Source organism: Podarcis pityusensis (assembly GCF_964106645.2).
Source record: "Podarcis pityusensis genome assembly, chromosome: Z".
Taxonomy (NCBI): domain Eukaryota; kingdom Metazoa; phylum Chordata; class Lepidosauria; order Squamata; family Lacertidae; genus Podarcis; species Podarcis pityusensis.
In genome coordinates, this window is record NC_138044.1 from 50926100 (window position 1) to 51066228 (window position 140129).

The following is a 140129-nucleotide window of genomic DNA, read 5'->3' on the forward strand; positions in this document are numbered from 1 at the left end:
CCAGGCGCCCCGATTCCTCCAAAAAGTTGTTTTTTTCTGGGGAAGGAAACTAGCATGGGGTACGAGAAAAGAGGGGAACGAATGGGATTTGGGGCTGGGAGTGATAGCTTTAAAACCCCAAATCAAGGGGCAGGGAATTGTAGTGCTGACACCAAGTAATTGGATTGCCCAATCGGATATGAACAATAAATACCCCATTTTAAATTGTGTTTTAAATTCCGGCCGCCCGGCACCCCCAATTGAAAGGATTTCGGGAAGTGAAAGGACCAGAGAAACGAGTGCATAGAATGAGCCCCAAATTAGACCCGCGCTAGAATTCCCACCCACCAGCACCCCAAACTGAAAAAGGGGGAATCGTGGGATAAAGCCAACTCAGCACTCTGTACATGCACAGAGGACTGTTTTTCCCCGCCAGGGTCGGGAACTATAGCGGGACGTGGCTGAACAGGTAGGAGACGGACTCGCCGTTGTGGGTGCGGCGGATAGCTTCAGCCAGGATCATGGAGATGTCAATCACCTAGGGGGGAAAGAGAGGGAGAGGCAGGGTTAACTGGGCCCCAGGAGTTATATGAATGAATTAGTATTTGCGTCAGCCCTTGGCCATAGCAATAAAACAAGATGAATGAATGAATGAATCAATCAATCAATCTTCACCTGCCAGTCAAGCTGTGAATGACTTAATCTTGATTTGTGCCAGAACTCTGCCATCACAATAAAACAACAAGACGATAGACAAAGAATAGAAATGCAATGCGGCGAGGTGGAGCGAGGAAGGGGCCAAATAATCTGGGACAGGCCATAGAGATAATGATAATAATAATAATAATAAATGACAGTGGAAGGTGTGAGAATGATCAGAAATGTGCCAGAGAGATGATAATAAAATGATGAAAATAATAATATTAATATTATTAATAATAGATGACGATGGAAGGTGTGAGAACGATCAGAAACGTGTCACAGAGATAATAACAATAACAATAATAATAATAATACTAATAATAAATGACGACAATGAAAGGTGTGAGAATGATCAGAAAGTTGCCAGAGATGATGATGATGATGATGATAATAATAATAATAATAATAACAACAATAATAACAACAACAACTGAGGATGTTGATGGAAGGTATGAGAATGATCAGAAACGTGCCAGAGAAATAATAACAATAACAATAATAATCCCCCCTACCTGGATTTTGGGGCAGTGCTTCATCTTCTCCTCCTGCGGGATGGTGTTGGTGACAACGACGGCCTCAAACCCTGCACCGTTAATCCGGGAGATGGCCGGACCGGAGAAGATGCCGTGCGTCAGGATGGCGTAGACCCGGGTGGCACCCGCCGAGAGGAGCCTGCGGGGGAAAGCGGGTTGGGCTGGATGACCACAGGGGTTGCCTTCCAAGCAGGGTGGGTAAAAATCAATGATTTTTTGAAATAATAATAACAACAATAATAATCTGATTTTTAAAATTTAAATCTGATTGTTTTCAAATATTTTAATTAGATTTTTTAAAATTTAAATCAGATTGTTAAAATTTAAATTGGATTTTAAAAAAAATTAATTGGACTTCCCCCCACTTAAATTGGATTTTTAAAATTTTAAATCAGATTTTTAAAAATTTAAATCGGATTTCCCCCCACTTAAATCAGACTCACTTGTCCGCGGCGTGGCAGATTGTCCCACAGGTGTCGGCCATGTCATCCACCAAGATGGCTGCCCGGTCTTTGACGTCGCCCACCAGGACCATGCGGTCGACCTCGCTGGCCTTCTTGCGCTCCTTGTGGATGAGGGCAAAGTCGACGTTTAGGCGGTCAGCGATTGATGTCACCCTGGGAGAAGGAGGTTCTAGGTTGAGATGTCTTGATTTGAAATCCTTTTTTTTATTATTAAAATCCCTTTTTATGAAAAGGTTCAGGCTTGCTGGCATCCTCTTAATATGGACAAGCAGAAGGAGGTTTCCTTTCTGGAATAATAAAATCCCTTTTTTACAGATAGGTTCAACCTTGCTGGCATCCTACAAATATTGACGAGCAGAGGAAGAGCAGGGTATAAGTAATAAATTGTTGTTGTTGTTGTTCTTATTATTATTATTATTATTATTATTATTATTATACTAGTAGTAGTAGTAGTAGTAGTAGAATGGGAGATTAAAAGGATGGAGCAGCTGGGAGGGTCCCCGGGGTGTCCAGTCCAGCCCCCGGTAAGGCAGGAATCTCAACGCAGAATCCCCGAATGGTAGAGCTGGAAGGGACCTGTGAGAAATTTTTGGAAATTCTGGGGTCACCTTTTGGCTCCCCCGGCGTCTGGCGAGACGATAGTGCAGTTCTTCCACTCGGCGATGTTCTCCTTGATCCACTTCAGAACAGCCGGCTCGGCATACAGGTTGTCGACGGGGATGTCAAAGAAACCCTGGCCCAGGAAGCAGAAGCAGAAACATATATTTATAACCTCATCCGTCTGGCTGGGTTTCCCCAGCAACTCTGGGTGGTTCCCAATCATCATCATTATCATTAATCTGATAAAAGCAGTTGGAAAATAGCATAAAAAGCAGACCATAATAACATGGTCAACGTAATAATACTGTAGCGGCCTGAATATAAGACTCACCCCCCAAATTCCGACCGTGAAAAGTTAAAGGGTGGCTTATATTCAGGCCAATATGGTACCATATTGACCTGAATATAAGCCTCGCTTTTTCCCCCCAAAAAAGCGCTCAAATATTTCACAACATATTAAAATTTAAAACAACATTATTAACGTAAGTGTTAAATACTCAAAATATTCAGAAAGTTCACACGTGGCCATGCAGGCTGGACAGGATCAGCCCTGGGGGCCCCACCTGGATCTGAGAGGCATGCAGGTCCATGGTGATGATGTGGTCAGCGCCGGCCACCGAGAGCATGTTGGCGACGAGCTTGGCAGAGATGGGTGCTCGGCTCTGCAATGGAAAGGGGGCCGCTGAATCGGGTGTTGTGCTACAACTACCATCCTGCTTAGCAGGCAGGTTCCCACCCATAACCCAATGTAGCTAGCAAGACTCCAACTCCCATCCTGCCCAGCAGCTAGGATCACAACTGCAATCAGGCCTAGCTAGCCAGACTCCAACTCCCAGCATGCCTAGCTCGAAAGACTCCACTTCCCAGAATGCCTAGCAGGCAGGTCTCCAATTCATTCCACCTATAACCCAGCCTAACTACCAAGACCCGGACATCGCCGCCCTCAGTCCAGTCAACCCAGCAACTTCGCCCCCTCCCAAGTGTGCCATTAATCCCGTTCCCCCGGAAACCTTGTCCTTCTTGTCCTGTCGGGCGTAGGGAAAGCAGGGAATGACGGCTGTCACTCGGCTGGCCGAAGCGATCTTGCAGGCGTTGATCATGATCAGCAGCTCCATCAGGTGGTCGTTGATCTCGCCGCAGCCGCTCTGGACAATGTAGACGTCCTCGCCGCGCACGCTCTCGCCGATCTCCACGCTGCGGAGATTGCATTTCCCCCCCGATTTAAATAGATTTTTTTTCCGATTTAAATTGGATATTTTCCATTTAAAAGGGATATTTTCAATTCAAACTGGATGATTTTGATTTAAATTGGCTTTTTTTAAAAAAATGCTTTCTAAATATTTTTAGAATTCCAGTCCAAAGGTTATTCAGCAGGAAATTAGGATTTATTATTTTGACTGTTATTTTGGAACCGGTTCAGTTGTAGCCTATAATTGTTGTTGTGGTGGTGGTGGTTAAGGATAAGGGTTAGAAGTAACAATAGGACTTAGGGCTAGGGATTAGGAATAAAAATAATAATATAATATAACATCAGGAAATAAGTTTATCATGTGTGTTAAAACCCATCTTTTTTTTAAAAAATTGTTAAATCACATCAGTTAACAAACATGGATCCACATACTATCATGTTATTGTTTTAGTGAAATAAATGGTTTAGATTGTTATTAAGGAAACAATTATTTTTCTCCTTCCAATCAATCAAGTTGTCCAAATAGAAACCGTTAACTTAATATAACTCACCAGAATTTCATAATTATCTGTCAGTTTATTTCTAAGAGTAGAACCAAATCAGTCATTTTTGATATAACTGTAAAAACGACTCTGAAAATGTATCATTCCTAAATGGAAAACTTCATCTGGTTGTCAATAGGAAAATTATACAAGCAAGAATGAGTCTTTCTGTTAAAAAATGATCTAAATCAAGTCTTACTGATTTAAATCGATTTGTTTTAAATCAAATCCACCCTGCAGAAAACTACAGTTCCCACAGTGATGCCAATCTCTGTCATGGAAAACTACAGTTCTCATAGTGGTGCTCCGCATTTCTTTCATGGAAAGCTACAGTTCCCGGAGTGCTGCCTTGTCTCCTGCTTGCAGAACTACCATTCCCAGTGACCCCGTCTCTTTCATGGAAAACTACAGTTCCCAGAGTGCTGCCCCCATCTCCTGCTTGGAGAACTACAGTTGCGGACATGCCCCCAGTCCCCTAGAGACGCAGCATTACATCCAGCCTGGAGGAACTACAGCTCCCAGCCTGCCCCGCGCACTCCCCTCAGACCCAATGGCTCCGTGGCCTCGGAAAACTACCCTTCCCAGGCTGTTCCGCGACCACGCATACGCCCAACCTACCACGTCCCTTACGGGAACCACACCTCCCATCATTCCCCGAGCGCTCCCCTCAGACTCATTGGCTCGCTCGTCTCGGAGATCTACCCTTCCCAGCCTGCCCCGCGGCCGCGCATGCGCCAAACCCATCGCGTCCCTCGCACCCAGCATGGAACTACCCTTCCCAGGTTGCCCCGCGGCGGGCAAGCATGCGCACAACCTACCACGTCTCCTGGTTGGAGAACTTCTTGGTGACCACCTTGCCCAGCTCCAGGCCCAGCCGGTCGGCGATCCTCTGCGACAGGTCCTGGTGCGAGGAGCCGCTGAAGAGCTTGATGTTGGGCATCCTGCTGGCCAGCGAAGCCGCCGGCGAGAACGACGTGCCCGAGCGCGACGTCGAGGCCTCGCCCACCTCCACCCCGGGGACAGGCCCGCCGCGGGCGGCTCGCCGCTCGCCCTCGGCCGCCTCGCGCCGCTCCAGCAGGCCGAGGAAGGCGTCCGGGAGCGCAGGCCGCGCCCGCCGCCTCAGACGACGGAGCCGCACTGCGCCGCCATCTTGGGAGCGGGCCTTTATATCACCTCGGGCGGCGCGCGCAGGCGCGGCTCGCCAAAGACACACCCACTCGAGCGAGGGGCGCTTGCGTGAATGCTGAGACAGGCTCACTTTGGAGAGGCGCGCCTGCGCAGAAGCAGAGACGGGCCCGCTTTCGCGAGGATGAAAAGAGGCGGTGAAAAGGGCCGGGAGGCGCGTGCGCAGAGGGCAAAACACGCCCCTCCGCTAAAAAAGCACGTCTGCGCACACGGCTCCTTGAAACGGAGTCTCCTCAATGGGTCGCCAGGCAACGCGCGCCTCTTCAGCGAGCGAGGCACGCCCCCACTGGCGACGGACGCCTGTGCAGAGCCTGTGCAGGAGTATCCAGTGCAAGTTTGCGCTTGCGCTGCCGGAGGAGGCGCGTGATTGGTCGACGAGAGTCGAAGGGCAGAAGCTGCCGCCCTGCGCGGCTTCGAGGGGCCCGTGTGCGCACGTGCGGACTTTGTAAACGAGGCAGGCAGTAATCCAACCGGTCAGTTGCAAAGCGCTCAGCTTCCATTTCTTGGGGAGACTTTCCTGGATGGGAAAGTTATTTTCCGGGAAAATAACGGAGGAATAAACCTCACCAGCGCCTTAATTCCCAACCTTTTATTTATTTATTTATTTATTCATTCATTCATAATAATAATCTATAGCGATCCCTTGACATTCCTTAGTTCTTCTGCAGGACCCCTGCGCAGCGCCAGTGAAAGTGAGAAGAAGCGAAAGGAACTTGCAATATCGGATAGAGCCTTAACCAATTGAGTTATTATTATTATTAATAATAATAATTGTTAGGGTTAGGCATGAGGATTAGAGATAGGAATTAGGGATAGGAATTAGAGATAGGTTTGTTGTTATTATTATTAAATAACAATAATAATAATAATAATAATAATAACCAGGTTTTTTCCAGGCCTTCCCATCTCTAAACTTGAGATTATTATTACGATTAGGGATAAGGGTTAGAGATAGGGATAGGAGTTAGGGATAGGGTTGTTGTTATTCTTATTGTTGTTGTTTTTCTTATTAGGTTATCATTATATCATTATTATTATTATTATTATTATTCTGTTCGGAGCCTCCCAGAGTAGCTGGGGAAACATGGCCAGATGAGCAGGTATCAATATTTTATTTATTTATTTATTTATTTATTTATTACTTATATCCCCGCCCTTCTGGCCAGGTTTCCCCAGCCACTCTGGGAGGCTCCCAAGAGAATATCTAAAACATGATAAAACATAAAACCTCCCTTCTGATTACATTTCCAGCAACAATGATTATAATTATGGTTTCCTTTGTTCAAAATAAATGGATTGATATCGTTACACACACACATATAATTTGTGTATGTATACACTGCCCATCTGGGCGGCTCCCAATAGAATATTAATAATAATAATAATAAATAACCCTATCCAATCCCTATCCCTAACTCCTATCCCTAATAATAATAATAATGCTATTAGTTATACAACGCCCATTGGGCTGGGTCCCCCCCCCCTTTTTTCCAGGGGGCAAAGGCTTAAAAAACCCCACCATAACCCGGCCCCCCAACCTGTCCCCTCCCACCCAATTTCCCCATTTTTCCTCCAGGCCTTCCCATCTCTAAACCTGAGCCTGCAGAACTCCTGGCCGCAATTCTCGGAAGCTTTCCCAAACCGCCCAGAGATCTTGGGTAGGGATGGGAAGGCCTGCAGGAAACCAGGTTTTTTCCCTTTTTTAAAAAAAGCTGTTTTTTCTATAAATAGGGAGGGGGATATTCAAACTTTGTCAAACTGTTTTTTCCCAATTCCCCTGGGGGGGACAGCTTTGGGGGGAAACAGGAAAAAAAAAGTTTTTTCCCCAGGCCTTCCTTCTCTAATCTTGGGTGATTTCGTTTATTTTTTAATTTAATGTTATTGTTTCATTGTATCTCATCATTATTAGTGATTATTAGCATTTTTATTATTATCAGTATTTGTATTATATGATTATATGATTATTGCTGTTATTTCTATCCCACCCATTTCATAAAGAAATAAAAAATAAATCAAGGAAGAAATATGATGGTTTTGGGGCAACTCAGGACAATAATAATTTTTGTTGTTGTTAAATTCAGGAGCCAAAATGTCCAAAATCCATGGCGTTCCAGATCTGTATTATTTATATCCCACCCATTTCATAAAGAAATAAATCAAGGAAGAATTTTCATGATTATTTTCAGGTAATCCTCTCAGATGTGCTAGTACAAACAATAAAATGGATACTGGATATTGGTGCATATTGTTGTTACATTTTTATGTTTATATTATTATTTATTTCCCCCAAATTTCATAAAGAAATAAGAGTCAAGAAAGGATTCGGATTATGTACGTTTTTCAAAATTAACATTATTATTAATATTAATATCAATTATTAATATTATTTGCTACTTAATATTACTTAATATTATTACTTGATTTGATTAGTTATTTAATAGTCCACATTAATATCATTATAAATTAATTTTAACCAACATTATTCTGGATTAATATTAATTAATATCATTGTTTAGGAATAGTCCATATTTTAAAATAAATATTATTATCAATTTTTTTAGGGGGGGAGAGATGTCACAAACGCAAGATCGATATGAAGATTTGTGTATTGGCATAAATTTGCATATAAGTTTCACATCTTTCTATATAGACAATCTCAGGTCAAATTTACACAGATATAATTTCCATATATCTATACATATATAGTCTTTATTATGTATAATATATACAGGCATGTAAAAAAGGGGGGTTTTCTGTGTCCAGAGGGAACCGCAAAGGTCATCCAGCCCAACCCAAGGCAAGGCCACCTCAGTGCCAATCATTGTGGTACCAAACATTGTGGTTGCCAGAGTCATCCAACCATCTCCCAGCTTCCTTCTTTTCCTTCGTCCCTCCATCTTTCCATTCTTCCTTCCTTTGTCCCTACTTCCCTTTCTCTGTCCTTCCTTCTTTCCTTCGTCCCTCCTTCCTTTTCTCCGTCCGTCCGTCCTCCCTCCCTTTCTTTGTCCTTCCTTCCTTTGTCCCTCCCTCCTTCCTTTTCTCCGTTAATCCTTCCCCATTTCCTTCCTCCCTTCCTCCCTTTCTCTATCCTTCCTTCCTTCCTTCCTTCCTTCCTTCCTTCGTCCCCCCTCCTTTTCTGTCCTTCCTTTCCGTCCTTCCTTCCTTCATCCCTCCCTCCCTTTCTCCATTCTTCCTACCCCATTTCCTTCCTCCCTTCCTCTGTCCTTCCTTCCTTCTTTCCTCCCTCTCTCCACTGGACGGTCCTGTGCCAATTCATGCAGTGGGTGGGGTCACCCAACCGCATCCCGGCTTTCAGAGCTGAGGAGTTGGACTACATGACCGGGCTCCCACCAATGGAGCCCAGGGCACTTCAGCCCTCTGAGAGAAAATTGCCGCCCTTCGCCTTCCCCGCAAAACAGCTGCCTCGTCACACTTCCCTGAACGTCCTCTCAGCAAGCCTCACTTTTGCCACGCACTGGCTCCTCGCCCGCCTGCCTGGCTGCTGACTCCTCCGCCGCCCTTGCCAGGGCGGTGTAGTTCCTCGCCACCTCCTCCACCTGAGCCAGCAGTGCCCGCCGCCGTGCCTCTTTGCCCACCACTGCTGCCGTCTCCGCCAACCGCGCCAGCACCCGGAAGCTCCCGGCGACGGCCGGCAGCAGCCGTGCCGGGCTCTTCTCGGCGCCTGCCACCCGCCGGCAGGCGGCCCTCAGCTCCCGGAAGGCCAGTGCCAACTCCCGCCGGCCCTCATCTGGCACCGACGCCCCATTCCCTGCCGCTGCTGCACATTGCCGCAGGGCGCCTAGCAGCCGTTCAGCGTCGAGCCTCACCGCTGAGAACCCACCGGGGAAGGCGTACTCCCGGCCGCACAGCTCCCTGATGCGGTCGAGGCCCGATGCTGCCCGCAGGTCAATCTCCTGTGTCCGGGCTGCTGCCGGCATTGGCATTGGCGGCACCGAGTAGCACAGCTCATCGGCCTCGTCGTCACCTCCCCGCGCTGAGAAGCAGGAGCGCACTGAGCAGCAGCCCTCTCCACCCAGCCCCAGTTGCTGTGGGCACATGTCATCCGGGAAACGCGGCGCTAGATCACCCTCTTCTGGAATGGCCCCTTCCCCGCTGGCGCAGCGCTGCAGCTTCTCGTAGCGTGGCGCTGCTGCCACCACACACTCAGTCCCCAGGCAGGAGGCGCTCTTTTCCACATCTCTCGGCTCTGGGCTGGCCGAGCGCACCCGTCGACTCGGGAATCCTTGTGCCACCTGCTGCGGGCAACTCTCTCTCCCTCGGCAGTCGCACCGCAACACACTGGGCGCTGTTGGCACAGGGCTGGTGCCAGGTGGGCAACCACAGCCCCCCGGCGCTGGACCCTTCAGGAGTTGCTCCAGGAACTCCAGTTCAAACTGCTTCACTTTCCGGAGTTGCGCCCGGCGCTCATCCGTTTCCCGTTTGAGCCGTGCTGGGAATGTCGCTGAGAAGAGCTTCCGGAAGCGGAACGCCGGCCGGGGCACCCGCGGCTGTGCCGGGACCTCCAGATCCTCTCCGTGTGGCACCTTGGGTTCGAGATCAGACACTTCCTGGAGCGGGGGAACCATAGTATCTCTCCAGATCCTATCCGCCGGCACCTGGCAGCTCTCTGTCTCCTTCTGGGGACACTCCGGTTCAGGGTTCGAGGGGCAAGGCTGAGCGCTGGGACTTGTTTTGGCCTCAGCGAGCCACGCTGGTGAGGACTTCCCAGTCTTCGCCTGCCAACTGGGCGCCCCACAGCCTCTCAAGCGGAAAGGTAGGTCCTTCTGGACCAGGAAGCCATCTGGGTCGACCCGTTGCGCCAGGAAGTAGGTGGCGTTGGGGGAAGCGTCTGCGTCACGGCCGGAGTCGGGGTCGAGGGCGGCCAGGACGATGAGACCTGGAGAAACCACAAGGGCCGGGAGCATTAGGATGTTGAATAATAATCATAATACTAGGGTTATTACCCTATCCCTAATCCCTATCCCTAACTCCTATCCCTATCTTGAACCCCTATCCCTAACCCTAATTATTATTATTATTAGCTTATTATTTCTACTCTGCCCATCTGGCTGGGTTTCCCCAGCCACTCTGGGCAGCTCCCAAAACACAACAACAACAACGATGATGATGATAATCATAATCATAATCATAATCATAATAATCAACAACAATGATAATAATAATGTTGTTGTTGATGATGATAATCCTATCCCTAATCCCTATCCCAAGGGAATGGATTCAACTGTAGTGATCAGATGGGATTACCATGAGGAATTATAAAATATGCATCAAGCCATTGTGTCCACAATGAATGCATTGTGTTGACTGGGTTTAATTCATTGACAATAATTTCTGACCAAATCCCACAACCCTCTGCATCTCTGGCCATTTCCTCTACTGCCCATTTCTCTTTCTTGACAAGTCACGTACACAGCCCAGTTGCTTTGCCAGGCATGCATCCTGGGCCATAAAGATAGTGGGCAAGTTTCTTTGATGTAGCTTTTCTGAAATGTTAATCTCAGGATGTTGATCTTAGGGCCGGGAAATGATCCCTGTCTTCCTGGCCATCCTTATGTATATTGCTTGTTTATCACCTCCCGGGGTTGCCAGATGCACTCCTTTGTAGTTCTGTTTTGTTTACCCCAGAAATATGTGTGCTTAATTAGTTTTAGTAGTTTAATTTTGTCCCCACATGGGGTTTGTTGAAATGCTCAGAAGAAATCTGATTGGTTCTTACGAACACTCTGTAAAAAGTTCTTTTCTGAATAAGACGACCTGGGCCGGAGGGTGGAGAGACAGATTATTATACGCACCCTTCCCAGAGTCTTGCTGGTTCAAGCATCTGTGTGTATTCTTATTGATCAGAGTTCAATTCTTCCTTTACTTTGAGAACACCTCACTTGACACCCTCTTCAATACTACTATTACTACTAATAATAATGATATTGATGATGATGTTAATAATAATAATAATCTATCCCTATGCCTGGGGGTGGACTTGACACCCTCTTCAATACTAATATTAATACTACTACTACTACTACTACTACTACTAATAATAATAATAATAGTAACTCTATCCCTAACCTGGGGGTGGACTTGACACCCTCTTCAATACTACTATTACCACTACTACTAATACTAATAACCCTATTCCTAATCCCTATTTCAGGGGGTGGGCTCGACGCCATCTTCGATACCCGTGGCTGGCGCCGGTGGTCCATCCTCTGCCTCCGCCAGGGCTTCCAGGGCCTGCAGGGTCGACACCAGCGCCTCGTCGAGATCCTGGGCTCGTTCCCGGACTGTCCGGGACCCTGGCACCACCGCCTCGACGAAGGTCACCGGTAGCTGGCACCCGGCATCCTCGCTTGGTGCCGCCCGCTGGCGCCGGGCGTCGTCCTCATCAGAGCTATTGTCCCCGAAGCCAGGTGGCGGTGCTGCGATGGCCAGGGCGGTGGTGGGGTCGTCCTCATCGCCCTCGCTGCCCGGCGGCGGCAGCGCCGTCAGATCCAGGCCAGCACGGCCCAGGCTCCGTCCGGGACCGTCCACCGAGCGGGCTCGGGCACGCCTGGCACCGCAGCCCTCGCCCTCGGCACCCGGGAGTTTCAGCACTGGATCCGACTTGGTCCTGGGCCGCGTTTCCCCATCTCCGAAGATCCGGTTCTGGTTGAGGTCGGGGCGGCGGCGGCGTGGCAGCTCCGGTGGCATTGCACGGCGGTTGCTGCAGGCACTACGGTTCCCAGCCTCCTTCTCTCTGCCTGGAAAAGGAGAGACCGGAGGGTGAGGATGGTTGCCAGGGAAGGTGCTCCGGGGTTGTATAGTCCAACCCTCTTGACCCGTGATTGGCCTGAATAAAACCTGGAACCTCCTGCGTGTCCGTAGGGCATTCATATTTTCTGCACCTAAATGTATTATTATTACTATTATTATTATTATTGACGTCTCTATTCTCAGTAAAGAAATATAAATGCATGATTGTTGTTGTTTTGTTGCTGTTATTGTTGCTGTTACTTCGGATGTCCCTATTTTCATAGGAGAAATGTAAAATTATTATTATTATTGTCAGGGGTTCAGGGACAGAGGCACAGGGTAGGCAGGAGATGGAGAGCGATGGGGATGAGTCCCAGGACAGCGAGGAAGAGGATGACAATGACTCAAGAGATTCCATGAGTCTTTCCAGCGAATCAGAGGATTCCCAGAAGGGGGCGCCGGTAGTCAAGGCCAGGGGAGCCCCAGGGGGAACGTGTCAGGAGCAGGGGGCCAGCGGGGGATCCCAAAGTGGCAGCTGGGCGTCAGGACCAGCCTCCCTGCCAGAGTGCAGCGAAGGGGGTGGAGGTTCCAGTGTATCAGGGGAAGCAGCTCCGGCAGCAGAGAAGGGAGGGAGGTCGGAGCAAGCCACCCTCCCGGAAGGGGAGGGGAGTAGTGAAGGGAGTAGTGTAGCTGTCAAAAGGAAGGTTAGAGGTTGGGCGCGCGCGCCAAGTTCAAATGTAGAGGCGCGCGGAAGTACAGGGAGCCCGGAGGAGGGGCCAGGTCCCAAAGCCCGCAGGAGGGGGCAAGAGCAGTCTGGGGATTCCGCGTCAGAGGAATCCAGGAGGGGCGAAACCCCAGCGGGCAGGAAGACCCTGCGGAAAAGGAAAGAGAGAAAGAGGTGGAGCAGCGCAAGCCTCTTAAACTGGTGCAGGGGAGGGACTGACTCAGAGGGGACTTCAGCGGTCTAAGCGTAACAGACGTAGGGCTGCGCGCCTCGGATGTGAAGCAAACAATGAACTGCAATAAACACTTTTGTATATAAGAAGAGATAGGCGTTGGTCTTTTGTGAGCTGAGACTTGAGGCAGCCCTGACAATTATTATTAAGATTGTCCCTATTATCGTTGGAGAAACGAAAGAGTAAAATTGTTGTTGTTGTTAATGACATCCATATTTTCATAGGAAAAATGTAAAATTATTGTGGTCATTATTATTGACGTCTCTATTCTCAGCGGGGAAACGTAAAAGCATTATTGTTCTTTTCTTGTTGTTATTTAGGATATGCTTATTTTCATTGGAGAAATGTAAGATGATGATGATGTTGATGATTGTCCCTTTTCTCGTTGGAGAAATATAAGAGTGGACGAATGGGCGGGATATAAATCAATTGTTGTTGTTGTTGTTAACAGGGACCCAGGCTGGCTTCCCTCAATCTGGGATTTTATTCCCTTTGGAAAAATCAGACATCTCAGCTGGTTGGAATTTTCTGAGCTTGGAAATGTACCTGTCTTGGTCATGGGAGCTGGTATATAAATTCTCATTCTCGTTCTAATAATAATATAAGTACTAATATTCATATTAATATTTGAATTCTATATATAGTAAATTATATATCTGGGAACTCCAGGATGTAGGCCGGTAGATACATTCAATTAATTAAAAAGAAAAGAATAAAAAAGCATAGCATAGCATAGCATAGCATGGCATGGCATGGCATAACATAACATAACATAACATAACATAACATAACATAACATAACATAACATAACATAACATAACATAACATAACATAACACAACAACAACAACAGGGGGACCCAGGAATTGAGTGGTATATAAATTCAATTAATAATTCTATTATTATTATTGACGTCTCTATTCTCAGCAGAAAAATGTAAAAGCATGATTGTTGTTGTTTTGATGCTGTTGCTGTTATTGTTGCTGTTATTTAGGATGTCCCTATTTTCATAGGTGGTGCTGGAGGAGACTCTTGAGAGTCCCATGGACTGCAAGAAGATCAAACCTATCCATTCTGAAGGAAATCAGCCCTGAGTGCTCACTGGAAGGACAGATCCTGAAGCTGAGGCTCCAAGACTTTGGCCACCTCATGAGAAGAGAAGAGTCCCTGGAAAAGACCCTGATGTTGGGAAAGATGGAGGGCACAAGGAGAAGGGGACGACAGAGGACAAGATGGTTGGACAGTGTTCTTGAAGCTACAAACATGAGTCTGAACAAACTGCGGGAGGCAGTGGAAGACAGGAGTGCCTGGCATGCTCTGGTCCAGGGGGTCACGAAGAGTCGGACACGACTAAATGACTAAACAACAACAACATTTTCATAGGAGAAATGTAAAATTGTTGTTGTCGTCTCAACAGAGAAATGTAAAAGCATTATTGTTGTTTTGTTGTTGTTATTTAGCATATGCCTATTTTCATAGGAGAAATGTAAGACTTATTATTATTATTATTATTAAAATTGTCCCTTTTTGTTGGAGAAATGTAAGAGTAAATTTAATAATAATAATAATAGGGGCCCAGGCTGGCTTCCATCAATCTGGGATTCTGGGATTTCATCCCCTCCAGAAAAATCTGACTTTCAGCTGCTTGGAATTTCCCTTGCTTGGAAACGTACCTGCCTTGGGCATGGGAGGCGGTGCGACCGGGAAAAGCGTCCTTCTGGAGTCAGCCAGTAGGTGGCAGTAGCCAGAAATGAGGCCAGCAAAATTGGTGGCTTCTGGCCACTCCATCAGAAGCACCAGCGGCTGGGGAGAGAAGTAGTATTGGAATCATAAAATCATAAAATATTGATCTTTATTATTATTATTGGAATAATAGGACCATACAATATTCTAGTCTATTACTATACAGTCATACCTCAGGTTGAAGTAGCTTCGGGATGAATATTTTCAGGTTGTGCTCCGCGGCGACCCGGAAGTAATAGAGCACGGGCTTCCGGGTTTCGCCACTCACGCATGCGCAGATGCTCAAAATGACGTCATACGCATGCACAGAAATGGCAAATCGCGACACGTGCAGACACGGGTTGCGTTCGCTTCAGGATGCGAATGGGGCTCTGGAACTGTAGGAGTGCACATTTCCAGAGTGTGGGGATCAGATGGGATTACTATGAGGAATTATAAAATATGCATCAAGCCATTGTGTCCGCTATGAAAGCATGGCATTGACTGGGTTAGATTCATTGACAATAATTTCTGATCAAATCCCACAAGCCTCTGCATTTCTGGCCATTTTCTCTACTGTTCATTTTCTACGCCTGACAGGCACGTATCAGCATTCTAAATACACAGGCCAGTTGCTTCATCAGGCATCCTGAGCCATAAAAGATAGTAGGTAGCTTCTTTGATGTAGTTTTTTAATCTTTAGATAGCTCTTAAGGGCCAGGAAGAGTGTTCACAAAGAGATGGTAAATACTACCCGTCCTTCCTTCCTTTATTGCTGTTTATGACCTCCAGGTTTGCTGAATGCATTCTTCCTTTTTAGTTCTGTTTTATTTACCCCAGAAGTATGCATGCTTAAATTAGTTTTGTAGTGTAACTTTGTCCCCATGTGGGTTTTTTTGAAATGCTCAGAGGAAATCTGATTGGTTCTTACGAACACTGGGTAAAAAGTTCTTTTGTGAATAAAACGACCTGGGCCGAAGGGTGGACAGGAATTATTATTATACACACTCCTCCCAGAATCTTGCTGGTTGAAGCCTCTGTGTGTTATTAATCAAGAGTCTAATCCTTCCTTTGCTTTGGGAACGCTACAGGAACAGATCCCATTTGCATCCAGAGGTACCACTGTATTCTTATTGTTCTCATCATAATAAAGGCTGAATATTATTTAAATGAAAAATCTGATTTAAGTAATAAAAATCTAATTTAAATCAGAATATAAATTGAATCAAAAGTGTCAGGGAACTGACATCGGAGCTAGAGGCAGAGGGAAGGCTCTCAAATGATGCTGGAGAAGGGCCCAGCAGGGAGAGAGGCAGCTCCGCAGATGGGGAAGCAAATCAGCGCAACACCAGGGAAAGAGAGGGGCTGATGGGGGAATCGGCAAGAGGGCTCCAGGACTCTTCACCGGACACCAGCGGGGAGAGCACGGGTCCTCCGCTACCCACGCCCACCCTGCGCAGAAGACTTCCGCGCAGAGAGAGTAGGAGGAGACTGGGTGTCAAACAACTTTTATGTTGGAAAAGATTTAAGAAACGCCCACTGACGGATTCTGCTAGCGACTGAGGCAGCCACGAAGTGAAGGGCTGCCCAGACTGAAAGGTTTAGCAAGGCAACAAAGCCTGGAGAGGCGGCAACTTACGCACGAGCAACCCATACACATTACAAAAAGAATCCAATATAAATTGAAATAATCAAATTTTTTAAAAAATGTGCTTTAAATTAAAATCTGATCTAAATAAAAAAATCTGATTCTTTGAATAATTTTTTTTATTTAAATAGAAAAAAATGCGATTTAAATTAAAAATGTGATTTAAATAAAAATGTGATTTAAATCAAAAACCAAATTTAAAATTTAAAAATCTGATTTAAATTTTTTAAATTCAGATTTAAAAATTTGAAAATCTGATAGAAAAAAACCCCAAAGAAAATCCGAGTGACGGGATGGCCCCCAGGCGGCCCTCCAGCCTGCCCACCTTTGCATCCACAATGCCGGTCTCCACCCTTGCCACACCCGGGTTCTCCCGGAAGAGTTGGACTCTGCTGATCTGGCTGAATTCGCACAGGACAGTGGTCAGGTTGGTGCGGAGGTCGATGACGTGACTCACGCCATGGCGGGGGCCCACCAGGAGGGTGGGGGCCGTGTCCTGGCCGTCCTACGAGAGAGTCAGAGTAGTCAAACTCAGACCTGGAACCCAGAATAAGGACCCGGAACCAAACCGGAACCAGGAACCAGAATCCAAGCCCGGAACCCTAGCCGAACTGAACTGGAAACCAGAACCAGGAACCGGAAACCAAAACCCATAACCTGGAACCAGAATCCAGGAACTGGAACTGAACCAGGAACCGCAACTGGAATCAAAGCCGGGAACCAAACCGGAACCTGGAACCAGAATCCAAGCCCGGAACCCTAACCAAACTGAACTGGAAACCAGAACCAGGAACTGGAAACCAAACCAGAAACTGGAACCCAGAATACAAGCCCGGAACCCGGAGCCCGGAACTGGGAACCAGAAAACAGAACCTGGCACCAGAATCTGAGGCCAGAACCTGAAACAGAAACCACACCAGAACCCGGAAACCCTACCATCCCGACGGTCTGGAAGATGACACCGGAGAAGGTGGGCAGCCGGTCGAGGAGGCGTAGGTACTGGAGCTTGGCCCGGGTAGGGGAGACCTGAGAGGAGAGAACCGGGGGGCCCCTTGGGGTCATCCAGTCTGACCCCAGGCTCAAGGCGGGGGTTAGGGACCCATCCCAGGGGTTAGGGTCCCACCTGGGCGCCGCGCCGCTGGTGCGCCTTCAGCTGTTGTGAGAGCGACCGGCGCAGGAGCTTGTCCTTGGTAGCCGGCAACAGAGAGGGAGGCAAGAAGGGCTCCAGACCCCACTCCTTCCTGGGGAGAAAAAGGAAATGCACACACTCCAATTTACCGTACTTCCTTCCTGCCTACCTTTCTCTGTTCTTCCTTCCTCCCCCTCTCTCCCTTTCTCAGTTCTTCCTTCCCCATTTCCACCCTCCCTCTGTTCTTCCTTCTGTTTCCTTCCTTCGACCCTTCCTCCCTTTCTCTGTCCTTCCTTCCTTCCTTCCTTCCTTCCTTCCTTCCTTCCTTCCTTCCTTTCTTTCTCCCTCCCTCCCTCCCTCCCTCCCTCCCTCCCTCCCTCCCTCCCTCCCTCCCTCCCTCCCTTTGCTCTTCCTTCCCTGATTCCTTCCTTTGTTCATTTCTTCATTCCTCCTTCCCTTTCTCTATCCTCCTTCCTTCCCTCCCTTTCTTTGTTCTTTCTTCCTTGTTTCCCTCCTTCCTTTCTCTGTTCTCCCTCCCTCCTTTCTTTCTGCTGTCCCTCCCTCCCTTTTTGTTTTTCCTTCCCCCTTCCTTCCTTTCTCCTTGCTTCCTTCCTAAGGAAGGAAACAAAGAAGGAAGAACAGAGAAAGGGAGTGAGAGACGAAGGAAGGAAGGACGGTTGGCTGTCCCAGATGTGGGAACAAGGGTTGGTCAGGATGACCCTCAGGGTTCCCCCCGGAACTCACTCACTCGACGTTTCTGAGTGCCACCTTGTGGCTGGGACGGGTGGCTGAGACGGTGATATAGATGTGGAGCGCCGTCAGGACCAGGAGCGACTCCGGATCGGGGTCGGCACCAAACCGCTCCCGAATGACATCGTTGCGGCTCTGGAGAGGGAATTATAAGCACCGCCTAGTGGTTACTGCGAGGGACTGGGAAGCAGTGACTAGTGGTTATTGACTAGAAAGCAGCACCTAGTTGTTTGTGAGTTGTAAGCAGTCCCTAGTGGTTAGATCGAGGGACTAGGAAGACTAGTGAGCTGGAACTAGTGCTTACCCCCAGCAAAATAATAATAATAATAAATTTGTACCCCGCCCATTTGAGAAGCAGTGAGGACCACTAGGTGGAGCAGCCGGCTGACCTGGATGTAGAGGTATTCGAAGGCGGCGGCGTCTCGCCGCAACAGTTCGGCAGGGTCTTTGGGGTAAAAGCTGACCCGAAAAAGGCACCGCATGCCTTGGTAGTGGGTCCGTTGAACGACCTGGGGGGAGGAAGGAGAGCTCTGGCAAGGGGGTGGGCTAGATGACCCTGGGGTCCCTTTCCCCTGTCCATCCTTGTGGGATTTGGGAGGAAGGGAGGGAGGGACGAAGGGAGGGTGGGAGGGATGATGGAAGGAAGGAGAAAAGGAGGGAGAGACAAAGGAAGGAGGGAGGGAGGGAAAGAAGGAAAGAAAGAAGGAAGGAAGGAAGGAAGGAAGGAAGGAGAGAGAGAGGGACGAAGGAAGGAAAGAAGGTAGGAAAGAAGGAGGGAAAGACGGAAGGAAGGAAGGGCAGAGAAAGGGAGTGAGGAAAGAAGGTAGGAAGGATGGATGGGAGGGAGGGAGGGACGGAGGGAGGGAGGATTTCAAAGCTCTGGTGAGGGGGGGTTGGACTAGATGACCCCCGGCTCCCTCCTGACTCACGTGGGCCAAAGGCTGCTTCTCCTGTAGGAGGAGAAACTGGTGGCTCCGCTCGGGGCTGCGGTATTCCAAGACGAGGGAAAAATGCTCAATCCGCCGCAGGGAAAGGCGATCCTGGAGGGTTGCCATCACATCCTGGGAGGGTCGAGAGAAAAGCATTTTTGGAAGAATAAGAAAAATAAATCCGATTTTTTACAGTAAGGTTCAGCCTTGCTGGCACCCCCTTAATAGTGACAATCAGAGGGAGGTTTCCTTTTTGGAAATATAAATTTTTACAGTTCTATCAAAAATGACTGATTTGGTTCTACTATTAGAAATACACAGACCGATAATTATAAAATGATGTTGAGGTTTAATAAGTTAACTTTTTATTTGGACAACTGTTCTACTCTACTTTACTGGAAGGAGAAGAAGAATCATTTCCTTAATAACAATTATTTAACTCAAACAATAACATGATAGCATATGTATCCATGTTTGTTAACTGATGTTGATAAAAAAGGACTGTGTTTTAGCACAGATTAAAAACTTAAAATAATCCTTCTTTCCTGATGTATTAAGAATTACAATGTATCAAGAATTAAGCATGTAACTTAAATAGAATTAAATAAATAAAATAGAATATAACTTCAATACATTCCTTTGGACTAGAATGTAACATAATAGAAAATCTCTAGATATATTTCTCCTCTGAAAGCATTTTACAAGTCACTAACCACTAGGTGCTGCTTCCCAGCCCCTTGCTCTAATCACTAGACACTGCTTCCCTTTCTACCTTGACGGTGGTGCGGCTGTCGAAGGTGAAGGACTTGACCTGCCCGTTTTCGAGGAAAACCTTCAGGACGTTGGGGATGAGGAGGAGGGCTTCCTTCTTCAGCATCTCCTGCGGGCGGAAAAGCAGAGGCTGGCGGAATAATAATAATAATAATAATATAATAATAAAACAACTACCTGACTTTTAGAAGACATCTGAAGGTGGCCCTGTTTAGGCAAGTTTTAAGTTTTGATGTTTTATTCTGTTTTTAATCTGTTTTTAATCACCCAGCTGGATGGGCCAGGTATAAATATAAATATAATTATTTTATTATTATTATTATTATTATTATTATTATTATTATTATTAATTTACTACTTATACCTCGCCACCTGCCCGGGCCTCCCCAGTCACTCTGTGCAGCACATTAGCTATCTTTAACAAGCCCAAAGAGGCAACGGAGACATGAAGAAAGGAGATGACCACATCCCCACCCTTCCAGAACTCACCGGCTCCGGCTCCGAGAAGCGCACTTTGGCAGGGTTGGACCTCAGCTTGGCCTTCTTCGCAGCACTGATGAAGGCCGACTTGGGCGACTGGAAGGGGAGAAGGAAAAGACGGGCCTTGTGGGAGAGGTCGGCCGCCTTCCAAAATCTCAGCCGGAAAAGCAGATTCCCGACTTGCCAGGGGGTGGGGGTTGAGATGGATGACCCCCCGGGGATCTCACCTGATGGGTTTGCAGCACGGTGAAGACAGCGGACTCCTTGGCGCTTCTGTGGCAGGAAAGGAACAAAGGAGACATTTAGGGTTTCCTTGAGATTTCTGCCTCTCCAGGGAGTTGGACTGGATGACCCTCGGGGGTCCCAGCTCCCCTGCGTTGAAATTCCTCCAGAAAGAATCCATGGATTTGTAGAGGAGGCAGGAACTGCAGCTCTTAAATTTCAGAAGGGTCACCCTGTCCGACCAGCGTGTCTTGAACCCGCTTCCTCCTTCCTCACCTCACAATTTCGATGAATCTCTCCCGGGCAACATCACTCACGTCTTCGTCACCGATGGCCCAGATCTGGTCCCCGGGAAAGAGTTTGTCCTCCGAGGGTCCGCCTGCCAAAGGAAGGGGCAGCTGGTGTCTGTCGGGGGGAGAGAGACCCTCAGCGTCATCTAGTCCAACCCCCTTCCAACTCGATGATCCGATGCTGAGATTTATCCCCGGAATCCTCACCTGCCACTACTGAACGCACCACCACGGGCCTCTCGCCACCGGCCACAAAGCCAAACCCTCTGTCCGGGTGGCGCCGGATCGTCACCTGTCGGAAGGCCTCGGAAGGCGGTGGTCCCCATTCCATAGCATCCCAGCTTTCCTCTGGCATTGCATCTCCAGCGGCGGGAGAAGACAGGATTCCAGGACACAGGGAGGGATGAATCCTATCCTCGGTCTCTATCCTAATGCACAGAATCTGGGATGCCAGCAAGGTTGAACCTTTCTGTAAAAAAGGGATTTTATTATTCCAAAAAAGGAAACCTTATCCCTAACCCTATCCCTATCCGTATCCCTAACTCCTATCTCTAACCCCTATCCCTAACCCTTATCCCTAATCCCTAACCAGGGGCGTCTTACCTATAGAGACTAGTGGCATGGGGCATCAGGGAAGAGGTGGAGGCTGAATGTGGCGCCTCCCAGCATCAGCTCGTCACCCTTGCCTGCCTCCTCCAGCCCCGCAGGCAGCGCTGTCCTCCTTAAAAAAAGGTGGACAACTCTGGGAAACGGGGGGGGGGGGGCACCGGAGGGAGCTTTGCACCACGGCGCTTGATATGCTTAAGATGGCCCTACCCCTAACCCCCAACCTCATGCCTAACCCCCAACCCCTATCCCTATCCTCAACCCCTAACCCTTATCTCTTCCCTGCATTTCAGCCTTCATCAACTGCAAAGTTGGCATCGATTTGCACATTGCATTTTCGCCAACCAGGTCCGGCATTATGGCTTTCTTTTGCCATTTTGTAATCAACTGCAATTCAATAACTGATTGCATTTTTTATTTTATTTTAAAACCAGAACCATTTTATTTATTCGTTGGGACACAGCTTCTCCACAAAAAGGCCCCACAAGTAATGCAAACGTAAATGTCCAGTTAAGGCACCACCTCTTTTAATATTCACAATAGAGCTCAAAATATTGCTTTTTTAAATTATAATTCATCGCATTTCAGCTGCTGTTTGCAGTTGGCCTTCAGATCCACGAAAATCCAGCAGCAGCAGGGCCTGATCCTGTCTCAGAGGAGGAGAACCCTACTCACTGTGGGTGGGAGAGATGCCCTCTGGCCATGTCACCTCCTCCTTTTCTCCTGCCAGAAAGAGGGGGGAGGGATGGAGGGAGGGAAGAATTCAGCAGATCAAGAATATGAAAGGAATTGGCTGCTGGCCTGGTCCCAGAGAAAGGGATGGGAAAAGAGAGAAGGGGGGGGAGAGAGAAGAGAGGGAGAGAGGAAGGGAGATTTGAGAGAGGAATGGAGAGGCAGAGAAAGAAAGGAGAGAGAGAGAGAGAGGAGATGGAGAGAAAGGGTAAGGGGAGATGGGGAAGAGGAAGGAATGGGGGGGAGAGATGCGACACTGGAGGGAGAGGAGAAAGAAAGAGAGGAGAAGGGGGGGAATGGGGAAGAGAAAGAAGGAGTCCAGGGAGAGGGGGGGAATGGGGAAGAGAAAAAGAGGGGGGGGGGAGAGAGAGATAAAGGGAGATTTGAGAGAGGAATGGAGAGGGAGAGAAAGAAGGAGAGAAAGAAAGAAAGAGAGGAGAGAGACGGGGAAGGTGAGAAAGAGAAGGAGGCCTGAGATTCATCCGGCATCGGCATGACCTGTTTTTGACATCCTAATAATAGTAATAATAATACAGTAATAATAATAGGCGTTCCTCTGACCCACCAAGCTTGTAACTGCACCCAAAGTAGCCTTGGCGGTCCCTTCCCGCCCTATTATTATTCTCCTCTTCTCTCCTTGCCCCCATCTCTCCTCTCCTCCTCTCATTTCGTCCTTCTCTCCTTTGATACCTTCCTCGGAGGTCGGGTGGTTGGATGGAGATTCTTGGACCATTCGCGGCGACAGGAATCTCAAGAGAGAAGCCTGGAATCCAGTGAGGTGACATTCGTGGTTCCCCCAAACCCCGAGGTCCTTTTCACACGTGCTATGAGCAGCGGGTCAGACTGGATGACCCTCAGGTACCTTCCCATCCGAACCTTCCATTCGCCAGGCAATCACTGGTGCCGGGGAAAGGATCGAAATGGACTTACCCGCTTGGTGTGTGTGTAAGGAGGACTTTGGGGGGAATCCTGTCCCCCATCTGTCCCAATGGGGGTCCCCCACGCCCCACATTCGCCCCACAACCGTCGCCATCCGTAGCCCTCCAAAAGCACGAGGCGAGATGGGGCGCCGGGGCCGTTGTGAAAGCGGGGTGGGGAACCAAAGGGATTTGCCCGCCTGGGGGGGGGGGACACATACCCTCCAAACTGCCCCCTTCGTAGCCCCACAAGCGCATGCTTTGGGCTACGGGGCCGCCCATCTTTCGATAAAAGAGAGGCAGGAAGAGGGAGGGAGCCGTTTTGGGGGGCATTAGGAGAACTTGGGGGCCCCTCGACCTGCTCCGTCGGGAACCCCAAAACCAGAAGGGGGAGAGCGCATACCTCGGGCGCAAGCAGACCCCCTCCCCAGTTGTGGTTTTCTTATGGGGGTCGCGGGCCTTACCGGGACTCCCTGCGGCCCCCCGAAATCGGGCCGGGAAGACGGCGGGGGGGCAGCTCCGGCCGCGCCTGCGCACTCGCGGCGCTCGTCGTCACTGCAGTACACGGGAAGGGAGGGGGGAAGCGAAGAGGGGAGGGGCGCCCCAAAAGTCATCCAGACTGACCCCCCCCCCGCGAGGCGGGAAACGGAGCGCAGGATCCTAGAATGGGGGAGCTAGCCCTAAAAGTAATCCAGTCTGACCCCCCTACAATGCAGGGATCTAGAATGGGGAGCTGGAAGGGAGCCCCAAAAGTCATCCAGACTGCAGTGTAGGGATCTAGAATGGGGAGCTGGAAGGGAGCCCCAAAATTCATCCAGTCTGACCCTCCTGTAATGCAGGGATCTAGAATGGGGGACCCAGAAGGGAGCCTCAAAAGTCATCCAGTCTGCCCCCCCCCCCGGTTGTATATAGATTCTAATAATAATAATAATAAGATGATGATGATGAGATTCCTGCCTTGCTGGGGGGGGGGGTCAAACTAGATGAAACCGGATCTAGTCCGGCTGTCAGATTTTTTCCCCTATACATCTTTTTTGGCGGGGGGCGGGTGGAAATGGGAGGTTTCGGGCCTCGCCAGAATGGAGCAAAGCATTGTGGGAGAATCCCTGGAATGCGGGGTTGCTTAGCAACTGACCACCGATGCAGCAGAGGATGCTCTTTTTTTCCCCGTCTGGAGGAACATAGGGGAATTGGAGAAGCGAAGAGAAAATCCTAGAAGGGCCAGGCTGGAAGGGGATCCAAGGGGTCATCCAGTCGGACCCCGAGCAAGGCATGAACCTCATGAGAGATTAATAATAATAATAATATACCACCCTATACCCGGGAAATAACCCTAGAATGGCGGAGGCAGAAGCGGGTCAGACTAGATGACCCCATCGACCCATTCTCCTCTCTCTTTCTTTCTCCTCTCTCTGTACTCTCTTTTCCCCCCTCTTTCTCTCGTCTCCATTCATCTGTCTCTTTCCCCATCCCTCTCTTCTCTCTCTCTCTCTCTCTCTTTCTTTTTCTCCTTCCTTCCTTTCTTTTCTTTCTTCTCCTTTCTTTCTTTTCTTTCTTTTTTCCTCTCTCTTTTCTTTCTTTCTTTCTTTCTTTCTTTCTTTCTTTCTTTCTTTCTTTCTCCTCTCTATTTTTTCTCTCTTCCCCTCCTCTCTTTTTCTCCTCTCTTTCTTTCACCTCCCCTCTTTCCTCCATCCCTCTCTTCTCTCTCTTCCCTTCCTTCCTTTCTCTTCTCTTCCTTTCTCCTCCTCTCTCTTTCCCCATCCCTCTCTTCTCCCTCATCTCTCCCTCTCATTCTCCTCTTTCTTTCTCGTCTCCCTCTCTCTTTTCCCCCCTACTCTTTCTGTCTCCCCGCCCCCCCTTTCTGCGCTTTGAGGGCGATTTCCCTTTATTTTGGAGAAAAAATTGCTTTTTTCTTCCGGATTCTCATTTCCTTTAATTTTGGGGTTCTCCCCCCCAAAACTGCTCTTCCTATCACGTGATTCCTTCTCCCTCCCTCCCTCCCTCCCTCCCTCCTCCTTTCGGAAAGGCGGAGCGCGGAGCATCCTCTGCAGCGGCCGCCGGGCCAAACAGAGGCGAGGGCCTCCCTGCGCCCCCCCCCCAGGAGCGGATCCCACCCCCTCCCCGGCGCCCCCCGAGCGCGGATTTCGAGGCCTGCGCGCCCTTCCCCCCGAAAACGCGCATTTTTACGCATCCAGACGGATCCGGCGGCGACCCCCGCCCTACGCCACCCTCCAGGAGCGCATCGTCCACCGGCGCCCCCCAAGTGCGGGTATTTGTGCCCCCTCCCAAAAGGCATCGGGACCCCCCCCCCTGCGGATTGGGCCCGAGTGAGGATTTCGCGGCCTGGCTGCGCCCCCTGAGAGCGCATTTGTCCGCCGGAGGGATCCAAGGATCCGGCCTCGTCCTCCTCCACTCCTCCCCGCGAGACCGGATTCCACCTTTTCCCGGAGGTCGGCGCATTTCCCGCTCTACAGCCTTCGGGAGCGCAACTTCCACTTTGTCGGATCCGTCCGTGAGCCCGCCAATCTCGCCTGTACCCCCCCCCCGAAAGCGCATTTTCCCACGCTACGCGCAGACTCTCCTCCTGCAAAGGCGCATCTCCTCTCCAAAGGCGGGATCCTCTCCTTGGCGCATTTCCACGTCGGCGCGCAGCTTCTCCTCGGATCCGGCCCCGGTCCCGCCATCCTCGCCTGCACCCCCCGAAGGCGCATTTCCCACGTTGCGCGCAGATTCCATTGGGGGTCTGTCCTCCTCCAAAAGCAGGACCTTCGGGCGGCTTCTCCTGGGCGCATTTCCACGTTGGCGCGCAGCTTCTCCTCCTCGGATCCGTCCCTGGTCCCGCCGTCCTCGCCTGCGCATTTCCCACCTTTGGGCGCCTTTCCCCCCAGCGCATCCTTCCCGTGGGCCGGAGCGTCTCCATTCGCGGCCTGCGGCCCAGACAGCGCATTTCCCGCCTTTGGGCGCGCAGCCTTTCCTCGCATCAGTCCTTCCCGTTGGTCTGCGCGCCCGCCCATCCTCGCCTGCGCGCCCGACGGCGCATTTTCCTTCTGACCGTCTCCAAAAAGCGCATTTTCTGCATTTGGGCTTAGCCTTTCTTCGTCTGTTCAGACAGTCTCCGCCGGCGGCCGATCCTCACCTGCGACCCCCAAAGCGCATCTCCCTCCGTTGGCGCGCAGCCTTTCATCGTCTCCACGCTCAAGAGCGCATCATTCCTCTTGGCCAGAGACTCTCTGCCGGCGGCGCATCCTCGCCTGCGCCCTCCAAAGCGCATCTCCCTAGTTGGCGCGCAGCGTTTCCCTGTCAAGAGCGCATCAATCCCGTTGGCCGATTCTCGCCTGCGCCCCCCAAAGCGCATTCCCCATATTGGGCGCAGCGTCTCCGATTGCGGCCTCTAGAGTGCAACTTCCGCGTCCCGCCGCCGTCTCCCAAAGCGCCTTTTCCACGTGCGCCCGCTCGCCGGAGACTCCGTTGGCTCCTCTCCGCCGCCACCCTGCGCGCAACTGGAGCGCATTTCTTCTCCCGTCCGTTTTGCGCCATGGCGAGGCTGCCGGGAGGAGCCTTTTCCAGCGCCTGCTGAGCGCCACTCTTCGATTCGGATTTCCATTCGCTTCAGGTGAACCGGCCGGCCCCACCGCTGCCCCCATTTTGGGGGTGCTGCCCCCCACCCCGACCTCCCACCCCTCGGAAATGCGGGGACTGCGCGACGGCGCATGGGTTGCGCTGTGTCTCCTCCTCTGCTGCTGCTGCTGGGCGCACAGGTAGGTTGGGGGGCTCACCTGGGGGTTTTGGAGGGCGGAAACGTAGCAGGGTTCTCCCTTGGGGTTTTGGGGCGGTGGACAGGGAGTGGGGGGCTCCCCTGGGGGGTGTGGGGGGCTGTCGGGTAGCGGAGGACTCACCTGTGGGGTTTTTTAGGGGGTGGACAGGCAGCAGGGCCCCCCTGGGGTTTTTGGGGGGTGGACAGGTAGCGGGAGTTTCCCTAGGGATTTGGGGGGCAGACAGGTAGTGGGGGCTCACCTGTGGGGTTGTAAGGGGGCACAGGTAGGTTAACTTTGGGGGACTCCCCTGGGGTTTGGGGGGGACCGACAAGGTATCAGGGGGTTCACCTGTGGGGTTTTTAGTGGGCACACAGGTAGGTTAACCTGTGGGGGGGGTCACCTGGGTTTTTTTAGGGGGTGCACAGGTAGGCTAACCTGCAAGGGGCTCACTTGTGGGGGGGGTTCTGGGGTCCCCTAGCTGCCCCCACACAGAATAGGGGAGAGACCCCTCCAATTGCCACAAAAAGCATGATGCCCCCATATTTCAACCCCCCCAATTTACATGAAATTCATATAATATATTATATTGGGGTTCCCAGCTGGAATTCAGGGGGGCAAGTTTAAAGGAGGCCGTGAGTGCATGAAGCATGATGCCCAATATCTCAAATGCCCCAAATCTATATGAACCCCACAATATTTTATTCCAGTTAGACACGCCAATAGAATATATAATGGGCCCCGCCAAGTTTATTGGGGCTCCCAATATCTTCTCCCAAAATTTCATTCCAGCTGGGAACCCCAATATAATAGATTCGGGGGCAGGTTTAAATGATGCCATGTGGGACCCTCCATGTTTTAAACCAGCTGGGCACCCCAATATACAAAGGACCCCAAATGTATAGGGTGCCATATGGGGTGGGGCTCAATGGGGACCCCCCAATATTTTATCTCAACTGCTTTGAGGACCAACCATGGTCTTCTCCTGTTTTGCAGCCCCTCCACTGGCAACATATCGGTGGTCAAGGACATTGTGGACAAGCTCCTCAAAGGCTATGATGTTCGCCTGCGGCCCGATTTTGGAGGTAAGGCAGCGTGGCCTAAAGGTTAGAGCATGAATCCAATTGATAATAAATCAGGTAATCAATAATACGCCGGGTCATAAATAAATAAATGATTACCTATTATCCACTTTTATTATTAATCTATGGTTCGGTTTTATTTTGGAGGTAAGGCAACGCCGCCTAAAAGAGCATAAATCTAATCAATAATAAATCAGATAATTAATCATAAATAATAAGTTAGGGCATAAATTAATAAATGATTATTTCTTATCCCCTTTTATTATCTCTTTTATCATTTTCTTATCTATTGTTCGATTTGCTGTTATTCCTTATTGACTTTTAGCCTTTATTATTTATTATTTATTATTCAAAGTTATGATTTATTGTTTATAATTTAATTTCTTAATTTTATGGGGTTATTTTTTATGACTATTTTATTATTTCCTTTTATTATCTCATCTTCCCATTGAGGATTTGATTTTATGGTTTCATCATGTGATCATCTTTAACATTTTATCACAAGTCAATAAATTAACCAATTATGAGTTTCATTAGCAATTAATAATTTTATTACTTCATTTTAATATAATAATCTATTATTGTAATATAATATGATATAATATAATATAATAATATAACATAGTATATCTGTTGCTTTGGTGTTGTTTTGTTATTGTTATTGTTATTATTTCAGGGAACCCTGTGGTGGTGGGGATGAGCATCCACATCTCAAGCATTGACCAGATTTCTGAAGTCAACATGGTAAGTTGGACGAACTTCCACTGGATCCAGATTCGAATCCTGCTGGAAAAGATGGATTTCCTTCTGTCATTCTTTCCTTCTACCCTTCTTTCTTTTTCCTCTTCTATCCTTCTTTCCTGCTATGCTATCCTCCTTTCTTCCTTCTTTCCTCCTATCCTTCTCTCCTCCAATTTCCTCCATCTCTCTCTTTCTTTTCTCCTCTGCCAGGACTATACCATAACCATGTACTTCCAGCAGAGCTGGCGGGACAAGCGGCTTGCCTACGGCGATCTGCCGTTCAACCTGACACTCGACAACCGAGTCGCCGACCAGCTCTGGCTCCCAGACACCTACTTTCTTAATGACAAAAAGTCCTTCCTGCATGGGGTCACCGTCAAGAACCGCATGATTCGCTTGCACCCAGATGGCACCGTCCTCTACGGCCTGAGGTGGGCAGATATTAATGATATTAATCACCACTGATCAAGAACCGATTCGCTCCTGCCAGTTCGTTATTGCAAATACGGTCAATTAATGGGTGGTTTCGTTCTCGCCTAGTGATCACCGCAAACTGGGTGCTAATCAGTTCTTTATTGTGCGTGTTGATCATAACAGGGTGGGGCGATTAATGGACGGGTCATTATTAATGGACGGATCATGATTAATGATTATTAATGGACAGGTCATGATTACTGGATGGATCATGATTAATGACGGCTTTCATCCTTGCATAGTGATCACGGTTAAATATTATCAATTTCAATACATTTTGATAGTCCATAAAAATTAGCCATCCGATAAATACTTACCTATTTATACTTATCAATTAATACACATTAATAGTCCATAAAATTAACCACCCAATTAATACTTATCAATTAATACTTATCAGTAGGCAAAATTAGAGAAATATTTGCGAGTTCAGACATTGGACCAGGAATATCATCCAAAAAAGGGGTTGGAAAATCCCCCAAAAATCAATATATAGCATTCCCCGCATCCGTCAATCAGGGATCCCCATAATGGATCCTGGGAATCCTCTCTCTCTCTCTCTTTCTGCAGGATCACGACAACCGCCGCCTGTATGATGGATCTCCGGAGATACCCCCTGGATCAGCAGAATTGCACCCTGGAAATTGAGAGCTGTGCGTATCATTCAATTCAATTAAATTCAATTATTGCTTGTTAATCAAGGAATAATTAAAAGTATTATCCAGGAAAAATCAAGGAATAATTTTAAGGCAGGAATAATTTTAAGCCAGGATTAATTTGAAACAGGAATAAGTATAAAATAAATTAAAATAAAATAATTCCTTGTTAATCAAGGGATAATTAAAATGAATTTAACTTTAAAGCAGGAATAATTTTAAACCAGGTTTATTTTAAACCAGGAGGATTTTAATTGGGGAATAATGTTAATCCGGGAATAATGTTAAAACAGGAATACTTTTCCACCAGGATTAATTTTAACCCAGGATTAATTTTAAGACGGGAATAATTTTAAAATGGGAATAATTTTAAGACAGGAATAATTCTAATCTGGGAATTAATTTAAACCCAGGATTAATTTTAAGGCAGGAATAGTTTTCAACCAGGAATCATTCTCATTATTTCTTATTTTCTTTCCTCCCAGATGGCTACACTGTTGACGACATTGTCTTCTTCTGGCAAGGAAACTCTTCGGCCGTGACGGGGATGGAGGTCTTGGAGTTGCCCCAGTTCACCATCATCGAGCAGAAGCTGGTCACCCGTGAGGTGGTCTTCACCACTGGTGGGTTGCCCTGTCGGGTCGTCTAGTCTAACCCCCTGCCTGAAATCCTGGGGTTGTCAGACACAGGGTGGGAGACCACAGTCCTCCAGTCCACCCTTTGCTGAAGATACCAGAGATGTCCTCACCGATTCATCTGGATCCTGGGGTCCCGTCCAGCTTGACCATCTCCTCTTTCTCCAACAGGCTCCTACCTCCGCCTGTCGCTCAGCTTCCGCATCAAGAGGAACATCGGCTACTTCATCCTGCAGACCTATATGCCCTCCATCCTCATCACCATCCTCTCCTGGGTCTCCTTCTGGATCAACTACGATGCTTCAGCCGCCCGGGTGGCCCTAGGTGAGGAGATCCTGAGATCTTGCTCCGGGGTCCTGCTACCAAGGGTCCATGTGATTCTCCCTAAAGGCAGAACCTGACCTTTGTCTCTCTTGAAACATATTGGGTTGGACTCAGGTGAGTATGAGGTCCACCAAGACCCTGAGAACTTTCTCCTATGTCCTGCTAGCAAGTTGGTGGTCCACCAAGACCCTGAGTCCATCAGGGTCCATGTGATCCTCCCTAAATGCAGGACCCTCTTGACATTCATTGGGTTGGATTCAGGTGAAGTTGGAGGACCACCAAGCCGCTGAGAACCTTCTCCCATATCCTGGTAGCAAGCTGGTGGTCCACCAAGACCCTGAGGTCCACCATCCTTCTATTGGTCCATCTGATTTTCCTTAAAGGCAGGACCTGACCTTGATCCCATTTGGTGAAGTGGTGCCCAGTTCTCCAACCCATCAAGGTCATATGGAATCCAGATTCAATATGAAATCATTGGATTTCCATGGATGTTTTTATATATTCATCTTCAGTCATGCTTGACTTCCAGTATGAAAAGGTTTGATCTCACTAGGCGTTTCTATATATCCGTCTTCAATCATGACATCGATTGATTTCAGAGTATGAAAACGTTTGATTTCAATATATCAGTCCCATCTTTGGGTATTATAAAAATATTTCGATTGTTGATCGTGACGGAGGTTTGAATTATGGTGCCTTCCCTGCGCTATAATTCTCGGCCACCCAACTAACCCTGTTTCTTCTCCCACCCGCCACGGCACCCAGGGGTGACGACCGTCCTCACCATGACGACCATCAACACCCACCTCCGGGAGACGCTGCCCAAGATCCCATACGTCAAGGCGATTGACGTCTACCTGATGGGCTGCTTCGTCTTCGTCTTCCTGGCACTGCTGGAATATGCCCTGGTGAACTACATTTTCTTTGGGCGAGGGCCCCGCCAGCAGAAGAGACGCGCCCGGCGCCTGGAGCCCCGGACTCAGGTGCGAGATCCCTGCCTAAAAAGTGGGTGGGGATGGGTGAACCTCAGGGTCCTGTATTTGAGGCCGAGATCCCCGTGGGTTGGGATAGATGACCCTGAGCTCCCTTCTCTCCTTCCAGCCCGACCCATACGGCAACCTCCTCCTAGCCGGCGTCTCCGACAGCAACTGCCCGCTCTTCTCCACATCGCCCTCGCCAGACCCGCGCCCCTGTGGCCTGCGCGGGTTCGAATCTTCAGGCACCGCCCTACACTCCCGGAAGGCACCCGCCTGCCGCACCACCCGGGCCAACTGCCGCCTGCGCCGGAGGTCCTCCAAGCTGAAGCTGAAGATCCCCGACCTGGCCGACGTCAGCACCATTGACAAGTGGTCCCGGGTTCTATTCCCCATCACCTTCGGCTTCTTCAACCTTCTCTACTGGTTGTACTATGTCAACTGACGTCCAACAGGGAGAGCTCCAGGCGCCGGGTTCAGGTTCTGCCCCCACTCCTACCCCAGCCTTGCCTCCTCTCCGCTTCCCATTTGTTCTGTCCCCTCACAGTCCCTTCCTCTTCCCTTAAGAGTCACTTCCTGTACACTCTCAGGCACTTCCTGTTCCCTTACAGGCCCCTCTCACCACCCCTTCCTGTTTTCGAACAGCCCCTTCCGGTTTTACCCCTGTCCCTTCCTGTTCCCTTCAATTCACTTCCTCTTTGCTCTCAGGCACTTCCAGTTCCCTCACAGTCCCCTTTACTCTCCCTCAGAGTACCTTCCTGTTCTCTCACAGCCACTTCTGTTCCCTCTCAGGGACTTCCTGTTTCCTCATAGTCCCTTTCATCTCCTTCACAGTCCCTTCTTATTCTCTCTGAGTCCCTTCCTGTTCCCTTAAAGTCCCTTTCATTTCTCCCTCACAGCCACTTCCTGTTCCCTCTCAGGGACTTCCTGTTCTCTCACAGTCCCTTCCTGTTCTCTTAAAAGTTCCTTCCTGTTCCCTCACAGCGCCTTTCTGTCCCTTCCCCTCTCCTTCCCTCCCCACTTCCTGTCCCCTTGCAGCCACTTCCTGTCCCCAAACCAGCCATGGAGAACCCACCGTTTCGAGTAACGGGAAACGAGGAACAAGCCACGCCTCCCAACTTCCAGTACTTTCTCTTCCTCCTCCTCCTTGGACCGGCTGGGCTTCCTTCCCACCGGCCACTTCCCTTCCGTTGCTTCTGCCATTACAGGTTCCGGTGGACGGACTTTTCCGGAACCAACTTGAACCGAGTTTACAGTTTTCTACCTAGTGACCGACCGACCAATGGGATCTCTCCATTCTCACATTTTGGGTTTTCCCCCCTTGTTGTTCTGGGAGGGATTTGGGGAAAGTGCTCCTGAGCGTGTGCAGAGTTCCTTTCCCCCCCCTAAGCAATGTACATGAACCTTAAAAAAACACATTTTGGAAACTGTTCGATAGCCGTCGGTTGGGAATCTTTCTCGTCTTTTTTTTTCCCTTATAAAATTGGGAGAATTTCACTTTAAATATACGGCCTTGGAAGAAAAACAACAACCGGTGTCCGTTTCTTTCCTTTCAAAAACGGGGCTGCGGGGCTATGTTTTATTATAATAAAACATCATCCATAATATTAATTAGATCTCATTTATATTTATATGATATACACACATGCTTAGACATATTATTGATATATCCTTATATTATTGATATATATTTATATTCAATATATTATTAGATATATATAAATAATATAATGATGTGTTGCGTAATATATATTTATCTTGTTTATGGTTATATATATATATATATATATATATATATTGGCTGAAGAAATGCAACCACTATGCAGAGAAATATAGATGTATATATCATTATCTAATATTTCTATATATATTATTTTTACTTACCATTTATATTTATAATTATTTTCCATGACCCGCCCTGAGACCACCAAGTATATATGTGTGTGTGTGTGTGTGTATACTTTTATATCATATGTATATCATAATGTATCTCCAAATTAGCTATATAATTTATATTGATTTGCATCTTTCTATCTACCCATATTTACAATCAGCTCCAAGCAACAAACTTTTTCACTTCTAAAATGAAAACAGGAGGGGAAGTGTGTGGGGTTTTTTGGGTGGGGGGGAGAAAATTGTGATTTGTATGAGAAATTTTGGGCAATATTGGGCAATATCATTAAGGAGCGTCTCCACCCCCATCGTTCTACCCGGACACTGAGGTCCAGCACCGAGGGCCTTCTGGCAGTTCCCTCACTGCGAGAAGCCAAGTTACAGGGAACCAGGCAGAGGGCCTTCTCGGTAGTGGCGCCTTCCCTGTGGAACACCCTCCCACCAGATGTCAAAGAGAACAACAACTACCAGGCTTTTAGAAGACATCTGAAGGCAGCCCTGTTTCAGGAAGCTTTTAATGTTTGATGTATTATAGTATTTTAATATTCTTTTGGAAGCCGCCCAGAGTGGCCGGGGAAGCCCAGCCAGATGGGCGGGGTATAAATAATAAATTATTATTATTATTATTATAAAATTACAAATACGTGAATAAACTTTCCATTGAAGAGCAGAGAAACAAAGAGGCTGTGGAGAGGATTCGAACTCGGAGATGTGGACAGGAAATGGCTACAAGATATCTAAATATGCAACACATTTAGTAGCATTTCATAGTAGGATTTCATTCCCCCAAATCGTTTTGAAAGCAAAATCATTTCAAATTGAAAAACGAAATTAAGGCATTTTATTGGAGACTTTTGATCGCCAAAATCATTTCAAAACCAAAATCATTTCAAATCAGAAAACAAAATTAAGGCATTTATTGGGAAACTTTTGACCACCAAAATTGTTTCAAAACCAAAATAATTTCAGATCGGAAAACGGAATTAAGGCATTTATTGGAGACTTTCAATCTACAAAATCATCATTTCCAACATAAAAAGGCCATTTTATAGAAGTTATCAAAATCATTTCAAAACCAAAAGAAAAGGAATACATTTTATTTGGGGCTTTCCATCACCTTCCTTGGCGCATGGTATTTTTGATTTTTAATAATCATTAAATTATTATGTTTAAGAATTATTAAAATGATTAAATACTTTGAATAATTAAAGGATTGATGTAATTAAAAAAATTAAAAACCCATGCATTTATTTAAATTATTTAAATTATTAAATAATCTTTAAATTTTAAAATTATAGAAATGATTACATAAGTTTTAAATTTAACAAACACTGAAATGATTAAATCATTTTTAAATTGATAATTGAAATGATTAAATGATTGTTAAATTTAAAAATCACTGAAATGATTACTGGGTAAATGATTTTTAAAATTCAACAATTAAAACCATACTTTTCATAATTTCAAGCCTTCCAACGCCACACAGCCTTGAAAAATCTTCCCTCCCTGAATAAAAAACTCCCTTTAATTGTGTTGGGAAACCTAATTTGCATATAATTTGCAAGGCAAAGGCAAGATAGAAAGACTATTGAGAGATTTGTTTGTTCTTGGCTACTGCATGCTGCAGCCGGCTTCGGGGAGGAACTCCTGCAGGTAGGTGATGGCCACTTTGGACAGGTAAGTCATGGTGCCAAAGCACCCGCTGGGGGCGCTGTCATAGAGCAAGGTGCAGATGCCTGTGGCGGGGTCCCTCTCCAGCATGGCATCATCCGCACCCAGGACTTTCTGCATTTGGTGAAAAAAAGGGAAGAGGAGACAAGAGTCAAGGCCAGAGAGCAGAAATCGGTGCCATTATTTCATTTTTGACACCAATATCACCAGCTTAGCTGCTCCGTTTCCCCAGGAACTATGCTGTGGGGCCAGGTGATCGATCAATAAATCATCCCAAACAGCTGCAGAGAATCAATAAAGACAATCTGCCAAAAATACGGGTGAGATGTCGTCGTTCGGCGCCGCGATCCCACTTCTAACACCAATTTTGCAAGCAACGCTGCTCTGTTTCCCTGGGAATGGTGCTGTGGGGCTTGGGTGATCAATTAACTGCCCCACCCAAGGGTGCCTGCCCTCACCTGCTCCTGGCGGAACGCTTCGTCCGCCATCTTGATGATGTCATCAATGCTGACAAGCCTCCCGGCTCCATCAAAGTCAACCTCAGCCAACAGGGTCAACACCCAGATGGTTTCCACGCAGAGCTGCCGGTATTCTGGCTGCGGGATCTTGTTCAGCGCCGACTCGACGCCAACGGCAAACTTGATCTCACCTGGTGTCATCTGTCAAAAATGGAAAATGGGCGTCAGGATTTGAACCCGTGTCCAGCGGGAAACGGTAAAGAAACTAGGGGCGACTCTCCTCTCTCTCGTTCTTGCTCTTTTCATCTCTGTTTTGATCCCTCTTTTTAAAACTCTGTTTCAATCTCTCTCTCCATCTCTCTCTTGATGTCTCTCTCTCTACATCACCATCTGTCTCCCTTTTTCTCTCCCTCTTATCTCTTATCTCTTTCCTTCTTTCTTTCTTTCTTTCTCTCTCTTTCAATCTCTCCATCTCTCTATGTCTCCATCGTTCCCTCATTCTCTCCCTCTCTCTCTTTATCTGTCTTTCAATTTCTCTGCCTCTCCCTGTTTCCATCTTTCTATCATCATCATCATTAGTATTATTATTATGTGCCAGTAGGGAAACCGAGTTGCCATTACCTCTTGGGTGGCGGAAGACGGGAGGACAAAGCCACCGATGGATAGACCGTGGCACTAGGAAGAAAAGAGTGGAAATGGAGTCACCCTCTTGACAAATTTGCACCCAGGACCTGCTCCAGAGTCACACTCAGATTTGTGCTCGCTCTAGATTCAGACTCAAAGAGACTAGCGCATGCACCAGATTCAGCCTCATGCACTTAGGATCCGAATTCAGGAGATCCGCATTCACTCCAGATTCGGCCTGGCACACTTTGGATTCATACTCAGATATGTGCCTGCTCCGGAGTCATGCTCAGATTTGCACACACACCAGATTCGACCTTGCACACTTTAGATAAAACACAGGAGATTCGCATTCACTCCATATTTGGCCTCATAAAACGCAAATCTGGGAGATTCGATCCTGTTCTGGAGTCACACCAGATTTGGCACTCACCTTCTGCAGGACCTTCCACACTTTCGGATAGAAGCCCACTGGCACCCGGTTGACGGAGCCGTCGAGACGCCGTCGCCGTCGCCACCCGCCTTGACGTGTCTCCTTGGTGGGGCGCCAATCACCCCCCTGCTGGATTTCGCTCCGGAGCTGGGCGATTCCGGCACGCTCTGTTTTGGTGGCGCCAGCCATTTCACGGATGGAGACACCTGGTGCCGAGCCAGCGGTACGCACTGCAGGGAGACAGCGGGGTTCTTAGTGCTGGATCGGGGTGGAAGGGAGCCCCCAGAGGAATCTAGTCTGACCCTGCAAGGACTGACCGCTGCGCTCGACGCCAAATTCCTTTCCGCTCAGAATGTGGTGCAGGAGGCTTTTGACGTCTGATGGGCTGAGGTTCAACAAGGTCTGCGTGGCTTCGTTGGCTGGGAGATAGGGAGGGAGAGGGGAAAGGAAGAAAGAAGGGAAGAGGGAAAGGAAGGCAGAAGAAGCAGAGAATGAAAGAAAATAAAGAAGAGCAAGCAAAGAAAGCAGAGAAAGGAAGAAGAGAAAGAAAGAAGAGAAAGCAACAAGAAAATGCAGAGAAAGGTAGGAAGAAGAAAGAACAAAGAATGAAGAGAAGGGAAGAAGGAAGAGAAAGAAGAATGAAAGAAGAGAGGAATAAATAAAAAGCAGAGAAAGGAAGAATGAGAAAGGAAGAAAGGAGAATGCAAAGAAAGAAAAAACATAAAAAAGAGAAGGAAAGAGAAGGAAAGAGATAAAAAAGAGAAAGAAAAGAAAGTAGAGGAAGGAAGGAAAGAAGGGAAAGGAAGGAATGAGAGAGGAGAGGAAGGAAGGAAGAAGACAAAGCAGAGGAAGAAGGAAAATGGAAAGGCAGAAAGAGCAGAAAGAGAAAGGAAGAAGAGAAAGCAGAAAGAAGGAATGAATATAAAGAAACAAAAAAGAAAAAGAAGCAAAGGGAGGAAGAAGAGAAAGAAGAGAAAGAAGCAGAGAAAGAAAGAGAAAGACAATGCCATATATCTGCTATTATTTGGGGAAAATACAGTATTTCTCCTATTATACGGAGCAATCCCCTACATCTGCTATTATGCGAGGGAGGGGGTATACTGTATTTCTCCTATTATACGGCACAATGCCGTATATCCATTATATGAGAAAAATACCGTATTTCTCCTATTATATGGGACAATTTCGCCTACGGTATTTTATGGAATTGGTGGCCTTGTGACTAGGCTCCTGCCTACCTGAGCACGACAGCGACTGCGCCAGCTCAGTCGCCATCACCTGGATGATGAGCCCAATGCGGAGGCGGAACATTTCGGCAAAGAGGGCCGGCTGCGTCCGGATGTACATGGCCAGGTAAACCATAATTTCCTGGAACCAGAAGAGAGGGAGAAACTATGACTCCCAGAGGATTACAGTTCTTGGAGAGTAAATCTCCAGGGAATGAACTATGACTCCTGGAGGACTATGGTTTCCAGGGAGGAAATTTCCGGGGAACAAACCACTGTTCCCGGGAAAGCCGGGTGCCCAGAGTTCCTGGAAAACGGGGTCCCCGGCACTGTTCTCCACAGCAACCAGCACTCACCTGGGTCAAGATGCAGACGCTAAGGTTCCCCTCACTGGCATCCTCAATCAGGCGCGTGAGCTCCTCATACGGAAGGGGGCTGGCAGGGAAAAACAGCTGAGTTGTGAAGCCGAGAGTCATCTAGTCTGACCCCGATGAAGGCAATAATGTCTCACCAGACATGAAAATTTAATCCAGGACACTGGGATCGAGAGTCGCCAGCTCTACCAACTGTTTTGTATTTTTACGCAACATTTCGATGACAAATTTAATAAGGATCATAATTTAAATTTAAATAATTTAGATTAACGGAAATTAAGAATAATTAAAAAAAAGTGATAATACTAAATTAAAAATTTTAAGCTTACATTTAATTTAAATCTGAACTTAAATTGGCGAATCTAAAAAAATTAATTTAATTTAAATGATTTAAATTTATGGAAAGTAAATATTTAAATTTTAAAAATAAGGCATTATGGTAAGTCAAAAAATTTAAGCTTACATTTAATTTAAATCTGAAATTGAATTTAAATATTTAATACCTAACCACTTTAATTTGAAAATTTAAATGTAGAATTTAAATTCAAATTAAATGTAAATGTAAACATTCAATAATAATCATTTTGTTTTTAAGTTGTAATCATTCAACTTGTTTTTATTATTGTTTGTAAGCCGCTCTGAGCCCGGCCTTGGCTGGGGAGGGCGGGGTATAAATAAAAATTATTATTATTATTATTATTATTATTATTAAAATTTCAAGCAAATTGAATTTGGATTGTACTTAAATTTAGAAACTTTATTAGTAATTTAAGTCTAAAAATAATTTTAAATTTTAAAACAAAATTAGCATTAAATTTAAATCAATTAAAATGAAAATGAAAAAACTGACAATAATTTATAATTTAAAATTAATATTAAATTGAAAAATATAAATCAGTAATAACAATAAATTCATACCTTTAGTATTCTACCTGTCATGGCCCATTTTCAGTTGGCCTGTACCAGCAAATTAAAAAGCTTTAAGTTAAATTAAATTAAATTAAATTAAATTAAATTAAGTCTCTGAAAGGAGAGATGACTTTTGTACAACGAGAATGCAAGAAAATCAAATTAATTAATTGATTGATTGATTAACCTAGGAGATTAAAACTGAGCCCATCCTCCAGCTCCCAGTAAGGATACTGGGACTAAGGCCAACGTGCCCCTGGTGCAAGAGACATGGGTTTGACCCCTTCTGGAGGTCCAGATACCCCCATTTTGCCCCCGATTATCTCCCCGGTTGGGATTGCCCCCCGATTGCCTTCCCCGTTGGGATGGCCCAGTGCCAGAATCGAGTGGCGACCCCAAAAACTCACGCCGAGATGGTCCGTTCGCGAGGCTCCGGGGGGAGACCCACGGTGAGGTGCTTCTGGTGTGACAGGAGGCTGGTACAGGCCTGGGGAGAGAGAAGGGTATCTTCTCATCTACATTGACCCCCTTGAACTCTTCCCAGAAGGAGGCTGCCCAGAACCCTATTTTTTCTTCAAAATTTAAATATTTTTTCAAAATATCCCAACCTCATCCAAAGCTTCCACCTTCTTTCTCAGGACACCGGAAATGTAGCGGATCAAGCCCCACTGCCGAGCGGTGCCAGCTTTCGAATACAGCTCCGTGAGGAGGTCACCCACGGTGGCTCCCGCCTCACCATATAGCTCCGTCTCCCAATCGGGACCCCTAAAAGGAAGTGTCCAAGTCGGAAGGGGACCCCAGAAGGTCATCCAGTCCAACACCATCTTAAAAGCCAATAATGGCAGAGAAATAGCATTTGAGTGGGATTATGGGAAAGATTATGGAAAACAATAACATAAAATAAGGAAGGAGGGAAGAGAGAAGGGATCCTGTGCAAGTGCTCTTAAATCCCAGGGAAAGGACCTGGGGTCATCCAGTCTAACTCCCCGCAACGCAGGGCGATATACAGATTTAATCAATTCACCGAGGCCCGAAGTTCTCATGAAGGAAACGCCAATGGAAGAAAACTTTAGTTCCTACTTGAGGCTGTACAATATGGATAGGCAGTTGGCCTGATCCTGCAGGGTGGCGCAAGCCCGGAGCTGATCCACCAATGACCGGCAGTCCACGTTCCCGTCGGCATCTTTTGGGAGGTCCGCCTCAGTGGGGAAAGACGTCTGGGGGCAGGGAGGGAGGCTGGTTGAGTGAGGAGGCACCCCAAATGTCACCCAGCAAAACCCACTATGAGGGGTCTCAAAATGGAATGGGAAAATGCCCTCCCTCTTATGTAGCTTTAAAAAAAGGGAAAGAAAGAAACCTTCCCTCTGGCTTGGCTTTGAGAAATGGGAGTTTGGCATTGCGAGGGAAAAGCCTCGCTCCCAATGGGCTTCAAGAAATGGGAGGTTCGGGCAGGAGGGGAAAGCCCTCCCTCTTATGTGGCTTTAAAGAAAGGGAGGGGAAAAGGGGTTTTTACCTTCTATGGGTTGGCTTTGAGAAACGAGTGTTTCCTGCAGAAGTGAAAAGCTCTCCCTCTTGCATGGCTTTTCCCGCCCCCAAACCCAATCAGAACTGGCTACTCACCTTGCCATCTGGCGGCGACCCCAGAAGGTGGACTGAGTGGCGTGACTCCTGGAAGAGGCTGGAAGGGATGTACATGTTGACGTCTGCAAGGAGAAGGTGGAACGGTTGGGCTGGAACCCAGAGGTCATCCAGTCTGACCCGCTTCTGGGAGGCCATACTTACTCTCCACGTGGAGCTCCTTCGCCTTCGACCGCAGAGACACCAAGTCCTGGGTGGTGCGCACCGCCGCCCGGAAGCGGTGCAAGCCAGCTTTCTGAGCCACGGGCGGGAGGTGGGCCTTGGGAGCCGCCTGGTGGAGGAGATGGTCCAGGTATTGGGCCACCTCGTCGCAGATGTCCGCTGGAAAAGAGAGAGGGGTGATGTTTCTGTGTGAAAAGAGGGGACGTCCTACCATCCCTTCTGACATCTCTCCGATGGGATCTGGGACACCTTTAAGGCAGCGTCTGTGTAGCCCAGAAGGTCCGGATTTGAACCCTTTGCCAAAAATGGGGATGTCCTATTCTATCCCCTCCGGCTTTTCTCCGATGACATGGGACAGCACTCCGACTGGGATGCTTTTAAGGCTGCGATCAGAACGATAAGGTTCGTCTCCAGTCCGAGTGAGCGATTGCAAAGAGGGACGTCCGGAGGGTATGTTCTGGGTTAAAGCCACCAATGCCCTCTGATCGTTCCGGGTTCGAATCACAAGCCAGGATGGCTTCAAAAAAGCTGCGGCATGGGAACACACCAAGGGCTTACCATCCGGCCCAGCGTCCATGAAACTCAGGTGGGAGTGGCACGAGGTGGTGAGGAAGTCCAACAGGCGACCGGTCTGGATCCTGCAAGGATCAGAGAATCATAGGTGACCCCCGAGGGCTCCCTCCGAAATCGACCATCCTAAGAATGAAATCCTGGCAAAAGCTTCCCATAGATAAATCAACCCAGAGCCAGATTCTTCTGTTGGGCTGATAATAACAATAATAATAATTTAACTATTTTGATGCCTCCCATCTGACAGCATTAAACGATTCCTGCAATCCTCACCTCGCTCCTCCGAAATATCCGTCCTGCAATTTCCGCAGCATGGCCAAAACGGCCGGGTGGATGCCATCACCACTGTCATCTGGCCAGGCGGAAGAAAGGAATGAAAAGGGAAGAAAGGGAAGGAGAGAGAAGTTAGGATGGGAAAAGGCAGCCATCAGAATAGAAGAGAGAAGAACGAGATCGAAATAAGCAGCGTAAAAGGGTGGCCATGAAAATTCAAGTCAAATCAATCCCTGAAATTCAGTGGAATTTCTGAATTATATTTTTTTAAGGAAGTCAACAGGTTGAGAGAAAGTTGAAGGAAAGTTCAAGTTAATTTGTTAAAAAGTATGATATTTAATAATTTTTTGAAATTTAAATTCCTGAAACGTTAAAAAAAAGTAGGTCCAAAAGTTAAGAGAAATGCGCATTGATTTGTTAACATTTCTGAAATGTCATAAAAATTCAAGACAAACTGTTAAGGGCAATGCGGACTAAAGTTGAATTTGTTAAGATTTATAACATTTAATAAATTCCTGAAATTTAAATTTCAAAAAATATGGAAGTCAAAAGATTAAGGGAAAGATGTGTTGATTTGTTAAAATTTCTGAAATGTAATACGAATTAAAGTCAAGCTGTTAAGGGAAATACGTATCAAAGTTGAAGTGAATTTCTTAAAACTTCTAGCTTTTTTTTTAAGCGTTTATTAATTTTCCAATAAGAACATCCAATTAACATATCAAATCAAATCCAAAAAACCCACAAAACTAAAAAAAAAAAATTCCAATTGTCTTCCAAATTGTAATAAATTTTTTGTTTTGGCTTCCCACGGTCTGAATTCTGAAGCGTTTTCAACATCATAGTCCTGCCTCTCATCATCATCAGTGGTTTTCATAATTCCATATCGCGATTTTATCCTCCACGTTTTGTCTCTGGCTCTGTGATCCTCATTCATGTCAGAAAACAGACACTTTTTTTTCTATGGAGTGCAGATTTGTCCGTATATTATACTCTTTCAGCTGTTTTTGTTTTTCATCGCAACGCTTCATTTAATTGCATCTATTCCAGACTCTTTGAGAATTGTTATTTTGGCAGCTCCCAAATTGTTAATCTTTCCCGTCAAGCTGTTATCAAAGAAACAGAGAGAAACCTCCTTCTAAAACTCCTTGTTGATTTATTCTTAAGCAGACTGTTTGCAATGTAACCATATATCAGACAGTTAACAATTGGCCTTTGGAATCCACCCAGTCCCCTCTTCGGGCCCTAGAGGGGGGCTGCCAGACATCCATTTAGCCCTTTCTCTTGCTCATAATAAAAAACTTCTTTTTGCAAACAATTGTATATATAATATTGTTTCCAGTCTTTATGACCAACCATCAGTTAGCTCCTGTTTCTCTTAATCAGGGAGGTATTTCAGATATTCCATAAGTGCGTAGTGGGTAGACGCCATTTTGTTCTTCGTTTTCATCTTTAACGGGCATTTCAAATCTTAAAAGAAAAGTGGCTGCGAATAGGTCCCAATTACATATAAAAGTCCATCTGTACTCACTTTTTGAAGAGCAATTTAGGTTCTTAATGAGGCTTGGCATGCAAAATGAATTGTTAATGTTAGAAGAAGAAGAAGAAACATACCAAGCCCCTCCAGATCCCAAACATCATGATGAGGATCTCTTTGAACTTTGATCTTTTACACCAGAGACTGTACATACTGCAGGTTTTTTCCCAGCTTCATCAGTTCAGAGCGTGTCTGTTTGGTTTTCAAATCTTTATATTTTCCCAAACAGATGCCTCCGGCTATGGGGTGGCATCACAGGAGTGTCAGTCCGTCTCTTGCTCCGTGACCCAGTGCCCCTGCCGTGGGGCAAACCGCGGGTCATCAAGACAGTCCTCCTCTGCCCTGGGGAGGCTGCCAGGGCTAATTACCCCCATATCAGCCCTGAATTATCGGAACGGCTGGAGTCCGATCGTGTGGAATCCGCCATTTCCCACCGCCGGAAACAGGAAGCCAAAACTTCTGACTTTTAATAAAGATCCAATTTGAGCTGTTAAGGGCAATATGTATGAAAGTTGAAGCAAAGTTGTTAAAAATTGTTAAAAGGGAAACGTGTACAAAAGATAATTTGTTAAAATTCAGTTAAATTTGTTAAATTTAATTGAACTTTCTGAAATTTCAAAAGGGTTTTAAATGTCAGAAATTTAATTGAAATTTAGTTGAAAATACCAAAATTTAATTTCTGAAATTCAATTGAAATTTCTGAAATTTCAATTTATTTATTTTTTTTACAAATTTATTTTAAATTTAAAAACATGAGACACACCAAGCATCATGTGCGAGACAGGGAAGGTGATGGTGGGACGCCCTGTCATCCTCCAGCGGCTGCACAGGTAAGAGAGATCCGTCCGGAGCATTTCGACGATCATTTTGTTATCGAGCGCCAGGAAGAATTGCTGCTGGTCGAGGAACTGTGAGGAGGGAGGGAGAGGTGGGTAAACAAGGGGGGGAGGGGAAGGGGGCATATATTGAAACATTTTTTTGATCGTTGTATCCATGAAAGAGGAGAATGGAAAACGGTGCTTTCCCCCCAGAGGGGGAAATAACAGCTATGATCAAATTGGGGATTTTTTGTTAAGAGGATAAACTAATTGGTGGCGTTCTCCTGATTCACCAAATTTGCGGGGCGGGGGGGGGGGCAATTTGAAGGGGGTTGGACTGGATGACAGCCAGGGAACTTCCCACCTGTGGCGTGAAGGCAAAGATGGTGCTCCGGATATCGTAGAACTTGGAGGTGCCCAGAACGCCCATGTGGCGGAAGGGGCGCCCACTGAGGGTCATGTGCTGGTTACGGCCTGTGGAGAAATAATAATAATAATAATAATAATAATAATAATAATATATTATTTACTCCCTGCCCATCTGGCTGGGTTTCCCTAGCCACTCCAACAAAAGAAAATAGAAATACATTAAAACATCAGCGGAAGGCAGTGGAAGACAGGAGTGCCTGGCGTGCTCTGGTCCATGGGGTCACGAAGAGTCGGACACGACTAAACTAAACAACAACAAAGCATCAGTTGTTTAAAACTTCCCTAAAATGTCATTCAAGGAAATGTTATAGGGTTTCGAACCCGCACCTTAGATGTTGCCTTAATTTTTTTTTATTTATTAAAGTTTCAGATAGAAAAAGACACATCAATAAAAAAAGAATTTAAAAGTAAAAAGAAAAATACACAATATAAAATACAAAAAGGAAAAAAAAGAAAAAACAGTTAACAACAATTCAATCTTTTCATCACTGCTTTTGAATTAACTTATTTTCTGGACCTCCTCATACCTCCCTCTTTTGTATTCCAATTCAGTTTGTTTGTCCAGCAATTCCTTTCCCTCTTTTTTAATCCCAATCCTTACTCTTAATATAATATAACATAACATTAAATTTTTATCTATTAATAGCCAATTTTCCATTCTTTTAACCTTTTTATTCCAAATCCCTAATCTTAATCTGTCTATAACTTTAAAGTCTGTGCAGCTAGAAACCCTGCCAGACAAATCTAGAAATATCTTTCTGCCACCTCTTGAAACAATCCATTTTGTCCACAATTTGCAAAGTTTGAAACAAAAACAACATTCTAGGCAATACATTCATTTTTATCGCAGCAATACGGCCCAGCAGTGAAAGCTTCAAATTTGACCAAATTTCTAAATCTTTTTTCACTTCGGCCCAACATTTTTCATAGTTATCTTTAAATAAATAAATGGGAACTTAGATGTTGCCTTAAAGGCGTCCCACATATCTTCTGATTCTATCCTGCTCATTTTATGTTTATTTCCCATAATCCCACTCGAATACCTTTTCTCTGCCGTTCCTCCCCTTTATTTCTAAACGGAATCAATTACAGCGCATGTTTTGGGGTCAGACTAAATGACCCAAGGGTCCCTTTCTCCTCTTCCAATTCTATCTTGCTCATTTTATTTTTATTTTATTTCCCATAATCCCACTCGAATGCCTTTTCTCCACTGTTCCTCTAATTTGTAATTTTTTGGGGTCAGACTAAATGACCTGGGTTCCCTTCCCACATCACCTAATCGGGCGTAGATATGGCTGAGGATCCTCGCCGGTTGCACCCGGATCGGACAGACGCCGGAAACCGTCTCCGCCTCAATCCCCTCCTTCCTCAAAGCTGATTGGATCCCCTCCGTCTCGGCCAAGATGCAAACTGTGGGGAAACCGGAGTTAATCTGGAGCCGCTCCAGTCCCGGAAAACCCCGAAACAGGCATCAATCAAGGAATCAGAATTCAAACCCCAAACCCAACTCTGGCCCAACCTGGGTTGTCAAAGCCTCCCAGACTAAACTTGGCTCCAATTTTATGAAATATCCTATTATCCTGGAGACTATTAAAGCACCAATAAAAATTTGGATGAATATAAATAAAAATAATAAGGATGACCCCTATCAACATGAGAAATTAACAATATGGGCCAACCCAAAATTAAAAATTGGAAATCAAGTAATAATTTGGCAAAATTGGATGAAAAAAGGTATTTTGACATTGAATCAATTAATTGATGAAAATTACAAATTTGTGGAATATAAGACTGCAAGTAAAGTATGGATTAACCAGTGAAACACCATGGCAATACATCCAATTGAAACATATGTTGGAAAGGCAGTTTGGCTATAGCAGCATCGGAAACACCCATGCTGCTACAAGATTCAATCTGTGCAACAAAAACAAAAAGCTCTACACTTGCACTATATAAAATCCAACTCAACAGGAAGAAATATGATTTAGAATACTGTCAGGGGTTCAGGAGCAGAGGCAAGGGCAAGGGAGGAAACAGAGAGCGAGGGAGAGGAGGCAGAAGAAAAGATGAGTGATGACGACGACCCGAGATCTCCGAGTCTTTCCAGTGAATCAGAAGATTCACAGAAAGGAGCACCAGTGGCCAGGGCAAGGGGGGAGCCTAGGGGGACACCCCAGGAAGATAGAGCCAGAGGGGACTCAGAGGGGAGCAGTTGGAAATCAGGACCAGCGTCACCGCAAGAGAGCAGGGAAGAGGAAGGGCGCCAGGGATCAAGCGCTGGCAGCTCACAACAGGGGGGAGGGCACGAGTCAGGAGTGGCCACACCTCCATCGGGGAGCGAAGAAACGGTCAGACGGAAGGTGGAAGGTTGGGCGCGCGTGCCAAGTTCAAATGCACAGGAAGGTGGCGCAGTAGGCAGCCCGGAAAGGGAGCCAGGTCCTAAAGCCCGCCGAAAGGAGGGAGAAGAGTCAGGGGGGTCAGCGTCAGCGTCAGAGGAATCCCGGAAGGAAGAGACCCCGGGGGGCAGAGGGACCCAGAGAAGAACAGTCAGGCGGAAAAGGTGGAGCAAGGCTAGGATATTAAGTTGGTGTACAAGGGGCGGAGACTCAGATGGAGCTTCGCCGATCTAACCATGAGACGTAGAGTTGCACGCAGCAGCTTGAGAATGGAAACTGTAACTCAATAAAGACTTTTATTTAATGATCGCTGGCTAGCGTGATCCTCTGTGAGCTAGGATCTGGAAGCAGCTCTGACAGTAAGCTCCATCCCTAGATTGTGGGCATCTACGTCCTCGCGGAGAGGAGAGAAAGAGGGTGCCTACTAGCGAGCTCACGAACGGCAGACAACATGACGGCCGAACAGCAGATAGTGGAACTCAGAGAAGCAGTGACACGACTGAATGCCGAGGCTCTTGCATCCAGGAAGAGAGAGGAGGACGCAGCTGCCGCCTACAGGGATCTCCAGGTCAGGTTGGAAGTGCTTACGAAGCAAGGGCAACTGACACCCAAACCGGAGGGGATTGGGTTGGGGAGACGAACAGGCGGTCTGGTCTCTCACTTCGATGGGAATTTGCAACAGTACCCCAACTTTAGAGCAGATGTAATGTGTGCACTGCAACTGCTGAACAAAGACTTTAGAGATGAGCAAGAGAAGGTGGGATTCATCATGTCCCATTTGCATGGAGATGCTAAAGCATGGCTGCGCAATTTGTGGAGAGATAATGATCCGGCGCTCCAAAATGCGGATGCCTTTATTAAAGCGATGGATGGGTGCTTTTTATCAAGCATTGACGTGGATCTTGCTCGGCAGGAGATACATGGACTGAAGCAAGGGAGGGCCAGCGTAAGGCAGTACCATGCCCGCTTTTTCGCTTTGGTCAGTGCCCTGGAATGGGACAGAGATTCGGCTCCTGTAAGAGACCTGTTTTGGGAGGGATTGCACGGCTCGGTTAAAGATGAAATTGCGAGGGGGGAGAGACCCCGGACCACGCAGGAGATCGTTCAGAGGGCGCTGGCGGTGGGGGTGCGGCTGGAAGGACGTCCGTGGAGCAGGGACGAAGGGCGTGGAGGGCGCGAACCAGCCAGGGGCTCCTCCTTCCTTCCCAGAGAAGCAGCGCGTGCGCAATCCACGCCTCCGCCAGGAGGAGGAGCGGAACCTATGGAGGTTGGAGGTGCAAGGGCTCAGTCAGCAGCCAGAGCCCTAGCACCGGCAGCAGTGAAAGCGAAGCCTCCTAGAGGGAACAGGAAGTGTTACATCTGCGATGATCCACAGCATATGGCGAAAGAGTGTCCCCAGAGGCTCCACAAGCACACTGCAGCCTCAGCAATGGTAACTGCAGCAACGCAGCAAGGACAACCACAGCAGGGAAACGAAGGAGTCTGGTTGGAGGAAGAGGCACTGGGGCCCAACCAGACGTGTCAGTGAAGCAGTCCCCAGAGATTTTACAGCCCATGGACCCCCTCCCGCCCAAACCGGTAGTGAAGCTCACCGCGTCGCTCCAGCTGCCCAATGGAATCACCATGGACGTGCCAATCACCATTGACTCCGGAAGCAATGCGGACTTTATAGGGCAGGACTTTGTCGACCGGCACGCTATACAGTTGCTGCCTGCCACGCTGCCCCTGCAGGTTGTCACGGTGGATGGCAGGGAGCTGCTAGGGGGGCAAGTGGTGAAGCAGACGCCACCAATGGTGATGCGACTTGGGAATCACAGGGAAATCATCAGCTTCAATGTCACTCAACTATCGGACACGCCCATTGTATTGGGCATGAGTTGGCTGGACAAGCACAGCCCGACGCTGGCTTGGTACCAGCGGCAGCTGACCTTCGGCTCTTCCTTTTGCGCTGAACACTGCATCGTGCCCAGGCAGGAAGGAGGGGAAGAGGAGTCACAGCGGCAGCTAGGCACGCTGCAAGCGGTCCCCCACAAGTACGCAGAATTTTTGGAGGTTTTCTGCGAGAAAGAGGCAGACAGGCTACCCCCCCACAGACCATATGACTGCAAAATTGACCTGCTGCCGGGGGCGGCGCTACCCAAAGGGAAGCTGTATTCCATGTCTGAGGACGAACTGCAGGAACTCAAAGAGTTCATAGATCATAATTTGGAGCGCGGTTTCATCCGAGAGTCCAAGGCAGCGGGGGGCAGTCCGGTATTCTTTGTTAAGAAGCGGGACACGCCCCAAAAAAGACTTGTAGTGGACTTTCGCATCTTGAACAGTGTGACCAAGCCATCGGACTTCCCCATGCCCCGAATCGACGACCTCCTCGCAAAGGTACGGAAGGGCAGAGTGTTCACCAAGTTGGACCTGCGAGGGGCATACAACCTCATTCGCATGCGGGAGGGAGATGAGTGGAAGACAGCCATGTTCACGCCCCTGGGCACCTACGAATATAGAGTTATGCCTTTTGGATTGCAAAATGGCTCCCACGTTTTTCAAGCTTTCATGCATCACGTGTTGGCGGGGCTCCTCTACAAGACGTGCGTCTGTTTCTTGGATGACATCCTGATCTTTTCGAAATCGCAGCAGGAGCATGACAGACACGTCAAGGAAGTGCTGAGCAGGCTACAGCAACATAGGCTTTACGCCAAGCTGGAGAAGTGCCAATTCGACGTGACCGAGGTGGATTTCCTGGGCTACAAGTTGTCTGATAAAGGGCTCGCCATGGACAGCGCCAAGGTCCGAGCAGTGTTGGATTGGAAAAGCCCACGCAACCGGAAGGAGGTCCAACGGTTTGTCGGCTTCGCGAACTTCTATCGCAAGTTTATCAAAGGCTTTGCGATGCAGACAGCGGCCATCATGGACACGCTCAGCTCCAAGAAAAAGAAGTTCATCTGGACAGAGCAGGCGGAGCAGTCCTTTCAGGCACTCAAGCGTCTCTTCGCGTCGGAAGAGCAGCTGCTTCATGTCAACCCCAGCAGGCCGATGAGGGTGGAGACAGACGCTTCGGACAGAGCCGTGGGAGCAGTCCTGCTGCAGAAAGACCCGCAGGGGGTTTGGAGGCCGGGAGCGTTTTACTCAAGGAAGCTCAGCAAGTCCGAACAGAACTACACCATCTGGGACAGGGAGTTGCTGGCCATTCATGCAGCGTTCAAAGCGTGGAGGCACTTCCTGATCGGCGCTGTCAGAGCTGCTTCCAGATCCTAGCTCACAGAGGATCACGCTAGCCAGCGATCATTAAATAAAAGTCTTTATTGAGTTACAGTTTCCATTCTCAAGCTGCTGCGTGCAACCCTACGTCTAATGGTTAGATCGGCGAAGCTCCATCTGAGTCTCCGCCCCTTGTACACCAACTTAATATCCTAGCCTTGCTCCACCTTTTCCGCCTGACTGTTCTTCTCTGGGTCCCTCTGCCCCCCGGGGTCTCTTCCTTCCGGGATTCCTCTGACGCTGACGCTGACCCCCCTGACTCTTCTCCCTCCTTTCGGCGGGCTTTAGGACCTGGCTCCCTTTCCGGGCTGCCTACTGCGCCACCTTCCTGTGCATTTGAACTTGGCGCGCGCGCCCAACCTTCCACCTTCCGTCTGACCGTTTCTTCGCTCCCCGATGGAGGTGTGGCCACTCCTGACTCGTGCCCTCCCCCCTGTTGTGAGCTGCCAGCGCTTGATCCCTGGCGCCCTTCCTCTTCCCTGCTCTCTGGCGGTGACGCTGGTCCTGATTTCCAACTGCTCCCCTCTGAGTCCCCTCTGGCTCTATCTTCCTGGGGTGTCCCCCTAGGCTCCCCCCTTGCCCTGGCCACTGGTGCTCCTTTCTGTGAATCTTCTGATTCACTGGAAAGACTCGGAGATCTCGGGTCGTCGTCATCACTCATCTTTTCTTCTGCCTCCTCTCCCTCGCTCTCTGTTTCCTCCCTTGCCCTTGCCTCTGCTCCTGAACCCCTGACATCAGCCATCTCTAGGGAAGCTTTTTCATGTGTATTATTTTTTTAAAAATCTATTTATAAAATATAGACAGACTTCCACTGGTCATGGAAGCTCAATAATCTATGTATTTATTTTAGTGTTTTATTCATGCATTTTCCCAGATGTTATTTTACATCCCTTCATTGTTTCGTCAGAATGTTCGACCGACTCACTAACCCCAGGATCCTTTGTTTTTCTACATATTGTTATTTTGATCTATAATGTTGTGTTAGTTTCTCTATAACTTATTATGCATTGTGTTCTAATTTTGCATTTTTCTGCTATAAACTATCCCGGGATGAACGGCGGGATTTAATAAGAAACCACAAAGAATTTATAGATTTAATTTATACTTAATAAGAAACCACAAGAAATTTATAGATTTAATAAACAACCACAAGGAATTGAATATGTAAATAAGGGAAAAAAATTAAGGGTAAGGCGTTTAATAAAGAAGGTAAAACGAAGAAGCCCAGGAAAGGAGCAGCCAAGCATACTAGGACTCAATTTCTTGACTTTAAGAAACCCGACTTCATAAAACTTAGGGAAGTGCTGGGTGAGATCCCATGGACAGTAATACTAAAAGGAAAGGGAGTTCATGATGGCTGGGAGTTTGTTAAGAGGGAGATAGTAAAAGCACAACTTCAGGCAATACCAATAAGACAGAAACATGGAAGGTGCCTAAAGAAGCCAGGGTGGCTATCTAAAGAACTTTTAACTGAGTTATCTAAAGAACTTTTAACTGAGTTAAGATTAAAAAAGGATGTGTACGAAAAATGGAAAAGGGGGGAAACCACCAAAGAGGAATTCAAACAAATAGCCAGCACGTGTAGACACAAAGTCAGAAAAGCTAAAGCACAGAATGAACTCAGGCTTGCTAGAGAGGTTAAAAGCAACAAAAAAGGCTTTTATGGGTATGTTTGTAGCAAAAGGAAGAACAAAGAAACAGTGGGGTCACTCAGAGGAGAAGATGGTGAAATGCAAACAGGGGACACAGAAAGGGCTGAACTCCTCAATGCCTTCTTTGCCTCACTCTTCTCCGATAAAGAAAACAATGCCTGACCTGAAGAATTTGGAGCAAATGATTCAGCAGAGTAAACACAGCCCAGAATAACTAAGGAGATAGTACAAGAATACTTGGCTAGTTTAGATGTATTCAAGTCTCCAGGGCCAGATGAACTGCATCCAAGAGTATTAAAAGAACTGGCAGATGTGATCTCAGAACCACTGGCAGTCATCTTTGAGAATTCCTGGAGAACAGGCGAAGTCCCGGCAGACTGGAGGAGGGCAAATGTTGTCCCTATTTTCAAAAAGGGGAAAAGAGAGGACCCAAATAATTACCGCCCAGTCAGTCTGACATCAATACCAGGGAAGATTCTGGAGCAGATCATTAAGCAAACAGCACCTAGAAAGGAATGCTGTTGTCAGGGGTTCAGGAGCAGAGGCAAGGGCAAGGGAGGAAACAGAGAGCGAGGGAGAGGAGGCAGAAGAAAAGATGAGTGATGACGACGACCCGAGATCTCCGAGTCTTTCCAGTGAATCAGAAGATTCACAGAAAGGAGCACCAGTGGCCAGGGCAAGGGGGGAGCCTAGGGGGACACCCCAGGAAGATAGAGCCAGAGGGGACTCAGAGGGGAGCAGTTGGAAATCAGGACCAGCGTCACCGCAAGAGAGCAGGGAAGAGGAAGGGCGCCAGGGATCAAGCGCTGGCAGCTCACAACAGGGGGGAGGGCACGAGTCAGGAGTGGCCACACCTCCATCGGGGAGCGAAGAAACGGTCAGACGGAAGGTGGAAGGTTGGGCGCGCGTGCCAAGTTCAAATGCACAGGAAGGTGGCGCAGTAGGCAGCCCGGAAAGGGAGCCAGGTCCTAAAGCCCGCCGAAAGGAGGGAGAAGAGTCAGGGGGGTCAGCGTCAGAGGAATCCCGGAAGGAAGAGACCCCGGGGGGCAGAGGGACCCAGAGAAGAACAGTCAGGCGGAAAAGGTGGAGCAAGGCTAGGATATTAAGTTGGTGTACAAGGGGCGGAGACTCAGATGGAGCTTCGCCGATCTAACCATGAGACGTAGAGTTGCACGCAGCAGCTTGAGAATGGAAACTGTAACTCAATAAAGACTTTTATTTAATGATCGCTGGCTAGCGTGATCCTCTGTGAGCTAGGATCTGGAAGCAGCTCTGACAGTAAGCTCCATCTCTAGATTGTGGGCATCTACGTCCTCGCGGAGAGGAGAGAAAGCGGGTGCCTACTAGCGAGCTCACGAACGGCAGACAACATGACGGCCGAACAGCAGATAGTGGAACTCAGAGAAGCAGTGACACGACTGAATGCCGAGGCTCTTGCATCCAGGAAGAGAGAGGAGGACGCAGCTGCCGCCTACAGGGATCTCCAGGTCAGGTTGGAAGTGCTTACGAAGCAAGGGCAACTGACACCCAAACCGGAGGGGATTGGGTTGGGGAGACGAACAGGCGGTCTGGTCTCTCACTTCGATGGGAATTTGCAACAGTACCCCAACTTTAGAGCAGATGTAATGTGTGCACTGCAACTGCTGAACAAAGACTTTAGAGATGAGCAAGAGAAGGTGGGATTCATCATGTCCCATTTGCATGGAGATGCTAAAGCATGGCTGCGCAATTTGTGGAGAGATAAGGATCCGGCGCTCCAAAATGCGGATGCCTTTATTAAAGCGATGGATGGGTGCTTTTTATCAAGCATTGACGTGGATCTTGCTCGGCAGCAGATACATGGACTGAAGCAAGGGAGGGCCAGCGTAAGGCAGTACCATGCCCGCTTTTTCGCTTTGGTCAGTGCCCTGGAATGGGACAGAGATTCGGCTCCTGTAAGAGACCTGTTTTGGGAGGGATTGCACGGCTCGGTTAAAGATGAAATTGCGAGGGGGGAGAGACCCCGGACCACGCAGGAGATCGTTCAGAGGGCGCTGGCGGTGGGGGTGCGGCTGGAAGGACGTCCGTGGAGCAGGGACGAAGGGCGTGGAGGGCGCGAACCAGCCAGGGGCTCCTCCTTCCTTCCCAGAGAAGCAGCGCGTGCGCAATCCACGCCTCCGCCAGGAGGAGGAGCGGAACCTATGGAGGTTGGAGGTGCAAGGGCTCAGTCAGCAGCCAGAGCCCTAGCACCGGCAGCAGTGAAAGCGAAGCCTCCTAGAGGGAACAGGAAGTGTTACATCTGCGATGATCCACAGCATATGGCGAAAGAGTGTCCCCAGAGGCTCCACAAGCACACTGCAGCCTCAGCAATGGTAACTGCAGCAACGCAGCAAGGACAACCACAGCAGGGAAACGACGGAGTCTGGTTGGAGGAAGAGGCACTGGGGCCCAGCCAGACGTGTCAGTGAAGCAGTCCCCAGAGATTTTACAGCCCATGGACCCCCTCCCGCCCAAACCGGTAGTGAGGCTCACCGCGTCGCTCCAGCTGCCCAATGGAATCACCATGGACGTGCCAATCACCATTGACTCCGGAAGCAATGCGGACTTTATAGGGCAGGACTTTGTCGACCGGCACGCTATACAGTTGCTGCCTGCCACGCTGCCCCTGCAGGTTGTCACGGTGGATGGCAGGGAGCTGCTAGGGGGGCAAGTGGTGAAGCAGACGCCACCAATGGTGATGCGACTTGGGAATCACAGGGAAATCATCAGCTTCAATGTCACTCAACTATCGGACACGCCCATTGTATTGGGCATGAGTTGGCTGGACAAGCACAGCCCGACGCTGGCTTGGTACCAGAGGCAGCTGACCTTCGGCTCTTCCTTTTGCGCTGAACACTGCATCGTGCCCAGGCAGGAAGGAGAGGAAGAGGAGTCACAGCTGCAGCTAGGCACGCTGCAAGCGGTTCCCCACAAGTACGCAGAATTTTTGGAGGTTTTCTGCGAGAAGGAGGCAGACAGGCTACCCCCCCACAGACCATATGACTGCAAAATTGACCTGCTGCCGGGGGCGGCGCTGCCCAAAGGGAAGCTGTATTCCATGTCTGAGGACGAACTGCAGGAACTCAAAGAGTTCATAGATCATAATTTGGAGCGCGGTTTCATCCGAGAGTCCAAGGCAGCGGGGGGCAGTCCGGTATTCTTTGTTAAGAAGCGGGACACGCCCCAAAAAAGACTTGTAGTGGACTTTCGCATCTTGAACAGTGTGACCAAGCCATCGGACTTCCCCATGCCCCGAATCGACGACCTCCTTGCAAAGGTACGGAAGGGCAGAGTGTTCACCAAGTTGGACCTGCGAGGGGCATACAACCTCATTCGCATGCGGGAGGGAGATGAGTGGAAGACAGCCATGTTCACGCCCCTGGGCACCTACAAATATAGAGTTATGCCTTTTGGATTGCAAAATGGCTCCCACGTTTTTCAAGCTTTCATGCATCACGTGTTGGCGGGGCTCCTCTACAAGACGTGCGTCTGTTTCTTGGATGACATCCTGATCTTTTCGGAATCGCAGCAGGAGCATGACAGACACGTCAAGGAAGTGCTGAGCAGGCTACAGCAACATAGGCTTTACGCCAAGCTGGAGAAGTGCCAATTCGACGTGACCGAGGTGGATTTCCTGGGCTACAAGTTGTCTGATAAAGGGCTCGCCATGGACAGCGCCAAGGTCCGAGCAGTGTTGGATTGGAAAAGCCCACGCAACCGGAAGGAGGTCCAACGGTTTGTCGGCTTCGCGAACTTCTATCGCAAGTTTATCAAAGGCTTTGCGATGCAGACAGCGGCCATCACGGACACGCTCAGCTCCAAGAAAAAGAAGTTCATCTGGACAGAGCAGGCGGAGCAGTCCTTTCAGGCACTCAAGCGTCTCTTCGCGTCGGAAGAGCAGCTGCTTCATGTCAACCCCAGCAGGCCGATGAGGGTGGAGACAGACGCTTCGGACAGAGCCGTGGGAGCAGTCCTGCTGCAGAAAGACCCGCAGGGGGTTTGGAGGCCGGGAGCGTTTTACTCAAGGAAGCTCAGCAAGTCCGAACAGAACTACACCATCTGGGACAGGGAGTTGCTGGCCATTCATGCAGCGTTCAAAGCTTGGAGGCACTTCCTGATCGGCGCCAAGCACACGGTGCCGGTCTGCACGGACCACAAGAATCTGGAGCACTGGCGCACGGCACAGTTCCTGAACCAGAGGCAGATACGTTGGGCTGAGTTCTTTGCGAATTTCGACTTCCGAATAGAGTATGTCCCGGGGGACACCAACATCATGGCGGATGCTCTCTCCCGTAAGCCACAGTATCTGGAGGAGGCAACGCCAGCGGCCGCCATGCACATCTTCGCACCGACAGTGTGGGCGTGCGCGGCGGCGACAGTTGACCTGGATGCGGTGCGACGAGCGTTGCAGGATGACTCCTTCGCGCAAGCAAAGATGGCAGAGGTGCACAGGGGCACGGCAGCGACCGACGAGTTCCAGCTGCGAGATGGTTTGCTCATCCGTAAAGGGGCCATCTACGTGCCGGGAGACGAACTTCGCGCCAAGGTACTGCAGCAGCTGCACGACGCGCCCACTGCCGGGCACTTTGGCAAGGAGAAGACGGTGGAATTAGTAGCCAGAGACTTCTGGTGGCCCGGAATGAGAGGGGAAGTCGCGGACTACGTGGCGAGGTGTGACACCTGCCAGAGGTCCAAACCAGTGCACAGACCGCCGGCCGGACTGCTGGAACCGCTGCAAACTCCGTTCGAGCCATGGGAGAGAGTGGCCCTGGACTTTGTCACGGATCTGCCCAGCTCGAGGGGCAAGACGGCTGTGCTGGTGGTGGTGGATTTGTTCTCCAAGATGGCACATTTCATTCCGTGTGCGAAGGTGGCCACGGCGGAACAAACCGCCAAACTGTTCATAGACCACGTGTTCAAGGTTCACGGTCTGCCGCGGTCTATTCTGTCCGACCGAGGGCGACAGTTCATCTCAAACTTCTGGCAGAGGCTGATGGGCTTCCTGAACGTCAAGATCAACCTGGCGTCGGCTAGACACCCGCAGACCAACGGGCAAGCGGAGCGGGTCAATGCCATCATGCAGCAGTACCTGAGATGTTATGCGAATCAACAGCCTGCGACGTGGGTGGATTACCTGCCTCTCGCCGAGTTCGCCTACAACAACACGAAGCACGTGTCCACGGGGGTCACGCCGTTCTTCGCCAACAACGGGAGGCACCCTAGAACCTTCCCGGGACTGGAAAGAATGGGGGAGGGGGAGCCGCAGACAGCAGATGCGTTCGCGTCGGAGTTGCAGGAGGTCCACGATCAGCTGCGGCGGCACCTGGAGCTGGCTAAACACGCATACAAGGTACAAGCGGACAAACACAGAAGGGTTGGCGAAGAGATCCATGTGGGAGACTGGGTCTGGTTAGCAGCCCACGCAGTGCCGGCCAGGTCGTTGGCGAAGAAGAAACTAGGGCATAAACAACTGGGGCCCTACCAAGTCGACGAACAGGTCAACCCGGTGGCTTTCAGGCTGGCTCTTCCGGAGGGTTCCAGAATGCATCCGGTGTTCCACAGATCGGTGCTCACTCCCTACAAGGCACCTCACAGGTTTCAGGAACCAGGAACGGCACCGGGTCCGCTCCGAGAGAGAACCGGGCAAGGGGGAGTGGCACAGGAGGAGCGCATCAACGAAGTCACGGAGATTTTGGACTCCAGATGGGGGGAAGAGGGGGTAGAATACCTTCTCGCCAAGGAGGGCACCCCGGCCAGTGCCAACAGCTGGGTGCCGGGCTACGCTTTAGACGAACCTCTGCTCAAAGAAGAGTTTCATGCCCTCTTCCCACATAGGCCAATGCCAGCAGACTTTTTCGACGACTGGCTTTTCACGCCCACGCTTTCAGCCAGCACGTTCCGGGGGTTCGACTCGGACGAGGAACCGACACGAGACGCCCGTTCCCCGGAGGGGTCACCCTCGGGATCTGCTTCAGAACCCTCGTATTGGTGGGATGATCGACCAGAGGAGCAGTTCCGCAGAAGGTGGCTGGAGGGTCCAGGACGAGCAACGTCTCCAGAAGGCAACGAAGGAGAGACGGACATGGACGTTTTCGGGGACGACCCGGGTTTCGAGCACGGCGGCACAGAGATGGAAGCGGAGGTGACCGTCGTCAACGAGAGCAGGGAGGAAGAACCGGAAGACTTCGGATGGCGGCCCGCCACGGGAAGCGAACTGTATCCGACATTCGTCCCCCTGACACGGCAGCACCCAGATCCCGCACCGGAAGGAGGGGAGGGGGGAAGAGGGGGCTTCGAGGGGGGGATGGATGTCAGGGGTTCAGGAGCAGAGGCAAGGGCAAGGGAGGAAACAGAGAGCGAGGGAGAGGAGGCAGAAGAAAAGATGAGTGATGACGACGACCCGAGATCTCCGAGTCTTTCCAGTGAATCAGAAGATTCACAGAAAGGAGCACCAGTGGCCAGGGCAAGGGGGGAGCCTAGGGGGACACCCCAGGAAGATAGAGCCAGAGGGGACTCAGAGGGGAGCAGTTGGAAATCAGGACCAGCGTCACCGCCAGAGAGCAGGGAAGAGGAAGGGCGCCAGGGATCAAGCGCTGGCAGCTCACAACAGGGGGGAGGGCACGAGTCAGGAGTGGCCACACCTCCATCGGGGAGCGAAGAAACGGTCAGACGGAAGGTGGAAGGTTGGGCGCGCGTGCCAAGTTCAAATGCACAGGAAGGTGGCGCAGTAGGCAGCCCGGAAAGGGAGCCAGGTCCTAAAGCCCGCCGAAAGGAGGGAGAAGAGTCAGGGGGGTCAGCGTCAGCGTCAGAGGAATCCCGGAAGGAAGAGACCCCGGGGGGCAGAGGGACCCAGAGAAGAACAGTCAGGCGGAAAAGGTGGAGCAAGGCTAGGATATTAAGTTGGTGTACAAGGGGCGGAGACTCAGATGGAGCTTCGCCGATCTAACCATGAGACGTAGAGTTGCACGCAGCAGCTTGAGAATGGAAACTGTAACTCAATAAAGACTTTTATTTAATGATCGCTGGCTAGCGTGATCCTCTGTGAGCTAGGATCTGGAAGCAGCTCTGACAAATACGATATACAAAAATGGAGTGAAGAGTTGGGGGTACAGATAACAAATGATATATGGGAGTCAAGTCAACAGAAATAGTCTCCATGGATCTAAGACTAAGACTTATTCAGCAGAAAATAGTAATATTCAGAGTCCACTGGACTCCAGCAAAACTATACCAGAAGAAAATAACAAATGCAGACAACTGCTGGAGATGTGGGAGTAAAAATGCGAACTTAGTACATATGTTGATTAACTGCCCGATAAGATCATTTTGGTGCGAGGTGAGGATATTTATAGCAAGAGTAATAAAAAGAAATTGTTATTTAGGGGAACTGAATTTAATTCTAAATTATATTCCAGAAATGTGGGAGATTTCAAAGGGTCAAAAAAAAATGGATGTACCGTGCTATATTAGAAGCAAAACAACTTGTTTTGATGAATTGGATGAGCTGCAAAAAGATTCCATTGAGCACATGGATTGATAATATGGACAGACTAGCTACATACGAACGAATTGCATGTTGGTGCAAATTAAGAATGGATAAATATCAATAAATCTGGAAGGAATATTTAAGCGATAAGGCGGATAGTGGTGGGAAGTAGGGGGAGGAGAGAGAGGCGGGAAAATATTGTTAAAAAGGTGGTCATAGGTATATCATTGTATCCAAATCTGAATTGTCAAACTGTTTTATTATTGTTATTATGGTTTTTGTTGTATGTGTCTTTTGTGGTTGATGTTTGTATCAAAAAAATTATTAAATAAATTTATTTTATTTCTAACCCCCCCCCCCCGGAATGGGCTTACCTTGGACCACCACGTCTGGCTTGGGGACGGTCGAGAAGCGCCGGTTGAGAGGATCAATTTCGCCCGGCGCCAGGAAGCCCTAAGGAGGGGGAGACGGGTTTGATTCCGGAGCAGGACCCTGAACCTGGGATCCCAGGCACCCAAGGGTGCTCACCTCGGAAAGGAGGCACCCCAAGATGTACAAGGACTGGCCCCACATCAACGGCAGCTTCCCCATTGGAACCCGGTCCACCGTGTGAGGGTTTTGGCATTCCTCGTCGACCTGCAGGGAGAGAAGGTTGCGGGTTCCAGAAATGGGAACCCAGACGGCAGACCCCCCCCAAATAAAACCGTTCACCTTGTCCGATGGGACGCTGTAGAGTTCTGGGATCAAGCGGATCCCGTCCTTCCCCTTGATGAGGATGCCTTCCAGGGCTTCCCGGTACTCCCGGACCTTTGGACAGACATGCATCAATCAGGGACTCGGAATTTGAACCCTGAACCCAACCTGGGTCATCAAAGGCCCCCCCCAACCTGCTCGTCATTGCCGCGAAAGATTCCGTCAATCAGCAGGTAGGTCCAAAAGAGTGGCCACTCGCACTCGATACTCTCAAAAAGCTTCAGCTCGGAGGGTTCGTAGTAGAGGCGTTGGGGGTCCTGGGAAAATAAGAAAATAAATAAGTTAAAATAAAGAAATAAATATAAAAATGAAATGAACAAATAAAATAAAAACTAAAAACAAACAAACAAAATTAAAATTGAAAAACATATAAAATAACAAAACAAAACAGAACAGAACAAAATTCACCTCTTTGGGAGTCCGGTAGCCATCGCGGAGGAACCGGCAACAACCGTAGCGACCCTTTGGAAGAGGAGGAAGGGGAAACTGCTTTACAAATTATTTTTACTGATTTTTCCCAATGTGACTTTTTAAAAAAGAAATGAGAAAATGATTAATTTTTAAAGAAAAAAAAATTGCCTGCAGCTTGTCGATGATTTCCCGCTTGGTTTTCTCCACCACTTCAGCGTCCTCGACGGCAAAGGCTGGGTACGAGATGATGGACAGGAGGCTGGCGTCAATCTCCTTGGAAGCCGACGCCCTCGGCAGCATCGAATGGAGGATGGACTGCGGGGAGAGGCAGACGAAACATAGAGCACCATCCTAGAAGGGTCATCTGGTCTAACCCCCTCAAGAAAAGGGAGACCAGGAAAGCAGGATGCAATCATAGAGCCGGAAGAGACCCGAGGGCCACCAAATTTCAAGGCTAATTTCAAATTGTGTTTGAAGTTAAAAATTTTAACCTTTAATGTTAATTTAAAATTTTTAATGTTTTCAATTTCAAAGTTCCCATGTTAGTTTTAAATTTAAAATTTTTAATGTTAATTTTAAATTTTAATTTACTTTTTCTTTATTTTAAATTTTAAATGTTAATTTTAAGTTTTAAATGTTAATTTAAAATTTTAATGTTAATAATTTTGTTTGATGTCATTTTTTTGTTAATTGTTCCATTTTCCTTGTTAATTTAAAATTGTAAAGTTTCAATGTCCATTTAAAATTTCCATTTCTATTCAATTTCAATTTTCAATTTTAAAAGTCTCGGGCATCCGGGACGGGTTGCCCTCCAAGCTCTGCGTTCAAAACAAACACCCTGAGGAGGAGGCTACCTAGAACCCTCTGGATTTTAATTTTGGGAATTTTCTAAATTGTAAATTTTCAAAATTTTCAGAAATTAAAGTATTTCGGTAACTCGACCCCCCGCCGAACCCAGGTCTGTACCAGGCAGTGCTGCACCTCGTCCGACAACACATGGATCACCGATTGGGGGCTTCCGTTGGCCCCAAAGAGGTCCAGCTCGTCCAAGGCCTCGAGGGCCGCCTGCAGAGGGAGAAAGAGCACCCATAGATGAGCACCCATGCTTAGGCACCCCTGAGTGGGCACCTGATCCCGCCTCGCCCCGTGCCCCTCACCTTGGCCATGCCGACTGAGCTGGCGTTGAGCTCCGTGATGCCCCGGTTAGTCTTGTCGCCACGTTCCCAGATCCCGAAATCCTGCCCCACAAAAAACATGGGTTATTATTATTATTGGGGGTATTAGGGGCTACTGTTTTTATTATTGCTATTACTAGCAGCTATTATGATCCTGAGTTCGGATTATGGGCTTATTATTTTTATGAGGAATTCTTCTGAGGGGTGTTTGTTATTCTTAGGGGTTTGTTATTCTTATTTGATTGACCATTTTTATTAGGGGTTATTATTATTGATATTATTAGGAGTTACAGTGGTACCTCGGGTTACAGACGCTTCAGGTTACAGACTCCGCTAACCCAGAAATAGTACCTCAGGTTAAGAATTTTGCTTCAGGATGAGAACAGAAATCGCACAGTGGCGGCAGCGGGAGGCCCCATTAGCTAAAGTGGTGCTTCAGGTTAAGAACAGTTTCAGGTTAAGAACGGGCCTCCAGAACGAATTAAGTTCTTAACCTGAGGTACCACTGTATTACGATCATGGGTTCCTATAATTTTTTATTTTTTAATTTTTAGTGGGTTTATTCTTCTTAGGTTTGTTACTCATAGGGGTTATTATTATTGTGGTTTATTAGGAGTGACTGTTTTTCTTAGGGGATATTATTATTGCTATTATTAGGGACTTATTACAATCATGGGTTCGGATCAAGCTTTTATTATTTTTATTAGGGGTTCTTCTTCTTAGGTGTGTTCTTTGGGGTTTCTTATTCTGTGGGGTTATTATTCTTATTAGGGGCAATTATTATTGCTATTATTAGGGGTTATTATTTTATGGGTTATTTTTATTATTTTATTGGTTATTTTATGGGTTATTCTTATGGCTTATTATTATCATGGGTTATTATGGGTTATCTTTATTATGGATTAGTACTAGGGGTTATTATTTTTATGGATTACTAATATGGGTTATTATTCTTATGAGGTATTATTCTTATATTATTCTTATTAGGGGTTACAATTTTTATTAGGGGTTATTTTTCTTGCTATTATTAGGAGTTATTATGATCACGGGCTCAGATTAAGGGTCTATTATTTTTATTATGATTTATTTTTATGGGTTGTTCTTATGGCTGATTATTATGATTATGTGTTAGTATTAAAGGTTATTACTTTCATGGATTCCTACTATGGTTTATTATGCTAATAGGTTGTTCTTAGGGGCTTTTATTCTAATGGGTAATTATTATTTATAATTTTTATTATGGGTTGTTATTATGGGTTATTTTTATGGATTATTATTTTTATTAAGGATTATTCTTACAGCTTAATATTATCATGGTTGTCATGCTTTTTATGCGTTAGTATTAGGGGTTGTTAATTTTACAGATTCCTATTATGGGTTTGTTATTCTGAACGGTTCTTATCATAATGGGTTCTTATCAGTTTCTATTTTTATTGTGATTATTTTTCTCAGGGGCTGCACTCGGCGACACCCATCCCAACCCACCGCCGTTTTATACGCTGCTTCTATGTAGAAAACCAGGTTTTGCACGAAGTTGACTTCATCCAGGCTGTGGACGATATGCAGCCCTGCAAAAAGAAAGGTAATAATAGAATAAAATAAAAGAATGAAAAATGTATTTTTTAAAATATATATATATAGAGAGAGAGAGTATACTATATATATATATAAATTTTATATTATATTTATTTATTATATTTATTTTAATATTTATTATATTTATTTTATGTTATTCTATTATTTTTATTTTATAGAATAACATAAAATAAAAACAAAACCAAACAATAATAATAATACATTAATAATAATAATAATAAAATAATAATAATAGCAGAATAAAATAAAAAATAAAAGAATAAAATAAATAAATAAATAAAATAAAACAATAAAATAAAATATCTCACCTGATGCCGTCATCTGGGCCAGCATTAGGAGGTACAAGGAGGTGGCGTCCAGTTGCAAGTGACCCCACTGGTCGTCACCGACGACGGTGGCGCAGGTTCCGGGTGCGAATTTGGCGTGCAGAGCATCGCGGGGGCTCTGGGTATATTTAAAGGCCTCCACTTTGTCCACCTGGAAGCAAAATGGGACATCTAACCTGACCCCAAATATCAGCTCTGGGAAATGCTGAAAAAACCTCCCTGTGTGGTCCATAAAATGGCAGGGAATTGAGGGATGGGACACCCCAGTGGTCATTTAGCCGGACCCCGAATATCAGATCCGGGAAATGTTGCAAAAACATGGGAAGGTACACCTAGCGGTCATCAAGCCTGACCCCCTACCTGTCTCATCATGCACTGCAGCAGGCCTCGCATCAGCTTGACCACGCTCTGTGGGGAGAAGAAAAACGCCGCTGTAAACTCAAAACTCAAAACTCGAACTCGGGACGGACAACCCCAACGCTCCTCCAACCCAGGCCCGAGGCCAGGGGTTCGAATTGCCGACCTGGAGATCCGCAGCCAATAGAGTTTGTTTTTCTGTATCTCGTTTTTCCCCGCTCTGCTTTATCGACTTGGCATTTCAGGCATTCGGCCTAGGAATCAGGTTTCGATCTCGCCCCCACCCCCGCCCCGGGGTCATGTCAGGACAGGCAGAAAACAGCTGCCCCGGCTGAGAGGCGCTGCGGCTCTCAGGTTACAGCGCGAGATAGGGAGATGTATTGCCAGCAAGGAGGACCCAAAAGAGGATTCCCAAGAAGGGTGCTTCCCCACCCCAGGGTCAGGGGGGAAGGGAAAAGCCAGTCTTTTGGGGAATGGGTTTTTGGGTTGTGGGTGCGAGTTCTTTACCTGCCAGGAAGCCTTCAGGCCAGAGGGGTGGCAGCCTAGCAATATGCTCGGCGCCTTGGATAATATTATTTTAATTTCATTTTCATTTTCACTTTGTTATTGTGTTCTATCTTATTGTATTGTATTTTTCTTTTCTTTTAATTTCTTTCCCTCCCTATTTTATTTTATATTGTTTTATATTTTATTTTATATTATTTTCCAACTTTGCCCTAGTTACCTGCTCCAGCTCATACGCCTTGGCCTTGTCCTCGTCGCGGTCAGCATTCTTGCGGTAAGCCAATCCCAGCGCCCAAACTGCCAGGACGCTGTAGACATTGTCACGGACCCAGGCGTCCGGGTGGTCAGCGCTGGCTGGCAGCAGGCCCGTCACGGGGTTCTGCAGAGAGATGGGCCTGTTGAACACCTGCCTGCTTGCACACCCTGTAAAAAGCCCCCTCAGGCGCTCCACCTGTTGAATATCTGCCTGCCTACCAGACATTTCCATGCCTTCAAACCCTTTAAAAAACACCTACTGCTCCGCCTGTTGAACTTCAACTGCTTGGGTGCCGGACATTTCCATGCCTGCCCGTCGTACAAAAAGACACCGTCTGCTGCTCTGACTTGAACTCCTGCCTGCCTGCCTGCTGAACATTTCCATGCCTTCACACAATGCAAAAGGCCGTTCGTTACTCCACCTGTTAAACTTTTGCCTGCCTAGGTGCTGAACATTCCCATGCCTTCCCATCCTGCAAAAAGCCCGTCTTTGCCACTCCGCCTGTTGAACGTGCCGAACATTTCCATGCCTGTAAGCCCTGCAAAAAGCCTCATCTGTCGCTCCACCTGTTGAACTCCCATCTGCCTGCACACCCTGAAATTTCCCTCATCCACCTCTCCACTTGTAAATCCTGCCTGCTTACTCATCCTTGAAAATGCCCCATCCGCAGCTCCACCCGCTGAAATTCTGTCTGACTGTTGAACATTTCCATGGCTTCATGCACTGCAAAAAGCCCTAGTCTGCCGCTCCACCTGTCAAACTCCCATCTGCCTGCACGCTGAACATTTCCATACCTGTCACCCACTGCTCTGCCTGTTGAACATCTGCCTGCCTGCATGCTGAACATTTTCAAAGTCTTCCCGCCCTGCAAAAAGGCCCCATCCGCTGCTCCACCGGATGACCTCCCGCCTGCCCTCACACAATGCAAAAAGCCCTGTCCGCCACTCCACCTGTTGAACTCATGTCTGTGTGCAGACCCTGAAAAAGCCCTCATATGCCACTTCACCTGTTAAACTTCCACCTGCATATGTGCTGAACATTTCCATATGTTTACGCCCAGCAAAAAAACCCATCCACTGCTAAACCTGTTTAACTCCCGTCTGCCTACTCACCCTAGAAAATGCCCCATCTGCCGCTCCAGCCCTTGAACTTCTGCCTGCCTGTGTGCTGAACATTCCCATGCCTTGAAAAAGCCTCATCTGTTGCTGCACCTGTTGAACTCCCACCTGCCTGCACACCCTGAAAAATCCGCTGCTCTACCTGTAACTCCCGCCTGCCTACTTGTCCTAGAAAATGCCCCATCTGCTGCTCCGCCTGTTGAATTTCTGCCTGCCTCCATGCAGAACATTTCCATGGCTTCATGCACTGCAAAAAACCTCACCCATAGTTCCGCCTGTTGATCTTCAGCCTGCCTGCGTTCTGGACATTTCCATTCCAACCCCCACCCACCGCTTCATCTGTTGGGCTCCCGCCTGCCTGCAAAAAACCCACCCACCTGCTGAACTTCCGGTCTGCACCCCGAACATTTCCATGCCTGCATTCAATGCAAAAAAGCCCCGTTCGCCGCACCGCCTGTTTAACTTCCACTTGCCCAAAAGCCCCACCCACCTGTTGAACTTACGCCTGCCTATTTCTATGCCTGCCCGCCATACAAAAAAGACCAGTCCGCCGCTCTACCTGTTGAACTCCTTCTTGCCTGCAAAAAAGCCAACCACTGCTCCGCCTATTGAATTCCCGCCTGCCTCCCTGCAAAAAACCCACCCACCTGTTGAACTTCCGCTGGCTTTCAGGCCGAACATTTCCACGCCTGCATTCAATGCAAAAAAGCTCTGTTCGCTGCACCACCTGTTTAACTCCCACCTGCCCGCCTACACCCCAAACCCTACGCTCCGCTCCATCCGTTGAACCTCCGCCTGCCTGACCTGGTGCCCGAGAATCGTTTTCTGAACGAGGCGGGCATAGCCGTCCAAGCGGACCCCAGAATTGCTCCTGCTCCGCATGACTCTCGAGCTGCTCTGGTGCCCAGCTGGTGCGCCAACGTAACCAACCTCTCCTGGCCCCGCCTACTTAACCCCTCCTCTGCAGACACCGAACTCCCGGATCCACCCGCTCTATACGACGCTGCCCAGCAGAAAAGGGGTTAAACCACCTCTTGCCGACCCTGGCAGCGCGGTAGCCCAAGAGACCGAAACTCTTACCAAAAAAAAAAGCGGGGCTCAGACTGATCCCCGGGAGCCGTTCCACCAGAAGAAGCGGGGCTTCTGCGCCGAATCCCCACCTCCGCCCCGCCTCGCAAAGGTCATCGGAGTGTGGACTAGCGCCCTGCCAGGACCTGCACCCGGCGTCTCCGGATAGCTCCTATTATACTGAGCGGTTTGGCCTGGAGCGTTTCGGGAAAGGCGTTCCCCCTTGCGGGCAGAGAAGGAACTGCGTCTACTCCTTCGTGTTTTCTTACTAGTTTTTATTTGTTATTATTGCTTTCTTCCTAATAATTATAAGAAAACAATCATAATAACGCTTTCTTCCTCTTTTTATTATTTTCTTCTTAAGTTGCTTTATTATTAGTATTGCTTTCTTCTTAATAAGCAATTTTTCTTTTTGCTGCTTTGTTTTCTTTTTATTCTTTCCTTCTTACTGATACTACTACTACTACTACTAATACATTTTTATTTATACCCCACCCTCCCCAGCCAAGACCGGGTTCAGGGTGGCTAACAACCAATAATAAAAACAAGTTGATGAAAATACAATTTAAAAGATTAAGATACAACATTAAAACAATTAGGGAGCAATCTCATCATAGGGGGAGAAAGGAAAAAGAAAAAGGGGGAGGGAATCAAACTGATTCTGAGCCAAAGGCCAGGCCCTGCGGAAAGAGATCAGATCCCGTAGGGCCCTGGTCTCAAGAGACAGAGCATTCCACCAGGCTGGAGCCAGTGTTGAGAAGGCCCTGGCGCTGGTTGAGGCTAATCTAACTTCCTTAGGGCCCGGGACCTAGGGTGTTGCTATATATGGACCTTAAGGTCCTCCGTGGGGCATACCAGGAGAGGCGGTCCCGTAGGTACGAGGGTCCTAGGCCGTGGAGGGCTTTAAGAGCCCTTTACATTTTCTTCCTATTATTGCTTTCTTAATAAGCAATAACACTTATTGCTTTATTATTACTGCTCTTTTCTTATTATTGCTTTCTTATTGTTAAGAAGGAAGCAATAAGAAAGCAGTACTAAGAAGGAGCAATAAGAAAGCATTATTATTATTGCTTTTATTATTAAGAAAAAAGCAATAATAATAATGCTTTCTTCTTACTGCTCCTTTCTTCTTCTTAGTATTGTACGGCTTTCTTATTCCTTCCTTCTTAACGGTAAGAAAGCAATAACCCACCATGATGGGCAGAGATGGGACCCAAAGTTCATCTATCCCAACCCGCTGAAATGCAGGAACTGCAGCATAGAATAGGCAGAGTCAGCTAGTCAGGAGAAATGCCCTGGAAATGCCACTTATATTTAGCCTGCCACTTATATTTCGGTCTCAGGTTCGGATTTAGATCAGAGCAAGGAGTCCCTCCAAAAGGCATCGGTGGCTGTCACTTGATATTCCTCTCTTTAAGGGTCACCACCGGAGCTGTCACTTGATATTCAGCTCCCTTCCCTGTGACTCAAAAGGCCTTTTTGTTGGCTGCTAATAACTGCATTTTGACCAAACTGCAGGAGGCAGTGGAAGACAGGAGTGCCTGCCGTGCTCTAGTCCATGGGGTCACGAAGAGTCGGACATGACTAAACGACAACAAATAATTACATTTGTTACTGTAAAAACTGCAACCATTACTTGCGATAATAGCTGCAATCATTATTGCAATAATAACTGCATTCGTTGTTGCAATAACTGCAATAGTTATTGTAATAATAACTGCAATTATTGCAATAATGGCAACCATCATTGTAGTACTAACGGTGATCATTATTGCGATAATAATGGCAATCATTATTGTATGTGTCAGGGGTTCAGGAGCAGAGGCAAGGGCAAGGGAGGAAACAGAGAGCGAGGGGGAGGAGGCAGAAGAAAAGATGAGTGATGACGACGACCCGAGATCTCCGAGTCTTTCCAGTGAATCAGAAGATTCACAGAAAGGAGCACCAGTGGCCAGGGCAAGGGGGGAGCCTAGGGGGACACCCCAGGAAGATAGAGCCAGAGGGGACTCAGAGGGGAGCAGTTGGAAATCGGGACCAGCGTCACCGCCAGAGAGCAGGGAAGAGGAAGGGCGCCAGGGATCAAGCGCTGGCAGCTCACAACAGGGGGGAGGGCACGAGTCAGGAGTGGCCACACCTCCATCGGGGAGCGAAGAAACGGTCAGACGGAAGGTGGAAGGTTGGGCGCGCGCGCCAAGTTCAAATGCACAGGAAGGTGGCGCAGTAGGCAGCCCGGAAAGGGAGCCAGGTCCTAAAGCCCGGCGCAAGGAGACAGGAGGGTCCGGGGGGTCGGCGTCAGAAGAATCCCGGAAGGAAGAGACCCCGGGGGGCAGAGGGACCCAGAGAAGAACAGTCAGGCGGAAAAGGTGGAGCAGGGCTAGGATATTAAGTTGGTGTACAAGGGGCGGAGACTCAGACGGAGCTTCGCCGATCTAACCATGAGACGTAGAGTTGGACGCAGCAGATTGAGAATGGAAACTGTAACTCAATAAAGACTTTTATTTAATGATCGCTGGCTAGCGTGATCCTCTGTGAGCTAGGATCTGGAAGCAGCTCTGACAGTATGTGTCAGAGCTGCTTCCAGATCCTAGCTCACAGAGGATCACGCTAGCCAGCGATCATTAAACAAAAGTCTTTATTGAGTTACAGTTTCCATTCTCAAGCTGCTGCGTGCACCTCTACGTCTCATGGTTAGATCGGCGAAGCTCCATCTGAGTCTCCGCCCCCTGTACACCAGTTTAAGATTCTAGCCTTACTCCACCTCTTCCGTCTCTCCTTTCTCCTCTGGGTCCTGCTACCCCCCGGGGTCCCTTCCTTCCTGGATTCTTCTGACGCTGACGTTGACCCCCCTGACTCCTCCCCGTCTTTTCGGCGGGCTTTGGGACCTGGCTCCCTATCCGGGCTGCCAACTGCACCGCCCTCCTGTACATTTGAACTTGGCGTGCGCGCCCAGCCTTCAACCTTCCTCTCGACCGTTTCCTCGCTCCCTGATGGAGGCGTGGCCAATCCTGACTCATGTCCTCCCACTGGCAGTGCGCCGCCTGATCCCGATGCCTGGGACTCCTCCCCCCTACTGCACTCTGGTGTGGACGCTGGTCCTGATTTCCAACTGCTTCTCTCTGAGTCCCCTCTGGCCCCTTCTTCCTGGGGTGTCCCCCTCGGCACCCCCCTTGCTCTGACCATGGGAGCCCCTTTCTGTGAATCTTCCGATTCGCTGGAAAGACTCAGAGACCTCGGACCGCTGTCATCGCTAACATTACCTTCGGACTCCTCCCCCTCGCTCTCTATTTCCTCCCTTTCCTGTGCCTCTGCTCCTGAACCCCTGACATCCATCCCCCCCTCGAAGCCCCCCCTTCCCCCCTCCCCTCCTTCAGGTGTGGGTACTGGGTGCTCCGTCGTTGTGGGGGTGAGTGCCGGATACAGTTCGTCCCCCGTGGCGTGCATCCAGCCGGATAAGTCCGGCTCGTCCTCCCTGCTCTCGCCGACCTCGATTTCCTCTGCTTCCATCTCTTTGCCGCCGTGCTCGAACCCAAGGTCCTCCCCCAACACGTCCATGTCCGTCTCTCCCCCGGTCTCCTCCGGGGACGTTGCCTGCCAAGGACCCCCCAGCCACTTCCTGCGCCACTGCTCCTCTGGTCGATCGTCCCACCAATAGGAACGGTCTGAGGCCGACCCCGAGGGTGATCCCTCCGGGGAACGTGTTTCTAGTGCCGGTTCCTCGTCCGAGGTGAACCCCTGGAATGTGCTGGCTGAAAATGTGGGTGTGAAAAGCCAGTCGTCGAAATACTCGGCTGGCATGGGCCTGTGTGGGAAAAGGGCATGAAACTCGTCCTTGAGAAGAGGCTCGTCCAAGGCATAGTCCGGCACCCAACTGTTGGCGCTGGCCGGGGTACCTTCTCTGGCGAGAAAATATTCTACACCCTCTTCCCCCCATCTCGAGTCTAAAATCTCTGTGACCTCGTTGATGGGTTCCCCCCTTGGCGACCCCCTCCTTGGGGGCGTCTCCCTGAGCGGGTCTGGTGCCGTGCCCGGCTCCTGAAATCTGTGAGGTGCTTTGTAGGGCGTGAGCACTGATCTATGGAACACTGGGTGCATTCTGGATCCCTCCGGAAGTGTCAACCGGAAGGCCACTGGATTGACCTGTGCCTCGACTTGGTAAGGGCCTAGCTGCTTATGTCCGAGCTTCTTCTTCGCTAACGATCTGGCCGGCACCGCCTGGGCTGCTAACCAAACCCAGTCTCCCACCTGTATGTCTTCCCCAACCCTTCTGTGCTTGTCAGCCTGCAGTTTGTATGCGTGCTTTGCTAGTTCTAACTGCCTCCGAAGCTGTTCGTGAACCTCCTGCAACTCTGACGCTAAGGCTTCCGCTGCCTGTGGCTCCCCCTCCCCCAGTCTCTCTAATCCCGGGAAGGTTCTGGGATGCCTCCCGTTGTTGGCGAAGAACGGTGTCACCCCCGTGGACACGTGCTTCGTGTTGTTGTAGGCGAACTCAGCGAGCGGCAGGTAGTCCACCCATGTTGCCGGCTGCTGATTTGCGTAGCATCTCAGGTACTGCTGCATGATGGCGTTGACTCGCTCCGCTTGTCCGTTGGTCTGCGGGTGTCTTGCCGACGCTAGGTTGATCTTGACGTTCAGGAAACCCATCAGCTTCTGCCAGAAGTTCGAGATGAACTGTCGCCCCCGGTCGGACAGGATAGACCGTGGCAGACCGTGAACCCTGAACACGTGGTCTATGAACAGTTTGGCGGTCTGTTCCGCTGTGGCCACCTTTGCGCACGGAATGAAGTGGGCCATTTTGGTGAACATGTCCACCACCACTAGCACTGCCGTCTTGCCCCTCGAGCTGGGCAGATCCGTGGCAAAGTCCAGGGCCACTCTCTCCCATGGTTCGAACGGAGTTTGCAGCGGTTCCAGCAGTCCGGCCGGCGGTCTGTGCACTGGTTTGGCCCTCTGGCAGGTGTCACACCTCGCCACGTAGTCCGCGACTTCCCCTCTCATTCCGGGCCACCAGAAGTCTCTGGCGACTAATTCCACCGTCTTCTCCTTGCCAAAGTGCCCGGCAGTGGGCGCGTCGTGCAGCTGCTGCAGTACCTTGGCGCGAAGTTCGTCTCCCGGCACGTAGATGGCCCCTTTACGGATGAGCAATCCATCTCGCAGCTGGAACTCGTTGGTCGCTGCCGTGCCCTTGCGCACCTCTGCCATCTTTGCTTGCGCGAAGGAGTCATCCTGCAACGCTCGTCGCACCGCCTCCAGGTCAACTGTTGCAGCAGCGCACGCCCACACTGTCGGTGCGAAGATGTGCATGGCGGCCGCTGGCGTTGCCTCCTCCAGATACTGTGGCTTACGGGAGAGAGCATCCGCCATGATGTTGGTGTCCCCCGGGACATACTCTATTCGGAAGTCGAAGTTCGCAAAGAACTCAGCCCAACGTATCTGCCTCTGGTTCAGGAACTGTGCCGTGCGCCAGTGCTCTAGATTCTTGTGGTCCGTGCAGACCTGCACCGTGTGCTTGGCGCCGATCAGGAAGTGCCTCCACGCTTTGAATGCTGCATGAATGGCCAGCAACTCCCTGTCCCAGATGGTGTAGTTCCGTTCAGACTTGCTGAGCTTCCTGGAGTAAAACGCTCCCGGCCTCCAAGCCCCCTGCGGGTCTTTCTGCAGCAGGACTGCTCCCACGGCTCTGTCCGAAGCGTCTGTCTCCACCCTCATCGGCCTGCTGGGGTTGACATGAAGCAGCTGCTCTTCCGACGCGAAGAGACGCTTGAGTGCCTGAAAGGACTGCTCCGCCTGCTCTGTCCAGATGAACTTCTTTTTCTTGGAGCTGAGCGTGTCCGTGATGGCCGCTGTCTGCATGGCAAAGCCTTTGATAAACTTGCGATAGAAGTTCGCGAAGCCGACAAACCGTTGGACCTCCTTCCGGTTGCGTGGGCTTTTCCAATCCAACACTGCTCGAACCTTGGCGCTGTCCATGGCGAGCCCCTTGTCAGACAACTTGTAGCCCAGGAAATCCACCTCGGTCACGTCGAATTGGCACTTCTCCAGCTTGGCGTAAAGCCTATGTTGCTGTAGCCTGCTCAGCACTTCCTTGACGTGTCTGTCATGCTCCTGCTGCGATTCTGAAAAGATCAGGATGTCATCCAAGAAACAGACGCACGTCTTGTAGAGGAGCCCCGCCAACACGTGATGCATGAAAGCTTGAAAAACGTGGGAACCATTTTGCAATCCAAAAGGCATAACTCTATATTCGTAGGTGCCCAGGGGCGTGAACATGGCTGTCTTCCACTCATCTCCTTCCCGCATGCGAATGAGGTTGTACGCCCCTCGCAGGTCCAACTTGGTGAACACTCTGCCCTTCCGTACCTTTGCGAGGAGGTCGTCGATTCGGGGCATGGGGAAGTCTGATGGCTTGGTCACACTGTTCAAAATGCGATAGTCCACTACAAGTCTTTTTTGGGGCGTGTCCCGCTTCTTAACAAAGAATACCGGACTGCCCCCCGCTGCCTTGGACTCTCGGATGAAACCGCGCTCCAAATTATGATCTATGAACTCTTTGAGTTCCTGCAGTTCGTCCTCAGACATGGAATACAGCTTCCCTTTGGGCAGCGCCGCCCCCGGCAGCAGGTCAATTTTGCAGTCATATGGTCTGTGGGGGGGTAGCCTGTCTGCCTCCTTCTCGCAGAAAACCTCCAAAAATTCTGCGTACTTGTGGGGAACCGCTTGCAGCGTGCCTAGCTGCCGCTGTGACTCCTCTTCCTCTCCTTCCTGCCGGGGCACGATGCAGTGTTCAGCGCAAAAGGAAGAGCCGAAGGTCAGCTGCCTCTGGTACCAAGCCAGCGTCGGGCTGTGCTTGTCCAGCCAACTCATGCCCAATACAATGGGCGTGTCCGATAGTTGAGTGACATTGAAGCTGATGATTTCCCTGTGATTTCCAAGTCGCATCACCATTGGTGGCGTCTGCTTCACCACTTGCCCCCCTAGCAGCTCCCTGCCATCCACCGTGACAACCTGCAGGGGCAGCGTGGCAGGCAGCAACTGTATAGCGTGCCGGTCGACAAAGTCCTGCCCTATAAAGTCCGCATTGCTTCCGGAGTCAATCGTGATTGGCACGTCCATGGTGATTCCATTGGGCAGCTGGAGCGACGCGGTGAGCCTCACTACTGGTTTGGGCGGGAGAGGGTCCATGGGCTGTAAAATCTCTGGGGACTGCTTCACTGACACGTCTAGCTGGGGCCCAGTGCCTCTTTCTCCAGCCAGACTCCGTCGTTTCCCTGCTGTGGTTGTCCTTGCTGCGTTGCTGCAGTTACCATTGCTGAGGCTGCAGTGTGCTTGTGGAGCCTCTGGGGACACTCTTTCGCCATATGCTGTGGATCATCGCAGATGTAACACTTCCTGTTCCCTCTAGGAGGCTTCGCTTTCACTGCTGCCGGTGCTAGGGCTCTGGCTGCTGACTGAGCCCTTGCACCTCCAACCTCCATAGGTTCCGCTCCTCCTCCTGGCGGAGGCGTGGATTGCGCACGCGCTGCTTCTCTGGGAAGGAAGGAGGAGCCCCTGGCTGGTTCGCGCCCTCCACGCCCTTCGTCCCTGCTCCACGGACGTTCTTCCAGCCGCACCCCCACCGCCAGCGCCCTCTGAACGATCTCCTGCGTGGTCCGGGGTCTCTCCCCCCTCGCAATTTCATCTTTAACCGAGCCGTGCAATCCCTCCCAAAACAGGTCTCTTACAGGAGCCGAATCTCTGTCCCATTCCAGAGCACTGACCAAAGCGAAAAAGCGGGCATGGTACTGCCTTACGCTGGCCCTCCCTTGCTTCAGTCCATGTATCTGCTGCCGAGCAAGATCCACGTCAATGCTTGATAAAAAGCACCCATCCATCGCTTTAATAAAGGCATCCGCATTTTGGAGCGCCGGATCCTTATCTCTCCACAAATTGCGCAGCCATGCTTTAGCATCTCCATGCAAATGGGACATGATGAATCCCACCTTCTCTTGCTCATCTCTAAAGTCTTTGTTCAGCAGTTGCAGTGCACACATTACATCTGCTCTAAAGTTGGGGTACTGTTGCAAATTCCCATCGAAGTGAGAGACCAGACCGCCTGTTCGTCTCCCCAACCCAATCCCCTCCGGTTTGGGTGTCAGTTGCCCTTGCTTCGTAAGCACTTCCAACCTGACCTGGAGATCCCTGTAGGCGGCAGCTGCGTCCTCCTCTCTCTTCCTGGATGCAAGAGCCTCGGCATTCAGTCGTGACACTGCTTCTCTGAGTTCCGCTATCTGCTGTTCGGCCGTCATATTGTCTGCCGTTCGTGAGCTCGCTAGTAGGCACCCGCTTTCCCTCCTCTCCGCGAGGCCGTAGATGCCCACAATTTAAGGGATGGAGCTTACTGTCAGAGCTGCTTCCTAGCTCACAGAGGATCACGCTAGCCAGCGATCATTAAATAAAAGTCTTTATTGAGTTACAGTTTCCATTCTCAAGCTGCTGCGTGCAACTCTACGTCTCATGGTTAGATCGGCGAAGCTCCATCTGAGTCTCCGCCCCCTGTACACCAGTTTAAGATTCTAGCCTTACTCCACCTCTTCCGTCTCTCCTTTCTCCTCTGGGTCCTGCTACCCCCCGGGGTCCCTTCCTTCCTGGATTCTTCTGACGCTGACGTTGACCCCCCTGACTCCTCCCCGTCTTTTCGGCGGGCTTTGGGACCTGGCTCCCTATCCGGGCTGCCAACTGCACCGCCCTCCTGTACATTTGAACTTGGCGCGCGCGCCCAGCCTTCAACCTTCCTCTCGACCGTTTCCTCGCTCCCTGATGGAGGCGTGGCCAATCCTGACTCATGTCCTCCCACTGGCAGTGCGCCGCCTGATCCCGATGCCTGGGACTCCTCCCCCCTACTGCACTCTGGTGTGGACGCTGGTCCTGATTTCCAACTGCTTCTCTCTGAGTCCCCTCTGGCCCCTTCTTCCTGGGGTGTCCCCCTCGGCACCCCCCTTGCTCTGACCATGGGAGCCCCTTTCTGTGAATCTTCCGATTCGCTGGAAAGACTCAGAGACCTCGGACCGCTGTCATCGCTAACATTACCTTCGGACTCCTCCCCCTCGCTCTCTATTTCCTCCCTTTCCTGTGCCTCTGCTCCTGAACAGTATGCAATTATTTTTGTAATAATACCTGCCACCGTTGTTGTAATAACTGTAACCGTTATTGTAATTGTCAGAGTTGCTTCCAGATCCTAGCTCACAGAGGATCACGCTAGCCAGCGATCATTAAATAAAAGTCTTTATTGAGTTACAGTTTCCATTCTCAAGCTGCTGCGTGCAACCCTACGTCTAATGGTTAGATCGGCGAAGCTCCATCTGAGTCTCCGCCCCTTGTACACCAACTTAATATCCTAGCCTTGCTCCACCTTTTCCGCCTGACTGTTCTTCTCTGGGTCCCTCTGCCCCCCGGGGTCTCTTCCTTCCGGGATTCCTCTGACGCTGACGCTGACCCCCCTGACTCTTCTCCCTCCTTTCGGCGGGCTTTAGGACCTGGCTCCCTTTCCGGGCTGCCTACTGCGCCACCTTCCTGTGCATTTGAACTTGGCGCGCGCGCCCAACCTTCCACCTTCCGTCTGACCGTTTCTTCGCTCCCCAATGGAGGTGTGGCCACTCCTGACTCGTGCCCTCCCCCCTGTTGTGAGCTGCCAGCGCTTGATCCCTGGCGCCCTTCCTCTTCCCTGCTCTCTGGCGGTGACGCTGGTCCCGATTTCCAACTGCTCCCCTCTGAGTCCCCTCTGGCTCTATCTTCCTGGGGTGTCCCCCTAGGCTCCCCCCTTGCCCTGGCCACTGGTGCTCCTTTCTGTGAATCTTCTGATTCACTGGAAAGACTCGGAGATCTCGGGTCGTCGTCATCACTCATCTTTTCTTCTGCCTCCTCCCCCTCGCTCTCTGTTTCCTCCCTTGCCCTTGCCTCTGCTCCTGAACCCCTGACATCCATCCCCCCCTCGAAGCCCCCTCTTCCCCCCTCCCCTCCTTCCGGTGCGGGATCTGGGTGCTGCCGTGTCAGGGGGACGAATGTCGGATACAGTTCGCTTCCCGTGGCGGGCCGCCATCCGAAGTCTTCCGGTTCTTCCTCCCTGCTCTCGTTGACAACGGTCACCTCCGCTTCCATCTCTGTGCCGCCGTGCTCGAAACCCGGGTCGTCCCCGAAAACGTCCATGTCCGTCTCTCCCTCGTTGCCTTCTGGAGACGTTGCTCGTCCTGGACCCTCCAGCCACCTTCTGCGGAACTGCTCCTCTGGTCGATCATCCCACCAATACGAGGGTTCTGAAGCAGATCCCGAGGGTGACCCCTCCGGGGAACGGGCGTCTCGTGTCGGTTCCTCGTCCGAGTCGAACCCCCGGAACGTGCTGGCTGAAAGCGTGGGCGTGAAAAGCCAGTCGTCGAAAAAGTCTGCTGGCATTGGCCTATGTGGGAAGAGGGCATGAAACTCTTCTTTGAGCAGAGGTTCGTCTAAAGCGTAGCCCGGCACCCAGCTGTTGGCACTGGCCGGGGTGCCCTCCTTGGCGAGAAGGTATTCTACCCCCTCTTCCCCCCATCTGGAGTCCAAAATCTCCGTGACTTCGTTGATGCGCTCCTCCTGTGCCACTCCCCCTTGCCCGGTTCTCTCTCGGAGCGGACCCGGTGCCGTTCCTGGTTCCTGAAACCTGTGAGGTGCCTTGTAGGGAGTAAGCACCGATCTGTGGAACACCGGATGCATTCTGGAACCCTCCGGAAGAGCCAGCCTGAAAGCCACCGGGTTGACCTGTTCTTCGACTTGGTAGGGCCCCAGTTGTTTATGCCCTAGTTTCTTCTTCGCCAACGACCTGGCCGGCACTGCGTGGGCTGCTAACCAGACCCAGTCTCCCACATGGATCTCTTCGCCAACCCTTCTGTGTTTGTCCGCTTGTACCTTGTATGCGTGTTTAGCCAGCTCCAGGTGCCGCCGCAGCTGATCGTGGACCTCCTGCAACTCCGACGCGAACGCATCTGCTGTCTGCGGCTCCCCCTCCCCCATTCTTTCCAGTCCCGGGAAGGTTCTGGGGTGCCTCCCGTTGTTGGCGAAGAACGGCGTGACCCCCGTGGACACGTGCTTCGTGTTGTTGTAGGCGAACTCGGCGAGAGGCAGGTAATCCACCCACGTCGCAGGCTGTTGATTCGCATAACATCTCAGGTACTGCTGCATGATGGCATTGACCCGCTCCGCTTGCCCGTTGGTCTGCGGGTGTCTAGCCGACGCCAGGTTGATCTTGACGTTCAGGAAGCCCATCAGCCTCTGCCAGAAGTTCGAGATGAACTGTCGCCCTCGGTCGGACAGAATAGACCGCGGCAGACCGTGAACCTTGAACACGTGGTCTATGAACAGTTTGGCGGTTTGTTCCGCCGTGGCCACCTTCGCACACGGAATGAAATGTGCCATCTTGGAGAACAAGTCCACCACCACCAGCACAGCCGTCTTGCCCCTCGAGCTGGGCAGATCCGTGACAAAGTCCAGGGCCACTCTCTCCCATGGTTCGAACGGAGTTTGCAGCGGTTCCAGCAGTCCGGCCGGCGGTCTGTGCACTGGTTTGGCCCTCTGGCAGGTGTCACACCTCGCCACGTAGTCCGCGACTTCCCCTCTCATTCCGGGCCACCAGAAGTCTCTGGCTACTAATTCCACCGTCTTCTCCTTGCCAAAGTGCCCGGCAGTGGGCGCGTCGTGCAGCTGCTGCAGTACCTTGGCGCGAAGTTCGTCTCCCGGCACGTAGATGGCCCCTTTACGGATGAGCAAACCATCTCGCAGCTGGAACTCGTCGGTCGCTGCCGTGCCCCTGTGCACCTCTGCCATCTTTGCTTGCGCGAAGGAGTCATCCTGCAACGCTCGTCGCACCGCATCCAGGTCAACTGTTGCCGCCGCGCACGCCCACACTGTCGGTGCGAAGATGTGCATGGCGGCCGCTGGCGTTGCCTCCTCCAGATACTGTGGCTTACGGGAGAGAGCATCCGCCATGATGTTGGTGTCCCCCGGGACATACTCTATTCGGAAGTCGAAGTTCGCAAAGAACTCAGCCCAACGTATCTGCCTCTGGTTCAGGAACTGTGCCGTGCGCCAGTGCTCCAGATTCTTGTGGTCCGTGCAGACCTGCACCGTGTGCTTGGCGCCGATCAGGAAGTGCCTCCACGCTTTGAACGCTGCATGAATGGCCAGCAACTCCCTGTCCCAGATGGTGTAGTTCTGTTCGGACTTGCTGAGCTTCCTTGAGTAAAACGCTCCCGGCCTCCAAACCCCCTGCGGGTCTTTCTGCAGCAGGACTGCTCCCACGGCTCTGTCCGAAGCGTCTGTCTCCACCCTCATCGGCCTGCTGGGGTTGACATGAAGCAGCTGCTCTTCCAACGCGAAGAGACGCTTGAGTGCCTGAAAGGACTGCTCCGCCTGCTCTGTCCAGATGAACTTCTTTTTCTTGGAGCTGAGCGTGTCCGTGATGGCCGCTGTCTGCATGGCAAAGCCTTTGATAAACTTGCGATAGAAGTTCGCGAAGCCGACAAACCGTTGGACCTCCTTCCGGTTGCGTGGGCTTTTCCAATCCAACACTGCTCGGACCTTGGCGCTGTCCATGGCGAGCCCTTTATCAGACAACTTGTAGCCCAGGAAATCCACCTCCGTCACGTCGAATTGGCACTTCTCCAGCTTGGCGTAAAGCCTATGTTGCTGTAGCCTGCTCAGCACTTCCTTGACGTGTCTGTCATGCTCCTGCTGCGATTCCGAAAAGATCAGGATGTCATCCAAGAAACAGACGCACGTCTTGTAGAGGAGCCCCGCCAACACGTGATGCATGAAAGCTTGAAAAACGTGGGAGCCATTTTGCAATCCAAAAGGCATAACTCTATATTCGTAGGTGCCCAAGGGCGTGAACATGGCTGTCTTCCACTCATCTCCTTCCCGCATGCGAATGAGGTTGTATGCCCCTCGCAGGTCCAACTTGGTGAACACTCTGCCCTTCCGTACCTTTGCGAGGAGGTCGTCGATTCGGGGCATGGGGAAGTCCGATGGCTTGGTCACACTGTTCAAGATGCGAAAGTCCACTACAAGTCTTTTTTGGGGCGTGTCCCGCTTCTTAACAAAGAATACCGGACTGCCCCCCGCTGCCTTGGACTCTCGGATGAAACCGCGCTCCAAATTATGATCTATGAACTCTTTGAGTTCCTGCAGTTCGTCCTCAGACATGGAATACAGCTTCCCTTTGGGCAGCGCCGCCCCCGGCAGCAGGTCAATTTTGCAGTCATATGGTCTGTGGGGGGGTAGCCTGTCTGCCTCCTTCTCGCAGAAAACCTCCAAAAATTCTGCGTACTTGTGGGGAACCGCTTGCAGCGTGCCTAGCTGCCGCTGTGACTCCTCTTCCTCTCCTTCCTGCCTGGGCACGATGCAGTGTTCAGCGCAAAAGGAAGAGCCGAAGGTCAGCTGCCTCTGGTACCAAGCCAGCGTCGGGCTGTGCTTGTCCAGCCAACTCATGCCCAATACAATGGGCGTGTCCGATAGTTGAGTGACATTGAAGCTGATGATTTCCCTGTGATTCCCAAGTCGCATCACCATTGGTGGCGTCTGCTTCACCACTTGCCCCCCTAGCAGCTCCCTGCCATCCACCGTGACAACCTGCAGGGGCAGCGTGGCAGGCAGCAACTGCATAGCGTGCCGGTCGACAAAGTCCTGCCCTATAAAGTCCGCATTGCTTCCGGAGTCAATGGTGATTGGCACGTCCATGGTGATTCCATTGGGCAGCTGGAGCGACGCGGTGAGCCTCACTACTGGTTTGGGCGGGAGGGGGTCCATGGGCTGTAAAATCTCTGGGGACTGCTTCACTGACACGTCTGGCTGGGCCCCAGTGCCTCTTTCTCCAGCCAGACTCCGTCGTTTCCCTGCTGTGGTTCTCCTTGCTGCGTTGCTGCAGTTACCATTGCTGAGGCTGCAGTGTGCTTGTGGAGCCTCTGGGGACACTCTTTCGCCATATGCTGTGGATCTTCGCAGATGTAACACTTCCTGTTCCCTCTAGGAGGCTTCGCTTTCACTGCTGCCGGTGCTAGGGCTCTGGCTGCTGACTGAGCCCTTGCACCTCCAACCTCCATAGGTTCCGCTCCTCCTCCTGGCGGAGGCGTGGATTGCGCACGCGCTGCTTCTCTGGGAAGGAAGGAGGAGCCCCTGGCTGGTTCGCGCCCTCCACGCCCTTCGTCCCTGCTCCACGGACGTTCTTCCAGCCGCACCCCCACCGCCAGCGCCCTCTGAACGATCTCCTGCGTGGTCCGGGGTCTCTCCCCCCTCGCAATTTCATCTTTAACCGAGCCGTGCAATCCCTCCCAAAACAGGTCTCTTACAGGAGCCGAATCTCTGTCCCATTCCAGAGCACTGACCAAAGCGAAAAAGCGGGCATGGTACTGCCTTACGCTGGCCCTCCCTTGCTTCAGTCCATGTATCTGCTGCCGAGCAAGATCCACGTCAATGCTTGATAAAAAGCACCCATCCATCGCTTTAATAAAGGCATCCGCATTTTGGAGCGCCGGATCCTTATCTCTCCACAAATTGCGCAGCCATGCTTTAGCATCTCCATGCAAATGGGACATGATGAATCCCACCTTCTCTTGCTCATCTCTAAAGTCTTTGTTCAGCAGTTGCAGTGCACACATTACATCTGCTCTAAAGTTGGGGTACTGTTGCAAATTCCCATCGAAGTGAGAGACCAGACCGCCTGTTCGTCTCCCCAACCCAATCCCCTCCGGTTTGGGTGTCAGTTGCCCTTGCTTCGTAAGCACTTCCAACCTGACCTGGAGATCCCTGTAGGCGGCAGCTGCGTTCTCCTCTCTCTTCCTGGATGCAAGAGCCTCGGCATTCAGGCGCGACACTGCTTCTCTGAGTTCCGCTATCTGCTGTTCGGCCGTCATGTTGTCTGCCGTTCGTGAGCTCGCTAGTAGGCACCCGCTTTCTCTCCTCTCCGCGAGGCTGTAGATGCCCACAATTTAAGAGATGGAGCTTACTGTCAGAGTTGCTTCCAGATCCTAGCTCACAGAGGATCACGCTAGCCAGCGATCATTAAATAAAAGTCTTTATTGAGTTACAGTTTCCATTCTCAAGCTGCTACGTGCAACCCTACGTCTAATGGTTAGATCGGCAAAGCTCCATCTGAGTCTCCGCCCCTTGTACACCAACTTAATATCCTAGCCTTGCTCCACCTTTTCCGCCTGACTGTTCTTCTCTGGGTCCCTCTGCCCCCCGGGGTCTCTTCCTTCCGGGATTCCTCTGACGCTGACGCTGACCCCCCTGACTCTTCTCCCTCCTTTCGGCGGGCTTTAGGACCTGGCTCCCTTTCCGGGCTGCCTACTGCGCCACCTTCCTGTGCATTTGAACTTGGCGCGCGCGCCCAACCTTCCACCTTCCGTCTGACCGTTTCTTCGCTCCCCAATGGAGGTGTGGCCACTCCTGACTCGTGCCCTCCCCCCTGTTGTGAGCTGCCAGCGCTTGATCCCTGGCGCCCTTCCTCTTCCCTGCTCTCTGGCGGTGACGCTGGTCCCGATTTCCAACTGCTCCCCTCTGAGTCCCCTCTGGCTCTATCTTCCTGGGGTGTCCCCCTAGGCTCCCCCCTTGCCCTGGCCACTGGTGCTCCTTTCTGTGAATCTTCTGATTCACTGGAAAGACTCGGAGATCTCGGGTCGTCGTCATCACTCATCTTTTCTTCTGCCTCCTCCCCCTCGCTCTCTGTTTCCTCCCTTGCCCTTGCCTCTGCTCCTGAACCCCTGACAGTAATAATAATTGAAATTATTTTTCCAAGGGCCAAGTAGGAGCCGGCCCCAAATGTTACCAGGCGGAAATAAGAATAAAGCCACTCAAGAGAAGAGGAGCCCCAGAGCCACATTGCAAGATGCTTTTATTGGCGAAAAATAATTCTGCTTTCCTCATTCCTCCGCACACGTCTTCATCCGCTGCTCTGTTTGGCTGCCAGCCACTTGTCTTGCTCCTTGGCGATAGTGAGGCGGATGCCTTTCCCGCGAGGCAGCGAGATCCACGGCTTGTTGCCCTGGAAGGAGCGATAAGAGGCACTTGTTATTATTATTATTGGATTGATTAGCCCAATCTTTTTCAACCTGCACTCTCATTGAAACAAACTGAGTGCAATTTAAACCAAATCCAAATTTCACGCCCCAAAGGGACTCCAGCTCAGTGCACTCTTAACGTGCTCAGGAGAACCCCAAACTTGATGAAATCGTAGTTACAGGTATGTAGCCGTGTTGGTCTGCCGTATTCAAAACAAAATTTAAAAAAGTAACTTAGTTAGTCTCTACGGTGCTACTGGAAGGATTTTTTTTATTTTGATGAAGTTGGTTCTCCTTGGTGTCGCATCACATTCCCCCCGCTAATATCAGGTCATGCCTCACAAGTATCCTTGCATTATAGTATACTTGCTTAAAAAAAACAAAAAAGAATTACATGCAAGAACAGAAATGGCACTGAATCAATTGGGTGGTGATTTATTTGGAATAGCTGTGGAAACAAATCCTTGAAAAATAAAAACAACAGGAGAATAATAAAAGTAAGAATATTTTAAAATGGAAATATAATTTTTTAATAAAAAAATGCAGAGGAGAGAATGAATTAAAATAATTTCAAAAATGGAAATAATATGGCCAGTGCCCACCTTGCCAATGACGAAGATGTTGGTGGCGAAGCTGTTGCCATTGGTGTCCTTGACGTGGACCACGTCAAAGGAACCGGGGTGCCTCTCGCGGTTGGTGATTACCCCGATGCGCCCCAAGTTGGCACCCCCCGTCACCATGCAGTTGCCTGTCAGAGAGAAGAGGGAGGGAAAGGGTCAGAAGGTGCCTGGGCAACAATGGTCCTGCGAGGTGGAATTGGGACTGGCAGGGGGGACAGATGATAGATAGATAGATAGATAGATAGATAGACATATGCATGTATATGGAAATAATAAAATAAAACTGCTTCAAAAAATATGGGTGCTCTGGAAGGGAGCCTCCAGGGCCAGAGGCAGTCTCCCCCCCATTGGGGAAGGATTCCGGCGCTCTCGATGCGCTCACTACCTGTGTCAAACTTGATGAAGTCGGTGATCATGCCCGTCTGCAGGTCGACCTGGACGGTATCGTTGACCTTGACCAGGGGGTCTGGGTAGCGGATGGTGCAGGCGTCGTGCGTCACCAGGCGGGGGTGCCCTTGGTGCCCACCAGGATACGGCGCACCTTGCACAGCTTGTACTGCCAGGAGGAATGAGAGAAATCTGTCCTTTTGTCAATATTAAGAAAAGGCTCCCTCAACCTTGCCCCTCTAGATGTTTTTGAGACTACAATTCCCATCACCCCTGACCACTGGTCCTGCTATCTAGTGATCATGGGAGTTGTAGGCCAAAAACATCTGGAGGGCAGAAGTTGAGGAAGCCTGATTAAGAGGATACCAGAAAGGTGAGTCTTTCTGTAAAAACGGTATTTGAATCTGGTCTAACTCATGAGGGATTTAAATCACAAAAGCACTCCGAGCACTGATCATTCCTTCCTCTGGTTGTCCATCTTAAGCCAGCAAGGCTGAGTCTTTCGGTAAGAAAAGGATTCAAATCGAGTCCCCCAATTCTCACCTTGGCCTCGGGGCTGATGCAGTGCACGGCAAAGCGCCCCTTGGTGTCATAAACCAGGCGGAAGTGCTCGCCCGTCTTCTCGATGCTGATCACGTCTGCGGGGAGAGAGGGCGGTCGTTACAGTGGGATGCCAGTTGTCAGGGGTTCAGGAGCAGAGGCAAGGGCAAGGGAGGAAACAGAGAGCGAGGGAGAGGAGGCAGAAGAAAAGATGAGTGATGACGACGACCCGAGATCTCCGAGTCTTTCCAGTGAATCAGAAGATTCACAGAAAGGAGCACCAGTGGCCAGGGCAAGGGGGGAGCCTAGGGGGACACCCCAGGAAGATAGAGCCAGAGGGGACTCAGAGGGGAGCAGTTGGAAATCGGGACCAGCGTCACCGCCAGAGAGCAGGGAAGAGGAAGGGCGCCAGGGATCAAGCGCTGGCAGCTCACAACAGGGGGGAGGGCACGAGTCAGGAGTGGCCACACCTCCATCGGGGAGCGAAGAAACGGTCAGACGGAAAGTGGAAGGTTGGGCGCGCGCGCCAAGTTCAAATGCACAGGAAGGTGGCGCAGTAGGCAGCCCGGAAAGGGAGCCAGGTCCTAAAGCGCGCCGAAAGGAGGGAGAAGAGTCAGGGGGGTCAGCGTCAGCGTCAGAGGAATCCCGGAAGGAAGAGACCCCGGGGGGCAGAGGGACCCAGAGAAGAACAGTCAGGCGGAAAAGGTGGAGCAGGGCTAGGATATTAAGTTGGTGTACAAGGGGCGGAGACTCAGACGGAGCTTCGCCGATCTAACCATGAGACGTAGGGTTGCACGCAGCAGCTTGAGAATGGAAACTGTAACTCAATAAAGACTTTTATTTAATGATCGCTGGCTAGCGTGATCCTCTGTGAGCTAGGATCTGGAAGCAACTCTGACACCAGTGTGGTGCAATTGTCACGTAAACCCAGTTTTCCGCCCTGCAGAATGTCCCACCGCTGGAAATCGAGCATTTCAAACCCCGCTACTGAAACCTAGGGCCTCACCCATGAAGCCCGCCGGGTAGGTGATGGTGCGAACCTTGCCATCAATCTTGACAAAGCGCTGCATGCAAATCTTCTTGACCTCGTCGCCCGTCAGGGCATATTTGAGCTGGTTGCGGAGGAAAATCACGAGCGGGAGGCACTCGCGCAACTTGTGGGGTCCTGTCGACGGGCGCGGTGCCTAGAACTCCAAAAAGAAAAGGGAAGGTTACAGGGCGGCAAACCTAGAGCGCCTGAAACTGCAACTCCCAGAATCCGGTTGGCCTTGTTGCTATTATTATGATGCAACCATGAGAAAATATGTGAAGTCAGCTGTCAGACTTGCTTCCAGATCCTAGCTCACAGAGGATCACGCTAGCCAGCGATCATTAAATAAAAGTCTTTATTGAGTTACAGTTTCCATTCTCAAGCTGCTGCGTGCAACCCTACGTCTAATGGTTAGATCGGCGAAGCTCCATCTGAGTCTCCGCCCCTTGTACACCAACTTAATATCCTAGCCTTGCTCCACCTTTTCCGCCTGACTGTTCTTCTCTGGGTCCCTCTGCCCCCCGGGGTCTCTTCCTTCCGGGATTCCTCTGACGCTGACGCTGACCCCCCTGACTCTTCTCCCTCCTTTCGGCGGGCTTTAGGACCTGGCTCCCTTTCCGGGCTGCCTACTGCGCCACCTTCCTGTGCATTTGAACTTGGCGCGCGCGCCCAACCTTCCACCTTCCGTCTGACCGTTTCTTCGCTCCCCGATGGAGGTGTGGCCACTCCTGACTCGTGCCCTCCCCCCTGTTGTGAGCTGCCAGCGCTTGATCCCTGGCGCCCTTCCTCTTCCCTGCTCTCTGGCGGTGACGCTGGTCCTGATTTCCAACTGCTCCCCTCTGAGTCCCCTCTGGCTCTATCTTCCTGGGGTGTCCCCCTAGGCTCCCCCCTTGCCCTGGCCACTGGTGCTCCTTTCTGTGAATCTTCTGATTCACTGGAAAGACTCGGAGATCTCGGGTCGTCGTCATCACTCATCTTTTCTTCTGCCTCCTCTCCCTCGCTCTCTGTTTCCTCCCTTGCCCTTGCCTCTGCTCCTGAACCCCTGACATCAGCCATCTCTAGGGAAGCTTTTTCATGTGTATTATTTTTTTAAAAATCTATTTATAAAATATAGACAGACTTCCACTGGTCATGGAAGCTCAATAATCTATGTATTTATTTTAGTGTTTTATTCATGCATTTTCCCAGATGTTATTTTACATCCCTTCATTGTTTCGTCAGAATGTTCGACCGACTCACTAACCCCAGGATCCTTTGTTTTTCTACATATTGTTATTTTGATCTATAATGTTGTGTTAGTTTCTCTATAACTTATTATGCATTGTGTTCTAATTTTGCATTTTTCTGCTATAAACTATCCCGGGATGAACGGCGGGATTTAATAAGAAACCACAAAGAATTTATAGATTTAATTTATACTTAATAAGAAACCACAAGAAATTTATAGATTTAATAAACAACCACAAGGAATTGAATATGTAAATAAGGGAAAAAAATTAAGGGTAAGGCGTTTAATAAAGAAGGTAAAACGAAGAAGCCCAGGAAAGGAGCAGCCAAGCATACTAGGACTCAATTTCTTGACTTTAAGAAACCCGACTTCATAAAACTTAGGGAAGTGCTGGGTGAGATCCCATGGACAGTAATACTAAAAGGAAAGGGAGTTCATGATGGCTGGGAGTTTGTTAAGAGGGAGATAGTAAAAGCACAACTTCAGGCAATACCAATAAGACAGAAACATGGAAGGTGCCTAAAGAAGCCAGGGTGGCTATCTAAAGAACTTTTAACTGAGTTATCTAAAGAACTTTTAACTGAGTTAAGATTAAAAAAGGATGTGTACGAAAAATGGAAAAGGGGGGAAACCACCAAAGAGGAATTCAAACAAATAGCCAGCACGTGTAGACACAAAGTCAGAAAAGCTAAAGCACAGAATGAACTCAGGCTTGCTAGAGAGGTTAAAAGCAACAAAAAAGGCTTTTATGGGTATGTTTGTAGCAAAAGGAAGAACAAAGAAACAGTGGGGTCACTCAGAGGAGAAGATGGTGAAATGCAAACAGGGGACACAGAAAGGGCTGAACTCCTCAATGCCTTCTTTGCCTCACTCTTCTCCGATAAAGAAAACAATGCCTGACCTGAAGAATTTGGAGCAAATGATTCAGCAGAGTAAACACAGCCCAGAATAACTAAGGAGATAGTACAAGAATACTTGGCTAGTTTAGATGTATTCAAGTCTCCAGGGCCAGATGAACTGCATCCAAGAGTATTAAAAGAACTGGCAGATGTGATCTCAGAACCACTGGCAGTCATCTTTGAGAATTCCTGGAGAACAGGCGAAGTCCCGGCAGACTGGAGGAGGGCAAATGTTGTCCCTATTTTCAAAAAGGGGAAAAGAGAGGACCCAAATAATTACCGCCCAGTCAGTCTGACATCAATACCAGGGAAGATTCTGGAGCAGATCATTAAGCAAACAGCACCTAGAAAGGAATGCTGTTGTCAGGGGTTCAGGAGCAGAGGCAAGGGCAAGGGAGGAAACAGAGAGCGAGGGAGAGGAGGCAGAAGAAAAGATGAGTGATGACGACGACCCGAGATCTCCGAGTCTTTCCAGTGAATCAGAAGATTCACAGAAAGGAGCACCAGTGGCCAGGGCAAGGGGGGAGCCTAGGGGGACACCCCAGGAAGATAGAGCCAGAGGGGACTCAGAGGGGAGCAGTTGGAAATCAGGACCAGCGTCACCGCCAGAGAGCAGGGAAGAGGAAGGGCGCCAGGGATCAAGCGCTGGCAGCTCACAACAGGGGGGAGGGCACGAGTCAGGAGTGGCCACACCTCCATCGGGGAGCGAAGAAACGGTCAGACGGAAGGTGGAAGGTTGGGCGCGCGTGCCAAGTTCAAATGCACAGGAAGGTGGCGCAGTAGGCAGCCCGGAAAGGGAGCCAGGTCCTAAAGCCCGCCGAAAGGAGGGAGAAGAGTCAGGGGGGTCAGCGTCAGAGGAATCCCGGAAGGAAGAGACCCCGGGGGGCAGAGGGACCCAGAGAAGAACAGTCAGGCGGAAAAGGTGGAGCAAGGCTAGGATATTAAGTTGGTGTACAAGGGGCGGAGACTCAGATGGAGCTTCGCCGATCTAACCATGAGACGTAGAGTTGCACGCAGCAGCTTGAGAATGGAAACTGTAACTCAATAAAGACTTTTATTTAATGATCGCTGGCTAGCGTGATCCTCTGTGAGCTAGGATCTGGAAGCAGCTCTGACAGTAAGCTCCATCTCTAGATTGTGGGCATCTACGTCCTCGCGGAGAGGAGAGAAAGCGGGTGCCTACTAGCGAGCTCACGAACGGCAGACAACATGACGGCCGAACAGCAGATAGTGGAACTCAGAGAAGCAGTGACACGACTGAATGCCGAGGCTCTTGCATCCAGGAAGAGAGAGGAGGACGCAGCTGCCGCCTACAGGGATCTCCAGGTCAGGTTGGAAGTGCTTACGAAGCAAGGGCAACTGACACCCAAACCGGAGGGGATTGGGTTGGGGAGACGAACAGGCGGTCTGGTCTCTCACTTCGATGGGAATTTGCAACAGTACCCCAACTTTAGAGCAGATGTAATGTGTGCACTGCAACTGCTGAACAAAGACTTTAGAGATGAGCAAGAGAAGGTGGGATTCATCATGTCCCATTTGCATGGAGATGCTAAAGCATGGCTGCGCAATTTGTGGAGAGATAAGGATCCGGCGCTCCAAAATGCGGATGCCTTTATTAAAGCGATGGATGGGTGCTTTTTATCAAGCATTGACGTGGATCTTGCTCGGCAGCAGATACATGGACTGAAGCAAGGGAGGGCCAGCGTAAGGCAGTACCATGCCCGCTTTTTCGCTTTGGTCAGTGCCCTGGAATGGGACAGAGATTCGGCTCCTGTAAGAGACCTGTTTTGGGAGGGATTGCACGGCTCGGTTAAAGATGAAATTGCGAGGGGGGAGAGACCCCGGACCACGCAGGAGATCGTTCAGAGGGCGCTGGCGGTGGGGGTGCGGCTGGAAGGACGTCCGTGGAGCAGGGACGAAGGGCGTGGAGGGCGCGAACCAGCCAGGGGCTCCTCCTTCCTTCCCAGAGAAGCAGCGCGTGCGCAATCCACGCCTCCGCCAGGAGGAGGAGCGGAACCTATGGAGGTTGGAGGTGCAAGGGCTCAGTCAGCAGCCAGAGCCCTAGCACCGGCAGCAGTGAAAGCGAAGCCTCCTAGAGGGAACAGGAAGTGTTACATCTGCGATGATCCACAGCATATGGCGAAAGAGTGTCCCCAGAGGCTCCACAAGCACACTGCAGCCTCAGCAATGGTAACTGCAGCAACGCAGCAAGGACAACCACAGCAGGGAAACGACGGAGTCTGGTTGGAGGAAGAGGCACTGGGGCCCAGCCAGACGTGTCAGTGAAGCAGTCCCCAGAGATTTTACAGCCCATGGACCCCCTCCCGCCCAAACCGGTAGTGAGGCTCACCGCGTCGCTCCAGCTGCCCAATGGAATCACCATGGACGTGCCAATCACCATTGACTCCGGAAGCAATGCGGACTTTATAGGGCAGGACTTTGTCGACCGGCACGCTATACAGTTGCTGCCTGCCACGCTGCCCCTGCAGGTTGTCACGGTGGATGGCAGGGAGCTGCTAGGGGGGCAAGTGGTGAAGCAGACGCCACCAATGGTGATGCGACTTGGGAATCACAGGGAAATCATCAGCTTCAATGTCACTCAACTATCGGACACGCCCATTGTATTGGGCATGAGTTGGCTGGACAAGCACAGCCCGACGCTGGCTTGGTACCAGAGGCAGCTGACCTTCGGCTCTTCCTTTTGCGCTGAACACTGCATCGTGCCCAGGCAGGAAGGAGAGGAAGAGGAGTCACAGCTGCAGCTAGGCACGCTGCAAGCGGTTCCCCACAAGTACGCAGAATTTTTGGAGGTTTTCTGCGAGAAGGAGGCAGACAGGCTACCCCCCCACAGACCATATGACTGCAAAATTGACCTGCTGCCGGGGGCGGCGCTGCCCAAAGGGAAGCTGTATTCCATGTCTGAGGACGAACTGCAGGAACTCAAAGAGTTCATAGATCATAATTTGGAGCGCGGTTTCATCCGAGAGTCCAAGGCAGCGGGGGGCAGTCCGGTATTCTTTGTTAAGAAGCGGGACACGCCCCAAAAAAGACTTGTAGTGGACTTTCGCATCTTGAACAGTGTGACCAAGCCATCGGACTTCCCCATGCCCCGAATCGACGACCTCCTTGCAAAGGTACGGAAGGGCAGAGTGTTCACCAAGTTGGACCTGCGAGGGGCATACAACCTCATTCGCATGCGGGAGGGAGATGAGTGGAAGACAGCCATGTTCACGCCCCTGGGCACCTACAAATATAGAGTTATGCCTTTTGGATTGCAAAATGGCTCCCACGTTTTTCAAGCTTTCATGCATCACGTGTTGGCGGGGCTCCTCTACAAGACGTGCGTCTGTTTCTTGGATGACATCCTGATCTTTTCGGAATCGCAGCAGGAGCATGACAGACACGTCAAGGAAGTGCTGAGCAGGCTACAGCAACATAGGCTTTACGCCAAGCTGGAGAAGTGCCAATTCGACGTGACCGAGGTGGATTTCCTGGGCTACAAGTTGTCTGATAAAGGGCTCGCCATGGACAGCGCCAAGGTCCGAGCAGTGTTGGATTGGAAAAGCCCACGCAACCGGAAGGAGGTCCAACGGTTTGTCGGCTTCGCGAACTTCTATCGCAAGTTTATCAAAGGCTTTGCGATGCAGACAGCGGCCATCACGGACACGCTCAGCTCCAAGAAAAAGAAGTTCATCTGGACAGAGCAGGCGGAGCAGTCCTTTCAGGCACTCAAGCGTCTCTTCGCGTCGGAAGAGCAGCTGCTTCATGTCAACCCCAGCAGGCCGATGAGGGTGGAGACAGACGCTTCGGACAGAGCCGTGGGAGCAGTCCTGCTGCAGAAAGACCCGCAGGGGGTTTGGAGGCCGGGAGCGTTTTACTCAAGGAAGCTCAGCAAGTCCGAACAGAACTACACCATCTGGGACAGGGAGTTGCTGGCCATTCATGCAGCGTTCAAAGCTTGGAGGCACTTCCTGATCGGCGCCAAGCACACGGTGCCGGTCTGCACGGACCACAAGAATCTGGAGCACTGGCGCACGGCACAGTTCCTGAACCAGAGGCAGATACGTTGGGCTGAGTTCTTTGCGAATTTCGACTTCCGAATAGAGTATGTCCCGGGGGACACCAACATCATGGCGGATGCTCTCTCCCGTAAGCCACAGTATCTGGAGGAGGCAACGCCAGCGGCCGCCATGCACATCTTCGCACCGACAGTGTGGGCGTGCGCGGCGGCGACAGTTGACCTGGATGCGGTGCGACGAGCGTTGCAGGATGACTCCTTCGCGCAAGCAAAGATGGCAGAGGTGCACAGGGGCACGGCAGCGACCGACGAGTTCCAGCTGCGAGATGGTTTGCTCATCCGTAAAGGGGCCATCTACGTGCCGGGAGACGAACTTCGCGCCAAGGTACTGCAGCAGCTGCACGACGCGCCCACTGCCGGGCACTTTGGCAAGGAGAAGACGGTGGAATTAGTAGCCAGAGACTTCTGGTGGCCCGGAATGAGAGGGGAAGTCGCGGACTACGTGGCGAGGTGTGACACCTGCCAGAGGTCCAAACCAGTGCACAGACCGCCGGCCGGACTGCTGGAACCGCTGCAAACTCCGTTCGAGCCATGGGAGAGAGTGGCCCTGGACTTTGTCACGGATCTGCCCAGCTCGAGGGGCAAGACGGCTGTGCTGGTGGTGGTGGATTTGTTCTCCAAGATGGCACATTTCATTCCGTGTGCGAAGGTGGCCACGGCGGAACAAACCGCCAAACTGTTCATAGACCACGTGTTCAAGGTTCACGGTCTGCCGCGGTCTATTCTGTCCGACCGAGGGCGACAGTTCATCTCAAACTTCTGGCAGAGGCTGATGGGCTTCCTGAACGTCAAGATCAACCTGGCGTCGGCTAGACACCCGCAGACCAACGGGCAAGCGGAGCGGGTCAATGCCATCATGCAGCAGTACCTGAGATGTTATGCGAATCAACAGCCTGCGACGTGGGTGGATTACCTGCCTCTCGCCGAGTTCGCCTACAACAACACGAAGCACGTGTCCACGGGGGTCACGCCGTTCTTCGCCAACAACGGGAGGCACCCTAGAACCTTCCCGGGACTGGAAAGAATGGGGGAGGGGGAGCCGCAGACAGCAGATGCGTTCGCGTCGGAGTTGCAGGAGGTCCACGATCAGCTGCGGCGGCACCTGGAGCTGGCTAAACACGCATACAAGGTACAAGCGGACAAACACAGAAGGGTTGGCGAAGAGATCCATGTGGGAGACTGGGTCTGGTTAGCAGCCCACGCAGTGCCGGCCAGGTCGTTGGCGAAGAAGAAACTAGGGCATAAACAACTGGGGCCCTACCAAGTTGACGAACAGGTCAACCCGGTGGCTTTCCGGCTGGTTCTTCCGGAGGGTTCCAGAATGCATCCGGTGTTCCACAGATCGGTGCTCACTCCCTACAAGGCACCTCACAGGTTTCAGGAACCAGGAACGGCACCGGGTCCGCTCCGAGAGAGAACCGGGCAAGGGGGAGTGGCACAGGAGGAGCGCATCAACGAAGTCACGGAGATTTTGGACTCCAGATGGGGGGAAGAGGGGGTAGAATACCTTCTCGCCAAGGAGGGCACCCCGGCCAGTGCCAACAACTGGGTGCCGGGCTACGCTTTAGACGAACCTCTGCTCAAAGAAGAGTTTTATGCCCTCTTCCCACATAGGCCAATGCCAGCAGACTTTTTCGACGACTGGCTTTTCACGCCCACGCTTTCAGCCAGCACGTTCCGGGGGTTCGACTCGGACGAGGAACCGACACGAGACGCCCGTTCCCCGGAGGGGTCACCCTCGGGATCTGCTTCAGAACCCTCGTATTGGTGGGATGATCGACCAGAGGAGCAGTTCCGCAGAAGGTGGCTGGAGGGTCCAGGACGAGCAACGTCTCCAGAAGGCAACGAGGGAGAGACGGACATGGACGTTTTCGGGGACGACCCGGGTTTCGAGCACGGCGGCACAGAGATGGAAGCGGAGGTGACCGTCGTCAACGAGAGCAGGGAGGAAGAACCGGAAGACTTCGGATGGCGGCCCGCCACGGGAAGCGAACTGTATCCGACATTCGTCCCCCTGACACGGCAGCACCCAGATCCCGCACCGGAAGGAGGGGAGGGGGGAAGAGGGGGCTTCGAGGGGGGGATGGATGTCAGGGGTTCAGGAGCAGAGGCAAGGGCAAGGGAGGAAACAGAGAGCGAGGGGGAGGAGGCAGAAGAAAAGATGAGTGATGACGACGACCCGAGATCTCCGAGTCTTTCCAGTGAATCAGAAGATTCACAGAAAGGAGCACCAGTGGCCAGGGCAAGGGGGGAGCCTAGGGGGACACCCCAGGAAGATAGAGCCAGAGGGGACTCAGAGGGGAGCAGTTGGAAATCAGGACCAGCGTCACCGCCAGAGAGCAGGGAAGAGGAAGGGCGCCAGGGATCAAGCGCTGGCAGCTCACAACAGGGGGGAGGGCACGAGTCAGGAGTGGCCACACCTCCATCGGGGAGCGAAGAAACGGTCAGACGGAAGGTGGAAGGTTGGGTGCGCGTGCCAAGTTCAAATGCACAGGAAGGTGGCGCAGTAGGCAGCCCGGAAAGGGAGCCAGGTCCTAAAGCCCGCCGAAAGGAGGGAGAAGAGTCAGGGGGGTCAGCGTCAGAGGAATCCCGGAAGGAAGAGACCCCGGGGGGCAGAGGGACCCAGAGAAGAACAGTCAGGCGGAAAAGGTGGAGCAAGGCTAGGATATTAAGTTGGTGTACAAGGGGCGGAGACTCAGATGGAGCTTCGCCGATCTAACCATGAGACGTAGAGTTGCACGCAGCAGCTTGAGAATGGAAACTGTAACTCAATAAAGACTTTTATTTAATGATCGCTGGCTAGCGTGATCCTCTGTGAGCTAGGATCTGGAAGCAACTCTGACAGCTGTGATCACCAATAGTCAGCATGGATTTCTGAAAAATAAGTCATGTCAGACTAACCCGATCTCGTTTTTTGACAGAATTACAAGCCTGGTAGATGAAGGGAACGCAGTGGATGTAGCCTACCTTGATTTCAGCAAGGCATTTGACAAGGTGCCCCATGATATTCTTGTAAAGAAGCTGGTAAAATGCGGTCTTGACTATGCTACCACTCAGTGGATTTGTAACTGGCTGACTGACCGAACCCAAAGGGTGCTCATCAATGGTTCCTCTTCATCCTGGAGAAGAGTAACTAGTGGGGTGCCACAGGGTTCTGTCTTGGGTCCGGTCTTATTCAACATCTTTATCAACGACTTGGATGATGGACTCAAGGGCATCCTGATCAAATTTGCAGATGACACCAAACTGGGAGGGGTGGCTAACACCGCAGAGGACAGGATCACACTTCAAAACGACCTGACAGATTAGAGAACTGGGCCAAAACAAACAAGATGAATTTTAACAGGGAGAAATGTAAAGTATTGCACTTGGGCAAAATAAAAATAAAAATGAGAGGCACAAATACCAGATGGGTGACACCTGGCTTGAGAGCAGTACATGTGAAAAGGATCTAGGAGTCTTGGTTGACCACAAACTTGACATGAGCCAACAGTGTGACGCGGCAGCTTAAAAAGCCAATGCAATTCTGGGCTGCATCAATAGGAGTATAGCATCTAGATCAAGGGAAGTAATAGTGCCACTGTATTCTGCTCTGGTCAGACCTCACCTGGAGTACTGTGTCCAGTTCTGGGCACCACGGTTCAAGAAGGACACTGACAAACTGGAACGTGTCCAGAGGAGGGCAACCAAAATGGTCAAAGGCCTGGAAACGATGTCTTATGAGGAACGGCTAAGGGAGCTGGGCATGTTTAGCCTGGAGAAGAGGAGGTTAAGGGGTGATATGATAGCCATGTTCAAATATATAAAAGGATGTCACATAGAGGAGGGAGAAAGGTTGTTTTCTGCTGCTCCAGAGAAGCGGACACGGAGCAATGGATCCAAACTACAAGAAAGAAGATTCCACCTCAACATTAGGAAGAACTTCCTGACAGTAAGAGCTGTTGGACAGTGGAATTTGCTGCCCAGGAGTGTGGTGGAGTCTCCTTCTTTGGAGGTCTTTAAGCAGAGGCTTGACAACCATATGTCAGGAGTTCTCTGATGGTGTTTCCTGCTTGGCAGGGGGTTGGACTCGATGGCCCTTGTGGTCTCATCCAACTATGATTCTATGAGCATCTAGCTGTGCTGTAGACACAAAGGTTGTGGGGTTGATCCCCGTAAGGGACACCTGCAAATTCCTGCCTTGTAGTGTAGCCTTTTCAGGCTTTGTCTTCGGGTGGGAAGAGCATTGCGCCCAGGACAGGGCAGTGGGAGTCAAGCAGACACTCAAGGGTTGATCCAGAGAAAGAGCTTTATTACTACCTTGGTAGAAGGAGCAAGCATAATAACTCACAAGCTTAGCACAAGTTCACAGCCATGTGCACAGAGCATATATTCCCCTCCAGTTCAGTTCCCTCCCCCTTCTCCCCCTCCTCAGGAGTCTTCTCATGAGTTTCCCTGAGCATGAACAGAAAGCTCCTGTCTTGGGACTCTTGGGACTCTTGGTGCCCTTCCCAGGAAAGGGGAATGAGAAGCCAAGGGGGTTGAGGAGCCTTGCGTTTCAGCATGTCCAAGATGTGTTGCAACTGGATGAGATAAGACTCAGTTCCCAGGCCTGCTTATTCTTTGCATTGGTAGTCTATTCATTAGCTTCTTGAACTTGTACTGATAAAAATAACGTTTTGCCTATGCAGCAGCATCTTGTGAGAAAGCAGAGAAGAGCAGAGCAAAGCTGAAGCTCTGGATTTTTAGATGCGAGAAAGGGAAAATTTGGTTTTGAGGCCTGGTGTGAAGTCTTGAGGCCTGGGGTGACTTCGGGCCTAGGTGGGGTCACCTGTCCTCACCTCCTTCAGTAGCAGGTTGGACTAGATGACCCTTGGGGTCCCTTCCCAATATATACTCACCCACCATCTTTGGAAAGTGCTTCAGAAAGAAGAAAGAGAAATAGCATTCCTTTAAGTTAGTTGTAGTTGTTGGCATGCAGAGGGTCGCAAGGCCCGCTGGGTAGCCCCAGCTGGGTCGTCTCCTTCCAGCCGTCCTGCTGCGAAGACCCATCTGCCTCTGCTCCAATGTAAATCAGAGACCCAGGCTTCAAAGCCAGGGTACACTATATCAGCCGTGAACTGCGCACACAGAATAGGTGTGAGGCTTGTGGAAGCATACTATAACTATGGATTTATTAATCATAAATCAGGACAAAGAAACATGTCATCTCTCTCTTTGTCCTCTCAGAGAGACAGAGAAGCAAAAGCTATGCAGTGGTACTTCGGGTTACAGACGCTAACCCAGAAATAGTACCGGGTTAAGAACTTTGCTTCAGGATGAGAACAGAAATCGTGCTGTGGTGCCAGCGGGAGGTCCCATTAGCTAAAGTGGTACCTCAGGTTAAGAACAGTTTCAGGTTAAGAACGGACCTTCAGAACGAATTAAGTTCCTAACCTGAGGTACCAGTGTATTTATTATTAGGTTGAAAATTGTAACTAAGGACAAGCAAGTAAGTGTCCTCACAGGCCTTGGGATCTAGCTCCTGACTTTAGGAGATACAATCTTTTATCTTATCTAAATAATGTTCCTTGCCTATCATGGTGATAGAAAATCATTTAGCAGAAAATCAGCTAAATGAAAGTGTTGGAGTGTGCAGCTTTGTGACAAAACCCACACTGGTTCTCCTTTGTTCCCTTTTGCCACTCCTGTCTTTGTGCCCTTCTAGCAAGCCCTTCCCTATTTCTGGAACAAGCTGCTCCTTTCTATTTGCCCTTGCTTACTTACTTCCTCATTCTGTTTCAAATCCTTCATTAAGCTTTCATTCACTCGTTCATAAAATGTGTGCTTCCTCCAAACTTGAAGACTCAGGACTAAAAATGGATTTAAGTATATTCAGTGTGAAAGTTCTCACCTTGGCTACCTTAGCCTTCACCAAGTAAAAAAATGAAATGAGTATTTGTAACTTTTCAGAATGATACTCAGGCTTGTGCTTCAGTTAACGGACAGCCTTTCTGTTCATTACTTGCATCAGAACATAGTTCGTGGATGGCATTGTTAAATACCAATTTGTTGATCTTGGCGTTCACAAGAGAAGGAGGCAATCTCCCTTGTATTCAAGGTTTCTCAGTCAAGCCCAGGACCTTGAATTGTACCTAGAAAATATTCCAGTCTTTTGAGAGGTGCTACATCAGAGAAAGCTTCCAGGCAGTGTTCAGTGGCAGCTACAATCAGAGTGCACTACAGTAATATAGCTTCTCTTGGAAAGTCTTTCCATATCTGTATTGGCATTTGTACAACTTCTGCTGCCTTCAGCATCCTTTCCAACGCTCCTGGGCTCCTTTTACCTTTGCCCAGCTGTATTGTGTAGTCTATGGCCACACTCGCTTTGTGATCATGATCTCAGCAGCAGCTTTGGAAATTTGCCATGTGCCTGACACCTTTTGCACCTGCCTATCAACTACTACAACTCTTGGGAGAAAAGCAATGACAAACCTAGACAGCATCTTAAAAAGCAGAGACATCACCTTGCCAACAAAGGTCCGTATGGTTAAAGTTATGGTATTCCCAGTAGTGATGTATGGAAGTGAGAGCTGGACCATAAAGAAGGCTGATCGCCGAACAATTGATGCTTTTGAATTATGGTGCTGGAGGAGACTCTTGAGAGTCCCATGGACTGAAAGAAGATCAAATGTATCCATTTTTAAGGAAATCAGCCCTGGAAGGACAGATCCTGAAGCTGAGACTCCAATACTTTGGCCACAGCATGAGAAGAGAAGACTCCCTGTGTTAAGTTGTGGGTGAACATATCAGACAAGCTCTTGTTTATTCACAGGCCAGAACAGAACTGAAATGAAGGGTTCAGTCAGCCTGCTTATATAGAGCTCCAGTACAACGTAACAACTTTCTGTAACTATCCAATCACTGAGTGTCACTTTCGATCCCATATTTGCATAACTACAGTATCCCCCTGCTGGCCCAGGGTGAGAACTTCAGTACATAACACCCGTCGCCACCGAGATAAGGCGTTAGTTAGAATCGTAATGGTTTCCTTATATACAGCACTACACGTAATGGTTCATTTAGGCACAAAAGCATATTGGTTACATTTTACCTACTTCCATTAGACCGGCAGTATTACATGTCCAACAACATAGTCCTTTAAATAAGTTGGGCGCTTGGAAACTCTGCCAGACCGCCAGGGACTGGTACCCAAGCCCGGGGGGCCGCCCAATTCTTGCTGAGGCTGTTGCGTGACCCTAGGTGGCGTTGAAACCAAGTCCCTGCATCCGCTGCTGTGGGTCGAACCTCCGGAAGTGGAGTTGGCGGAATGTCAGGCACGGCAGTCTGAGTCTGTGGGAAGTCCAGCAGACCCTCTGAAGCAGCATGGTTCGGCTCCACGCCTGCAGTTTGCGAGAGAGGTGTAGGTGGAGCCTCGCCATCTGTAAGTGTCTGTTCCGGAGCCATGAGCGCAGTTGGGGGCACCACGGTAGTGTCCAAGTCCCCAACCCTGCGCCTAAGCTGGTCTATGTGCCGGTGCCACAAACGTCTGTTTTCGAGTGCCACCTGGTACGAGCAAGGTCCAGTGACTCCCACTCCTGTGGCTGGCACCCAAGGAATGTCCCCCACAAAGTTCTGGGCAAAGTTTCCTGGAACAAATGACCGTGGTGCGTTGGCACAGCCTGGGGGTTCGGCCACAGCAAAGTCAGCCGGTCGAGGGGGACCTGGCGGAGGCCCATAAGCAGTTCGGCAGGACTCTGCCCTGTGGCCGCATGAGGGGTGATGTGTTGCACGAACAAGTATTCGGCGACCCGCTTGTGCCGGTCTCCCTGGTCCAGGCGTCCCAGTGCCTCATTTGCCGAGCACACCATTCTCTCCGCTTGCCCATTGCTGGATGGATGAAATGGTGCCGTTAGGATATGGCGGATGCCCAGTCCCAAAAGGTATCGCTCAAAAGTGCCTGACGTGAACTGCGGTCCGTTGTCGGAGACAAGGACATCAGGACACCAATGCGTCGCAAAGAGGCCTCGCAGCACTCAGATGACGGCCTCGGTAGTGGTGGAGGGCATCAGGGCCACCTCCAGCCATTTGGATTAGGCGTCCACCACTACCATAAAGGTTTGGCCGCGAAAGGGGCCGGCCAGATTGATGTGCACCCTCGACCAGGGTGTCTTGGGCGTCTCCTAGGTGTGTCCCTTCGCTGCCTGTGGTGCAGGCCTGATGTTGGGAAAGATGGAGGGCACAAGGAGAAGGGGACGACAGAGGATGAGATGGTTGGATAGTGTTCTCGAAGCTACCAGCATGAGTTTGACCACACTGCGGGAGGCAGTGGAAGACAGGAGTGCCTGGCGTGCTCTGGTCCATGGCGTCACGAAGTCGGACACGACTTAGCGACTAAACAAGTTGTGCCCAGGTGCCAGGATGGTGCCCAACGTCTCCACCATCTGGAGGTGCGTGCCTGGGGATCCTTGCATCTTGACTATTTCATACAGGAGCAACACATCCTGTAGAATTATATCTGTTATCTACACCAGCAGAATAAATTTCAGGAACCAAAAAGTAATTGAGCCATCTGGCCCCAAAATGGCAACCAGGCATTCCATTTAGGCGAGGGTCATGCCACATCAAATCAACGCAAAAAAAAAAAAAAGGTTTCGCCACCCACCATCTCGGATTTTAATGAAACTTGGTGTACAACCTTCCCTTGGGGTTGAAAGAAACCGCCTTAATTTTTTCCCCTATATCTCAAACGCTTTTAATTTTATAGCACTTCAAAGTTTCGTGAAATCTGTGTTTCTGTCCCTCTTGAGATCCTCAGCCTTGTGTGCATTCCCCCCCCCCATAACCAATTGTGGCGTTTGCCCTCCTAGGTGGGTCATAAGGAAAGGGTTAAATGTGTGAAGTGATTGGCCAGTGGGAACCCAAGGGGAGGAGTCAGTTGGAGTTGTGTGGTAGTCAGTTGGGAGTTGGAGAAGGTAGAGGGAGGATAAGTGTGGGTTGGTCGAGTTGTATTGTGAGAGTGAGAGAAACTGATAGGAGGAGTCAAATAGACAGTTGGGATAATCAGTTAGCAGTTATTAGGCAAGGTGTAAGCCGGTATAGAAACTAAGATTGCTTTCCCACTGCCACCAACCCACCAACTGACAAGAAAAATTATCTGAAACCATAAACTTGTTAAGGCTTATAAAATAAACTTGTTTATTTGATTTAATATTAACAACTGTCTGGATTCTGTGTGTACCCGAGGGAAATGGGTTGTTGGCAGTGGGAAAGCAATCACAGTGGTGGCACAGGGATCAATAGACCGTCAAACGTCCGGGGACCCTGTGTGATCGCCACACCAATGATCAGATCTCTTCGAAATTTTACACAGAGATCAATAACATGATGAAGATTTCAGGAAAAAATACACCAGCACTCAAAAGATTTTATAAATGCCTAAAAAAATGTAGTTTTTTTGGTGGAAAAACTAGGTTTAGGAAACCTAAATTTTCAGCATTAGGGCATGATGCAATCAAAATTTTCGATGGTGAAAATTATTGCAAAGACATGCTCTTTCTCAACAAAGAATAAAATTTATGGGTCTCATGTAGTGTAACAACAACACTGCAATACTACAAATTAGTGTTTTTTGGACATCGTGGAAGGGAAATGGCTGCTGGGTACAACTTTCCTACAATCCATTGCTGCAAAAGAAAAAAATTAATGAAACAAAGTTTATCTTAAAATCTAAAATAATATTGGTTATTACAGGGTTGTTGTTTTTCAAAAGTGCAGACGTTTTTCAGTATGGGGGCATCTAAAACTATGAAAATTGGCTTATATAGTTTGAGTTTCTGACTGCTCAAATAAAATGTTGATGCAAAACAAATGAACTTAGTGGTTAACACTGAAGCCTATCTCTTTCTCTAGAATGCGTATGATTGGCGTTTGCACTGCCTTGCTTGGTTCTCTTGGCTTGATGCATTTTTTTGGCTTGGCCTGGTCATGGAGTATTGTCTGGGCATTTACATTGGCATTGGTGGCTGGCCATTGCTCTGGATCATCTTTAAAACAGCCTTGAGAGATCTCCTGTAAGTACCACTTCCTCTTGCATTGTAATGTGCTAGTTTGTTGTTTACATCAATCAGGGGTGGCCAACTTGTGGCCCAGATCTGGCCCCTCACGCCATGAGAAGTGGCTCACCAGCCCTGAGCAGCTTTATTTCCTGATTGATCAGGAAATAAGACAAAAGCGCACATAGAGGGTTGGGGTTGGGTTAGGGTTGGGGTTAGGGGTTGGGGTTGTCTCTATTAAAAAATACGGGCTATCATTATTTTGTGTGCTCCCCCTCTGGTCATTCGCGGAACAATCACCTGCTTCCTTATGTATCAGTAAAAATGGCCAGAGAATTCATAAGATCCTTAACATTCTTAGTCATTTCAGCCATACCATTTGTAGACAAAATTTTCTGCCCTTTATTTACAGGGATGGTCAAGGCTCATTCTGCTTGATTATGAATTTGTATATGCTTAAACCTTTGAATAGTCTGATTTTTAAATAATAGACAAAATGATAAAAACTGTTAGAGAATCACTCAGATGCTTGATATCACCAGCTCTGCTTCAAAAACATCACGGCTTTCACCTCTCACCTTTTAAAACTTTATTTATTTAGACTCTAAAAACCAATCTTTCCATCTTTCTGTATCAAAAGCAAAGCTGGGCTGAACTTCAACTCATCACCATACACCAGAATTTAAAAATTACCCTCCAATGCTTTGCAGACACATCGCCTTCCACAGAGCCACAAATTGGGACAGTTGAAAGGGACCCTGGGGCCATCTAGTCGAACCCTCCGAAATATAGGGTTCACTGCAAGACGTACTACCAAACACACACATTTAAGATGCACAACTGGGAAAGGAAACACAGCTATGCTCCTATCATGCAAGCACACACATGTACTAAGGAAGAGGAAAATAAAAGTACCCAACTTTATACAGAACCCTTTTAGCAGATCTTGAAGCTAGTTTGAGAGTTTACTTCCTTAGACTGGTGCAAGTTCCTAGAAAAATGATCTTTAAAGGAAGATACGTGAACAGTTTTCCTAAGATGATAGGAAGAGAATCTTTTATATATTTTTAAAAAATAATATTTATTGATCTTCCAACCATTTAAACACAATAAAACAGAAAAAAAAGAAAAAGAAAAAGCAAAACAGAAAAAAACATGATTAACAAAATAAGACGCAAACCATTTAAAACACAAAACAATTTCAATATCAACTTTCATTCCCTCATTTCCACGACCTCCTCACACCTCCCTTTTTGTATTCCACTTCTATTAATTGTTTCAGCAATACCTTTCCATCTTCCTCTGTTTTCTATCCTATAATTATCTTAACATTCTAATCTTATTTTTCCCTTTAATACTCTATTAGTCTTATACTTAATTCCTTATAGCATTTCTACTAAAGCCATATAACTTCATTCCAACATTTTTCTAACATTCATTATTTTTACAATATTTCTATAAATAGTCTTAAACTTTTTCCAGTCTTCTTCCACCGACTCTTCTCCCTGGTCTCGGATTTCTGCCAGTCGTTTCCGTCAATTCCATATAGTCCATCAACTTCATCTGCCATTCTTCCCGGATAGATAAATCTTGCGTCTTCCAGTACTTCACAATGAGTATACTTGCTGCTATTGTTACATACGTGAAAAGAGTTCTATCCTTCTTTAACACCAATTGGCCGACCATGCCCAGGAGAAAGGCCTCTGGTTTCTTCAAACAGGTATATTTAAATACCTTTTTCATTTCATTATGAATCATCTCCCAAAGTGTCTTAATCCTTGGGCATGTCCACCAAAGGTGAACTCTAATCCTCAAATTCGTCTTTCTTTAAGTTCATAGAAATTATATTCATCAAGTTGCTTCTGTAGGGCTGGGGCTCTCTTGCTCTTTCTCTCCAGTTGTGTTTCTTTACATTCAGCAACAACAGCTTTTCCCCTGGCCTCCTCCGCAGTTTGCCGTATCGAAATAGGTTCCTGTGTCAGCTTCTGGGTAGTTTCGATATTAGTATTATTTGTACTTTCTATATTTAAGTTAGTTTTAATGATTGAAACATCCACTTTCGCATTTATCGTGTCCATTTTCCTGTGAAGCTGATCCAATGAATCATTTAATCATTAATGCAGCCACTAGAGCCTCTTCTGTCAACATTTCTCTTGGTTTTACATATACTGGTACAAAGGCTGCAACAAAAAAAGCAGGGGGGGCCTGATGGTAAAGCCTGATGGATTGTTGCCAAGTCCTCCCAGACCTTAATGTTTTGTCAGCAGTTGACTGGTCTGTTTTTCCTCTTCCATTAACCATAACACTTAAAAGATTCAAGGTCAGTCCCAGAGTCTCACGGTTTTTAACTTGCAGCTGGAAATTTCCCTAACCCAACTCTTGTAAAGCAACCGGTTTCAAAGGCTACCACTAGGGGGAAACAGTTTCTATTTGTAATAGGCAATAGTATCCTCTTTTAAACAATCCGAAAATTAGTTTCAAGTTAGTTTCAATTTTCAGTTACTTTTACTCCTTTTTAAAGCAGCCGGAAACAGTAGAAACAATGTGTTTCTCTTGTTTAACTAGCTGTCAATGAACGTACTAAACGCTGTCAATGAACATTCCAAAATACGTCAGTCCTACTAGCAGCCCGTTTCCAGGGTCAGAGCGGTGGTGTTTTAGATTCTTCGCTCTCTCCTGCAGGCATATTCAGTCCACAACTCCCCCCCCCTCTTCTCCTGCCTCCAAAGGGGGGTTTTGTTCTTTACCGATGGAAATTTAATCTTTTACACAACTTTCCAGGACTCCAGCTTGCAACTTCATTGCCTCAGTCTATTTACAAAAGGGGGAGGCGGACTTCCTGTTTTGAACCTCCCTGCTTCGATACCAAATTATACTTTTAAAAATCCAATTCTCCCGTTTCAGCTCTACTCATGGGTAATGACTTTAAAGTCAAATCGTCCACAGGAAGAGGTCAGCACTCTCCGGCAACGGCTGTGCGGCTTTGCTCCATGGAAGAAGCAGACGATTCGAAGCACCGCGCCACTCACCCCACGTCGCTCTGGAGCCCCGAAAACGGGTTTCCCCACGAGTAGGGGAGGCACAAACCGAGGGGCATTCCGTTGCCGCCGTTTGCAGTTCGGGGTGAATGTGGCTCCTGGCATCTTCCAAAGCCTTATGGAGCGTCTCCTGCAAGGGCTTCCAGGATTGGTACCATATTTCGACAATGTCTTGGTGTCCGCACTCACACCAGCAGCTGTTCGAGCGCCTCCGCACCATGCTGACCAGGTTCCAGGAGGCCGGGCTCAAGGTAAAGAGGGAGAAGTGCCAGATCGCCGTTCCACAAGTGGGGTTCCTGGGCTATCTTATCAACGCCTCCGGCCTTCACCCAACCACATCCAAGATCCGCGCTATCCAGCAGGCCCCCATCCCAAAGAACCAGACGGAGTTGCAGGCGTTCCTGGGACTGCTGAGCTTTTATAACGTGTTACTGCCCCACAAAGCCACGGTGGCTGAGCCTCTTCACCGACTCCTCAGCATGAAGACACCTTGGTCCTGGGGTTATCGGGAGACGGCAGCCTTCAACACGGTCAAAGCTCTCCTTTCATCGGACAGTGTGCTGCTACAGTAGTGAAGCCAGGCAGCTGGTCCTTGCCTGCGACACCTCACCTTTTGGCATTGGCGCTGTCCTTAGTTACCGTTTTCCAGACAGAAAAGAAGCACCGCTCGCCTACTTTTCCAGGACGCTATCACCGACTGAACGGAATTACAGCCAGCTCAACAAGGAGGCACTGGCACGTGGCTGGAGTGAAGAGGTTCCATGAATACCTCTACAGCAGGACTTTCGACCTCATCACCGACCACAAGCCGCTCCTGGGCCTCCTCGCCGGTGACCGACCAACACCGGTCCTCTCGCCGCGCATGCTGAGATGCACTGTTTTCCTGGCTGCCTACCACTACCGTCTCGTCCATCGCCCGGGGAAATAGATGGGCCATGCCAACGCCCTCAGCATTTTCCAAAACCTTGCCCCAGCCTTTTGCCTCGCAGCCATGCTCAGCTCCATGCCCCTCTGTCTATGGAGCGCAACCTTCTTCCACTTCAGTCAGGCCTTATATCTCATGATGGTTGCTTAAGAACAGGATAAGGGTCAAGCCAATGACCTATCTAGTCCAGCCTCCTGTTCTCATAGTGACCAACCGGATGGCCGTGGGAAACCACCAAGCAGCACCCGAGCGCATGAGCCCTCTCCTCTCCCGAGGTTTCCAGCAACTTGGATTCAGAAGCATGGAGGCAGAGCAAAGCATTTCGCATGCGCAGAGGTATTTGCTTGCGCATGTGAGGAAACACTTGTTTAGGGTGGTCCGCCAGAAACAAAAGGGTCTCCTTGTGCTCAGGTCAGGAGCAAATGCAAGGAGCAGGTGTGGCAACAAGAGAGCACTCAAACCCCCCCCCCCAAATCCCCAGGGGTAGACTTTGGTGATATGGCGCCATACAGCAGGGCTTGAGCTGACCTCTTTGAATTCCGAGGTGCCAGAAGAGAGCCCAGCTTCCATCTGCCGTAAGGCCTATTATAGGCTGGAATTGAAGTCACAGTGGCCTCTGCCAAAGCTGGCTTCTTCAAAGTACATTTACAAGCCATTCTGAGGCTACCTGAGGAATATAATTGATATTTTGGAAAAATTAGAAGTGACTATAAACACTAAAGCAGTGCTGATATTTGTAGATGCGGAGAAAGCCTTTGACAATATTTCTTGGAATTTTATGAAGAAGAATCTACAGCATATGAGGGTAGGCCAAGGTTTTAAGAATGGTATGTGCAATTTACTCAGAACAAAAGGCTAAATTAATTGTAAATAATGTTGTGACGGAAGAACTCAAAATTGAAAAAGGGACACGACAAGGTTGCCCAATTTCCCCACTTCTTTTTATTTCGGTCCTGGAGGTATTGCTGAATATGATTAGGAGGGACCAGTTGGTTAAAGGTATACAGGTCGGAACTAAACAGTACAAACTGAGAGCATTTGCAGATGACTTAGTATTGACGTTACAGGAGCCAGAATCTAGTACTAAAAGGGTTTTAGAACTGATTCAAGAATTTGGTCGTGGCAGGATATAAATTGAATGTCAAAAACCAAGGTTTTAGAGAAAAATTTAACACCGATTGAGAGAGAGAGGTTTCAGAATGAGATAGGTTTAACAGTGGTTAAGAAAGTTAAATACGGGGATTAACATGACAGCAAAAAATGGGTATTTAAAGACAATTATGAAAAATGTTGGTCTGAAGTGAAAAAAGATTTAGAAATTTGGTCAATTTTGAAGCTTTCACTGCTGGGCCGTATTGCTGCGATAAAAATGAATGTATTGCCTAGAATGTTGTTTTTGTTCCAAACTTTGTGGACAAAATGGATTGTTTCAAGAGGTGGCAGAAAGATATTTCTAAATTTGTCTGGCAGGGCAAGAAGCCCAGAATAAAATTTAAAATACTAACAGACGCAAAGGAAAGAGGTGGATTTGCCCTGCCAGACCTCAAACTTTATTATGAATCAGCAGCTTTTTGCTGGTTGAAAGAATGGCTACTTCTTGAAAACACTGACATTTTGGAAGGTTTTAATAATGTTTTTGGATGGCATGCATATCTATGGTATGATAAGGTCAAAGCACATAAAGCATTTGTCAGGGGTTCAGGAGCAGAGGCAAGGGCAAGGGAGGAAACAGAGAGCGAGGGGGAGGAGGCAGAAGAAAAGATGAGTGATGACGACGACCCGAGATCTCCGAGTCTTTCCAGTGAATCAGAAGATTCACAGAAAGGAGCACCAGTGGCCAGGGCAAGGGGGGAGCCTAGGGGGACACCCCAGGAAGATAGAGCCAGAGGGGACTCAGAGGGGAGCAGTTGGAAATCGGGACCAGCGTCACCGCCAGAGAGCAGGGAAGAGGAAGGGCGCCAGGGATCAAGCGCTGGCAGCTCACAACAGGGGGGAGGGCACGAGTCAGGAGTGGCCACACCTCCATCGGGGAGCGAAGAAACGGTCAGACGGAAGGTGGAAGGTTTGGCGCGCGCGCCAAGTTCAAATGCACAGGAAGGTGGCGCAGTAGGCAGCCCGGAAAGGGAGCCAGGTCCTAAAGCCCGGCGCAAGGAGACAGGAGGGTCCGGGGGGTCGGCGTCAGAAGAATCCCGGAAGGAAGAGACCCCGGGGGGCAGAGGGACCCAGAGAAGAACAGTCAGGCGGAAAAGGTGGAGCAGGGCTAGGATATTAAGTTGGTGTACAAGGGGCGGAGACTCAGACGGAGCTTCGCCGATCTAACCATGAGACGTAGAGTTGCACGCAGCAGATTGAGAATGGAAACTGTAACTCAATAAAGACTTTTATTTAATGATCGCTGGCTAGCGTGATCCTCTGTGAGCTAGGATCTGGAAGCAGCTCTGACAGCATTTAAAAACCAAATTGTCAGGAAAGCGCTATTCAATGTTTGGTTAAGATATAAGGATTTGTTAGAAAACAAAACCCCAAGGTGGCTGTCACCAATGGAAGCGAAAGCCTTGAAAAAGGTCAATATGGAGGTCAAATGGCCGAAATATTGGAAAATTTTGGAACAAGATGGAGATAGACTAAAACTGCAGAGTTTTGAAAAATTAAAAAACAAAGTGCGAGACTGGCTCCACTATTATCAGATAATGGAGGCATTTAAATTGGACAGGAAAATTGGCTTCCAGGTGGAAAGATCAAAATTAGAAACAGAACTGTTAGAATCCAAAACTAAGAATTTGTCAAGAATGTATAACTTGCTGCTGAAATGGAATACTCAGGATGAAACGGTAAAATCGGCTATGATTAAATGGGCACAGGACATTGGACATAACATTATGTTTGCTGACTGGGAACAGTTGTGGACCACAGGTATGAAATTTACGGCATGTAATGCCTTAAGAGAGAATATTATGAAAATGATATACAGGTGGTACATAACGACAGTCAAGCTTGCTAAAATTTATCACTTGCCCGATAACAAATGTTGGAAATGTAAAGAAACTGAAGGTACATTTTTTCACCTTTGGTGGACGTGCCCAAAGATTAAAGCTTTCTGGGAAATGATATATAATGAATTAAAAAAGGTATTTAAGTATACCTTCCCTAAGAAACCAGAGGCCTTTCTCCTGGGCATAGTCGGCCAAATGGTGTTAAAAAAGGATAGAACTTTCTTTATGGTATGCCAGCAAGAATACTCATCGCAAAGTATTGGAAGACACAAGAACTTCCCACGCTGGAGGAATGGCAGATGAAACATGGACTATATGGAATTGGCAGAAATGACTGGTAGAATCCGTGACCAGGGAGAAGAGTCGATGGAGGAAGATTGGAAGAAATTTAAAGACTATCTTCAGAAACAATGCTAGTGATATTGGACTGAAAATAAGCGGTTTCCAGCTGTACAGTTAATGATAGATTAGGATTAAAGATTAGGGATAAAGATGTTTAAAGAAATGGAAATTTGATACTGAGGAAAAATTTTAATGTTATATGACGCCAAGACTAAAGATCAGGTTTAAAGAAGTTGAAGTTATATATTTTAATATCTTATTAAAGTTAAAGATTGGGATTAAAAAAGTGGAAAAGAAATTGCTTTATAAACAATTTGGATTGGAATACAAAAGAGGGAGGTATGAGGAAGTCCAGAAAATAAGTAACTAAAAAATGGATAGGGAAAAGAGATATTGTTTTTAACTGTTATGCTTTGTTTTTTTTGTTTTTTTTTTGTTGTGTTTTTTGTGTCTGTTGTTATATGTATTGTGGAGGTTTTTCTTTTTTCTTTCTTTGTCGTTTAAAATTTTAATAAAATTATTTTAAAAAAACCACAAAAACAAAAATTATTAGAATTCGGACTAAGAAACAGGAGTGTTCTGGAAAGAAGGATATTTTTAAAAGACCAGAAGATCGGTGTCAGAGCTGCTTCCAGATCCTAGCTCACAGAGGATCACGCTAGCCAGCGATCATTAAATAAAAGTCTTTATTGAGTTACAGTTTCCATTCTCAAGCTGCTGCGTGCAACTCTACGTCTCATGGTTAGATCGGCGAAGCTCCATCTGAGTCTCCGCCCCTTGTACACCAACTTAATATCCTAGCCTTGCTCCACCTTTTCCGCCTGACTGTTCTTCTCTGGGTCCCTCTGCCCCCCGGGGTCTCTTCCTTCCGGGATTCCTCTGACGCTGACGCTGACCCCCCTGACTCTTCTCCCTCCTTTCGGCGGGCTTTAGGACCTGGCTCCCTTTCCGGGCTGCCTACTGCGCCACCTTCCTGTGCATTTGAACTTGGCTCGCGCGCCCAACCTTCCACCTTCCGTCTGACCGTTTCTTCGCTCCCCGATGGAGGTGTGGCCACTCCTGACTCGTGCCCTCCCCCCTGTTGTGAGCTGCCAGCGCTTGATCCCTGGCGCCCTTCCTTTTCCCTGCTCTCTGGCGGTGACGCTGGTCCCGATTTCCAACTGCTCCCCTCTGAGTCCCCTCTGGCTCTATCTTCCTGGGGTGTCCCCCTAGGCTCCCCCCTTGCCCTGGCCACTGGTGCTCCTTTCTGTGAATCTTCTGATTCACTGGAAAGACTCGGAGATCTCGGGTCGTCGTCATCACTCATCTTTTCTTCTGCCTCCTCTCCCTCGCTCTCTGTTTCCTCCCTTGCCCTTGCCTCTGCTCCTGAACCCCTGACATCCATCCCCCCCTCGAAGCCCCCTCTTCCCCCCTCCCCTCCTTCCGGTGCGGGATCTGGGTGCTGCTGTGTCAGGGGAACGAATGTCGGATACAGTTCGCTTCCCGTGGCGGGCCGCCATCCGAAGTCTTCCGGTTCTTCCTCCCTGCTCTCGTTGACGACGGTCACCTCCGCTTCCATCTCTGTGCCGCCGTGCTCGAAACCCGGGTCGTCCCCGAAAACGTCCATGTCCGTCTCTCCCTCGTTGCCTTCTGGAGACGTTGCTCGTCCTGGACCCTCCAGCCACCTTCTGCGGAACTGCTCCTCTGGTCGATCATCCCACCAATACGAGGGTTCTGAAGCAGATCCCGAGGGTGACCCCTCTGGGGAACGGGCGTCTCGTGTCGGTTCCTCGTCCGAGTCGAACCCCCGGAACGTGCTGGCTGAAAGCGTGGGCGTGAAAAGCCAGTCGTCGAAAAAGTCTGCTGGCATTGGCCTATGTGGGAAGAGGGCATGAAACTCTTCTTTGAGCAGAGGTTCGTCTAAAGCGTAGCCCGGCACCCAGCTGTTGGCACTGGCCGGGGTGCCCTCCTTGGCGAGAAGGTATTCTACCCCCTCTTCCCCCCATCTGGAGTCCAAAATCTCCGTGACTTCGTTGATGCGCTCCTCCTGTGCCACTCCCCCTTGCCCGGTTCTCTCTCGGAGCGGACCCGGTGCCGTTCCTGGTTCCTGAAACCTGTGAGGTGCCTTGTAGGGAGTGAGCACCGATCTGTGGAACACCGGATGCATTCTGGAACCCTCCGGAAAAGCCAGCCTGAAAGCCACCGGGTTGACCTGTTCTTCGACTTGGTAGGGCCCCAGTTGTTTATGCCCTAGTTTCTTCTTCGCCAACGACCTGGCCGGCACTGCGTGGGCTGCTAACCAGACCCAGTCTCCCACATGGATCTCTTCGCCAACCCTTCTGTGTTTGTCCGCTTGTACCTTGTATGCGTGTTTAGCCAGCTCCAGGTGCCGCCGCAGCTGATCGTGGACCTCCTGCAACTCCGACGCGAACGCATCTGCTGTCTGCGGCTCCCCCTCCCCCATTCTTTCCAGTCCCGGGAAGGTTCTAGGGTGCCTCCCGTTGTTGGCGAAGAACGGCGTGACCCCCGTGGACACGTGCTTCGTGTTGTTGTAGGCGAACTCGGCGAGAGGCAGGTAATCCACCCACGTCGCAGGCTGTTGATTCGCATAACATCTCAGGTACTGCTGCATGATGGCATTGACCCGCTCCGCTTGCCCGTTGGTCTGCGGGTGTCTAGCCGACGCCAGGTTGATCTTGACGTTCAGGAAGCCCATCAGCCTCTGCCAGAAATTTGAGATGAACTGTCGCCCTCGGTCGGACAGAATAGACCGCGGCAGACCGTGAACCTTGAACACGTGGTCTATGAACAGTTTGGCGGTTTGTTCCGCCGTGGCCACCTTCGCACACGGAATGAAATGTGCCATCTTGGAGAACAAATCCACCACCACCAGCACAGCCGTCTTGCCCCTCGAGCTGGGCAGATCCGTGACAAAGTCCAGGGCCACTCTCTCCCATGGCTCGAACGGAGTTTGCAGCGGTTCCAGCAGTCCGGCCGGCGGTCTGTGCACTGGTTTGGACCTCTGGCAGGTGTCACACCTCGCCACGTAGTCCGCGACTTCCCCTCTCATTCCGGGCCACCAGAAGTCTCTGGCTACTAATTCCACCGTCTTCTCCTTGCCAAAGTGCCCGGCAGTGGGCGCGTCGTGCAGCTGCTGCAGTACCTTGGCGCGAAGTTCGTCTCCCGGCACGTAGATGGCCCCTTTACGGATGAGCAAACCATCTCGCATCTGGAACTCGTCGGTCGCTGCCGTGCCCCTGTGCACCTCTGCCATCTTTGCTTGCGCGAAGGAGTCATCCTGCAACGCTCGTCGCACCGCATCCAGGTCAACTGTTGCCGCCGCGCACGCCCACACTGTCGGTGCAAAGATGTGCATGGCGGCCGCTGGCGTTGCCTCCTCCAGATACTGTGGCTTACGGGAGAGAGCATCCGCCATGATGTTGGTGTCCCCCGGGACATACTCTATTCGGAAGTCGAAATTCGCAAAGAACTCAGCCCAACGTATCTGCCTCTGGTTCAGGAACTGTGCCGTGCGCCAGTGCTCTAGATTCTTGTGGTCCGTGCAGACCTGCACCGTGTGCTTGGCGCCTGTCAGGGGTTCAGGAGCAGAGGCAAGGGCAAGGGAGGAAACAGAGAGCGAGGGAGAGGAGGCAGAAGAAAAGATGAGTGATGACGACGACCCGAGATCTCCGAGTCTTTCCAGTGAATCAGAAGATTCACAGAAAGGAGCACCAGTGGCCAGGGCAAGGGGGGAGCCTAGGGGGACACCCCAGGAAGATAGAGCCAGAGGGGACTCAGAGGGGAGCAGTTGGAAATCAGGACCAGCGTCACCGCCAGAGAGCAGGGAAGAGGAAGGGCGCCAGGGATCAAGCGCTGGCAGCTCACAACAGGGGGGAGGGCACGAGTCAGGAGTGGCCACACCTCCATCGGGGAGCGAAGAAACGGTCAGACGGAAGGTGGAAGGTTGGGCGCGCGCGCCAAGTTCAAATGCACAGGAAGGTGGCGCAGTAGGCAGCCCGGAAAGGGAGCCAGGTCCTAAAGCCCGCCGAAAGGAGGGAGAAGAGTCAGGGGGGTCAGCGTCAGCGTCAGAGGAATCCCGGAAGGAAGAGACCCCGGGGGGCAGAGGGACCCAGAGAAGAACAGTCAGGCGGAAAAGGTGGAGCAAGGCTAGGATATTAAGTTGGTGTACAAGGGGCGGAGACTCAGATGGAGCTTCGCCGATCTAACCATGAGACGTAGAGTTGCACGCAGCAGCTTGAGAATGGAAACTGTAACTCAATAAAGACTTTTATTTAATGATCGCTGGCTAGCGTGATCCTCTGTGAGCTAGGATCTGGAAGCAGCTCTGACAGTAAGCTCCATCCCTAGATTGTGGGCATCTACGTCCTCGCGGAGAGGAGAGAAAGCGGGTGCCTACTAGCGAGCTCACGAACGGCAGACAACATGACGGCCGAACAGCAGATAGTGGAACTCAGAGAAGCAGTGACACGACTGAATGCCGAGGCTCTTGCATCCAGGAAGAGAGAGGAGGACGCAGCTGCCGCCTACAGGGATCTCCAGGTCAGGTTGGAAGTGCTTACGAAGCAAGGGCAACTGACACCCAAACCGGAGGGGATTGGGTTGGGGAGACGAACAGGCGGTCTGGTCTCTCACTTCGATGGGAATTTGCAACAGTACCCCAACTTTAGAGCAGATGTAATGTGTGCACTGCAACTGCTGAACAAAGACTTTAGAGATGAGCAAGAGAAGGTGGGATTCATCATGTCCCATTTGCATGGAGATGCTAAAGCATGGCTGCGCAATTTGTGGAGAGATAAGGATCCGGCGCTCCAAAATGCGGATGCCTTTATTAAAGCGATGGATGGGTGCTTTTTATCAAGCATTGACGTGGATCTTGCTCGGCAGGAGATACATGGACTGAAGCAAGGGAGGGCCAGCGTAAGGCAGTACCATGCCCGCTTTTTCGCTTTGGTCAGTGCCCTGGAATGGGACAGAGATTCGGCTCCTGTAAGAGACCTGTTTTGGGAGGGATTGCACGGCTCGGTTAAAGATGAAATTGCGAGGGGGGAGAGACCCCGGACCACGCAGGAGATCGTTCAGAGGGCGCTGGCGGTGGGGGTGCGGCTGGAAGGACGTCCGTGGAGCAGGGACGAAGGGCGTGGAGGGCGCGAACCAGCCAGGGGCTCCTCCTTCCTTCCCAGAGAAGCAGCGCGTGCGCAATCCACGCCTCCGCCAGGAGGAGGAGCGGAACCTATGGAGGTTGGAGGTGCAAGGGCTCAGTCAGCAGCCAGAGCCCTAGCACCGGCAGCAGTGAAAGCGAAGCCTCCTAGAGGGAACAGGAAGTGTTACATCTGCGATGATCCACAGCATATGGCGAAAGAGTGTCCCCAGAGGCTCCACAAGCACACTGCAGCCTCAGCAATGGTAACTGCAGCAACGCAGCAAGGACAACCACAGCAGGGAAACGAAGGAGTCTGGTTGGCGGAAGAGGCACTGGGGCCCAGCCAGACGTGTCAGTGAAGCAGTCCCCAGAGATTTTACAGCCCATGGACCCCCTCCCGCCCAAACCGGTAGTGAAGCTCACCGCGTCGCTCCAGCTGCCCAATGGAATCACCATGGACGTGCCAATCACCATTGACTCCGGAAGCAATGCGGACTTTATAGGGCAGGACTTTGTCGACCGGCACGCTATACAGTTGCTGCCTGCCACGCTGCCCCTGCAGGTTGTCACGGTGGATGGCAGGGAGCTGCTAGGGGGGCAAGTGGTGAAGCAGACGCCACCAATGGTGATGCGACTTGGGAATCACAGGGAAATCATCAGCTTCAATGTCACTCAACTATCGGACACGCCCATTGTATTGGGCATGAGTTGGCTGGACAAGCACAGCCCGACGCTGGCTTGGTACCAGAGGCAGCTGACCTTCGGCTCTTCCTTTTGCGCTGAACACTGCATCGTGCCCAGGCAGGAAGGAGGGGAAGAGGAGTCACAGCTGCAGCTAGGCACGCTGCAAGCGGTTCCCCACAAGTACGCAGAATTTTTGGAGGTTTTCTGCGAGAAAGAGGCAGACAGGCTACCCCCCCACAGACCATATGACTGCAAAATTGACCTGCTGCCGGGGGCGGCGCTGCCCAAAGGGAAGCTGTATTCCATGTCTGAGGACGAACTGCAGGAACTCAAAGAGTTCATAGATCATAATTTGGAGCGCGGTTTCATCCGAGAGTCCAAGGCAGCGGGGGGCAGTTCTTTGTTAAGAAGCGGGACACGCCCCAAAAAAGACTTGTAGTGGACTTTCGCATCTTGAACAGTGTGACCAAGCCATCGGACTTCCCCATGCCCCGAATCGACGACCTCCTCGCAAAGGTACGGAAGGGCAGAGTGTTCACCAAGTTGGACCTGCGAGGGGCATACAACCTCATTCGCATGCGGGAGGGAGATGAGTGGAAGACAGCCATGTTCACGCCCCTGGGCACCTACGAATATAGAGTTATGCCTTTTGGATTGCAAAATGGCTCCCACGTTTTTCAAGCTTTCATGCATCACGTGTTGGCGGGGCTCCTCTACAAGTCGTGCGTCTGTTTCTTGGATGACATCCTGATCTTTTCGGAATCGCAGCAGGAGCATGACAGACACGTCAAGGAAGTGCTGAGCAGGCTACAGCAACATAGGCTTTACGCCAAGCTGGAGAAGTGCCAATTCGACGTGACCGAGGTGGATTTCCTGGGCTACAAGTTGTCTGATAAAGGGCTCGCCATGGACAGCGCCAAGGTCCGAGCAGTGTTGGATTGGAAAAGCCCACGCAACCGGAAGGAGGTCCAACGGTTTGTCGGCTTCGCGAACTTCTATCGCAAGTTTATCAAAGGCTTTGCGATGCAGACAGCGGCCATCACGGACACGCTCAGCTCCAAGAAAAAGAAGTTCATCTGGACAGAGCAGGCGGAGCAGTCCTTTCAGGCACTCAAGCGTCTCTTCGCGTCGGAAGAGCAGCTGTGTCAGGGGTTCAGGAGCAGAGGCAAGGGCAAGGGAGGAAACAGAGAGCGAGGGAGAGGAGGCAGAAGAAAAGATGAGTGATGACGACGACCCGAGATCTCCGAGTCTTTCCAGTGAATCAGAAGATTCACAGAAAGGAGCACCAGTGGCCAGGGCAAGGGGGGAGCCTAGGGGGACACCCCAGGAAGATAGAGCCAGAGGGGACTCAGAGGGGAGCAGTTGGAAATCAGGACCAGCGTCACCGCCAGAGAGCAGGGAAGAGGAAGGGCGCCAGGGATCAAGCGCTGGCAGCTCACAACAGGGGGGAGGGCACGAGTCAGGAGTGGCCACACCTCCATCGGGGAGCGAAGAAACGGTCAGACGGAAGGTGGAAGGTTGGGCGCGCGTGCCAAGTTCAAATGCACAGGAAGGTGGCGCAGTAGGCAGCCCGGAAAGGGAGCCAGGTCCTAAAGCCCGCCGAAAGGAGGGAGAAGAGTCAGGGGGGTCAGCGTCAGCGTCAGAGGAATCCCGGAAGGAAGAGACCCCGGGGGGCAGAGGGACCCAGAGAAGAACAGTCAGGCGGAAAAGGTGGAGCAAGGCTAGGATACTAAGTTGGTGTACAAGGGGCGGAGACTCAGATGGAGCTTCGCCGATCTAACCATGAGACGTAGAGTTGCACGCAGCAGCTTGAGAATGGAAACTGTAACTCAATAAAGACTTTTATTTAATGATCGCTGGCTAGCGTGATCCTCTGTGAGCTAGGATCTGGAAGCAGCTCTGACAGTAAGCCCCATCTGAGTCTCCGCCCCTTGTACACCAACTTAATATCCTAGCCTTGCTCCACCTTTTCCGCCTGACTGTTCTTCTCTGGGTCCCTCTGCCCCCCGGGGTCTCTTCCTTCCTGGATTCCTCTGACGCTGACGCTGACCCCCCTGACTCTTCTCCCTCCTTTCGGCGGGCTTTAGGACCTGGCTCCCTTTCCGGGCTGCCTACTGCGCCACCTTCCTGTGCATTTGAACTTGGCACGCGCGCCCAACCTTCCACCTTCCGTCTGACCGTTTCTTCGCTCCCCGATGGAGGTGTGGCCACTCCTGACTCGTGCCCTCCCCCCTGTTGTGAGCTGCCAGCGCTTGATCCCTGGCGCCCTTCCTCTTCCCTGCTCTCTGGCGGTGACGCTGGTCCTGATTTCCAACTGCTCCCCTCTGAGTCCCCTCTGGCTCTATCTTCCTGGGGTGTCCCCCTAGGCTCCCCCCTTGCCCTGGCCACTGGTGCTCCTTTCTGTGAATCTTCTGATTCACTGGAAAGACTCGGAGATCTCGGGTCGTCGTCATCACTCATCTTTTCTTCTGCCTCCTCTCCCTCGCTCTCTGTTTCCTCCCTTGCCCTTGCCTCTGCTCCTGAACCCCTGACAACGTGTTGGCGGGGCTCCTCTACAAGACGTGCGTCTGTTTCTTGGATGACATCCTGATCTTTTCGGAATCGCAGCAGGAGCATGACAGACACGTCAAGGAAGTGCTGAGCAGGCTACAGCAACATAGGCTTTACGCCAAGCTGGAGAAGTGCCAATTCGACGTGACCGAGGTGGATTTCCTGGGCTACAAGTTGTCTGATAAAGGGCTCGCCATGGACAGCGCCAAGGTCCGAGCAGTGTTGGATTGGAAAAGCCCACGCAACCGGAAGGAGGTCCAACGGTTTGTCGGCTTCGCGAACTTCTATCGCAAGTTTATCAAAGGCTTTGCGATGCAGACAGCGGCCATCACGGACACGCTCAGCTCCAAGAAAAAGAAGTTCATCTGGACAGAGCAGGCGGAGCAGTCCTTTCAGGCACTCAAGCGTCTCTTCGCGTCGGAAGAGCAGCTGCTTCATGTCAACCCCAGCAGGCCGATGAGGGTGGAGACAGACGCTTCGGACAGAGCCGTGGGAGCAGTCCTGCTGCAGAAAGACCCGCAGGGGGTTTGGAGGCCGGGAGCGTTTTACTCAAGGAAGCTCAGCAAGTCCGAACAGAACTACACCATCTGGGACAGGGAGTTGCTGGCCATTCATGCAGCGTTCAAAGCGTGGAGGCACTTCCTGATCGGCGCCAAGCACACGGTGCAGGTCTGCACGGACCACAAGAATCTAGAGCACTGGCGCACGGCACAGTTCCTGAACCAGAGGCAGATACGTTGGGCTGAGTTCTTTGCGAATTTCGACTTCCGAATAGAGTATGTCCCGGGGGACACCAACATCATGGCGGATGCTCTCTCCCGTAAGCCACAGTATCTGGAGGAGGCAACGCCAGCGGCCGCCATGCACATCTTCGCACCGACAGTGTGGGCGTGCGCGGCGGCAACAGTTGACCTGGATGCGGTGCGACGAGCGTTGCAGGATGACTCCTTCGCGCAAGCAAAGATGGCAGAGGTGCACAGGGGCACGGCAGCGACCGACGAGTTCCAGCTGCGAGATGGTTTGCTCATCCGTAAAGGGGCCATCTACGTGCCGGGAGACGAACTTCGCGCCAAGGTACTGCAGCAGCTGCACGACGCGCCCACTGCCGGGCACTTTGGCAAGGAGAAGACGGTGGAATTAGTAGCCAGAGACTTCTGGTGGCCCGGAATGAGAGGGGAAGTCGCGGACTACGTGGCGAGGTGTGACACCTGCCAGAGGGCCAAACCAGTGCACAGACCGCCGGCCGGACTGCTGGAACCGCTGCAAACTCCGTTCGAGCCATGGGAGAGAGTGGCCCTGGACTTTGTCACGGATCTGCCCAGCTCGAGGGGCAAGACGGCTGTGCTGGTGGTGGTGGATTTGTTCTCCAAGATGGCACATTTCATTCCGTGTGCGAAGGTGGCCACGGCGGAACAAACAGCCAAACTGTTCATAGACCACGTGTTCAAGGTTCACGGTCTGCCGCGGTCTATTCTGTCCGACCGAGGGCGACAGTTCATCTCGAACTTCTGGCAGAGGCTGATGGGCTTCCTGAACGTCAAGATCAACCTGGCGTCGGCTAGACACCCGCAGACCAACGGGCAAGCGGAGCGGGTCAATGCCATCATGCAGCAGTACCTGAGATGTTATGCGAATCAACAGCCTGCGACGTGGGTGGATTACCTGCCTCTCGCCGAGTTCGCCTACAACAACACGAAGCACGTGTCCACGGGGGTCACGCCGTTCTTCGCCAACAACGGGAGGCACCCTAGAACCTTCCCGGGACTGGAAAGAATGGGGGAGGGGGAGCCGCAGACAGCAGATGCGTTCGCGTCGGAGTTGCAGGAGGTCCACGATCAGCTGCGGCGGCACCTGGAGCTGGCTAAACACGCATACAAGGTACAAGCGGACAAACACAGAAGGGTTGGCGAAGAGATCCATGTGGGAGACTGGGTCTGGTTAGCAGCCCACGCAGTGCCGGCCAGGTCGTTGGCGAAGAAGAAACTAGGGCATAAACAACTGGGGCCCTACCAAGTCGACGAACAGGTCAACCCGGTGGCTTTCAGGCTGGCTCTTCCGGAGGGTTCCAGAATGCATCCGGTGTTCCACAGATCGGTGCTCACTCCCTACAAGGCACCTCACAGGTTTCAGGAACCAGGAACGGCACCGGGTCCGCTCCGAGAGAGAACCGGGCAAGGGGGAGTGGCACAGGAGGAGCGCATCAACGAAGTCACGGAGATTTTGGACTCCAGATGGGGGGAAGAGGGGGTAGAATACCTTCTCGCCAAGGAGGGCACCCCGGCCAGTGCCAACAGCTGGGTGCCGGGCTACGCTTTAGACGAACCTCTGCTCAAAGAAGAGTTTCATGCCCTCTTCCCACATAGGCCAATGCCAGCAGACTTTTTCGACGACTGGCTTTTCACGCCCACGCTTTCAGCCAGCACGTTCCGGGGGTTCGACTCGGACGAGGAACCGACACGAGACGCCCGTTCCCCAGAGGGGTCACCCTCGGGATCTGCTTCAGAACCCTCGTATTGGTGGGATGATCGACCAGAGGAGCAGTTCCGCAGAAGGTGGCTGGAGGGTCCAGGACGAGCAACGTCTCCAGAAGGCAACGAGGGAGAGACGGACATGGACGTTTTCGGGGACGACCCGGGTTTCGAGCACGGCGGCACAGAGATGGAAGCGGAGGTGACCGTCGTCAACGAGAGCAGGGAGGAAGAACCGGAAGACTTCGGATGGCGGCCCGCCACGGGAAGCGAACTGTATCCGACATTCGTCCCCCTGACACGGCAGCACCCAGATCCCGCACCGGAAGGAGGGGAGGGGGGAAGAGGGGGCTTCGAGGGGGGGATGGATGTCAGGGGTTCAGGAGCAGAGGCAAGGGCAAGGGAGGAAACAGAGAGCGAGGGAGAGGAGGCAGAAGAAAAGATGAGTGATGACGACGACCCGAGATCTCCGAGTCTTTCCAGTGAATCAGAAGATTCACAGAAAGGAGCACCAGTGGCCAGGGCAAGGGGGGAGCCTAGGGGGACACCCCAGGAAGATAGAGCCAGAGGGGACTCAGAGGGGAGCAGTTGGAAATCAGGACCAGCGTCACCGCCAGAGAGCAGGGAAGAGGAAGGGCGCCAGGGATCAAGCGCTGGCAGCTCACAACAGGGGGGAGGGCACGAGTCAGGAGTGGCCACACCTCCATCGGGGAGCGAAGAAACGGTCAGACGGAAGGTGGAAGGTTGGGCGCGCGCGCCAAGTTCAAATGCACAGGAAGGTGGCGCAGTAGGCAGCCCGGAAAGGGAGCCAGGTCCTAAAGCCCGCCGAAAGGAGGGAGAAGAGTCAGGGGGGTCAGCGTCAGCGTCAGAGGAATCCCGGAAGGAAGAGACCCCGGGGGGCAGAGGGACCCAGAGAAGAACAGTCAGGCGGAAAAGGTGGAGCAAGGCTAGGATATTAAGTTGGTGTACAAGGGGCGGAGACTCAGATGGAGCTTCGCCGATCTAACCATGAGACGTAGAGTTGCACGCAGCAGCTTGAGAATGGAAACTGTAACTCAATAAAGACTTTTATTTAATGATCGCTGGCTAGCGTGATCCTCTGTGAGCTAGGATCTGGAAGCAGCTCTGACAGCGCCGATCAGGAAGTGCCTCCACGCTTTGAACGCTGCATGAATGGCCAGCAACTCCCTGTCCCAGATGGTGTAGTTCTCTTCGGACTTGCTGAGCTTCCTTGAGTAAAACGCTCCCGGCCTCCAAACCCCCTGCGGGTCTTTCTGCAGCAGGACTGCTCCCACGGCTCTGTCCGAAGCGTCTGTCTCCACCCTCATCGGCCTGCTGGGGTTGACATGAAGCAGCTGCTCTTCCGACGCGAAGAGACGCTTGAGTGCCTGAAAGGACTGCTCCGCCTGCTCTGTCCAGATGAACTTCTTTTTCTTGGAGCTGAGCGTGTCCGTGATGGCCGCTGTCAGAGCTGCTTCCAGATCCTAGCTCACAGAGGATCACGCTAGCCAGCGATCATTAAATAAAAGTCTTTATTGAGTTACAGTTTCCATTCTCAAGCTGCTGCGTGCAACTCTACGTCTCATGGTTAGATCGGCGAAGCTCCATCTGAGTCTCCGCCCCTTGTACACCAACTTAATATCCTAGCCTTGCTCCACCTTTTCCGCCTGACTGTTCTTCTCTGGGTCCCTCTGCCCCCCGGGGTCTCTTCCTTCCGGGATTCCTCTGACGCTGACGCTGACCCCCCTGACTCTTCTCCCTCCTTTCGGCGGGCTTTAGGACCTGGCTCCCTTTCCGGGCTGCCTACTGCGCCACCTTCCTGTGCATTTGAACTTGGCTCGCGCGCCCAACCTTCCACCTTCCGTCTGACCGTTTCTTCGCTCCCCGATGGAGGTGTGGCCACTCCTGACTCGTGCCCTCCCCCCTGTTGTGAGCTGCCAGCGCTTGATCCCTGGCGCCCTTCCTTTTCCCTGCTCTCTGGCGGTGACGCTGGTCCCGATTTCCAACTGCTCCCCTCTGAGTCCCCTCTGGCTCTATCTTCCTGGGGTGTCCCCCTAGGCTCCCCCCTTGCCCTGGCCACTGGTGCTCCTTTCTGTGAATCTTCTGATTCACTGGAAAGACTCGGAGATCTCGGGTCGTCGTCATCACTCATCTTTTCTTCTGCCTCCTCCCCCTCGCTCTCTGTTTCCTCCCTTGCCCTTGCCTCTGCTCCTGAACCCCTGACATCCATCCCCCCCTCGAAGCCCCCTCTTCCCCCCTCCCCTCCTTCCGGTGCGGGATCTGGGTGCTGCTGTGTCAGGGGAACGAATGTCGGATACAGTTCGCTTCCCGTGGCGGGCCGCCATCCGAAGTCTTCCGGTTCTTCCTCCCTGCTCTCGTTGACGACGGTCACCTCCGCTTCCATCTCTGTGCCGCCGTGCTCGAAACCCGGGTCGTCCCCGAAAACGTCCATGTCCGTCTCTCCCTCGTTGCCTTCTGGAGACGTTGCTCGTCCTGGACCCTCCAGCCACCTTCTGCGGAACTGCTCCTCTGGTCGATCATCCCACCAATACGAGGGTTCTGAAGCAGATCCCGAGGGTGACCCCTCTGGGGAACGGGCGTCTCGTGTCGGTTCCTCGTCCGAGTCGAACCCCCGGAACGTGCTGGCTGAAAGCGTGGGCGTGAAAAGCCAGTCGTCGAAAAAGTCTGCTGGCATTGGCCTATGTGGGAAGAGGGCATGAAACTCTTCTTTGAGCAGAGGTTCGTCTAAAGCGTAGCCCGGCACCCAGCTGTTGGCACTGGCCGGGGTGCCCTCCTTGGCGAGAAGGTATTCTACCCCCTCTTCCCCCCATCTGGAGTCCAAAATCTCCGTGACTTCGTTGATGCGCTCCTCCTGTGCCACTCCCCCTTGCCCGGTTCTCTCTCGGAGCGGACCCGGTGCCGTTCCTGGTTCCTGAAACCTGTGAGGTGCCTTGTAGGGAGTGAGCACCGATCTGTGGAACACCGGATGCATTCTGGAACCCTCCGGAAGAGCCAGCCTGAAAGCCACCGGGTTGACCTGTTCTTCGACTTGGTAGGGCCCCAGTTGTTTATGCCCTAGTTTCTTCTTCGCCAACGACCTGGCCGGCACTGCGTGGGCTGCTAACCAGACCCAGTCTCCCACATGGATCTCTTCGCCAACCCTTCTGTGTTTGTCCGCTTGTACCTTGTATGCGTGTTTAGCCAGCTCCAGGTGCCGCCGCAGCTGATCGTGGACCTCCTGCAACTCCGACGCGAACGCATCTGCTGTCTGCGGCTCCCCCTCCCCCATTCTTTCCAGTCCCGGGAAGGTTCTAGGGTGCCTCCCGTTGTTGGCGAAGAACGGCGTGACCCCCGTGGACACGTGCTTCGTGTTGTTGTAGGCGAACTCGGCGAGAGGCAGGTAATCCACCCACGTCGCAGGCTGTTGATTCGCATAACATCTCAGGTACTGCTGCATGATGGCATTGACCCGCTCCGCTTGCCCGTTGGTCTGCGGGTGTCTAGCCGACGCCAGGTTGATCTTGACGTTCAGGAAGCCCATCAGCCTCTGCCAGAAGTTTGAGATGAACTGTCGCCCTCGGTCGGACAGAATAGACCGCGGCAGACCGTGAACCTTGAACACGTGGTCTATGAACAGTTTGGCGGTTTGTTCCGCCGTGGCCACCTTCGCACACGGAATGAAATGTGCCATCTTGGAGAACAAATCCACCACCACCAGCACAGCCGTCTTGCCCCTCGAGCTGGGCAGATCCGTGACAAAGTCCAGGGCCACTCTCTCCCATGGCTCGAACGGAGTTTGCAGCGGTTCCAGCAGTCCGGCCGGCGGTCTGTGCACTGGTTTGGACCTCTGGCAGGTGTCACACCTCGCCACGTAGTCCGCGACTTCCCCTCTCATTCCGGGCCACCAGAAGTCTCTGGCTACTAATTCCACCGTCTTCTCCTTGCCAAAGTGCCCGGCAGTGGGCGCGTCGTGCAGCTGCTGCAGTACCTTGGCGCGAAGTTCGTCTCCCGGCACGTAGATGGCCCCTTTACGGATGAGCAAACCATCTCGCAGCTGGAACTCTTCGGTCGCTGCCGTGCCCCTGTGCACCTCTGCCATCTTTGCTTGCGCGAAGGAGTCATCCTGCAACGCTCGTCGCACCGCATCCAGGTCAACTGTTGCCGCCGCGCACGCCCACACTGTCGGTGCGAAGATGTGCATGGCGGCCGCTGGCGTTGCCTCCTCCAGATACTGTGGCTTACGGGAGAGAGCATCCGCCATGATGTTGGTGTCCCCCGGGACATACTCTATTCGGAAGTCGAAATTCGCAAAGAACTCAGCCCAACGTATCTGCCTCTGGTTCAGGAACTGTGCCGTGCGCCAGTGCTCTAGATTCTTGTGGTCCGTGCAGACCTGCACCGTGTGCTTGGCGCCGATCAGGAAGTGCCTCCACGCTTTGAACGCTGCATGAATGGCCAGCAACTCCCTGTCCCAGATGGTGTAGTTCTGTTCGGACTTGCTGAGCTTCCTTGAGTAAAACGCTCCCGGCCTCCAAACCCCCTGCGGGTCTTTCTGCAGCAGGACTGCTCCCACGGCTCTGTCCGAAGCGTCTGTCTCCACCCTCATCGGCCTGCTGGGGTTGACATGAAGCAGCTGCTCTTCCGACGCGAAGAGACGCTTGAGTGCCTGAAAGGACTGCTCCGCCTGCTCTGTCCAGATGAACTTCTTTTTCTTGGAGCTGAGCGTGTCCGTGATGGCCGCTGTCTGCATCGCAAAGCCTTTGATAAACTTGCGATAGAAGTTCGCGAAGCCGACAAACCGTTGGACCTCCTTCCGGTTGCGTGGGCTTTTCCAATCCAACACTGCTCGGACCTTGGCGCTGTCCATGGCGAGCCCTTTATCAGACAACTGGTAGCCCAGGAAATCCACCTCGGTCACGTCGAATTGGCACTTCTCCAGCTTGGCGTAAAGCCTATGTTGCTGTAGCCTGCTCAGCACTTCCTTGACGTGTCTGTCATGCTCCTGCTGCGATTCCGAAAAGATCAGGATGTCATCCAAGAAACAGACGCACGTCTTGTAGAGGAGCCCCGCCAACACGTGATGCATGAAAGCTTGAAAAACGTGGGAGCCATTTTGCAATCCAAAAGGCATAACTCTATATTCGTAGGTGCCCAGGGGCGTGAACATGGCTGTCTTCCACTCATCTCCCTCCCGCATGCGAATGAGGTTGTATGCCCCTCGCAGGTCCAACTTGGTGAACACTCTGCCCTTCCGTACCTTTGCGAGGAGGTCGTCGATTCGGGGCATGGGGAAGTCCGATGGCTTGGTCACACTGTTCAAGATGCGAAAGTCCACTACAAGTCTTTTTTGGGGCGTGTCCCGCTTCTTAACAAAGAATACCGGACTGCCCCCCGCTGCCTTGGACTCTCGGATGAAACCGCGCTCCAAATTATGATCTATGAACTCTTTGAGTTCCTGCAGTTCGTCCTCAGACATGGAATACAGCTTCCCTTTGGGCAGCGCCGCCCCCGGCAGCAGGTCAATTTTGCAGTCATATGGTCTGTGGGGGGGTAGCCTGTCTGCCTCCTTCTCGCAGAAAACCTCCAAAAATTCTGCGTACTTGTGGGGAACCGCTTGCAGCGTGCCTAGCTGCAGCTGTGACTCCTCTTCCCCTCCTTCCTGCCTGGGCACGATGCAGTGTTCAGCGCAAAAGGAAGAGCCGAAGGTCAGCTGCCTCTGGTACCAAGCCAGCGTCGGGCTGTGCTTGTCCAGCCAACTCATGCCCAATACAATGGGCGTGTCCGATAGTTGAGTGACATTGAAGCTGATGATTTCCCTGTGATTCCCAAGTCGCATCACCATTGGTGGCGTCTGCTTCACCACTTGCCCCCCTAGCAGCTCCCTGCCATCCACCGTGACAACCTGCAGGGGCAGCGTGGCAGGCAGCAACTGTATAGCGTGCCGGTCGACAAAGTCCTGCCCTATAAAGTCCGCATTGCTTCCGGAGTCAATGGTGATTGGCACGTCCATGGTGATTCCATTGGGCAGCTGGAGCGAGGCGGTGAGCTTCACTACCGGTTTGGGCGGGAGGGGGTCCATGGGCTGTAAAATCTCTGGGGACTGCTTCACTGACACGTCTGGCTGGGCCCCAGTGCCTCTTCTTCCAACCAGACTCCTTCGTTTCCCTGCTGTGGTTGTCCTTGCTGCGTTGCTGCAGTTACCATTGCTGAGGCTGCAGTGTGCTTGTGGAGCCTCTGGGGACACTCTTTCGCCATATGCTGTGGATCATCGCAGATGTAACACTTCCTGTTCCCTCTAGGAGGCTTCGCTTTCACTGCTGCCGGTGCTAGGGCTCTGGCTGCTGACTGAGCCCTTGCACCTCCAACCTCCATAGGTTCCGCTCCTCCTCCTGGCGGAGGCGTGGATTGCGCACGCGCTGCTTCTCTGGGAAGGAAGGAGGAGCCCCTGGCTGGTTCGCGCCCTCCACGCCCTTCGTCCCTGCTCCACGGACGTCCTTCCAGCCGCACCCCCACCGCCAGCGCCCTCTGAACGATCTCCTGCGTGGTCCGGGGTCTCTCCCCCCTCGCAATTTCATCTTTAACCGAGCCGTGCAATCCCTCCCAAAACAGGTCTCTTACAGGAGCCGAATCTCTGTCCCATTCCAGGGCACTGACCAAAGCGAAAAAGCGGGCATGGTACTGCCTTACGCTGGCCCTCCCTTGCTTCAGTCCATGTATCTCCTGCCGAGCAAGATCCACGTCAATGCTTGATAAAAAGCACCCATCCATCGCTTTAATAAAGGCATCCGCATTTTGGAGCGCCGGATCCTTATCTCTCCACAAATTGCGCAGCCATGCTTTAGCATCTCCATGCAAATGGGACATGATGAATCCCACCTTCTCTTGCTCATCTCTAAAGTCTTTGTTCAGCAGTTGCAGTGCACACATTACATCTGCTCTAAAGTTGGGGTACTGTTGCAAATTCCCATCGAAGTGAGAGACCAGACCGCCTGTTCGTCTCCCCAACCCAATCCCCTCCGGTTTGGGTGTCAGTTGCCCTTGCTTCGTAAGCACTTCCAACCTGACCTGGAGATCCCTGTAGGCGGCAGCTGCGTCCTCCTCTCTCTTCCTGGATGCAAGAGCCTCGGCATTCAGTCGTGTCACTGCTTCTCTGAGTTCCACTATCTGCTGTTCGGCCGTCATGTTGTCTGCCGTTCGTGAGCTCGCTAGTAGGCACCCGCTTTCTCTCCTCTCCGCGAGGACGTAGATGCCCACAATCTAGGGATGGAGCTTACTGTCAGAGCTGCTTCCAGATCCTAGCTCACAGAGGATCACGCTAGCCAGCGATCATTAAATAAAAGTCTTTATTGAGTTACAGTTTCCATTCTCAAGCTGCTGCGTGCAACTCTACGTCTCATGGTTAGATCGGCGAAGCTCCATCTGAGTCTCCGCCCCTTGTACACCAACTTAATATCCTAGCCTTGCTCCACCTTTTCCGCCTGACTGTTCTTCTCTGGGTCCCTCTGCCCCCCGGGGTCTCTTCCTTCCGGGATTCCTCTGACGCTGACGCTGACCCCCCTGACTCTTCTCCCTCCTTTCGGCGGGCTTTAGGACCTGGCTCCCTTTCCGGGCTGCCTACTGCGCCACCTTCCTGTGCATTTGAACTTGGCTCGCGCGCCCAACCTTCCACCTTCCGTCTGACCGTTTCTTCGCTCCCCGATGGAGGTGTGGCCACTCCTGACTCGTGCCCTCCCCCCTGTTGTGAGCTGCCAGCGCTTGATCCCTGGCGCCCTTCCTTTTCCCTGCTCTCTGGCGGTGACGCTGGTCCCGATTTCCAACTGCTCCCCTCTGAGTCCCCTCTGGCTCTATCTTCCTGGGGTGTCCCCCTAGGCTCCCCCCTTGCCCTGGCCACTGGTGCTCCTTTCTGTGAATCTTCTGATTCACTGGAAAGACTCGGAGATCTCGGGTCGTCGTCATCACTCATCTTTTCTTCTGCCTCCTCCCCCTCGCTCTCTGTTTCCTCCCTTGCCCTTGCCTCTGCTCCTGAACCCCTGACAGCCGCTGTCTGCATCGCAAAGCCTTTGATAAACTTGCGATAGAAGTTCGCGAAGCCGACAAACCGTTGGACCTCCTTCCAGTTGCATGGGCTTTTCCAATCCAACACTGCTCGGACCTTGGCGCTGTCCATGGCGAGCCCTTTATCAGACAACTTGTAGCCCAGGAAATCCACCTCGGTCACGTCGAATTGGCACTTCTCCAGCTTGGCGTAAAGCCTATGTTGCTGTAGCCTGCTCAGCACTTCCTTGACGTGTCTGTCATGCTCCTGCTGCGATTCCGAAAAGATCAGGATGTCATCCAAGAAACAGACGCACGTCTTGTAGAGGAGCCCCGCCAACACGTGATGCATGAAAGCTTGAAAAACGTGGGAGCCATTTTGCAATCCAAAAGGCATAACTCTATATTCGTAGGTGCCCAGGGGCGTGAACATGGCTGTCTTCCACTCATCTCCCTCCCGCATGCGAATGAGGTTGTATGCCCCTCGCAGGTCCAACTTGGTGAACACTCTGCCCTTCCGTACCTTTGCGAGGAGGTCGTCGATTCGGGGCATGGGGAAGTCCGATGGCTTGGTCACACTGTTCAAGATGCGAAAGTCCACTACAAGTCTTTTTTGGGGCGTGTCCCGCTTCTTAACAAAGAATACCGGACTGCCCCCCGCTGCCTTGGACTCTCGGATGAAACCGCGCTCCAAATTATGATCTATGAACTCTTTGAGTTCCTGCAGTTCGTCCTCAGACATGGAATACAGCTTCCCTTTGGGCAGCGCCGCCCCCGGCAGCAGGTCAATTTTGCAGTCATATGGTCTGTGGGGGGGTAGCCTGTCTGCCTCTTTCTCGCAGAAAACCTCCAAAAATTCTGCGTACTTGTGGGGAACCGCTTGCAGCGTGCCTAGCTGCAGCTGTGACTCCTCTTCCCCTCCTTCCTGCCTGGGCACGATGCAGTGTTCAGCGCAAAAGGAAGAGCCGAAGGTCAGCTGCCTCTGGTACCAAGCCAGCGTCGGGCTGTGCTTGTCCAGCCAACTCATGCCCAATACAATGGGCGTGTCCGATAGTTGAGTGACATTGAAGCTGATGATTTCCCTGTGATTCCCAAGTCGCATCACCATTGGTGGCGTCTGCTTCACCACTTGCCCCCCTAGCAGCTCCCTGCCATCCACCGTGACAACCTGCAGGGGCAGCGTGGCAGGCAGCAACTGTATAGCGTGCCGGTCGACAAAGTCCTGCCCTATAAAGTCCGCATTGCTTCCGGAGTCAATGGTGATTGGCACGTCCATGGTGATTCCATTGGGCAGCTGGAGCGACGCGGTGAGCTTCACTACCGGTTTGGGCGGGAGGGGGTCCATGGGCTGTAAAATCTCTGGGGACTGCTTCACTGACACGTCTGGCTGGGCCCCAGTGCCTCTTCCGCCAACCAGACTCCTTCGTTTCCCTGCTGTGGTTGTCCTTGCTGCGTTGCTGCAGTTACCATTGCTGAGGCTGCAGTGTGCTTGTGGAGCCTCTGGGGACACTCTTTCGCCATATGCTGTGGATCATCGCAGATGTAACACTTCCTGTTCCCTCTAGGAGGCTTCGCTTTCACTGCTGCCGGTGCTAGGGCTCTGGCTGCTGACTGAGCCCTTGCACCTCCAACCTCCATAGGTTCCGCTCCTCCTCCTGGCGGAGGCGTGGATTGCGCACGCGCTGCTTCTCTGGGAAGGAAGGAGGAGCCCCTGGCTGGTTCGCGCCCTCCACGCCCTTCGTCCCTGCTCCACGGACGTCCTTCCAGCCGCACCCCCACCGCCAGCGCCCTCTGAACGATCTCCTGCGTGGTCCGGGGTCTCTCCCCCCTCGCAATTTCATCTTTAACCGAGCCGTGCAATCCCTCCCAAAACAGGTCTCTTACAGGAGCCGAATCTCTGTCCCATTCCAGGGCACTGACCAAAGCGAAAAAGCGGGCATGGTACTGCCTTACGCTGGCCCTCCCTTGCTTCAGTCCATGTATCTCCTGCCGAGCAAGATCCACGTCAATGCTTGATAAAAAGCACCCATCCATCGCTTTAATAAAGGCATCCGCATTTTGGAGCGCCGGATCCTTATCTCTCCACAAATTGCGCAGCCATGCTTTAGCATCTCCATGCAAATGGGACATGATGAATCCCACCTTCTCTTGCTCATCTCTAAAGTCTTTGTTCAGCAGTTGCAGTGCACACATTACATCTGCTCTAAAGTTGGGGTACTGTTGCAAATTCCCATCGAAGTGAGAGACCAGACCGCCTGTTCGTCTCCCCAACCCAATCCCCTCCGGTTTGGGTGTCAGTTGCCCTTGCTTCGTAAGCACTTCCAACCTGACCTGGAGATCCCTGTAGGCGGCAGCTGCGTCCTCCTCTCTCTTCCTGGATGCAAGAGCCTCGGCATTCAGTCGTGTCACTGCTTCTCTGAGTTCCACTATCTGCTGTTCGGCCGTCATGTTGTCTGCCGTTCGTGAGCTCGCTAGTAGGCACCCGCTTTCTCTCCTCTCCGCGAGGACGTAGATGCCCACAATCTAGCAGATGGAGCTTACTGTCAGAGCTGCTTCCAGATCCTAGCTCACAGAGGATCACGCTAGCCAGCGATCATTAAATAAAAGTCTTTATTGAGTTACAGTTTCCATTCTCAAGCTGCTGCGTGCAACTCTACGTCTCATGGTTAGATCGGCGAAGCTCCATCTGAGTCTCCGCCCCTTGTACACCAACTTAATATCCTAGCCTTGCTCCACCTTTTCCGCCTGACTGTTCTTCTCTGGGTCCCTCTGCCCCCCGGGGTCTCTTCCTTCCGGGATTCCTCTGACGCTGACGCTGACCCCCCTGACTCTTCTCCCTCCTTTCGGCGGGCTTTAGGACCTGGCTCCCTTTCCGGGCTGCCTACTGCGCCACCTTCCTGTGCATTTGAACTTGGCTCGCGTGCCCAACCTTCCACCTTCCGTCTGACCGTTTCTTCGCTCCCCGATGGAGGTGTGGCCACTCCTGACTCGTGCCCTCCCCCCTGTTGTGAGCTGCCAGCGCTTGATCCCTGGCGCCCTTCCTTTTCCCTGCTCTCTGGCGGTGACGCTGGTCCCGATTTCCAACTGCTCCCCTCTGAGTCCCCTCTGGCTCTATCTTCCTGGGGTGTCCCCCTAGGCTCCCCCCTTGCCCTGGCCACTGGTGCTCCTTTCTGTGAATCTTCTGATTCACTGGAAAGACTCGGAGATCTCGGGTCGTCGTCATCACTCATCTTTTCTTCTGCCTCCTCCCCCTCGCTCTCTGTTTCCTCCCTTGCCCTTGCCTCTGCTCCTGAACCCCTGACAATCGGAATTACGAAATTGGGGAAAAACTTTTAAAAATTTATTTTTAAAACTCTTGCAAAAATCCCTTTAAAAGAATCGTCTTTAAAAAAGTCCTAAAAAAGTATTTAAAAGAATCCTTTCCAAAAAATTAAAAATTGTACAGTAGCCCCTTAGAGGTAGGTATTTGGTCTACCTAGCTGAATCTGGGGGGAAACAAGAGAGAAGAACGCAGAAACAAGTGAAAGAAACTTTCTCCCGACAGCCAGAACACGGATGTGGCAAGATCTGATCTGATTTGATTTGTTATCAACTGGAATGTTACTGATGGAGAATTAATATATATATTATATACACTCAATCCATTAATAAGTTCTTAGTTCATCTTCAGTGAAGGTTTGCCGGATCATAAATCAGCAAATATAATGTAAATATAAAAAGAGATGAGCAAGAGGTCTCCTTTCCACTGACACAATTTCATCATGTTGTCATAGTGCTGTGACCTCATGTCTCCAGGGGCTTGGGGGCCCTTAGCAACGCTGGTACAGAGGGACCTTCAACAAAAGTGAGTGTGTTTTCATTTCCCCCCAAATCAGTGTGACATATTTAGTTTTAATTTGGCATTTGTGTTTGTTCCCTTTTAATAAGAATAAGAATAAGAATAAGAATTTTTTTATTTGTATCTTGCCCTCCCCTGCTGAGGCCGGGCTCAGAGCGGCTAACATCATAAAAACAACACAGGAAGGACCTTTTAGGCAGAATTTTGTTACAAAGCCAGAACCATTCAGCTCTTTCAGGGGCTGGCCAGGGTAAAATGGAGAAATTAGAGGCCTGTTCAGAGCTATTTGTGGTGGTATCATTACAACCCATGTAATTCCTTACTAAATTAAACCTCTCCTTCCCTTTTTTCCTGATTTCACGAGGAATAACCATTCTCTGTATAGCTCATGTCTGGGAAAAGGTGGTATTTTCCCAAAGTTTTACCATGAGGGTGCAGTAAATGAGAATTAGCATCTAACAGCTTGTTTGGTTCACTCCCCTGTACGGTTTAGGCTCACATGCCCTTTTTCTTTGGGATGCGGTGCAGGCTGTGATTTGGGCTGACTTCCCAGAGAGCCATCACATGAGCGGTGTGAGTTGTTCAACCACATTCTAAATGACATTACAAAACCAATAAACAGAATATCCAGTAAATCTTCAGTACCTATAAAAGAACTTCAGAGATAGGACCAGAAGCATTAGCCTCATCCCTAGGATCAGAAGCGGAGGCTTCATCCTGGGCTCTGGGGTGGGGGCCTCCCACAGATTAGTTGTTGTTTTCAACACAACAAAAGGTATGGCGTTTCACTCCTGCATCTGCTGGAGAACCGCCCCCCCCTACCAACTAACTGAAAGTACAACCTGGGAATATATACAGAAGCCAAAATGATTATTTGGAGCGGAACAGGTACTGCTCGCAGCTGATGGGGTGCGGCTCTTCCCATGCGCCGGCTTCTTTAGAGTGGATCGATGTCGTGAAGTGATCGGGGCAATGATCGGGGCAATGACTGTCTGTTGTCTGCGTCCTGTTGTCCATGACTTCCCCTTTCTCCAGGTGGGGGGAAGGAGCCAGGGAATTGTTGCATCCTCAGGCACGGAGGTTTTCCAGGTAGCTAGTCACATTTCCAACTTCTGTAGGCAATGCGCCTCCACCCGCACACAAGCCGCCTACAGGAGTCGACTCCTGCAAAGTTGCACAGGAATGGGAGATACGACAATGACTGCAAGGCCTCTTCCAGTAAGGTTTCAGGGCAGACCTTCAGCCAGACCTTGTCACGAGGTAGGAACGGCCCTCAGGGAGATAGTTTGTCCTGGGATCCACCTATACTGAGAAAACTAAAACAAAACAAAACAGAACTATTCACACAAAAGGCAGGCCTTACACCCAGGCTTTTACTGACCGTACATTAAAAGACCTTTTCACAAGAGATATTGAAGATAATAAAACACAGCACCCAGAATTAGGAAGAGATAACCAGACTGGAATAGTAGATCATGTCAGATCATTTTCCTCCTCAAAATTTACAATATTCTTCCACGATGTCCACTTCCTCCCCCCTTTGATCTACATGAGCTTGCTATTTCCAGGACTGTCAAATATTTGGTCATCCTTCTCACTCTGAGTAAAAAGACTTACTCATTTAAATGTTTACAAATAAAAATAGAATACCAAATACTTTGAATCATTCCCAAATTCTGTCAGTATCCAGGATAATATTTCCAAATTGCTAAATTTCTAGCAATCAAAACTGGAATATCATATTCCAGTTTTAATAGATTACCTAAAAATGACAATTTCTTATCCAGAGATTCTATTTATTTAATAATTTTTTATTGGTTTTTCCATGTATACTTCTTCTAACAATATATCTTTAACAAGTTTTCATATTTCGACCCTCCTCCCCTGGACTTCCCTCATACTCACATTTTGTTTTATTTCCCTATTGTTCACCCTGTGTATTGTTTCCCCAAAATTTCCTCAATACATATAGTCTTGTTTTTTGTTGTATACAGTTGTGATTGTTCACTCAAACCCTGCCAATTTCTTTATGTTGCCTCTGCATATATGTAAATGGTTCCCATTCTCTTTTAAAGTCTTTGTTGTGCTTTTCATGTAATTTTTCTGTTAGTTTTGCCGGGTCTGCATATTCCATAAGTTTCCCCTGCCATTGTTCTTTCGTTGGTATTTCTTCCATCTTCCAAGTTTGTGCTAATAAAATTCTTGCCGCTGTTGTTGCATACATAAATAATTTCCAATTTTCTTTTTTTACATCTTGGGCTAAAATTCCTAGAAGGAATGTGTCAGGGGTTCAGGAGCAGAGGCAAGGGCAAGGGAGGAAACAGAGAGCGAGGGGGAGGAGGCAGAAGAAAAGATGAGTGATGACGACGACCCGAGATCTCCGAGTCTTTCCAGTGAATCAGAAGATTCACAGAAAGGAGCACCAGTGGCCAGGGCAAGGGGGGAGCCTAGGGGGACACCCCAGGAAGATAGAGCCAGAGGGGACTCAGAGGGGAGCAGTTGGAAATCGGGACCAGCGTCACCGCCAGAGAGCAGGGAAGAGGAAGGGCGCCAGGGATCAAGCGCTGGCAGCTCACAACAGGGGGGAGGGCACGAGTCAGGAGTGGCCACACCTCCATCGGGGAGCGAAGAAACGGTCAGACGGAAAGTGGAAGGTTGGGCGCGCGCGCCAAGTTCAAATGCACAGAAAGGTGGCGCAGTAGGCAGCCCGGAAAGGGAGCCAGGTCCTAAAGCCCGCCGAAAGGAGGGAGAAGAGTCAGGGGGGTCAGCGTCAGCGTCAGAGGAATCCCGGAAGGAAGAGACCCCGGGGGGCAGAGGGACCCAGAGAAGAACAGTCAGGCGGAAAAGGTGGAGCAGGGCTAGGATATTAAGTTGGTGTACAAGGGGCGGAGACTCAGACGGAGCTTCGCCGATCTAACCATTAGACGTAGGGTTGCACGCAGCAGCTTGAGAATGGAAACTGTAACTCAATAAAGACTTTTATTTAATGATCGCTGGCTAGCGTGATCCTCTGTGAGCTAGGATCTGGAAGCAACTCTGACAGTAAGCTCCGTCTGCTAAATTGTGGGCATCTACAGCCTCGCGGAGAGGAGAGAAAGCGGGTGCCTACTAGCGAGCTCACGAACGGCAGACAAAATGACGACCGAACAGCAGATAGCGGAACTCAGAGAAGCAGTGTCACGACTGAATGCCGAGGCTCTTGCATCCAGGAAGAGAGAGGAGGACGCAGCTGCCGCCTACAGGGATCTCCAGGTCAGGTTGGAAGTGCTTACGAAGCATGGGCAACTGACACCCAAACCGGAGGGGATTGGGTTGGGGAGACGAACAGGCGGTCTGGTCTCTCACTTCGATGGGAATTTGCAACAGTACCCCAACTTTAGAGCAGATGTAATGTGTGCACTGCAACTGCTGAACAATGACTTTAGAGATGAGCAAGAGAAGGTGGGATTCATCATGTCCCATTTGCATGGAGATGCTAAAGCATGGCTGCGCAATTTGTGGAGAGATAAGGATCCGGCGCTCCAAAATGCGGATGCCTTTATTAAAGCGATGGATGGGTGCTTTTTATCAAGCATTGACGTGGATCTTGCTCGGCAGCAGATACATGGACTGAAGCAAGGGAGGGCCAGCGTAAGGCAGTACCATGCCCGCTTTTTCGCTTTGGTCAGTGCCCTGGAATGGGACAGAGATTCGGCTCCTGTAAGAGACCTGTTTTGGGAGGGATTGCACGGCTCGGTTAAAGATGAAATTGCGAGGGGGGAGAGACCCCGGACCACGCAGGAGATCGTTCAGAGGGTGTTGGCGGTGGGGGTGAGGCTGGAAGAACGTCCGTGGAGCAGGGACGAAGGGCGCGGAGGGCGCGAACCAGCCAGGGGCTCCTCCTTCCTTCCCAGAGAAGCAGCGCGTGCGCAATCCACGCCTCCGCCAGGAGGAGGGGCGGAACCTATGCAGGTTGGAGGTGCAAGGGCTCAGTCAGCAGCCAGAGCCCTAGCACCGGCAACAGTGAAAGCGAAGCCTCCTAGAGGGAACAGGAGATGTTACATCTGCGATGATCCACAGCATATGGCGAAAGAGTGTCCCCAGAGGCTCCACAAGCACACTGCAGCCTCAGCAATGGTAACTGCAGCAACGCAGCAAGGAGAACCACAGCAGGGAAACGACGGAGTCTGGCTGGAGGAAGAGGCACTGGGGGCCAGCCAGACGTCTCAGTGAAGCAGTCCCCAGAGATTTTACAGCCCATGGACCCCCTCCCGCCCAAACCAGTAGTAAGGCTCACCGCATCTCTCCAGCTGCCCAATGGAATCACCATGGACGTGCCAATCACCATTGACTCAGGAAGCAATGCGGACTTTATAGGGCAGGACTTTGTCGACCGGCACGCTATGCAGTTGCTGCCTGCCACGCTGCCCCTGCAGGTTGTCACGGTGGATGGCAGGGAGCTGCTAGGGGGGCAAGTGGTGAAGCAGACGCCACCAATGGTGATGCGACTTGGGAATCACAGGGAAATCATCAGCTTCAATGTCACTCAACTATCGGACACGCCCATTGTATTGGGCATGAGTTGGCTGGACAAGCACAGCCCGACGCTGGCTTGGTACCAGAGGCAGCTGACCTTCGGCTCTTCCTTTTGCGCTGAACACTGCATCGTGCCCCGGCAGGAAGGAGAGGAAGAGGAGTCACAGCTGCAGCTAGGCACGCTGCAAGCGGTTCCCCACAAGTACGCAGAATTTTTGGAGGTTTTCTGCGAGAAGGAGGCAGACAGGCTACCCCCCCACAGACCATATGACTGCAAAATTGACCTGCTGCCGGGGGCGGCGCTGCCCAAAGGGAAGCTGTATTCCATGTCTGAGGACGAACTGCAGGAACTCAAAGAGTTCATAGATCATAATTTGGAGCGCGGTTTCATCCGAGAGTCCAAGGCAGCGGGGGGCAGTCCGGTATTCTTTGTTAAGAAGCGGGACACGCCCCAAAAAAGACTTGTAGTGGACTTTCGCATCTTGAACAGTGTGACCAAGCCATCGGACTTCCCCATGCCCTGAATCGACGACCTCCTCGCAAAGGTACGGAAGGGCAGAGTGTTCACCAAGTTGGACCTGCGAGGGGCATACAACCTCATTCGCATGCGGGAGGGAGATGAGTGGAAGACAGCCATGTTCACGCCCCTGGGCACCTACGAATATAGAGTTATGCCTTTTGGATTGCAAAATGGCTCCCACGTTTTTCAAGCTTTCATGCATCACGTGTTGGCGGGGCTCCTCTACAAGACGTGCGTCTGTTTCTTGGATGACATCCTGATCTTTTCGGAATCGCAGCAGGAGCATGACAGACACGTCAAGGAAGTGCTGAGCAGGCTACAGCAACATAGGCTTTACGCCAAGCTGGAGAAGTGCCAATTCGACGTGACCGAGGTGGATTTCCTGGGCTACAAGTTGTCTGATAAAGGGCTCGCCATGGACAGCGCCGAGGTCCGAGCAGTGTTGGATTGGAAAAGCCCACGCAACCGGAAGGAGGTCCAACGGTTTGTCGGCTTCGCGAACTTCTATCGCAAGTTTATCAAAGGCTTTGCGATGCAGACAGCGGCTGTCAGAGCTGCTTCCAGATCCTAGCTCACAGAGGATCACGCTAGCCAGCGATCATTAAATAAAAGTCTTTATTGAGTTACAGTTTCCATTCTCAAGCTGCTGCGTGCAACTCTACGTCTCATGGTTAGATCGGCGAAGCCCCATCTGAGTCTCCGCCCCTTGTACACCAACTTAATATCCTAGCCTTGCTCCACCTTTTCCGCCTGACTGTTCTTCTCTGGGTCCCTCTGCCCCCCGGGGTCTCTTCCTTCCGGGATTCCTCTGACGCTGACGCTGACCCCCCTGACTCTTCTCCCTCCTTTCGGCGGGCTTTAGGACCTGGCTCCCTTTCCGGGCTGCCTACTGCGCCACCTTCCTGTGCATTTGAACTTGGCACGCGCGCCCAACCTTCCACCTTCCGTCTGACCGTTTCTTCGCTCCCCGATGGAGGTGTGGCCACTCCTGACTCGTGCCCTCCCCCCTGTTGTGAGCTGCCAGCGCTTGATCCCTGGCGCCCTTCCTCTTCCCTGCTCTCTGGCGGTGACGCTGGTCCTGATTTCCAACTGCTCCCCTCTGAGTCCCCTCTGGCTCTATCTTCCTGGGGTGTCCCCCTAGGCTCCCCCCTTGCCCTGGCCACTGGTGCTCCTTTCTGTGAATCTTCTGATTCACTGGAAAGACTCGGAGATCTCGGGTCGTCGTCATCACTCATCTTTTCTTCTGCCTCCTCTCCCTCGCTCTCTGTTTCCTCCCTTGCCCTTGCCTCTGCTCCTGAACCCCTGACAGCGGCCATCACGGACACGCTCAGCTCCAAGAAAAAGAAGTTCATCTGGACAGAGCAGGCGGAGCAGTCCTTTCAGGCACTCAAGCGTCTCTTCGCGTCGGAAGAGCAGCTGCTTCATGTCAACCCCAGCAGGCCGATGAGGGTGGAGACAGACGCTTCGGACAGAGCCGTGGGAGCAGTCCTGCTGCAGAAAGACCCGCAGGGGGTTTGGAGGCCGGGAGCGTTTTACTCAAGGAAGCTCAGCAAGTCCGAACAGAACTACACCATCTGGGACAGGGAGTTGCTGGCCATTCATGCAGCGTTCAAAGCGTGGAGGCACTTCCTGATCGGCGCCAAGCACACGGTGCAGGTCTGCACGGACCACAAGAATCTAGAGCACTGGCGCACGGCACAGTTCCTGAACCAGAGGCAGATACGTTGGGCTGAGTTCTTTGCGAATTTCGACTTCCGAATAGAGTATGTCCCGGGGGACACCAACATCATGGCGGATGCTCTCTCCCGTAAGCCACAGTATCTGGAGGAGGCAACGCCAGTGGCCGCCATGCACATCTTCGCACCGACAGTGTGGGCGTGCGCGGCGGCGACAGTTGACCTGGATGCGGTGCGACGAGCGTTGCAGGATGACTCCTTCGCGCAAGCAAAGATGGCAGAGGTGCACAGGGGCACGGCAGCGACCGACGAGTTCCAGCTGCGAGATGGTTTGCTCATCCGTAAAGGGGCCATCTACGTGCCGGGAGACGAACTTCGCGCCAAGGTACTGCAGCAGCTGCACGACGCGCCCACTGCCGGGCACTTTGGCAAGGAGAAGACGGTGGAATTAGTAGCCAGAGACTTCTGGTGGCCCGGAATGAGAGGGGAAGTCGCGGACTACGTGGCGAGGTGTGACACCTGCCAGAGGTCCAAACCAGTGCACAGACCGCCGGCCGGGCTGCTGGAACCGCTGCAAACTCCGTTCGAACCATGGGAGAGAGTGGCCCTGGACTTTGTCACGGATCTGCCCAGCTCGAGGGGCAAGACGGCTGTGCTGGTGGTGGTGGACTTGTTCTCCAAGATGGCACATTTCATTCCGTGTGCGAAGGTGGCCACGGCGGAACAAACCGCCAAACTGTTCATAGACCACGTGTTCAAGGTTCACGGTCTGCCGCGGTCTATTCTGTCCGACCGAGGGCGACAGTTCATCTCGAACTTCTGGCAGAGGCTGATGGGCTTCCTGAACGTCAAGATCAACCTGGCGTCGGCTAGACACCCGCAGACCAACGGGCAAGCGGAGCGGGTCAATGCCATCATGCAGCAGTACCTGAGATGTTATGCGAATCAACAGCCTGCGACGTGGGTGGATTACCTGCCTCTCGCCGAGTTCGCCTACAACAACACGAAGCACGTGTCCACGGGGGTCACGCCGTTCTTCGCCAACAACGGGAGGCACCCCAGAACCTTCCCGGGACTGGAAAGAATGGGGGAGGGGGAGCCGCAGACAGCAGATGCGTTCGCGTCGGAGTTGCAGGAGGTCCACGATCAGCTGCGGCGGCACCTGGAGCTGGCTAAACACGCATACAAGGTACAAGCGGACAAACACAGAAGGGTTGGCGAAGAGATCCATGTGGGAGACTGGGTCTGGTTAGCAGCCCACGCAGTGCCGGCCAGGTCGTTGGCGAAGAAGAAACTAGGGCATAAACAACTGGGGCCCTACCAAGTCGAAGAACAGGTCAACCCGGTGGCTTTCAGGCTGGCTCTTCCGGAGGGTTCCAGAATGCATCCGGTGTTCCACAGATCGGTGCTCACTCCCTACAAGGCACCTCACAGGTTTCAGG

General features: G+C 50.7%; 5 protein-coding genes across 15 annotated transcripts in view; 1 reads left to right on the forward strand and 4 right to left on the reverse strand.

Moving 5' to 3' along the window:
• Window positions 1-5100, reverse strand: part of LOC308468298 (ribose-phosphate pyrophosphokinase 1) — a 5669-nt gene extending 569 nt beyond the window's left edge. Inside the window, exons 1-7 of one of the 2 annotated variants that reach the window (XR_013981546.1) lie at window positions 4828-5100; window positions 3289-3472; window positions 2842-2940; window positions 2287-2411; window positions 1658-1831; window positions 1194-1396; window positions 1-517 (exon numbers count right to left, since the gene is read on the reverse strand). The exon at window positions 1-517 is cut by the window's left edge and continues 569 nt beyond it. Coding sequence is in view for 1 of the 2 variants with exons in the window: in XM_080990430.1 (XP_080846556.1) it covers window positions 425-517; window positions 1194-1353; window positions 1658-1831; window positions 2287-2411; window positions 2842-2940; window positions 3289-3472; window positions 4828-4949 (957 nt within the window). In the remaining variant the exon portion in view is untranslated. The remainder of the gene's footprint in view (window positions 518-1193; window positions 1397-1657; window positions 1832-2286; window positions 2412-2841; window positions 2941-3288; window positions 3473-4827) is intronic. The other variant, XM_080990430.1, reaches the window with a different exon arrangement.
• A 2684-nt stretch (window positions 5101-7784) lies between these two features.
• LOC308468263 (FERM and PDZ domain-containing protein 3-like) lies at window positions 7785-23850 on the reverse strand. Of its 8 annotated transcripts, XR_013981540.1 has the most exons (16): window positions 22745-23659; window positions 21049-21310; window positions 20828-20930; window positions 20557-20602; window positions 20339-20425; window positions 19851-19979; window positions 19079-19210; window positions 18539-18658; window positions 18148-18284; window positions 17394-17511; window positions 17207-17296; window positions 16596-16775; window positions 14574-14703; window positions 11395-11952; window positions 8392-10091; window positions 7785-8228 (listed from the first exon to the last, which is right to left on the reverse strand). XR_013981540.1 is itself a non-coding variant. In XM_080990317.1 (15 exons), the coding sequence occupies exons 1-15, from the start codon at window positions 23708-23710 to the stop codon at window positions 8644-8646; spliced, it is 3663 nt and encodes a 1220-aa protein (XP_080846443.1). In that variant the 5' UTR covers window positions 23711-23850; the 3' UTR covers window positions 8293-8643. The 8 variants fall into 8 exon arrangements, 7 of the variants coding, with proteins under 7 accessions (XP_080846443.1, XP_080846442.1, XP_080846440.1 ...); XM_080990317.1 differs by lacking the exon at window positions 7785-8228 and having other exon boundaries at window positions 8293-10091; window positions 21049-21283; window positions 23561-23850; XM_080990316.1 differs by lacking the exon at window positions 7785-8228 and having other exon boundaries at window positions 8293-10091; window positions 21049-21283; window positions 22745-23660.
• A 79-nt stretch (window positions 23851-23929) lies between these two features.
• On the forward strand, window positions 23930-33265 carry LOC308468286 (gamma-aminobutyric acid receptor subunit beta-4-like). 2 transcript variants are annotated; one of them, XM_080990396.1, is made up of 10 exons: window positions 23930-24366; window positions 26710-26854; window positions 27845-27933; window positions 28607-28674; window positions 28882-29102; window positions 29716-29798; window positions 30287-30424; window positions 30608-30760; window positions 31526-31743; window positions 31862-33265. In XM_080990396.1, exons 2-10 carry the CDS (start codon window positions 26784-26786, stop codon window positions 32177-32179), a joined length of 1359 nt encoding a protein of 452 aa, XP_080846522.1. In that variant the 5' UTR covers window positions 23930-24366; window positions 26710-26783; the 3' UTR covers window positions 32180-33265. The 2 variants fall into 2 exon arrangements, with proteins under 2 accessions (XP_080846522.1, XP_080846523.1); XM_080990397.1 differs by lacking the exon at window positions 26710-26854 and having other exon boundaries at window positions 23935-24366.
• Window positions 33266-34603: 1338 nt separating this feature from the next.
• On the reverse strand, window positions 34604-66996 carry LOC308468264 (phosphorylase b kinase regulatory subunit alpha, skeletal muscle isoform-like). Of its 2 annotated transcripts, none has more exons than XM_080990320.1 (30): window positions 66851-66996; window positions 64893-65051; window positions 64172-64219; window positions 63794-63962; window positions 63375-63457; window positions 61872-61952; window positions 61681-61779; window positions 60883-61029; window positions 60712-60765; window positions 60438-60560; window positions 60262-60357; window positions 60079-60186; window positions 59925-60003; window positions 46022-46156; window positions 44682-44791; window positions 44263-44407; window positions 41966-42044; window positions 41681-41760; window positions 41105-41281; window positions 40943-41025; window positions 40403-40539; window positions 39931-40087; window positions 39730-39809; window positions 38396-38474; window positions 38052-38181; window positions 37131-37232; window positions 36814-37043; window positions 36378-36431; window positions 35757-35957; window positions 34604-35412 (listed from the first exon to the last, which is right to left on the reverse strand). In XM_080990320.1, the coding sequence occupies exons 1-30, from the start codon at window positions 66926-66928 to the stop codon at window positions 35239-35241; spliced, it is 3477 nt and encodes a 1158-aa protein (XP_080846446.1). In that variant the 5' UTR covers window positions 66929-66996; the 3' UTR covers window positions 34604-35238. The 2 variants fall into 2 exon arrangements, with proteins under 2 accessions (XP_080846446.1, XP_080846447.1); XM_080990321.1 differs by lacking the exon at window positions 66851-66996 and adding an exon at window positions 66694-66826.
• Window positions 66997-82986: 15990 nt separating this feature from the next.
• LOC308467854 (small ribosomal subunit protein eS4-like) lies at window positions 82987-86802 on the reverse strand (the record flags this gene model as incomplete). The annotated part of the gene is given in 7 exon segments (XM_080989504.1): window positions 82987-83153; window positions 83772-83917; window positions 84172-84300; window positions 84303-84345; window positions 84720-84814; window positions 85723-85900; window positions 86794-86802. Coding segments are annotated over 7 exon segments (702 nt in total). The 3' UTR covers window positions 82987-83051.
• Window positions 86803-140129: the final 53327 nt, after the last annotated feature.

What these genes read in the sequence shown, in the direction of transcription:
- LOC308468263 (XM_080990313.1), bottom strand. Translation starts at nt 22,912, where the DNA reads ATGGTCCAAGAATCTCCATCCAACCACCCGACCTCCGAGGAAGGTATC. An exon ending in AGATTCATCGAAATTGTGAG is followed by an intron (nt 20,603 to 20,827) that starts GTGAGGAAGGAG and finishes TTCCTGCCACAG; the next exon opens with AAGCGCCAAGGAGTCCGCTG. An exon ending in CCGTGCTGCAAACCCATCAG is followed by an intron (nt 20,426 to 20,556) that starts GTGAGATCCCCG and finishes CTCCCCTTCCAG; the next exon opens with TCGCCCAAGTCGGCCTTCAT.
- LOC308468286 (XM_080990396.1), top strand. Translation starts at nt 26,784, where the DNA reads ATGCGGGGACTGCGCGACGGCGCATGGGTTGCGCTGTGTCTCCTCCTC. An exon ending in CCTGCGGCCCGATTTTGGAG is followed by an intron (nt 27,934 to 28,606) that starts GTAAGGCAGCGT and finishes TTATTATTTCAG; the next exon opens with GGAACCCTGTGGTGGTGGGG. An exon ending in AGCCGCCCGGGTGGCCCTAG is followed by an intron (nt 30,761 to 31,525) that starts GTGAGGAGATCC and finishes CACGGCACCCAG; the next exon opens with GGGTGACGACCGTCCTCACC.
- LOC308468264 (XM_080990320.1), bottom strand. Translation starts at nt 66,928, where the DNA reads ATGCGGAGCAGGAGCAATTCTGGGGTCCGCTTGGACGGCTATGCCCGC. An exon ending in TTCGCGGCAATGACGAGCAG is followed by an intron (nt 60,358 to 60,437) that starts GTTGGGGGGGGC and finishes GTCTGTCCAAAG; the next exon opens with GTCCGGGAGTACCGGGAAGC. An exon ending in ATTTGGCGTCGAGCGCAGCG is followed by an intron (nt 37,044 to 37,130) that starts GTCAGTCCTTGC and finishes GTCTCCCTGCAG; the next exon opens with TGCGTACCGCTGGCTCGGCA.